Here is a 126657-nt window from a genome sequence, read left to right on the forward strand (position 1 = left end):
CCTCTATTTGCCAGTTATCAATCAAGCTGGTTGCCATAATCTTGGTTTTTTGGAGGTTTAGCTGCAAGCCAGCTTTTGCACTTTCTTCTTTCACCTTCATCATAAGGCTCCTCAGTTCCTCTTCGCTTTCAGCCATCAAAGTGGTATCATCTGCATATCTGAGATTGTTAATGTTTCTTCCAGCGATTTTAACTCCAGCCTTGGATTCCTCAAGCCCAGCATGTCACATGATGTGTTCTGCGTACAAGTTGAATAGGTAGGGTGAGAGTATACAGCCCTGCCGTACTCCTTTCCCAATCTTAAACCAGTCCATTGTTCCATGGTCTGTTCTTAGTGTTGCTACTTGGTCATTACAGAGATTTCTCAGGAGGCATACAAGATGACTTGGTATCCCCATACCACTAAGAACTTGCCACAATTTGTTATGGTCCACACAGTCAAAGGCTTTAGAATAGTCAATAAAACAGAAATAGAGGTTTTTCTGAAACTCCCTGGCTTTTTCCATTATCCAGCGGATATTGGCAATTTGGTCCCTAGTTCCTCTGCCTTTTCTAAACCCAGCTTGTACATCTGGCAATTCTCGCTCCATGAATTGCTGAAGTCTACCTTGCAGGATTTTGAGCATTACATTACTGGCATGTGAAATGAGTGCCACTGTTCGATAGTTTGAACATTCTTTAGTGTTTCCCTTTTTTGGTATGGGGATATAAGTTGATTTTTTCCAATCTGATGGCCATTTGTGTGTTTTCCAAATTTGCTGGCATATAGCATGCATTACCTTGACAGCATCATCTTGCGAGATTTTGAACAGTTCAGCTGGAATGCCATTGTCTCCTGCTGCCATGTTATTAGCAATGCTTCTTAAGGCCCATTCAACCTCACTCTTCAGGATGTCTGGCTCTAGCTCACTGACCACACCATCAAAGCAATCCCCAATATTGTTATCCTTCTTATACAGGTCTTCCGTATATTCTTGCCACCTTTTCTTGATCTCTTCTTCTTCTGATAGGTCCTTGCCATCTTTGTTTTTGATCATACCCATTTTGGCCTGGAATTTACCTCCAATGTTTCCAATTTTCTGGAAGAGGTCTCTTGTCCTTCCTATTCTATTGTCTTCTTCCACTTCCGTGCATTGCTTCTTTAAAAATAATTCCTTATCTCTTCTGGCTGACCTCTGGGATTTTGCATTTAATTGGGCATATCTCCCCCTATCACTGTTGCCTTTTGCTTTCCTTCTTTCTTGGGCTACTTCTAGTGTCTCAGCAGACAGCCATTTTGCCTGCTTGGTTTTCTCTTTCTTTGGGATGTATTTTGTTGCCGGCTCCTGAACAATGTTGCGAACTTCTGTCCAGAGTTCTTCCGGGACCCTATCTACTAAGTCCAGTCCCTTAAATTGATTCTTCACCTCCACTGCATATTCCTTAGGAATATTAGTGAGCTCATATCTAGCTGATCTGTGGGTCTTCCCTAATCTCTTTAGTCTGATCCTAAATTGTGCAAGAAGAAGTTCGTGATCTGAACTACAGCCAGCTCCAGGTCTTGTTTTTACCGACTGTATAGATGTCCACCACCTTTGGCTGCAAAGGATGTAGTCAATCTGATTTTAGTGTTGTCCATCTGGTGAAGTCCATGTATAAAGCCGTCTCTTAGGTTGTTGGAAGAGAGTGTTTGTTATGCAGAGTGAGTTGTCTTGGCAAAATCCTATCAGCCTATGTCGTGCTTCGTTTTGTTCTCCCACGCCATGCTTACCTGTAATTCCAGGTGTCATTTGACTGCCCACCTTAGCATTCCAGTCTCCCATGATGAAAATAACGTCTCTTTTAGGTGTGTTGTCCAGTAGGTGCTGCAGATCCTCATAGAACTGCTCTACTTCAGCTTCTTCAGCATCTGTGGTTGGGGCATATATTTGGATCACTGTGATGTTAGATGGCTTGCCCTGAATTCGAATTGAGATCATTCTGTCATTTTTTGGATTGTATGCAAGCACTGCTTTAGCCACTTTACTATTAATTATGAAGGCTACTCCATTTCTTCTGTGGTCCTCTTGTCCACAGTAGTAGATCTGGTGGTCATTTGACGTGAAGTGGCCCATTCCAGTCCATTTCAGTTCACTGACGCCCAAAATGTCTATCTTTAATCTTGACATCTCACTGATAACCACATCCAATTTGCCCTGGCTCATACATCTTACATTCCAGGTTCCAATGGCGTGTTGATCCTTAGAACATCGGATTTGCCGTTCACCACCAGCACCGTCGGCCGCTAGCCGTCCTTTCGGCTTTGAGCTAGCTGCCTCATCACGTCTGGGGCTAGTTGAACTCATCCTCTGTTCCTCCCCAGTAGCATTTTGACCATCTTCCGACCTGGGGGTCTCATCTTCCGATGGTATACCGACATATCTCTGGTTGTACTGATCCATTTAGTTTTCACGGCAAGAATACTGGGGTGGGTTGCCATTACCTTCCCCAGGGATCTCATTTAGTCTGACCTCTCTGTCATGACCTTCCCATCTTGGGTGGCCTTCACAGTTTAGCTCATGGCATCATTGAGGTGCTCAAGCTCCAGCACCACAACAAGGTAACGATCCTTTACTGAAGCTGTATAATATTACCACCACCTATCTTCTATATTGAAAAAAGAATCCATTCTTGGATCTCTTGATCTGAGGCAGCTTTATTGAGGTATGTGAATGCATGCATATGTTTCCTGTGTACTTGTATTTTTAATAGCAATGGATAAAAATTACCCTTCTGGGTTCATCTTTCAGAAGATAATATCCAATAGGAGAACAGAAAATTACCACTTGGCTGAAATTGCTGATGTCCAGTCCTTGGATGAAGCTGGATAGGCTGACTTTTGGGGTGGGGGTGGGGGGCAGAGCAGGGCCTCTTGCAGCAATCAAACTGGGATTATCCCAAAGTCTGTCATATGAATATGGGTCAAAAATTTTTTTTCCAAATGTATCCTACAGTCCTTAATGCTGGAAATGCAATACAACTGAGGTTAAAGATGAAGACAAGTCTGTCTCATGATGTCAGAGGAGACAGAAAATAACTTCCTAGTTGTACCCAGAATGGTTTGTGGGTTTTTTGTTTGATGATTTGCATTCCACAGAGAAATTGAAGGCAAAATATATGCCTAATAAAGCTGAAAGTCAGAAAATGTAAAACCTTCATCATCATTTGATAGTTATAGTTATGTAGTTATATAGTTATATAGAAATATACAGTATAACTATATATTTATATTTATAACAGCTATAGTTATATAGAAATATATAAACATAATATTATATTTACATAAAGGAAATATAAGAGTTTATCCTTGTCATACCCACTTTTAAAAGTATTTTATTAACTTGCTTAAAATAACTTAATGATACTGGCCTCTAGGTAACTATGCCAATTTTGAAGTAATAACCATTTGTACAAAATGTGTCTTTCCCTGTAAACTATGCAGGATTTTTAACCATCTAATTTAACCATCTCTGTCTACCTCCAATCAAAATTTTGCTATATTTTCACCCACAGTTGAAGAAAGTTTCTTTGGAATAGCTACTAGTTAAAAGAATTCAAGCGTTGAGACCCCAGTTATTATAAATTTCCAAAGAAACATAGCCTATAGGAAGTATATGGGAGTTACATTAATTGTACAACCACATACATTTCCACACTGTTGCACAATATCAATAAATTTTGGAAATACCTAATGAATAATAAAACATAATATGGCAACAACATAACAAAACCATTTTGTGTATGACTCCTGCAGCATTTGGGTCTACAGGACTTTTTTTAAAAAAATAAACAATTAGAGTATCAATAAGGTGAACATCAGTTATTTGCAAAAACTTATCCCAATTTTTAATTTAATATCCATTTTTTTTTTTTTTAAATGGGGTTACAAATATCAATATGGTTTAAAGAACTAAGGTGTACATACATACACTGAATACGCTGAAATGCTCCCATCTCACCCTGTCCCAGTGTTGGGAGAACAGTCAGCTGTTCATGGCCTTCCAGAAGGGTAAAAGGCCTAGGGCTGGGCATCTCTCCCCACCACCCCCCAGCCCCATCAATACCAACTGGAACTGGCCACAGAGAAAGGAGGAGAACTACTTCAAAATAGTGTCCTCCACTCCCAGTCCCTGGTGCCGGACCGAAAGAATTCCATAGTTAATGATATTGAAAGCTGCCAAAAGAACCAGAAGGGTCAGGACAATTGCACCAATACATCAAGCTGATATTTAAATAACAGTTTTCCCATACATCCCTCTCTTCTGCAGTACTTTCTTCCCCTATATTTTCTCTTGTGGGTTGATGAATCCTTGGGCATAATACAAGGTATGATGTGGAGGATTGCAGATGGAACAGTAAAGAAATATCATCTCCTCATACCTTCCTTACTTAAATGGAATAATAGTTTGGAATTCAAACCTTTATATTTAATCCAACTGTTTTTGCTGCTGAACTACCTTTGAAATGGGATTGGGTCTTGTTAGAAAAGGGTTGGTTATTTGTCCTTGTGTGTGCATTATTTCCCTAGATTCCCTCCAGTCTCCTAATGTACTGTATTTACATTATATGCATATTATTTCAAACAGATTATTAACATTCTGTTGGCATCCTGGATCCACATATGCTCATTCTGCTACTACCATTCCATTTTTATTGTCCTTTTTTAAGTTGCACTCTATGCAAAGCCTTTAAATTGTGCATATTTGCATAAGTATTTACTCATATGGGACTTGATCTTCCTCTGTTGAGTCTTTCATTATTAGCCTCTGGCCTGTTAGTGAAGATTTTCAATATTCCTGTCTGCATTTAATGTTTCCCCTGCTTAGAAAAATGAGGAGGGGGAGACTATTTAGTGGACATAGAAAAAAGAATATCATACTTCAGTTCCATCTCCAATATTTTTGACTGAAAATCCAATACAGAAGTACAGAAATACACTTTTAAAAAATCCCATGCCACTTATTTTGGTCTTTCACATTAATGACATCATGATGCACAAATAGATCCTGTTCACTTGAGAGGTTCCTACTGGTGATGTTTGATCTGGTTCTTTCTTGTTGCAGGCATCTTCTAGTTAAAACCTATAATATTATTTGATGTCTTAATATTGTGTTTCTTTCTCCATCCACTGTCACTTCTCAGTCAGCTAAATGCTAGTGCCCTTCTCTAAAGAAAGCAGATACTTATCACCATTAGCTGTATGACAAGAAGAAAAATAAGGTCAATAAGCAGAGACTGTAGACATCCTTCCTTGCAAGGTGGCACTTTTCAAGTCCTTGGACCTTGTTGCCAAGGGAAACTCCTGAAATCCCCATGATACTGATTCTCTGCCAGATGAAAAGGCTTATTCCTGCAGCAGGGACCTGACCTGCTGGTTGATCTTTCTCCTGTTCCAGATATAGATATTTTGGAAATTCACGTACTTTTTGTGTGTTTCCTGTTAGAAATGGCAGAGATGTTCAGTAGTTGTGCTGAAGGGTGTCTGATCATGGGAAATACAGAGGTGGCACTTTGAATTGCTCATTGCTGATTGAAGGAAAATAGACTGAAATGATTTGCACATCACACTAGCAGTTCATGGGCTTAAGGTACATATTCACAGAACTAGTTGCAGTGGGAGAGAGCCAGTTTGGTGTAGTGGTCAAGGCTTCAGGCTAGAAACAGGACACCGTGAGTTCCAGTCCCACCTTAGGCAAGAAGCCAGGTGGGTGACCTTGAGTCAGTCATTCTCTCTCTCTCTCAGCCCCAGGAAGGAGGCAATGGCAAACCACTTCTGAAAAATCTTGCCAAGAAAACTGCAGGGACTTGTCCAGGCAGTCTCTGAGAATTGGACACGACTGAATGGATTAAAAAAAAATTGCAGTGGGAGATTTTAAGAACAGAGCCATGTTACATGACATTTGACTTTCAAGATGGTAGCTTTGAAATGTGATTTTGATTAATGTATTTGTTATGGCTTCAGCAAAGGATCGTTACCTTGTCGTGGTGCTGGAGCCTGAGCACCTCAATGATTCCATGAGCTAAACCATGAAGGGCCACCCAAGACGGGAAGGTCATGACAGAGAGGTCAGACTAAATGCAATCCTTGGGGAAGGTAATGGCAACCCACCCCAGTATTCTTGCCATGAAAACTGAATGGATCGGTACAACAAGAGATATGTCGGTATACCATCGGAAGATGAGACCCACAGGTCAGAAGATGGTCAAAATGCTATTGGGGAGGAACAGAGGATGAGTTCAACTACCCCAGACATGATGACGCAGCTAGCTCAAAGCCGAAAGGACGGCTAGAGGCCGATGGTGCTGGTGGTGAATGGTGAATCTGATGTTCTAAGGATCAACACACCATTGGAACCTGGAATGTAAGATGTATGAGCCAGGGCAAATTGGATGTGGTTATTGGTGAGATGTCAAGATTAAAGATAGACATTTATTGGAGTAGCCTTCATAATTAATAGTAAAGTGGCTAAAGCAGTGCTTGGATACAATCCAAAAAATGATAGAATGATCTCAGTTGGAATTCAGGGCAAGCCATCTAACATCACAGTGATCCAAATATACGCCCCAACCACAGATGCTGAAGAAGCTGAAGTAGAGCAGTTCTATGAGGATCTGCAGCACCTACTGGACAACACGCCTAAAAGAGATGTTATTTTCATCACGGGAGACTGGAATGCTAAGGTGGGCAGTCAAATGACACCTGGAATTACAGGTAAGCATGGCCTGGGAGAACAAAACGAAGTACGACATAGGCTGATAGGATTTTGCCAAGACAACTCACTCTGCATAACAAACATTCTCTTCCAACAACCTGAGAGACGGCTTTATACATGGACTTCACCAGATGGACAACACTGAAATCAGATTGACTACATCCTTTGCAGCCACGGGAGACTGGAATGCTAAGGTGGGCAGTCAAATGACACCTGGAATTACAGGTAAGCATGGCCTGGGTGAACAAAACGAAGCATGACATAGGCTGATAGGATTTTGCCAAGACAACTCAATGTGCGTAACAAACACTCCCTTCCAACAACCTAAGAGACGGCTTTATACATGGACTTCACCAGATGGACAACACCGAAATCAGATTGACTACATCCTTTGCAGCCAAAGGTGGCGGACATCTATACAGTCAGTAAAAACAAGACCTGGAGCTGACTGTAGTTCGGATCACGAACTTCTTCTTGCACAATTTAGGATCAGACTAAAGAGATTAGGGAAGACCCACAGATCAGCTAGATATGAGCTCACTAATATTCCTAAGGAATATGCAGTGGAGGTGAAGAATCGATTTAAGGGACTGGACTTAGTAGATAGGGTCCTGGAAGAACTCTGGACAGAAGTTCGCAACATTGTTCAGGAGCCGGCAACAAAATACATCCCAAAGAAAGAGAAAACCAAGCAGGCAAAATGGCTGTCTGCTGAGACACTAGAAGTAGCCCAAGAAAGAAGGAAAGCAAAAGGCAACAGCGATAAGGGGAGATATGCCCAATTAAATGCAAAATTCCAGAGGTTAGCCAGAAGAGACAAAGAATTATTTTTAAAGAAGCAATGCGTGGAAGTGGAAGAAGACAATAGAATAGGAAGGACAAGAGACCTCTTCCAGAAAATTGGAAACATTGGAGGTAAATTCCAGGCCAAAATGGGTATGATCAAAAACAAAGATGGCAAGGACCTATCAGAAGGAGAAGAGATCAAGAAAAGGTGGCAAGAATATACAGAAGACCTGTATAAGAAGGATAACAATATCGGGGATAGCTTTGATGGTGTGGTCAGTGAGCTAGAGCCAGACATCCTGAAGAGTGAGGTTGAATGGGCCTTAAGAAGCATTGCTAATAACAAGGCAGCAGGAGACGACGGCATCCCAGCTGAACTGTTCAAAATCTTGCAAGATGATGATGTCAAGGTAATGCATGCTATATGCCAGCAAATTTGGAAAACACACAAATGGCCATCAGATTGGAAAAAATCAACTTATATCCCCATACCAAAAAAGGGAAACACTAAAGAATGTTCAAACTATTGAACAGTGGCACTCATTTCACATGCCAGTAAGGTAATGCTCAAGATCCTGCAAGGTAGACTTCAGCAATTCATGGAGCAAGAATTGCCAGATGTACAAGCTGGGTTTAGAAAAGGCAGAGGAACTAGGGACCAAATTGCCAATATCCGCTGGATAATGGAAAAAGCCAGGGAGTTTCAGAAAAACCTCTATTTCTGTTTTATTGACTATTCTAAAGACTTTGACTGTGTGGAACATAACAAATTGTGGCAAGTCCTTAGCGATATGGGGATACCAAGTCATCTTGTCTGCCTCCTGAGGAATCTGTATAACGACCAAGTAGCAACAGTAAGAACAGACCACGGAACAACGGACTGGTTTAAAATTGGGAAAGGAGTATGGCAGGCTTGTATACTCTCACCCTACCTATTCAACTTGTATGCAGAACACATCATGCGATGTGCTGGGCTTGAGGAATCCAAGGCTGGAGTTAAAATCACTGGAGGAAACATTAACAATCTCAGATATGCAGATGATACCACTTTGATGGCTGAAAGCGAAGAGGAACTGAGGAGCCTTATGATGAAGGTGAAAGAAGAAAGTGCAAAAGCTGACTTGCAGCTAAACCTCCAAAAAACCAAGATTATGGCAACCAGCTTGATTGATAACTGGGAAATAGAGGGAAGAAATGTAGAAGCAGTGACAGACTTTGTATTTCTACGTGTGACGATTACTGCAGATGCTGACTGCAGTCAGGAAATCAGAAGATGCTTAATCCTTGGGAGAAGAGCAATGACAAATCTCGATAAAGATTGTCTCAAGAGCAGAGACATCACACTGACAACAAAGGTCCGCGTAGTTAAAGCAATGGTGTTCCCCATAGTAACATATGGCTGCGAGAGCTGGACCATAAGGAAGGCTGAGAGAAGGAAGATCAATGCTTTGGAACTGTGGTGTTGGAAGAAAATTCTGAGAGTGCCTTGGACTGCAAGAAGATCAAACCACTCCATCCTCCAGGAAATAAAGCCAGACTGCTCACTTGAGGGAATGATATTAAAGGCAAAACTGAAATACGTTGGCCACATAATGAGAAGACAGGACACCCTGGAGAAGATACTGATGCTAGGGAGAGTGGAAGGCAAAAGGAAGAGGGCCCACCAAGGGCAAGATGGATGGATGATATTCTAGAGGTGATGGATTCATCCCTGGGGGAGCTGGGGGTTTTGATGACCGACAGGAAGCTCTGGCATGGGCTGGTCCATGAAGTCACAAAGAGTCGGAAGTGACTAAATGAATAAACAACAACAACAACAACAACATTATAGAGTCCTCTCCCTGTGCTACCTAGCTGAATATTAAGGAGTTTTGCTGTTCTGAAAAACCTGAATCTTTGCTATATATTTTGAGAAGTTTCTACTCCCTGCAAGAGAGGGTTTTGACTCAAAATATGGTTCTGCAGACCAATCCCCAAGCCAGCTTTGAAAAATGTTTCCCTGCAAGCTAGAAATTTAAACCAAATTCATCAAATACTGTTGGATATCAGGGGACCAACATGACTAATGTTGGAAGACAGCTTCTTCAGGCCTAAAGGATACTAACAGGGTTTCATTTTCCTGCCCCCAAAATACTGATATTTCAAACATCAGTGTGCCACATTTTGTTGGGAGAATAGGCTTATTAAGAGGATATTCAACTATTGATAATGGGAATGTGTGTATATATACAGTATATCACATTTTCTTATCTCATGTCTTTACTTTCATTGGCTTCCTATTTTTTAATCGTTTTCTATACCTTACATAAAGTTCCTAGTTCTGAAAAGTAATGACATGATAGATATATATTCATGATAATGGATTGAGAGCAGATTTAATCTTTTTATTTATTTATTTACTTATTTATTAAAATTTCTTTGCCACCCATCTTGTGTACGATGACTCTGGGCAGTTTACAAATAGTAAAAATAGCAAATCAGTAAAACAGTTGAATATAAATACCTAAAAATACAAATATAACATATAACATATAACATTCTAGATAAGAAGATCTTAACCTTGGCACCTTCATGGGGCCAGCCACCCTCATGAATAGCTGTCCCCCATCCCAGGCCAGGTGGCATAACCAAGTTTTTACTCCCTTCCAAAAGGCCGGGAGAGTGAGGGCCTGTCTTACCCCTGGGGGTAGCTTGTTCCAAAGGGTGGGTTCTATGGCAGAGAAGGCCCTCCTCCTGGACCCTGTCAATCATCAATCCCTCATGGACAGGGTCTGCAACATGCGTTCTCTGCATGATTGGGTGGGACGGATTGATGTAACAGGGAAGAGGCGGTCGCTCAGGTAGCCTGGATCCATGCCATGTAGGGCTTTAAAGGTGATAACCAACACCTTGAATTGGACCCGGAAGCAAACCGGCACCCAATGCAGCTCGTGCAGCAATGGTGTTATATGTGCCCTTCTAAGGGGTCCTAAGACTGCTCCCGCGGCTGCATTCTGAACCAGCTGTAGCTTCCAGATACTCTTCAAGGGTAGCCCCATGTAGAGCTCATTGCAGTAGTCTATGCGGGAGATGACCAGGGCATGTGTGACTTTTTTGAAGTAGAGCAATTGAAATCTATTGAATATTAGACATTACTAAGCTAAGTTCATGGATTTCAAATGATCTACTCCATATTTAAGTAAAACACAATGCAATCCAGTGAATGAGCAAATTTATTTTCAGTATCATATACCACATGTTACAAAGTCCTGCTTACCTATTTCTCTTTAAAGGCTTTGATACCAATTGAAGAATCCCACCATGTGAACAATGTTTATTTTTGTTTAATGTAAGTAATGATGCCCACAGATGCTAAAGTCTCATATAGGATAAACTATATTATCCAACTGACTTCCAGACCATAATGAAATCAACATTGTTGAGCTGCTGACAGCCAGGTGAATTGTGACTGCTCCGAACACTTCTGTGGCATCATAGCAGATCAGCCAGTTACTGTATATTCAGAGAAGCAGGTCCAGCTAGAAATAACAGAGCTTATTCTTCATGAGAAAACGTAAAACTTCAGTTCTTATTCTCAGGGAATGCTGTGTAGGTGTATGTGATCAAAATGACTATTTGATAGATAGAGACAAATCATGCATACAAATTAGGCATCAGTGTTTTAGGGATACATATTTTGGGGTTACAAATACATAGAAGGGATACAAATATCAAAAATTGAACTAATTGAATGGATACCAAAGATGCTGCACAGCTTGGTTGCCATTTCAGCAAGAAAAGCTGGTTATTCACACCTCTCTGAGTTGAAAGTTATAAACTACCCACCATTCTTGTTTTTTGGGGTTTCTTCCTGTTTTGCAGTCTGGTCTGCAGGTCCAGCTTTGCTACTATGGAGAATGAAGCAATTGACTCAAGGGCAGGAGATGGCAAACAAGAAGTTATTGGGGCAAATGTTTGTGTTGCACTCCCTGAAACAGCCTGTTGCCCCCAGGTGCAACTATTGGACAATAGTAACCAATCATGTTCTCCAAAGTGATGAGTGACATTTTCCATCACAGGTCTCCAGAGTGAGAGCACTTAATGACATCATTATGAAGCAGGAAGGGTCATTCCTGCCCTTGCACTTGTAGGGGGAAACCATAACATCCACTAGCAAACAGGAGCATAAGCACAGCTGCTGATAAATTCACTCTACATTTCAGCTTAACCACAACCCTTCCCCTACATTGCCCAAGCCTGTTCCCAAGATCACATCTTATGACAAGGGTAGAAAAGAAGAAGAGAGAGTTTGTTTGCAGGAGTGTGGCTGTGTTGGGTCAGATGCTTATAAAGTAGCCCACATTTTCCATTTGTTTCACATAGCCATTATGAAAGAAATGAGGCTTCCAGTTGTCTGGACCAGCCTGGGCCAGAGTTAGGAATGCTGTGGGTTTGTAGGCCACAAATTCCTCCCCATTATTTAAAGACTAACTTAATTAATGGCTCTCTTTTGGCTTTTGTTGCTTTTTTCTCTTGAAATAATTAAACAGCATGATTCAATCCCCATAAATAAGTTGGAATCCAAATCAGCCCACAGTGTGCTACTAGTTTTTCCCAGCTGATCCAGGAAATGGCTGAACTGACTACAATTTCTTAGGTTAGCTGAGATTTCCCTTCTGATTTTGCTCATAAAGCAGAACTAAGGATCTTCAGGCGTGTTCCATTTTTTCCTGAGTTGGATATCTGAGGCTGGAGGGTGGGTGCCCCCAAGGAAGCTTATCTGGGAAGTAGAGCACCGTCTGTACAAATTCACTTGCACTGGCAAGTGATCACATACATCTAGCCAATGCCCTGAAACTCAGAACTAATTAATGTTCTCAACGGTTGTTCTATTATTGATTAGTTTCATGAAGCCAGGCAAATGTTTACAGCTAATTATCTTCCCCCTATTCTGACAGAGTTGAGCCATGTGAAGTAACAAGAATAGAGCAGAATTAATTGTTTTTTTTTTCCTCTTGCTTGCAGTTTAGTCAGTCATGACAAGTTCTAATGTTAGGGCCCACTTCAGGGATTACCATGTATAATAACAAGCTTTGCTTCGCCACTTCCCTTTCCTCTGAATGTTTTCTACACCTGAATGGTTAAAGCTGACAAAGGACAAATTCCAGCATTTTTGTTTGCAACAACAGCAGAAATTAGATTAATTCAGAAGAATAGATTGTTTTATTTAAAAAAATGTGTTGCATCTACATATATTCTTAACCCAAAAATATAGTGAGACTTTTAAATAACAACAATGTTCCACAGAGCCAAACCAAGTGTTTTCACCAGCTGAAATCTCTTTACCTAATAAAATAGACATCAATGATTAGGGACATAGAAATAAGTGGGAATTCAGTTTGTATCACTGCCACGTCTATGCACTTACTGTTCTGTTTCATCTAGTTTCCTGGAAAATCCATTTTTATAGAAATGTCTGGGAAATCAATGAGTTGTTCTCATGCAGATTTTTTATTATCCCAATATGTGTATTTTTTCTAGTACAATGTATATCATTATCTATATACCACTAAAGCTCTTGTGTCTGTTTGTCTGTTTGTCACTTTCAATTGGGTAAAACAGTGCGTCATAGGGCAACAATTTTTGAACCTCAAATTGGCTGTTATAGAATGCATCCAAAATCTGGGACCCATTACTCCTGTGGGATTGAAATTTGGCAAAGTTGTGCCAAAACGCTTAACTGTGCAGCTGCAGTCACATGATCATCATTTACAATGTTCCCTGCCAGCTTCCCATAAGGAAACTCATTGGGGAAGCCAGCAGGGAAGGTTGCACATTCTTCCCTGGGCCTCCCTCAGCTTGCACATATGCACACATCCTGCACCCTCCTTCCCAGGCCTCCCTGCACTCACAAACATGTACACACATACCAGCACCCTCCTTTCTGGGCCTCTCTGTGCTCACATGCACCCTGCGCCCTCTTTCCCTGGCCTTCCTGTGCTTGCATGCACCCCCTGCCCTCTTTCTCCATATGTATTACAGCACCTCCTTCTCCAATTCACACACAGCCTCCCCCACCCCCCTGTGTGTGCTCCCACACATACATGCATGTACCCACCAACACCCCCCTTGCCAGCCTTCCTGTGCTTGCACACGGACCCTGCCCTCTTTCTCCTCATGTACTGCAATCTCCACATGTACTGTACCCACCAGCACTCTCTGCCAATTCATGCACAGCCTCCCCCACCTGCCTGTTCTCCTCACCTGGGACTTCTTCCACTTCCCCCTGCAGTACATAAAATGCTAATAATTTAAGAATACTCTTTATAATGATAAATGAATAAACACAAGCATTAAAGCCCCTAATTTTCATGATAACTCTGTTTAGGTAAGGAAATATCTCTCAAATGATGATCCAACAGGCTGCTGCAGTCAGCCGCAGTTACGTGATTGTGATTTCTGATGCTTCCTGCCACAAGGGAAGTCAATGAGAAAGCTGGCAGGAAGTTGGAAGTTGCTCACCATCCCACTGCTTTTTTGCCCACCCATAGTCATTTTGTTTCTCTGTTTAGGTAAGGAAATATCTCTGAAAGGATGATCTAATGGGTCATAGGTTGTCTAGTGTTTATATACAACTCAGTCCAAGAATGCATGTTTTAAATGTATTGTTCAGAAACATATATTGATTTTACATATTTGTCAATGGACACTTACTTTTATTAACTTTTCTAGTCAAAAACAATGGATGGTGCAAACTCCATTCATTACTGCCATCCATATGGCTGAAGATTCCATTCCATTAGATCCTGGACTTTAAAGATAAAAAATCAATATGGTGTGATTGGATGTGTGTCGCTTTGGTGATATCATGTGAAATATTTCTTATGAGTGTTAAACATTAAATTCTTAGTGTTAACATCAACCATCTTCATCTTCATCTTCATCACCATCATAAAATCGTTATAGCTGCTCACTCCCATAGACTCTGGGCAGCTTATAAATACAAATATAAAACAATTAAAGCAACTAAAAACATAGAACACCACAGGCAGCCCAGACTAAAACAATCATAACAGTAATACATCAGACCAAACCAGGGCCCCAAAAACACATCAACCCCAGGCCTGAAACCAAAACCAATCTCAGTGCTTTTTGGAACCCCAGGAGAGAGGGCGCCGTCCTTATGTCTGGGGAGAGGCTGTGAGAGAGGGCAGAGGCTGTGACAGAGAAGGCACACTTCCTTGGCCCCATAAGATGATAATGTTCAATAAAAGAGACAAGGAGCATACCCACGCTCTCAGAACATATGAGGTCAGCAGAAACAGTTGGAGATAGGCAATCCCTCAGGTATCCAGTCAAGATAACAACCAGCAGTTCGAATTGCACCTGGAAACCGACTGGCAACCAATGCAGCCCATTACTGCTTGTGCTGCTGCATTTTGAACCAGCTGTAGCTTCAGGATGGTCTTCAAGGGCAACCCCATGTAGAGCACATTGCAATAATCCAGTTGTGAGATGACCAGGGCATGAGTAAATGTCTGAAGATCTCCTGGTTAAGGAAGGGGCACAACTGGTACACAAGATGAGCCTGTGCAAAGGCCCTCCTGGCCACAGCCACCATCTGCTTTTTGATCAGTAGCTGCGAGTCCAAGCTATCCCATCCAAGACCAATGATGGAAACATCCCCAACCCTGCGGGGCGGGATGGGGGTGGGGGGCAAACAGCTACAGCCACCGGGTCTTGTCAGGATAGAGCTGAAGTTGTTGTTGTTGTTGTTGAGTTCTCATTAAAATTGATATGTATTTGATGCACATTGCTTCAGACAAATGCCCTTTTGTTCTGCCTAATAAATACAGTTTGTACCAACAGTTTCCCTAATACCTTTTTTTTTAAGGGAGGGGGATTTCTGGTGCAGATTTCAAATGATAACTAAATTCTGGCTCATGTATTGGTTCAAAACATCAACATTAAAATGATTACATTCAAGTATTAATTAAATAATCTTCTGTCCCTTCCCATTCACCAACTCTCACCAACTTCAGGTGGTCAGAGAAACAGAAAGAACATTAGTTTTGTAACAACTTGTCCTCTTTTTTTATGGACAATGATAAGGATTGGCCTCAGAAAGGAAGAGACAAGCAAATACCAGTGGCAAGAAGGAGAATAAGTGGCATTCACTTAGCAAAGGAAGCCAAGTGAATACATCTTTCCCATGCCCCTCCCCCTGCTCCCCAAGGGGGGGGGGGAACCCTTGAAACTGGCACAACACTTGGCAATGGTGTAGATGAAGAATAACTGATCTGATCCATACTCTAACAATAGTTCTTGAAATATCTATCTATCGATCGATCGATCATCTATCTATCCCAGTACCCTGCTGTTTGGGCTTGTCATTTTGGAAGGCTAAAGCAAGCGGTCATGAGATATCTGCATTTCTTTTATGTGCAAATATTTTGATGCAGAAAAATTCAGCCACCTTTGCCTGGACCCAAGGGGATGCCAATTATTCTACATTTAAATGGACTAAACCTATCAACAAAACTCCTGACAGTAGTATTAGTTACTGCAAGATCCTGAATCTCTCTGCTTTCCCAATTTCTCGCTTCTTTTTTTTCAAAATATTATTAATACTCACTATCAGAGTTAAAAGCATCATACTTACAAAATCCCAAGAGTGGCTGAAAATAGAAAAATGTTCCCTCTTAACAGTATCGAGAGAATCATAACTGAGCCAAAGAGACTTACTGGTGGAGATGAGGGGATTGGAAGTAGAGTCTATAGAAAAATGCAATAGAAAATACTTATAAACAGCCCACATTAGTTTTCTTTACTAAAGAGGCAGTTCAAATGGCTCAATACAAGACTTACATTGTTTTTTTTTTTACTTTTATACCTATAATTCTGTGCCTACAATGTAAGAAATGGCAGTACCTTGTAATTCAGACTCAACAACTAATTGAAGTTAAGTGTATTGGCTGCAGTCTTGAGTATCTTTGTTTTGCCATTTCTGTCCAAGTCATTGAAAAAAGATAAGGGGCTTGAAAATTTCATTCACATCAATATAGTTCCACCAAACTCAGTGAGACATCTGAATACACCTGCAAATTCATGCTTATTTAGGCTGTAGTCAAGCAAATGGTTACTTTAAAGTAAACCCAATTCAGGTTCCATGTACATACAAAATATTGGACTGTTAAGTCTGCTTCTGAAAATACACATTTAATTTGGGCACTGACACAGTAATGTCATAAATATTTGTATTTTGGTCCTTCTTAAAATAAATGGGTCTTCTTCCTTTTTTGATTGCCAGTAGTGATAAAATCTCATGTCCAGAAAGTTTTTGCCCAATGGGAGATAAATTCACTAAGGCAAGTTCTACAAACTTTTATTAATCAACAACTCTTTTCCATGAATATTGCATGGATATATCAAGGAGAATGCATTCAAAGATATCTTTGTTGTGATTACAGAACTCACTGGTGGGCAAAACTGTTTGGAAAATCTAGAGCCTTGATTTGTCTGCATTCTCAATCAGTGCTTAATTTCTAAGAGACTAATATGGGATCAGACTGAAACCTTTTCCTCTATTTCTCAAAGTCTGAAGTTTCATGATGAAGAAAACACCTATACCTGCTTGGGAATATCAATTATATGTATTTCTTAAGACTAATTTTAATTTAATCAAAGACTAATTTTATTTAATTCATTTCTTAAGACTAATTTGTTTGATCTGATTTTAATGCTACTGTACACTGAATTCTGCTGCTAACTATCATGAAAACAACTGTTCTTTGTTTTCTTTTTTTTAGAAAACAAATATAATGTTTGGCATTGGAAAGAGGAGACAGCGCTAAGTAAAGTCACAATGAATCCTGCCGCAAGTGAAGCTTTCCCCCTTTCCATGGAGATCTGAGAAAAGAACTGTGCATTGTTTCCACGTTGTCTGCATTTGTTACATTTGTAAATACATACATTCGGAAAGCCCAAGGGCTGATCTCAAACTAAGTGATACTTCCCAATCATGTACTGCAGCAATTAGCACTGAAAGGTTGTAATAGTCATCATGACTAATTTTGCTTGATATCATTAGTTGCCATGAACTGGTTTTATCTCATGTTTAAACCATCCCTTGCCCTGTCAAGAGATGGCTTGCATGAAGATGTCAAGACATGGGGAGCAGTGCCTTCCCCTCTCCAAGTCATGCTGTGATGTCTGTATTTACAATGCAATTTTCTGTACCAGAGAGACTGCAGAAATACAAAAGCTTCCATATAAGCTAGAACTTTGATCACACATCGTTAAACATGTCATTATTATGGGCTGGTACATGCATGCAGTAACAAAGTTCTCATACTGTATGTAAAGCTCATTCCCAAGGAAGCAGCGAGTAAAGAGAATGTGTCCATGTGTGTGTGTACTTATGCATAACTGCTGCAATGATGTGCACACTCATTCACCCCTAATTGGCAGAACAGTATATTTGTAATATCTTTGCTCACTTAATCATTATCTTTGTCCTCCCTAATTTCTGTGCTTATATACAAGTCTCTTTTTACCTGATTTTTTTTTTCATTAGAAGCAAGTATTTTGTAGATAGACAATAATGTCATTGAGCAGCATAGAGCAGGCTTAAATTTCTACATTTCACTTACCTTGGCTGATGTTGAGGTAACTGGATTATAATCTCTGTTTCTTAGTATGATATTTTTCAATCATAGTTTTGTTAACTTTCCTCAGTGCTTGAACACTTTTTAGGGACAATCCTCCACTACCTCCCTCCTTCCAGAAAGGGTATGAGTTTGTGCAGAATAACTTCTGCTTGGATCTTAAAATAAGTGAGGGCAGCAAAATGTTCATAAAAGAGTGTGTGTCAGGCATGTCTATGTGGGTGGCTGATGTCTAAGCAAGATTGTCAGGAGCTGCATGCTTGAACTGTGGGCCCCCACCCATTTTGTGCTGTAACTCATGGCAATCATGCAGCCTCTAATGTACTTGATTGGCAGATGCCAGCTGAGTCATGAAACTAACAACCGGAGTCACAATTCCTAGGGAAAATGGTACTGAACTAGATAGACCCATGATCTGAATTGATCTGAAGTAAAGTTGATCTGGGGTAAGACAGTCACCTATATATTTCTCTAAAAGGTATACTGTATTCAAAAATCTGAGGATAGACTACTGTGTTTTGTGAGAAGTGAGGTAAATATGTAAAATCCATATTTTACAATTCCTGACATGTTCATCAGACCCATTTAAATTCTTGGTGAGAAAATGGAAGGAAACAATGGTACCACAATAGTTGAGACTCTCAGACACATCTAATTTTATTTGTCCTGTCAGAAAAGGTCAAGAACTACACCAAAAATACTTCAGTCTCTTCTACCTACTGACATACAATAACCACAAAATTATAAATTATCCAGTAGCTGTTCTGGACATTGTTTTCTTTTTTTTCCAATGATTTTTTTTTACATTTTAGATGAGAAATGGATTTACAGATGCAGTATGAAGAAGAAAGAGATAGAGACAGGGATAAAAAGACAATGAGATTTGGCACTACAGTTTTGGCTACATTATACAACCATTTATCATTACTTCTTTTGTTTTCCATCTTCGATAGAGTGGGTTTTTTTTTTTCCTTGCAGGCAAAATATGAACCAGGTGTCTGATTTGGGGGCCCATCTTTAAGGCTCTTTCTTAGTGACAATTTGATTAACTTTAAACCAGTTATAGTTTGCTTATTTTTCTCTGCATTCAGACGTAATTTAATTTGCATAATTTGGGCATATTCAGCCAAGAATTCCCCCATTTACCACTCCCAAGCAACTCCTATTAATAAAAGTTAGGATTTTGTTGGATCAAAACCTTGTTTTTTTTTCTTCTTCATGAAACTGAAGGTTAATTTGACACAAACCAGCTCTGCAAAATGAAGAATATTTTAATACATAACTTATTCAAACCTTTGTATATATAAAGCATAAACTACATAAGATCACAGAGTTTCCTAGTATGATGTATTAGATCAAACACACTCTTGAACTGTTTCCTCCTGTGCATTTATTCAGTAATTCCTACCATTCTAAATGGTTCTACTGATTTCATGGAAGCCAATTTGTAGAACTCTGAGAACTTCTGATAAAAATCCAGCATATTTTATTTACTGAAGATGAAGTCACAGCAGCTGTAATATTAATCTATATAGCACATTTACTTCCATGGCTGGACTCATGTGGTTTGCGTCTTCCATCTAAGCACTGATCAGACCCTAAAGTGTTGCGACATGTGGCCTTAATCAATACTATTGGTGAGATTATGGAATGCCACTCAAGGTCACTGGTACTAACCCAGCTGCACTAGTAGCCTGGCCTTGTATAACACAATTTCCTAGATGGTGCCAAGGACTCAGTGCAAAATAACACATACAGTACAGTATATTCCATTAGGAGCAGTGTGTATACCTGATTTTTGAAACACACATGGATTCTTTTCATGTGAGAAATACATGGCTTCTGATAAGTAGCCCCATATCTCTTTCCCATCTACATATTGACAGCGGTATTAGATGTTGGTTCCATGAATAAAAATGAACCCACAGAGATGGGTAGGAGAATCCTCTTAAAGAGTGAACCTATGATCTGGCAAGGTGAACATGCCAGGATTTCATAAGATTGTATAGAAATACACATGGGTTTTCCTTGGTGGTTATGGATTATTCCAGTTTCTATGACATTATGTCACAGGTGACTTTTAAAATTATTTTGCATCTCTTTAAAAAAATGTTTAGTCATTGTATGGGGTGAAGGACAATTGAAGAGGGGAGAATCTGAAAATCCTAGCATGCAAATGTGGCATAAAATAGCAAGGTTATACTCAAAATCTTTCTTGTAACCTACTTATCATCTATGGAATGTGCTAATGTAATTCAAATGCTGTCCAATACACAGGAGAACCAGTACCTCCTTCATGATTCCTACTGCAGAAAATTTGAAGCTGATAGCCAATATCCCTGCTTCAGCTTGTGCTACATCTAGTCTAATTTCCACTTAAAAAAACGATTTGCTGCTTGCAAGTCTAAGGTTGGTTGGTTGGTTTTTGGGATGTCTTTTGTATCTTGATGAGAGTACAGTATTATTCAACTGTTTCAGATTCTCAGGAATGCAAATGGGTCTTGGCAGCAAGGATGAGAATTTTCTGAAGCTATCTGGTACCCATAGGCATAAGGAGGGCAAGTGATGAAATGTATGTCATAATGTCACAAGGCAAAATCTGTAACTTGCAGACTTGCATTCGATCTTGGGATATGAAAGGGCAGCCAGTGATAATGCATTATGTCATCATTTTTGAGTCATGGTGGTTAGTAGCAGTTAGCAGTTTCTTCTTACTATGTATCTCTAGCTACATTTTATTTGTGTGATCACACACCTGCTTGGCTAACCATTTTTTATTTTTATTTTGGCAAGCATACAAAAAAAAAAAAAAGGCTATCTCTGTGCTACTTTGAATAACTCTGTTGTAGGAGCGCCTGGCCATGTGGTGGGACATTTGCAGTGGCATCTGTTCATTGCCCTATTGAGCAGGATTCCCAATAGCCTATAAGCCTCTCAAACTCCTTGGGGAATCAGAATAAAATCAGTTTCACTTCTACAACTTTTTGTCTCTATCTCAAATTCACCTAAAAATGTGGGTCGTTGTGAAACAGCAATCCACCTCTTTTGCCAGGTCTAATTAAATTTGTTGTTTTTGAACTTTGGCATTCAGTTTTGGGTTGTGGGAGGGCAGAACTGTTGTATTCAAAATTGTGTTGGCAGTCAGGAGACACATGGGAACCTGCTTGTATTCACTTTCATGGCTAATATTTCCCTCTGTGAGAAGCAACCAAAGGTTAGTAGCCACGATCCAATAGTTTAATGCATGTGTAAAGAGACATGAGTTTCCTTGTGTGTAAGGGCTTTCCCATTCATTTTAATGTTAGGGACAGAACTATGCATACTGGAGCACCAAAGAAGTGCTAAATTTCTTTAAAAGCATCTCCGTAACATCACCGTCCCTTGAAAACTATTTGATGCTGGACTTTTCCCAGACAATTATGTATTTTATTTGTATATGATGGTTGTGCACTATAAAGTTCCTCCATCAATCTGAGCTTTCTTTTCATGTCACATTGTGATAAACAAATTCCCCACTTTTATTTTTTTGGGCCAAGTTCCAAGACTGTTTTCTCAGCCAAGAAAGGCCTGATGAATTATGTTTGCCATTTCTTTTACCTTCTCATTAATGTTTTCTGGGTTTGCTTTTTTTGTTTCATTTTTATTTTCTTAACAAATATTCGGCAATGGTTTTAAAAATATTTGTACATTGTGAGATATAGTCAACACCTAACATGCCTTTGTACAAGATCCTGACTTAGTTACAAATTAACGAGAACAATGCACTAAAGGGGAGGGTGTGAATGAATGAAAGAGAGAAAACTATCCATTAAGATGACACCTGCACTTGGAGTTAGTGTATTCGCATTGCACTGATTAGCAAGGCGCCCTCTCTGAACTAGAGCCATGATTTAGAGACATGATGTGGTTTTCCCACTCCCTCTATCCCCAGGCCATCGCATGGCTTTAATGACCTTCTGTCTTAGTGGCCTTATTTTCGTGATTTACCGATCCTGAAGAAAGCCAGGGGGATACAGACCGCGAGCTGGTTTGCTTGGCCATGCTGTAATGGCTGATGACAGTGTAGAATCTGCCCCGGGAGTTGGAATCCTGAGCTGAATAGTAAGCATCGAGGGAGGCGGGAATGCACCTCTTATGCTGGAGATCAAGAAAAAACAGTAACCATTAATACTAATTACAGCAAAACCACTATACATGTGTGTGTGTGTGTCATCCTGAATCCCTCTGAAAAAGTTTGAATATTTTGATTGCAATTCTATCTACCAAACCCAGTTCCATGGCAGCATCTAGCTGAAGTTGGCTGATCTCAAAAAGCTAAACTTAGGGTTGGACCTGGCTATTACTTGAACAGGGGACCCCAAAGCAATCCCAGGGCTGTAGACTAGACTAGGACTTAAGAAATAGGAAATTTGAAAAAAGCAATGGCAAACCATTCTATCTTGTTGCCAAAATGACTGCAACGATCTGTCCATCATAGTGTTTCTCAACCTTGGCAGCTTAAAGATTTTATTTATTTATTTATTTGTTTGTTTTATAAATTTATTCACAGCCCATCTCTCCCCTACTGGGGGATTCTGGGTGGCTTACAATAAAACAACAGCCAGCATGGCTGGCTGGGGAATTCTGGGAGTTGAAGTCCACACATCTTCAAGCTGCCAAGGTTGAGAAACACTGGTGCATAGAGTTACCAGGAGGTGAGTTCGACTCGAGAGAAAATTTTCTTTCCTGTATGCAATTTCTTCTTAGGATAGTCCCATAAAATTCAGCAGAGCTACATGTACATGTATTCTCAATCCAACTTTGTGTACAGTATGGGCTAAGGAACAGACTATAGTGCTTGGATATAAGACATAGAGATGAAGTTCCACAAGACAGATAATTTTTCCTCAATTTCACTTTCCTGCTCCTATTTCTCCAACTGTGAGAATAAACTCTCACAGTTGGAGAAATAAAATAAAGACTTCCCAAAACTTCCAAAATGCACAGTGCATAAAGGTATGCCTCTTACATGTTTTATACTGAAACTAGGCTGAGTCAAAAAACTAGTTTTTGCCAGCCTGTTCAAAAATAGATGGGGGTGGCTGGCTGCAGTCTGCTTGAAGATTTATACCTGTCAGATTCAAAATAATTGAGGCTGTAGGAGGGTACTGCAAACCTTTATTTCCTAAAGCACTAACCACTTTTCAACATGTTGTTGACAAATTATATCTTCGATCCTGACAGAGAAAGGCAGGACTAAATTGCAGTCATGCAGTCAACCAGATTCTATCAGTAGCAGAGATGGTTCATCCATCTCAGACTGCTTACCTTATAAACAAATCCGTCTGGGCAACTGTGGTCGTAGGTGAAAGCTTTGTATACCACAAGAAAGACTATGCAGGCAAGGAATGCAAGAGCCAGGCTTATGAGAATAGTGACCTGCAAAACAAGGGTACATTTAATCTGTAGCTTGTGAGGAAATCAGTTGTATTTCTAGTCAGTTTAACAGACCAGGGTGGTGGCTGTGGTTGTTTTTAGTGCAACATGCAGTATTTACCTCCTGTCATCACAGATATTAAAATGCGTATCAGATTCAGTATATTTTCTGAAAGTGTATATTAGCTCTAGGAAAACAGATTAATAACTATGGAGGAACTACTCTATTGAAGATAGAAAGCTAAACTGGAAAAGACTACAGCAAGTATTCATGAAGAGATATTAGATATTAGAGACCCAGTCTGGCGTAGTGGTGAAGGTGCTGGCCTAGAAACCAGGAGACTGTGAGTCCTAGGCCTGCCTTAGGCATGAAAGCCACTGGGTGATATACATTGGGATAAATCTCTAATAATAACAATAACAACAACAACAACAATTAACATCTGAAATTATGAACTTCTTGAATTCCTAGTGTATGCAAAGTAAGCAAAAGCTAATATGGACTGGCATCCATATTATGTTTCAGTTTGGTAATAAAGCAAAATAGCACCTAGGAAGCGAGGGTCAAAATAACATAGTTTCCCCACTGAGGTTGATCTGGGAATACATCAAGGTGAAAGCAGGGCCTTCTGGATGAAAACGACAGAAAGAGATGCTACTGGCCGCAATGTACACCAAGTATAAACACTGACTGACCTTGAGTGTATTGGTGCCGCCCTGCCCAACCCGCTCAACCACCCACCCAGAAAATAGATGAGGGCAGGAGGGAGGAAGCAGGAAATAGGTTCAGCCTCAGCACCTGGTCTGAAAAAGCCAAAAACAATGAGGCTCATTGCATCATGCTCCCTTTTTTTCTTTTAAAAAATGCATTATAACTGGGGCAACTGGCAGGGCATGTGTATCTTCAGTACTGAGCATTTTATTATTTTTGCTTCTAAAATGTATTGTTTTTCTTCAAGAAAATGTGGCGGTAAATGGTATGCCCCCCTCCTATACATGTATGCTGCATTCACTACCAAACCTATGGGATGCCACCGCCCCCCCGCCCCCCAATACATATGAACTGCTTATCATGCCCTTGTCAGAAAACATTCACAGCAAGCTGAATTGACCCTGAGTGGTGATAGGGGGAAGACTCAGTCAGGAGCGGTAGCCCAGTAAACCAGATTGTTTCTATTCACTGACCATAACTCAAAGATAGTATGGCTAGCATCCCAACCTAGTAAGAAGGAATAAATAATAATAAGGTCATGAGGATGGGTTTATCTAAAATATTCCAACTTCATGCTGTAATTTCCACCCTGTCTGCCTTTTCCTTTGTCTTGCCTTTGTAATGTAGTGGACCAAAGGTACATAAACTCTGGTTCTGCTTTTGCTGAGGGCTGTTCAGCAAAGTGTCAATGCTTTGCTGGAAGCCCAGAATATACTGTTTATTGACTGCATGCAAATAAAATTATGTTGCATCTTCAGAGTGATATGATTGCTTTAGGTGAGCCAGGTTTTGGCCACAACAAAAAGGAAGCCTATTTGTAAATATCTGTTTAATACAAAACTGATAACCACTTTTATTAGGAACAACAAAATGCGTGTTTGCTGTAACATATCAGGAATTCAGTAAAACCTGGAAGAGCACTATGACCAGAAACAGAAATATTACTTGTGAGTTTCACAAGTGAAGATATGATATTATGACCCTCTTCTCCCATAAAAGCTTTAAATGCAAAGTTGAGAGCTACCTAGATACACCACTGTCCAAGGGCAGTTTCATTCTTTATTTATAGTTTAAGAACACTGTTAATATATACAAACCTACACATGAAACGAATATAATAATTCTGTAACTTCTGGCCTATATTTCAGCCTGAATGTGCAGGGGTTCCCTGAGGCCTGAAAAATATTTCAAGGGTTCCTCCAGGGTCAAAAGGTTGAGAAAGGCTGCTTTAGAAGCTGTTATCAAAAGAAGCAGTGCTGTTGTGCCACACCCTGGAACAAAAGTACAGTAGGCCACTGCTTTGCTTTTTAGCACAGCTTCAAAAGGATGCCTCATTAAAATTTGTAGAAGCAAAGTGCCCCTTCAGAGCACTCCTAGAAGCCAGACTGGTTCTGTCCCTTGTGATATTCAGGAAGCTTCTCATAGCAATTAATCAATCAATTAGTCATTCAACCTGCCCAGCCCTGTTGCTTTCTCCTCTTAGATAGTTCCACCACAACCTACAAAATTGAAACCACTTCCCTGTTTCTCTCAAAAGCGTAAGAAATATTGAACTAAATACTGTAAGGACAAAGTCCTATCTAATCTAGATCTATAGGGGAAAGCTGTAAGCAAGAAGCTGCCTCATAAGGCAACAGCCCTCTGTTCTTCCTAAAGCTTATTTGTGTATTTCTTTGTATAAACATTTGTATACCGCTTCCTATTTTTAAAAAAAATCTCAAAGTGGTTGACAATAGAATTCAAGCAACTAAAATGGCAGGTTAAAGCTTACATTAAAATATTCTATAAAATATAAACAATAAAACAATCATATGGAAAGTAAAACCAGCAATAAAGAAGTTAAAACTATCTTAAGAACTCATGTGTATTTAGTGGCATTCCCCATTCAAGCTCTTTCTTCCCTTGATGTATATTAACCTGCAGCCTGTTTTTCAGCTTGCCCTAGTCTTCCGTCATTCTTCCTATCAGACAGCAATCTCTTTAACTCTCTCAGCCCAATAAATAAAATTCAAAGCAAGCAGAATAAATACATATTCTGGGTCAATGTGGGTGTGCATGTCCATACCCAGTTACCCACAATTAACATTTGAACTACCTTGAAATCTCTCATTATGATAAACAAATTGTAGCCATCTTAGCCCTCGATTTTAAAGCTAGGTTTCAAGTTTGCAACAATCATGATAAACCACATAATTTCACAAATTCTTTTAAAGAATAGTAAAGTTCAGGGGTGAGCATGCCATTTTGTAACTCAGATTCAAAGCCTTTTCCTTTTCATATCCCTTCCTCCTCTCAGTTCCATCCACTCACATAAATATGCCATGGTACATACATGAAAATGTCTAATACAAAATTGATCTGGGATAAAATGACAGAATTTCAAGTCCAGTAAGGAAATGAAGCCATTTAAGGAACTGGAGGGAAAAGTGGGAGTGATAACCATGAGTTATCATTTTTCAAATTCTCTTGAAAATGCAGAACTTTATTATTATTCAAATAACACATGATCAGACAAATGAACTATCTAATAAAACCTAACAGAAACCATAGCAAACCTCACAGCAATATAAATTCCCACAAAAGGGAAGCAAAAAGTTAGAAGGATTGTAATAACAGAAAGGCTATAAACAGCAATCCTTTCCATGTACCCACTGTCCCATCTTATTCCCAAAGATGTATCAAAAAGGCTGGTGCTATATTGTGCTGCTATGGAAATTAATTTTCTGGAAGGGTGGCACTTCCAGCATTACATTTATTCTAGCTTTATATCTTTTGGCTGAAATGCAATTATATAATTAATTTATGACCACACTTAAAATATGTATCTCCTATATTTTAGCTTTTTTTTTAATATTACTTTCTGAATTTTACTGGACTTGTTTTTACTGTTGTAAAGCACTACACGTTAATTCAAATGTACTAAATCAATCAATCAATCAAGTAAGGTTTTATCAGACATAGTTTCATTGATGATAACCAGGATCTTCACCATCCTTCCTTATATGCCTTATTTCCATTGTTTTACGTTTAGACAAAGCCTTGTCCTTCTCCAGTCTTAGGGGAATAGTTGCCCAGAAGGAACCTTCCATAAAAGATCCTTAATCCACAGTAGAAGAGCTGCTTTTGATTTATGCTTCAGCACTTTCATTTTTCCTAATGCCCCCTCCCATTTTATCATATTTCATGAGATATGAATTCTAGTACCTTCATATGAAACCATCAGTTCCCATTCTTCTCAAAGCCAGATCTCTTGTGTTTACATGGAACTCCATATTATAAATTTTCCTGTTAGACTTAACTGCCTGATAAAATAAAGGTACTGTATATTTATTTATTTAAAAATGTGGAAGCCACATATTTTATTCCCTTTAACCTGATTACTATTATCCATGATTCTATCTCTTCATTGGCTGATCTTGACTGATGAAAAAACATCTACAGCTTACCTGGGTTTGTTCTAGACAGCTTGAATAACCTTATTTTAGTTCAGAGCTGATTCAGAATCAACCCGTATAGTCAGCATTATTTGTTACCTACTGTAAGTGCTGTCCTGTACACCCAGGTGCAACCTGGAGGAGGGAGGGAGAGAAGGGAAGAGGAGTAGCACCAAGAAGCATAGGAAATGTGGTTCTCCAGGATGCACTACATCTTCCCTTCCCATTCTTCCTGGTTTCAGCTGATGATCCTACAGATCCCACAGCAATTTTTGCTAAAATAAGAAGCAATGGAAATATATTTGACAGTACTTCTTAACATCTCCACTGATTTTAGAAAACACAGGAAACATTTTTGGTGCTTGTTAGCATCATTGGATGTCCATGCCATATATAGGTGAGCCATCTATTAATAGTGCCTCTCACAAAGATAAACTTTAAAAACAGAGGACAGGGGCATGTTGGAAAGTTTGATGATATTAAACAAATACTTTGGCTCTATTTGAAACTGGCTGAGTAGTGAATGCATAAGCTTAATGAATTTCCCATTTGGACACTAAGGAGGAGTCACCATTTGGTCCAAACCACACATACAGGTGTAGGGCAGAAGAGGCAAGCAAGATACATTCTGTAGGTCCCTATAATATGTAGGATGGATCTTTACACTCATCCTTTCCATAGTATTACAATTCTCCATCCCTTTTCTAGTACCTTCATATGCCATCTATCAGCCATCCCTTCTAGAATCTCACTGTGGAACAATGGTGGCACCATTCCACTATAAGAGATAGTGGTAAGATTCCTCTACTTTTCCCACCCCAGAATAAGCTGGTCTTCCTATGCTCTAAAAGGCACCATACATGGAGCATGGAGTTAGTGTTCAGTGCATACTGGAGAGATGGCTTTAGAACAGCTCTACATTCTGGAGAGAGATCCAGCTACTATTTAGAAAGTTCTTTAGACTAGGAAATGTTACTTCAAAATAGGTTGTGCATAGAATTTAAGAAAGCTTAAAGGTAGGAACAGACTGAAGTTTCTTTAATATAAGCACCAAATAGATAGAATGAAATTAGACTCTTATTCTTCAGATGTTTTTTCACCTTAAAAAAAACGTAATATCTCTTCCAATTTTTTTCTCTTTTGGGGACCTCTAATGTCACCATTGCCCATTTTGCTTTTTATTTTTTTAAATTTCTTTATTTTCTACCCTGCTTTTATTATTTTTATAAATAACTCAAGGCAGCAAACTTACCTATTACTCCTTCCTCCTCCTATTTTCCCCACAACAGCAACCCTGTGAGGTGAGGTGGGCTGAGAGAGAGGGACTGGCCCAAGGTCACCCAGACAGCTTTCATGCCTAAGGCAGGACTAGAACTCTCAGTCTCCTGGTTTCTTACCCGTTGCCTTAACCACTAGACCGAACTGGCACATCTTGTCACTAAGAGCCTGCTAACTGAGGTGATATTTAATTAATTAATTAATTAATTAATTATCAGATGTTTATCACCGCCCATCTCCCTCATACGGGGGATTCTGGGCGGTTCTCTGGGAACTCTGGGAACAAAACCAGCCTTGGCAGGACTAGGGAGCCAACCAACCCCAAGAGTGGCTCTTCCTCTCCCCACTCCAGGCATGGTAACAAAACCAGGTCTTCAATCATTTCCTGAAGTCCAAAAGAGAGGAGGCTAGCCTCACTTCTGGGGGAAGAGTGTTCCAAAGGGCTGGAGCTGCTGCAGAGAAGGCTCGCCTCCTGGACCCTGCCAGATGGAATTCTCTTGCAGACAGGGTCCGCAGCATGCCCTCTCTCTATGAGCCAGTGGGACAGGTCGATGTTATGGGGATGAGGCAGTCCCACAGCTAACCTGGACCCATGACATGTAGGGCTTTAAAGGTGATAACCAACACCTTGAATTGGACCCGGAAGCAGACTGGCACCCAGTGCAGCTCATGCAGCAAAGGTGTTATGTGTGCAAATCTTGAAGTACCCAAGATCACCCACGCAGCTGCATTTTGGACCAGCTGTAGCTTCCGGATACTCTTCAAGGGTAGCCCCATGTAGAGCGCATTACAGTAGTCTATATGGGAGATGACCAGGGCATGAGTGACCGTTTGAATTACCTCTTGCTCCAGGAAGGGGCGTAACTGGTGCACAACACAAAGTTGCACAAAGGCCCTTCTGGCCATGACAGCCACCTGCTCTTCGAGCAGGAGTTGTGAGTCCAAGAGGACCCCCAAGTTACACACTAGGTCTGTCTGGGGCAGTGCAACCCCATCCAAGACTAAAGATGGCAAATTCCTAGGAGCAGAGGGGCCGTTAACCCACAGCCACTCCGTCTTACCAGGGTTCAGCTGAAGCCTGTTGTTCCCCATCCAGGCCCCCACAGCCCCCAGGCACCTGGAGAGGGCAGTCATAGCATCACTTACTTCCCCCGGGATGGAGATGTACAGTATAGCTGAGTATCATCAGCATAATAATGATACCTCATCCCATGGAGACGGATGATCTTGCCCAGAGGTTTCATGTAGATGTTAAAAAGGAGCAGAGAGAGTACGGAATCCTGCAGCACCCCACAAAGGAGGGGCCGCGGGACCAATCTCTCCTCCCCTATTAACACCGATTGGGACCAACCCTGGAGGAAGGAGGTGAACCAGCGCAAAACTATGCCGCCCACCCCCAACTCCCTGAGTTGCCCCAAAAGGATACCATGGCTGATGGTATTGAAAGCCACTGAGAGGTCAAGGAGAGCCAGGATGGATGCATTGCCTCCATCCTTCTCCCACCAGAGATCATCCATAAGTGCGACCAATGCTGTTTCTGTCCCATATCCTGACCTGAAATCTGACTGAAAGGGGTCTAGATAAACTGCTTCCTCCAGGATCCTCTGGAGCTCTACTTTCTCAACCACCTTCCCCATAAAGGGGAGGTGGGAGACTGGTTGAAAATTATCCAGCACGGTAGGGTCCAGCGATGGTTTATTGAGGAGGGGGCATACCAACGCCTCCTTAAAGGCCGCCAGAAACACCCCATCCTGCAAGGATGTATTTACCATTGACTGGGCCCAACCACATGTCACCTCCCACGCTGCCTTCACCAGCCAGGAGAGACATGAATCTAATTGACAGGTGGTGGCATTTACAGTCCGGAGGATCTTGTCCACTTCCTCAAGTCCAACAGGGTCAAACTGTTCCCAGATAACTGGGTAAGTACGCTCCCCAGGCATCTCCCCAGACCCCGTCCCATGCTTGGAGTCCAACTTAGAGCGAATCCGAGCAATTTTATCCTGCAGATGCTCTGAAAACTCCTCAGCACGGCCCTGTAGATGATTTTCCGTGTCCCCTTTCCCCAGCAGCAATCGGGTGATCCTAAACAGGGCCACTGGGAGGCATTCTGCAGATGCAATAACAGCGGAGAAATACTGACGGTTTGCTGCTCTTACCGCCACAAGGTAGGCCTTAATCACGGCTCTAGCTTGTGTCCAGTCAGGTTCGGTCTTTGTCTTTCTCCAGCTGTGCTCCAGGCGTCTCTTAATCCTCTTCAGAACCCTCAGCTCCTCCGTGAACCGTGGGGAGTGTCAGGTTCGATAAGATAAGAGAGGCCGCACAGGTGTGATCCTATCCAAGGCCCTGGCTGTCTCCCTATTCCAGGCAGCAGCCACGGCCTCCGTTGGACCATGCAGCAGATCCTCAGGTATAACCCCCAGCTCCCTCTGAAACCGCATTGGGTCCATCAGTTGCCAGGGGCAGACCAATCAAATAGGTCCTGCCTCCCTGCAGGGGAGGGGGTGTGGCATATAAGAATCCCAAGGTCACCAGGGCATGATCTGACCATGACAATGGGGACAGATGCAACTCTCCCCTCAGATCACATTGCCACTGCTCTGACAAGAAAACTAAGTCTGGTGTGAGGCCACTGTCTCGAGTCAGGTCCTGAATAATCTGAGTCAGGTCCATGGCCACCATGGTGGCCATGAACTCCTGAGCTTCCTCTGAGGCCCACCTCAGGTACAGCAGGTTGAAATCCCCCAGAACCATAAGCCTGGGGAACTCCACCACCAACCCTGAGACAGCCTCCAGCAGCTCAGGCAGGGAGGTTGCTACGCAGCAGGGAGGCTGGTACAGCAGCAACACTCCCAACTGCCACTAATGATATCTCTGTCGCTAATTCTCCCTGCCCTGCTATTCTGAGAAAGCAATGAGATGACAGAACAAACAAGTACATCATGTTTCCAAGTAATTTGTCAAATAATTAAATTAAGCAGCTGGCTCAATTAGACTGGCCAAACTCCATCACATAATATCATTTCTGGAGCTTGTTTGGATCCTAATGGATTTGATGTCTTAAATGTTTGTGGAGCCAGGTTCCAGTTATGAGACATATTTCATTGCCAAGTGCTAAACTTCCAGTGAGGGAATAACAATTACAGCTTGCTTAACAAGCACTGGGTGAGTTATAAAATGCTCTTTTCTAAGCAGATGCACTAAAGCACTAAATGCTTTAAATTTGGGTGGGAGGGTTTACATAGAAGGTTCTTGGGACCAAAATGGTCCCAACTTTTTAAAAATTGTTCTATGGAAAACTTGCCAGGCACATACACAACCTAGACATGATGGGTTTCAAATTGAAACTTGGTTTCTTCTCACTCCTGGAGGAAGTGGAGTGAGCATAATGGGATCCATAGAGAAATGTTTTAATTAATTTATAGCCTGTTTAATTCAATTAATACTAAATACTGTACAAGAACATCCAAAGCCAATGCAGCTTTTATTATATACAAATGCTATGTAATGAAAACAAATATACATAATTACAGTTAAACATTACAATTAATCTTAGAAATAGTTACAATATTCCTGGCATTGTGAGCTTGCAACATTCAAATCCCAAAGGTCTTGCAGGACCACCATATTTTTACACGTTTCCAGAAGGCCATGGGAGTGGAAGCTGCCCTTGGCTCAGGGGCAAGGTATTCCAAAGGAGGGCAGTATCCACAGAGAATACCCCCTTTCATGCCCCCTCCCGCCTCATAGCTGGAGACCTTCAGTAGGCATTCTATGACCCCATGGGATAGGCAGTCTCAAAGATACCCAGGCCCTGAGCCATATAAGGTTTTATAGGTGATAACCAGCACCTTGAATTGTACTTGGAAACTTATTGGTATCCAGTGCAGGTCCCCTTCAGCAAAGGATTGTTACCTTGTCGTGGTGCTGGAGCTTGAGCACCTCAATGATGCCATGAGCTAAACCGTGAAGGGCCACCCAAGACGGGAAGGTCATGACAGAGAGGTCAGACTAAATGCGATCCCTGGGGAAGGTAATGGCAACCCACCCCAGTATTCTTGCCGTGAAAACTAAATGGATCAGTACAACCAGAGATATGTCGGTATACCATCGGAAGATGAGACCCCCAGGTCGGAAGATGGTCAAAATGCTACTGGGGAGGAACAGAGGATGAGCTCAACTAGCCCCAGACGTGATGACGCAGCTAGCTCAAAGCCAAAAGGACGGCTAGCGGCCGACGGTGCTGGTGGTGAACGGCGAATCCGATGTTCTAAGGATCAACACACCATTGGAACCTGGAATGTAAGATCTATGAGCCAGGGCAAATTGGATGTGGTTATTGGTGAGATGTCAAGATTAAAGATAGACATTTTGGGTGTCAGTGAACTGAAATGGACTGGAATGGGCCACTTCACATCAAATGACCACCAGATCTACTACTGTGGACAAGAGGACCACAGAAGAAATGGAGTAGCCTTCATAATTAATAGTAAAGTGGCTAAAGCAGTGCTTGGATACAACCCAAAAAACGACAGAATGATCTCAATTCGAATTCAGGGCAAGCCATCTAACATCACAGTGATCCAAATATACGCCCCAACCACAAATGCTGAAGAAGCTGAAGTAGAGCAGTTCTATGAGGATCTGCAGCACCTACTGGACAACACGCCTAAAAGAGATGTTATTTTCATCACGGGAGACTGGAATGCTAAGGTGGGCAGTCAAATGACACCTCGAATTACAGGTAAGTATGGCCTGGGAGAACAAAATGAAGCAGGACATAGGATGATAGAATTTTGCCAAGACAACTCACTCTGCATAACAAACACTCTCTTCCAACAACCTAAGAGACGGCTTTATACATGGACTTCACCAGATGGACAACACCGAAATCAGATTGATTACATCCTTTGCAGCCAAAGGTGGCGGACATCTGTACAGTCAGTAAAAACAAGGCCTGGAGCTGACTGTAGTTCAGATCACGAACTTCTTCTTGCACAATTTAGGATCAGACTAAAGAGATTAGGGAAGACCCACAGATCAGCTAGATATGAGCTCACTAATATTCCTAAGGAATATGCAGTGGAGGTGAAGAATCGATTTAAGGGACTGGACTTAGTAGATAGGGTCCCGGAAGAACTCTGGACAGAAGTTGGCAGCATTGTTCAGGAGGCGGCAACAAAATACATCCCAAAGAAAGAGAAAACCAAGAAGGCAAAATGGCTGTCTGCTGAGACACTAGAAGTAGCCCAAGAAAGAAGGCAAGCAAAAGGCAACAGTGACAGGGGGAGATATGCCCAATTAAATGCAAAATTCCAGAGGTTAGCCAGAAGAGACAAGGAATTATTTTTAAACAAGCAATGCACGGAAGTGGAAGAAGACAATAGAATAGGAAGGACAAGAGACCTGTTCCAGAAAATTAGAAACATTGGAGGTAAATTCCAGGCCAAAATGGGTATGATCAAAAACAAAGATGGCAAGGACCTAACAGAAGCAGAAGAGATCAAGAAAAGGTGGCAAGAATATACAGAAGACCTGTATAGGAAGGATAACAATATCGGGGATAGCTTTGACGGTGTGGTCAGTGAGCTAGAGCCAGACATCCTGAAGAGTGAGGTTGAGTGGGCCTTAAGAAGCATTGCTAATAACAAGGCAGCAGGAGATGACGGCATCCCAGCTGAACTGTTCAAAATCTTGCAAGATGATGCTGTCAAGGTAATGCATGCTATATGCCAGCAAATTTGGAAAACACAAGAATGGCCATCAGATTGGAAAAAATCAACTTATATCCCCATACCAAAAAAGGGAAACACTAAAGAATGTTCAAACTATCGAACAGTGGCACTCATTTCACATGCCAGTAAGGTAATGCTCAAGATCCTGCAAGGTAGACTTCAGCAGTTCATGGAGCGAGAATTGCCAGATGTACAAGCTGGGTTTAGAAAAGGCAGAGGAACTAGAGACCAAATTGCCAATATCCGCTGGATAATGGAAAAAGCCAGGGAGTTTCAGAAAAACATCTATTTCTGTTTTATTGACTATTCTAAAGCCTTTGACTGTGTGGACCATAACAAATTGTGGCAAGTTCTTAGTGGTATGGGGATACCAAGTCATCTTGTCTGCCTCCTGAAGAATCTGTATAACGACCAAGTAGCAACAGTAAGAACAGACCACGGAACAACGGACTGGTTTAAGATTGGGAAAGGAGTACGGCAGGGCTGTATACTCTCACCCTACCTATTCAACTTGTATGCAGAACACATCATGCGACAAGCTGGGCTTGAGGAATCCAAGGCTGGAGTTAAAATCTCTGGAAGAAACATTAACAATCTCAGATATGCAGATGATACCACTTTGATGGCTGAAAGTGAAGAGGAACTGAGGAGCCTTATGATGAAGGTGAAAGAAGAAAGTGCAAAAGCTGGTTTGCAGCTAAACCTCAAAAAAACCAAGATTATGGCAACCAGCTTGATTGATAACTGGCAAATAGAGGGAGAAAATGTAGAAGCAGTGAAAGACTTTGTATTCCTAGGTGCAAAGATTACTGAAGATGCTGACTGCAGTCAGGAAATCAGAAGACGCTTAATCCTTGGGAGAAGAGCAATGACAAATCTCGATAAAATAGTTAAGAGCAGAGACATCACACTGACAACAAAGGCACGCATAGTTAAAACAATGGTGTTCCCTGTAGTAACATATGGCTGCGAGAGCTGGACCATAAGGAAGGCTGAGCGAAGGAAGATCGATGCTTTTGAACTATGGTGTTGGAGGAAAATTCTGAGAGTGCCTTGGACTGCAAGAAGATCCAACCAGTCCATCCTCCAGGAAATAAAGCCAGACTGCTCACTTGAGGGAATGATATTAAAGGCAAAACTGAAATACTTTGGCCACATAATGAGAAGACAAGACAGCCTGGAGAAGATGCTGATGCTAGGGAGAGTGGAAGGCAAAAGGAAGAGGGGCCGACCAAGGGCAAGATGGATGGATGATATTCTAGAGGTGACGGACTCGTCCCTGGGGGAGCTGGGGGTGTTGACGACCGACAGGAAGCTCTGGCGTGGGCTGGTCCATGAAGTCACGAAGAGTCGGAAGCGACTAAACGAATAACAACAAAAGTGCAGGTCCCACAACAATGGTGTTATATGGCAGTATCAAGATTGTCCAGTTAACCTATTGACTGCCAGGCTTTGCACCAGCTGAGGTTTCTGGTGGTCTTCGAAGGCAGCCCCATGAAAAGTGATCCATACTGGAGATGGGAAAGGCTTGAGTGACAATATTTAGTGCCTCCTGTTCAGGTAAGACCACAATTGACACACAGGCCAAATGCACTCCTGCCCTGGCTTCTGCTTGCACTGTGGGTTGAGAAGGACCTCCAAATTGTGGACCTGCTCTCCATGGGTTAGGGTTAGGCACTCTGAGTATAACTGGATGCAATCTGTATACTGATAAATATCTCAGACCATCTAGTGGACTGCCTCTCCCAACAACTTCAAATTGATGTTAAACCAGAGAGGGGAGAGAATCAAGGACTGTGGCATCCCACCATGGAATGACCAATGACCTGACCACTTTCCCACTCCCCTGTGAGAAGTAACTGAATCCTCTCACTCAAGAAGGAGTGGAACCACTTTAAGATGAGGCCTCCAAATCCCAACCCACATAGACAATCCAGGACTACACAAATGACAAAAGTTCTAACAAGACAAGGATGGATGGCATGCTTTCTCCATTCAAGTTCTGCCACAAATCACCTATGAGAGTGACCAATGCAGTTTTAGTCCCATCGTCAGGTCTGAATCCCGACTTCCATGGACGTAGACAATCTGTTTCTTCCAGGGTTCTGTAACTGTTGCCCCACCACTTTCCCCATATCGGGGAAATTAGATATAGGATGATGGTTTCCCAAAATAAGTTGATCCAAGGCAGCTTCTTGAGTAGGGGCAGACCATTTCTTTCAAGATTACCAGCATCAATCCATCCACCCACCTGCACACACACAAAGAGACATTGACAGTCACCCAGATACTATCCCTGCTCCCATTCTAGACAATTTAACTTGCCAGGAAGGTCAGGAGCTAAGTCCACAAGTTCTGGAGGTAAAGCTACAAAGAACCCTTTTGCCCATTTGCGTGACTCAGAAACATCCCAGGTAAACATCCCAGGTAAACTTGCAAGAAGCTACCTCTGCTATTTCGTCATATCCTGTCCATCCAGCTTCTCACTCAGAGCAGATGAGCAATTTGATTCAGAAAACAATCAGTCAGATAATGACACCTCCAGATTGTATAGTCATGTATAGTCATACAGATGTGCAGACACATTAGCAATCACAGAGAATTAATCCATTACTGAATGTCTTTTGTAACATCCAAATGGGGGTGGGGGCATAGCATAGTGTCGCATAGCTCTCTTACAATAAAATCTTAGCTTTTTAGCAAACTGCAAAAAGAATAAAACTTGCCTCATTCAAATCTACAGTATTCAGCTAGTTTATCCCAGTCTGCTAAGAAATTTGTGAGAAGGAAGACACGGTCTCTTGACTGCATGCTTCACAATGAATCCCCAGAGCCAAGCCTGAATGTAGTCCCACAAGGTTGCACAGTGGTATGTGTGTGTGTCTGTGTGTGTGTGTGTGTGTTAAGCTTGGGGAAAAAATTAAAAAGCAACTATCTTCATATTCCCTGAAGGAATTTCTGCTCCAGATTAATCTGTCATTCTATCTTAATTTTTCTCAGTTGGTTATCCCACACATATTGATATCATTCATTCTATTTTCTTCTGTCAATGAGTAAATCACCAATATCAAAATACTCTGGAATGGTGAAGTCACACAACCATAAGGTCAGCAATACAGTCCTAAAATCCCAGTGAAATATCTGACAAATACATTTGTTTTCTCCGTTAGCCCAAAGAATGACATTGTGAAGTTCAGCAAATGCTGAGCTGCTGATCAGTTAAGAGTTTTATTATAAATAAATATGAAAGCCAATATCTGTAAAACAATTGTCTTTGTCATGCACTGAATATTAAATATTAAAGATTGGTACTGGGAGATATTATTTGACAGTTTTGTTGTCACTGTTTATTTATAAATGTTTTGTTTGTTATGAATATTCATAGCCCATTCTTCCATAGTCAAAATAATGTTCAAGGTAGCTTACAAATGTCCTTTTCTACAAACAGAACTTTGTTTATATGAACTGTGTGACATTGTCTAATTCATTGAACTGATTGAAAGTATCATTTTCAATAACAAATATGACTGAGAAGTAGTTGTGCAGTTTTCTCTTCCCTAATTTGGTTTCCATCAGATGTGTTAGACTTCCATTCTTGTAATTCTCAGAAATATGATTGTTGCTTTTCCAGAAAAGGTGACTGCAAGAAGGTTATCCTTTAATTTCCAGTGGATGTTCCCAGTTGATGACTACATTTCAGAGCAGCTTTTCTAAAATGACCCTTATGAAGAAGAAGGTTTGTGATGAGAAGAATTGGGACTGACTTGTCTTTTGAATCAGTAATTTGAGCAACGGATTCAAGTAATAGAACTCCTATATAAGAGCTTTTCCCCAGCTGCCAGCTTTTATAAATGATATCACATTGCATTATGTTTCATCTGTGACACTTCACCAAGTTGTTAACTTGTGGGATTTTGCATTAATGGAAGTCTCAGAGCTTGAAGGACATTTTTAAGTGCAACACCAAATACAATTCAGAGGTGAAATTATCAAAGAAGTTAGAACATTTCTGTATACAACTAGAACTAGGTGAAATGTATGTGCTGAGCACATGGGTCATGACGTCCAGTTTCAAGTGCTTGTGGAATTCCACCAAACTCACCCAATTCAAAATGGAGGATTTTGCTCTGTCAGTTTTTCCAGGGAATTAATTTATTGCAAATATATCCAGAAATATTTTTGTTCCCAGGAAGCCTTCTGAGATGCATATTGGTACATTTAAAATGGCAACCTCTTTACAATTCATAGCAACAGTGGATTGGGAGGTACCACCATTAGAGTAGGATAGCAGTTGAACGTCTATTGAAAAATATAGTTTTCTACATAGTGGACAGAGTACTTTTCCAGTACCTCATTTCAGGGCTGCAACTAGGGTCTGTGTCACCCAGGGCAAACATGGGTTTTGCACCCATTTTGGTGCCCCCCCCAGCGTGGTACCCAGGGCACATGCCCCAGTTGCCCCCCTAGTTGCGGCCCTGCCTCATTTTGTGGTATTGTGCAGTCTTCTAAACAAAAATTATCTGGACAATTTAGCAAATAATAAAAATAGACACAAGTTCAAAGCAACTAAAAGCAGCACATAAATTTCACCTAAAATCCACATCACCTGTAAAATGGAGGCTAGAAAAGAAATTGCATATCCATGAAACAATTTCAGTGCAGCAAAAGAGTAAATGTTACAGTAAATGAATGTATCCTAATTCACCGATACCCAACTTACTTCCTCTGCTATTGATAGCCTACCTTCATTTAGATATGACAGGTAATCGGAAAAAAAGGCAGATTTATAAAAGCACCTAAATATGCGTTGCTGCTTCACTGTCACAAAATTAGACTGAACAGCTGAGGACAAACCAAGGTTAATTTTCTGGGGTTTGGGTTTCATATTCTCAGTTCATTTTTTCACATTTCAGTTTTCCACTGGCTCTGACATTTAATATAATATCCCTCAAAATTGAGCTCCACTTGCAAGAGCCTTGCAAAGAAGTGAGTTTATATATAAATTCAGAGCAATAATTTCTCTACTTCAAATGCAGTGACCTTTTTCATTTGAGATAAGATGAAAAGCAGTTATTGTATATTTACAACTATGTTCTAGCATTTTTGTTCTGTTTGAGAATGCTGATGGGCTATTGTAGACCAGGAAACAAAACTATTAATAGTATTCATATATAGTAGATTAGTTTCTCTTGTTCAGAAACTATTATTAAGAAGACTTCCGGTGAGTGTCATGGCAAGCTGATGTCTGGCTGGAAGTGGGATCATGTTTACAAGGAGAATCATATCTGGATGCTGAATCCAGACTGGCAAAATCTCTCCAGAGGAAGTAGAGAACATTGAGATAATCCATGTGACTCTGGACAGCTGCTCCTCATGACTGGACTGCAGGAACTGTCATTTTGTGGTCGGGTTGTGAGTTGCATGGCTGGAAGTCAAGGATTCCATCGAGCTCATACCCGTAATGCAACCTTTTACGGACATAAAGCTCAAACTGAGCCTCATTTCTTAATCACTTTTTGGATTTTTTTTTAAACTGTACTATACTGGAAAGATTAAGACCCTTTGGACTGGCAAGGTCTTACTGTATTCATTGGGTGAGTTGCCTTCTTCTTGGAGAAAGATGGTTTAAATATGATTTTAAAATCTTTGGAAAAATATTGTCTTTGGGATTACACAGCAAAAGGGTGTTTAGAATATGGATTTTGGAATGTTAACAACAGATTAAGGGTCCAGATGGATTTGGAATTATAGTTTTTAATTAATTAGAAGAATTATTCCCATGGGGAATGGTGATTGTTTGGGGGTTTTTTTAAGAAGAAACATGATAATGGGATCTTGAAAGTTTCATACCAAAGGGAGCTACAGGATAATAAATTTGTTTCATTACCAAGGAAATAAAGAATGGAGCAAAAAACATTAATGGATATTTTTTAATACTGCTCCCCAAGATTACTTGACATGATAGACAGAGCATGTGTCAATGAAGTTACAGAAGAACAACAAGCTACAACAGATAATTTTGAAATCAATTTGAAGGTGGTGTTAAGTGTGTCAAGCAATGGGAAGGATATGGAGAAAGATGTATTGGATTGTCAGCTTTCACAGGTAGACCAGACAGGAGACATGACCAAATGAGCTAATTCTACTTTATTGTAAAGGCTACATTAATATAATCTTGCAAATCTGAAAGTATAAATCTCCCACCATCCCTTTTTACAGCCTGATGAGTTAGGGACCTTCCTTTCTGAGTTTCTTCTCTGCCTGTTATGCAGCGATGGGCTCCCCCACCCCTTATATGATCATTCCCTAGGCACTATCTCTTCCCCCCATCTTCCAAGGTCATTCCCACATACCATTACATGGATACAGAAATGGAACTGATGGATGTTTCACCACCTAAAGGAGATGTACAATTTTTAAACCAGGAAAGTTATGTGGATAACTTTTTTCTTACTGGATCTACAAAAGAGGATATTTTTAGCTAACATTTGCTCCATTATTCCAATCATTGTTATCAGGATGACTTTTCACCCTCCATATATGTATCCTTGTTCACCTAGTACCCTTTCAATACCATTCTACCCATCACCCCATATATTCATGTATACTTCAGTTTGTTCCCAGCTTTTCTGGAATGAATATTTGATCATCATACTAAATCCTGCACTTAAGAGACTCAGCTGCATTGACCAAGGTTTTCCAGACCGAGAAAGAAAAAGGAAACCCATATTCATCATGGTATTCAATATCCTGTTTCTGAGTCAACCCTGATTCTTCAGATACCATTCTTCCCTCTGTGATACCTAGCATAAGATGCAGTGTGTTATAATATCTTTTATTACCAATAACTGGTTGTCACCTGATCTGTTAGCAATTTGTTTAAGTGAATTGTGCTGAAAAGATAAACTGAAAATACATTTGGGAACAAGGCTATTTTCTCCTGCAAATGCCTCCTCCTGTTAGTTCTTAAACAGAAGTAATGCACCAAATTGTACATAAAGAGAAATGAGGAAATCATCTTACATACTCTGTATGCATGTCCATGAGTGTATATGTATAGATGAATATGAAAGACAGAAATGTGGGGAAGCTCTCTTAGGTACTGAATTGAATGTTACCATTTTCTTTAATAAAAATTGGTGTTAGCAACATACTAATTTCATTGTAGAATATTTATGGACATTTATCTAATTCTTTCATTCTGGTCCTATTATATTTAGTCATTTAGGCTGATAAACGTTCCTCTCCTGCTACATATTTGAAAGATTTGCATTTAAGCAGAAGTTTGATTGAAAATGATGACCTTGATGGAAACAAAAGATCTTATACAGGGAACAACTCTAAATGTGAGTTTTATAAAAGAGAGAAAATCTAGAAGGTACACTTGGAGTGATGTGTCTGATTTTCATTCCTGGAATATCTCAATTTCTCTCCCACCATGTGATCCGATTATGTCAAGGTCAGAGGAACAATTAATCATTTAGTCTATGACAGAAAAATCCAAAACAGGAAATGAATAGATCAGAGCTGATCATGTGACAGAATGAGAGAATCTGTAAACTGTCATCCTAAATGGTGTAAGAAATGCTCAGCTGAGCAGACCAAGGCTGAAAGAACATCCCCGATGGGATTTAGAGATTATTGACATTATTGCTTGTCTTCCAGAGAAGGGATTGAAAGACTTCTAGTGATTTCATGTTAACTACAGTTTGACCAGATGAACCATGGAAATGGATTTTGCAGAGTATTGTGAAAGTGGAAGGAATGGAATGCCACCGCCTTACCCATGGAACATTTTTATTTTTATTTTATTTTTTTAATTATTATTAAACCTGTATGCTGCCTGACTCCCAATCACTCTGGGAGGCTTTAAAGAAATGTGTTTATTATTTGTTGATCCCAGAGAAACTCTGATCCCTACAGCAGATTTAGAAATTCAGTAGCACTGTGCCCTACATACTAGGGTTGTGCTGCACTTTAGCTCTGAAGGAGATAGATGCTTTGGAACAGATAAGGTTGTGCACAAAGTCCCTGTTTGCAGCTCCTTAAACCAAATATATCTTTTCTTAGACATCTACAGAGAGCAGCCACATAATCCTGGGGAAAGATGCAGCTGTTTGAAGGAGTCAAAGATAGGTTGAGCAACCCTGCACTCTCTGAAGCACCTTTTTGCCTTTGACACAAAAGTATTGCACAGCTTTACTATTTACTATATCCTCCTAAGGCATTAGGGACGCGGTGGTGCTGCGGGTTAAGCCGATGAGCTGCTGAGCTTGCCAATCAGAAGGTTGGCGGTTCGAATCCGCATGACGGGGTGAGCTCCCGTTGCTAGTCCCAGCTCTTGCCAACCTAGCAGTTCGAAAACATGCAAATGTGAGTAGATTAATAGGTACCGCTTCAGCGGGCAGGTAACGGCATTCCGTGTAGTCATGCCGGCCACATGACCACGGAACTGTCTATGGACAAATGCCGGCTCTTCGGCTTTGAAACGGAGATGAGCACCGCCCCCTAGAGTCGGACACGACTGGACTTAATGTCAAGGGAAACCTTTACCTTTACCTTTACCTACGGCATTATTTCTGAATAAAAGAGCTAAAGGTTAGTATCAGTGCTACTTGTCCATCACTAGAATGGAAACTGCTAGTGGAATGCAGCCCCTTCTGCCATCCAAGGGTGCTCTACCAAACTGGAAGGCACTCTGGAACTAATTTAGAGACATACATGCCTGCACATACATACATTCATACATACATACTGGAAGGGGAAAAAGTAATGCAAGTCTCATCTTATGAGTGGATGTCCATCACAGATAATTGAAAGAAGCCCTCTGGATACAAGATCATTTCAACAGTCTTCAGGGCAGCAGAAGAATTAAAAATAATATGAAACTTGATATCTAGAAATATAACTAAACCAAGATGGGAAATGAATTGTTGACACTGACGTTTGTAGATCCCAAAGGATCAGATAAGCTTTCTGGGGAAATTAAAAAAATATTTATCAGATCTGTATACTGCTACATTCACAAGACTCTTAGAGGCCAACAAGGTTAAAAATACAATAAATATAAAAAGTAAGACAACTGGAACCCACACAACATATGTGGCATCAGGCCCCAGAAGCCCTCCAGAAAACTCCAGCTTTTTCCAGAAAGTAGACTATATCACAGATAAACAGACCTCCAATGGGAGGTCATGCCATCACCAAAAAACAGCACTTATAGGCTTTACACACCCCCAACCTCCCCAGAATAGAAGACAACTAGCTACTTCTTCCAGCATGACCAAAGTGGCCAGCCTGACTCTAATGAAGAGAAGCAGTCCTGCAAATAACCAGGTGCCAAGCCATAAAGGGCTTTATAGGTTAATACCATCACTTTAAACTGCACTTGGAAGCTAATAGGAAGCTGATGTAGGGCCCACAAAACAGGTGTGATATGTGGCCAATGGTCAACTCCTGTGCACACCCAGTCCACTACATTTTGCACCATCTGAAGCTTCTGAGTAGTCTTTAAGGACAACCCCATGTAGATGATGTTGCAGTAGTTTAAATGAGTGGTGATGACAGCATGAGCCACTGTAGTCAGGGCCTTTTACCCCAAGTAAGTTTGCAACTTCTGCTAAAGCTGAACAAAGGTCCTCCTAACCACAGCCTCCACCTGCCCACCCAGCAATAGCCATGATGAGTCCAAGAGATCCTAAGTTGTAGATCTACTTGATTGCAGAAGTACCTCCCCCTTAGAGACAAAACTAGAGTTGTCAGTGTACCACAAATCTGTTTTGCTTGGATTCAACCTTAGCCTGTGTTGTACCATCCAAATCCTAACAGCCTTCAGACACTAAACCAGGACCTCAATAGTGTTTCTGGCCTGGCTCAGGATGGTAATATACAATTGAGTACCATCCTCATATTGATGATATGGCACCCCAGACCAAACAGATGAGCTCTCCCAGTGGCATCATACAGCTATTAAAGAGCAGGATGGAGAGAACTGAACCATGTGGCACCATAGCAATTGCTAGCCTTTGCCTGTAATAAAAATGTATTCATCTTTACAAGTTAATACATTACAAAATTCTCACAATAAACAGATTAATGTATTAATAAAGTATAGATACACTAGATGATAGATGTTCATTTACTTTGTTAATTTCAAATAGCACTTTAACTTTCTGTAATACACGTGGAATGTATATGGTAAACCAGTGGTCCTCAACCTTGACAACTTTAAGATCTGTGGACTTCAACTCCCAGAATTCCCCAGCCAGCATGGCTGGCTGGGGAATTCTGGGAATTGAAGTCCACAGATCTTAAAGTTGCCAAGGTTGAGGAACACTGTGGTAAACAGAAGATCAAGAGACAAGATTTCATTATCATCAATGAGAAGATACCATTTTACCAGATCCTGAATACAGAATACAAACTGAAAAGTAAAAATAGCAACCTATGAGCAGTTTAAAAAAAGATATTCAACTCCTATGGAATAATCATTAATCTAAAATTACCTCTCTAATGTTTGTCAAAACTCAGGATACTGAGGACTCCTTAGTACATACCCCATGGCCACATTCTTCTCAACAGAGGAGGAAGTGCAAATAACATTTGGTTTGAAATCTTAATCTTCAAAATACTGATCATGGGTTGTACCTAAGCCCTGCTTGATCAGTGGATGGTTCTACTCTATCTTAGGCAGAGAGGATGTAATGAGGTAAACCAATCCATATATATTATAATTCTGTATCTTATGTAGTATTTTGAATATTAACGGACCTAAGAAAAGCTCAGCAGCTAATTTAATATTGAAAAAATAAATAGCAACATCTACAAAGAGGCCACTATGGGTTGTGTCCCATTTGGGTTATTTTGATGGCCAAAGGCTCTTTGATCCAGCCAAGAATGTCATCTGTGGAACAAGAGATGATTTGTCATTTGTCCTTTGGGGCATATTCATCTCCTCTTTCTCCCAAAGATCTCACAGCTCCTTGTCAGCAGATCTGGCAGAAAAATCAGGCTTCATAGGGATCACCAAAGCCTACCTCTCCTCTCATTTCACTGCTGAAAGTCCCTTCAAACAGTCTTCATTCAGCAAAGGGAAATCCATAGGATGTTCATTTTACATATTCAGCCACTTCGTTCATCGTGATTTCTAAATTCCTGGTAGGGAATTTAGGGCATTGTTGAGAAATAAAACCTTCTATGGGTATCTATTTCAGTACATTCCTGCAGCAAAAGAAAAACCTCCTAAATTAAGAAATTTTGACAGGTCTTCTCTGAGAGCAAAACAGAACTGAAATTACTTTGGGACATTGGTGGCTGGGCCTTAATGTTGTTCTAACATTATTTTCCTGTATTCCACCTACACAGAGTGGGCTAAGACATTTGTCATAATGTATGTACAGGATGAGTCATGAAGTTAAAGAATAATTGGTCAAGCTGCCAGAATGCTCTATAACTGAGCTGAGCAACACCAAAATGTAAGATCATATTTCAGAAATGACAAGCTCCTGAAATAACACAACTTTTCAGCAAGAAAAAGAAAAGAAATAACTGCAGTTGTGTAGGGGCAACAACTCCTTTGAGGAATTATCCCAGAGCCCTATGGAGGGATCTGCATCTAAAACAGAGAGTGTGCTGATATGATACATGTGTGAGTAGGGCTATAAGGTGTTCTGCCTAAGATTTCTGCAGGCATCCAGGCACATAGTGGCATTGTGAGCATGGCTTCAGTGTCTCTACTTCTCCTGCCCATTTTAACCCTATTCTTGTAGCACAGGGCTTAGGTGTGGGAGCAAACAAGTTAAGATTGTGATTGTGATGCATGCAAAAAAGGGAAAGGCTTTGATCACAGCCACCATCTTGAATCTCCCTGCCCACCCACCCCCCAATGTTCTTGCCAAGGTGGATGATGGATCCACTATAAAAGATTCTCTTCTACAAGAAACTCCATCTTGTCCATGATCAAAGTTCAATACTGATCACAGATTAATTTGTTCAATTGGCACAGAATGAAGGATACATTTAGAGGTATTTATCAACTACAGGGAGCTCTGGAATTTCCTACAAAGGTTAAGTGACTTCCTTGAAAACGAAATGTTCTAACTGTTGTAACTCACAAGGGTGAGGATAGAATTACAGTTTACAAGAAACAAAGAAACACTGAAAATAGTTATGTGTTATTAATTATTTTCTCCCTCCTCATACCATCTATTATAGTTTTCCCCAATGTACATTTCTTGTTCCTATAAGAGCAGCTAATTATGAGAAGTGGAGTTTAAAGAAAACACAGAGCATAATGATATTAAGATATGAGTACTTGAACTTGATCTCCCTAGTGTCAGTACTTTCACCTTTTCCATACTGATAGCCAGTCCAAAAGGCTGTGCTTTATCCCTGATGTCACAGAGGATATTAGTGGTTTCTTCTTTGTCACTGACATACATTGAAATATTAACAGCATACATGATATTAATGATGAAGCATCATCGGCCATAATCAATTCTACATTTTTAATTCTTTGCTCATGATGGTACCTGTTGTAGTACTGAATAGTAAGGAGACAGGATGCATCCCTAGCATATCCCAGTAAAGACTAGGAAGTCCTCTGACAGTTCATCTTTGATCAGCACACATAAGGCATTGGTTTTGCAGTAAACATCTAACTTTATTGTGGCTTCTCAACCTTTTTCAAGTCAACTCACTGTACTTACTTTATTAGGTACTATTGAAATGCACCTGGTCACTGTCTGTACCTTCAGCAAAGGATTGTTACCTTGTCATGGTGCTGGAGCTTGAGCACCTCAATGATGCCATGAGCTAAACCGTGAAGGGCCACCCAAGACGGAAAGGTCATGACAGAGAGGTCAGAAGGAGAAGGAGAAGGAGAAGAAGGAGATTATTATTCTGCAACTTGCTGGCCATGTGACATAAATCTGTATGACTAGAGATTTTAGTCCATCTTGGGATGATAGACCAATCTCACAAGAAATAGACAAAACCAAATTTATTTTTTTTTAAAAAGGTAATATAAAAAGCCTTATTTAAAATGCAGGCAACAGGTGTTGTAAAATCTAAAAGTAAATATAATATTTGTTGATTGTCCCAAGGTCTCCATAAAAGAAGAGATGGGGTGAAGAGTTCCAAATTAAAATTATAGAACACAATGGATTTGAAAGAATAAAACCTGAGAAGATACTTAAAAGGCTAACTCTGTTCCTGAGTTCAGAGAATAATAACATGAGAAAATAAAGCTTAACTAGTATCACACAAGAAAAAGAAAATCAAAACTCTAGCACAAGATCCTGCTTAAATGTTGACTTATTTCTACTGAGAACTGAAGACCCTTGAAACAATTCTTAGGTCTTTGTCAGTTTACTTGGTTTTCCCTTTTTTCATGGAAATTAGTTCTGAGGCCTTCAGCAAAGGATCATTACCTTGTCGTGGTGCTGGAGCTTGAGCACCTCAATGATGCCATGAGCTAAACCGTGAAGGGCCACCCAAGATGGGAAGGTAATGACAGAGAGGTCAGACTAAATGCGATCCCTGGGGAAGGTAATGGCAACCCACCCCAGTATTCTTGCCGTGAAAACTAAATGGATCAGTACAACCAGAAAAATGTCAGTATACCATCGGAAGATGAGACCCCCAGGTCGGAAGATGGTCAAAATGCTACTGGGGAGGAACAGAGGATGAGTTCAACTAGCCCCAGACGTGATGACGCAGCTAGCTCAAAGCCGAAAGGACGGCTAGCAGCCGACGGTGCTGGTGGTGAACGGCGAATCCGACGTTCTAAGGATCAACACACCATTGGAACCTGGAATGTAAAATCTATGAGCCAGGGCAAATTGGATGTGGTTATTGGTGAGATGTAAAGATTAAAGATAGACATTTTGGACGTCAGTGAACTGAAATGGACTGGAATGGGCCACTTCACATCAGATGACCACCAGATCTACTACTGTGGACAAGAGGACCACAGAAGAAATGGAGTAGCCTTCATAATTAATAGTAAAGTGGCTAAAGCAGTGCTTGGATACAATCCAAAAAATGATGGAATGATCTCAATTTGAATTCAGGGCAAGCCATGTAACATCACAGTGATCCAAATATACGCCCCAACCACAGATGCTGAAGAAGCTGAAGTAGAGCAGTTCTATGAGGATCTGCAGCACCTACTGGACAACACGCCTAAAAGAGATGTTATTTTCATCACGGGAGACTGGAATGCTAAGGTGGGCAGTCAAATGACACCTGGAATTACAGGTAAGCATGGCCTGGGAGAACAAAACGAAGCAGGACATAGGCTGATAGGATTCTGCCAAGACAACTCACTCTGCATAACAAACACTTTCTTCCAACAACCTAAGAGACGGCTTTATACATGGACTTCACCAGATGGACAACACCGAAATCAGATTGACTATATCCTTTGCAGCCAGAGGTGGCGGACATCTATACAGTCAGTAAAAACAAGACCTGGAGCTGACTATAGTTCAGATCACGAACTTCTTATTGCACAATTTAGGATCAGACTAAAGAGATTAGGGAAGACCAACAAATCAGCTAGATATGAGCTCACTAATATTCCTAAGGAATATGCAGTGGAGGTGAAGAATTGATTTAAGGGACTGGACTTAGTAGATAGGGTCCTGGAAGAACTATGGACAGAAGTGCGCAACATTGTTCAGGAGGCGGCAACAAAATACATCCCAAAGAAAGAGAAAACCAAGCAGGCAAAATGGCTGTCTGCTGAGACACTAGAAGTAGCCCAAGAAAGGAAAGCAAAAGGCAACAGTGATAGGGGGAGATATGCCCAATTAAATGCAAAATTCCAGAGGTTAGCCAGAAGAGATAAGGAATTATTTTTAAACAAGCAATGCGTGGAAGTGGAAGAAGACAATAGAATAGGAAGGACAAGAGACCTGTTCCAGAAAATTAGAAACATCGGAGGTAAATTCCAGGCAAAAATGGGTATGATCAAAAACAAAGATGGCAAGGACCTAACAGAAGAAGAAGAGATCAAGAAAAGGTGGCAAGAATATACAGAAGACCTGTATAGGAAGGATAACAATATTGGGAATAGCTTTGACAGTGTGGTCAATGAGCTAGAGCCAGACATCCTGAAGAGTGAGGTTGAATGGGCCTTAAGAAGCATTGCTAATTACAAGGCAGCAGGAGACGACGGCATCCCAGCTGAACAGTTCAAAATCTTGCAAGATGATGGTGTCAAGGTAATGCATGCTATATGCCAGCAAATTTGGAAAACACAAGAATGGCCATCAGACTGGAAAAAATCAACTTATATCCCCATACCAAAAAAGGGAAACACTAAAGAATGTTCAAACTATCGAACAGTGGCACTCATTTCACATGCCAGTAAGGTAATGCTCAAGATCCTGCAAGGTAGACTTCAGCAATTCATGGAGCGAGAATTGCCAGATGCGCAAGCTGGGCTTAGAAAAGGCAGAGGAACTAGGGGCCAAATTGCCAATATCCGATGGATAATGGAAAAGGCCAGGGAGTTTCAGAAAAACCTCTATTTCTGTTTTATTGACTATTCTAAAGACTTTGACTGTGTGGACCATAACAAATTGTGGCAAGTTCTTAGTGGTATGGGGATACCAAGTCATCTTGTATGCTTCCTGAAGAATCTGTATAACGACCAAGTAGCAACAATAAGAACAGACCATGGAACAACAGACTGGTTTAAGATTGGGAAAGGAGTACGGCAGGGCTGTATACTCTCACCCTACCTATTCAACTTGTACGCAGAACACATCATGCAACATGCTGGGCTTGAGGAATCCAAGGCTGGAGTTAAAATTGCTGGAAGAAACATTAACAATTTCAGATATGCAGATGATACCACTTTGATGGCTGAAAGCAAAGAGGAACTGAGGAGCCTTATGATGAAGATGAAAGAAGAAAATGCAAAAGCTGGCTTGCAACTAAACATCAAAAAAAACCAAGATTATGGCAACCAGCTTGATTGATAACTGGCAAATAGAGGGAAAAAATGTAGAAGCAGTGAAAGACTTTGTATTTCTAGGTGCGAAGATTACTGCAGATGCTGACTGCAGTCAGGAAATCAGAAGACGCTTAATCCTTGGGAGAAGAGCAACGACAAATCTCGATAAAATAGTTAAGAGCAGAGACCTCACACTGACAACAAAGGTCTGCATAGTTAAAGCAATGGTGTTCCCCGTAGTAACATATGGCTGTGAGAGCTGGACCGTAAGGAAGGCTGAGAGAAGGAAGATAGATGCTTTTGAACTGTGGTGTTGGAAGAAAATTCTGAGAGTGCCTTGGACTGCACGAAGATCAAACCAGTCCATCCACCAGGAAATAAAGCCAGACTGCTCACTTGAGGGAATGATATTCAAGGCAAAACTGAAATACGTTGGCCACATAATGAGAAGACAGGACACCCTGGAGAAGATGCTGATGCTGGGGAGAGTGGGAGGCAAAAGGAAGAGGGGCCGACCAAGGGCAAGGTGGATGGATGATATTCTAGAGGTGATGGACTCATCCCTGGGGGAGCTGGGGGTGTTGACGACTGACAGGAAGCTCTGGTGTGGGCTGGTCCATGAAGTCACGAAGAGTCGGAAGGAACTAAACGAATAAACAACAAACTGTACCAACAAAAGTGAGCTGGGGTGAAGCAAAGGATGATTTCTACTTCCAGCTCACAGCTACCCTGGACGTCCTTCCACACAGTGATATTAGCATCATTCCAGGAGACTGGGATGCTCATGTCAGGGCAAATTAGTAAGGATGGGATGACACACTTGGAAAATTTGGTGTGGAGAATTAAATGGTAATGGCTTGTGCCTGTTATCATTTGCAGCAGAAAATGGGCTAATCTTTGGAAATAGCATATTCTAACACCCTACAAAACACCATCTTACCAATGGAAAGAATGCCTCAGTTAAGGTTCTGGGATACTTTATAATACCTAATTGATAGAGAATCTCATTTAAAGATATTCATGTTTTGCAGGGAGCAAACTACAAGGGAGCAAACTGTGTGTCAGACCACCATTTTGTACATGCAATTGTGCAGCTCTGATCGAAGAAACCCACCCCTAAGGCCAAACTTTCCCACTTATGGAGTAGTTTTGCGTTGCCAATCCAAGCAGCAGTTCCAGCTGGTTCTGTCCAACTGCTTTGCAATGCTTTCAGAACAAGAAAACGTTGAGGAAGCTGCAGATCAGTTTGCTACAACTGTAAGCATATGCAGCAAGTCACTTTGCCTTGTCCCCTGTAAATGCACCTAAGTCTGGATATCAAACAAATCTTTAGACAAGATTGCCCAAACAAAGAGATGCAAACTCACTGATGCATCCCAGTACCAACAACTCCTCCATGCTTCTCCATCATCTGAAACTGAACAAAGACAGTTCTGGGATAATATTGCTGCAGAATTGCAAGAAGCTGCAAAACCAACTGGAATATCAGATACTGCACACCATGTTGCAACATCTTAAAGGTTGCATGCATAGTATCAGTGATAATATCTGTATTCCCTGTGATGCTTTTGTATACTCCAGCACAGAACATTTGAACTGTGAAAAAGAATATTTTCACCAACTATATAAAAACCAAGCAATTGAGAAGACATGAGCATGTAATAGAAGACATTACTGAAGTAGTAGATAGAAAGAAGGTGGGATGATATTATAACAATTGCCCATTTGAATCCCATGTTTACTGTAATGTATAGTTTGGGCCACATCTCGATACAGCTTGCTTGGTTGAATGCAAGAGCAGGGGCTGCTTTAAAGACAGTTCAGAAAGCATCACTGGGGCATACCCCATGCAGTCACTAGGAAACTCATTGAAACACATTTTATCAAGCTTGCACCAATTACATTGGCTACTGAACACATACTGACAAAACCAAAACAAAGTAGAAAGAAGCACATCCTTGATGTCTAGCATGTGTCTTTGTCCCTCCCCCTCAACTCCATTTTCTCATTTATTACTATAAGAATAGAATTACCCTCCCTGCAAAACTGTCTGAATAAAAATTATTGATTTTTAGCCAGATCCACCAGATGGGCCAAACAGATGAAATGGATGGGCAATTCACATATTGCCATCGATGAAGAACACTGGGCTTCTAAAGCTACAGAAGTTGGGCAGCCATTGTATTGATTTTCTTCTTCAGTGTTGACTGAGAATACTGGAGCCACCCATCAAGTACCTTTGCTCATATGAATTAATCTATGGAATTAATCTGGTTCTCTGGCTATTCTTAATAGTCATTCAGTGGCAGGATATAGCAGGATAGGATAGGATCTCCTCTCCATTATATAATTATCTTTTTATCATCTCCAACCCAACAGAATGTTGGAAAGAAATTATATAAATGGGCTCAGGACTCTGACTGTGTCTCTCTGTGTAAGGATAACTCTCTGAACAATGCTGAGAACTGGACCAAATTTGGTCCTGGGGGAATGAACAAGAAAATAAAGACTGAGTTCAAAAATAGGTTCAATCCAGCCAGAGGCCATGGAGGAAAAAAAAATTCAGAAAAAATCTCTCGTTGCAAGGGGTAGGTGGGCATCGAACTTGAGATGCTGCTGTCCTAACAGCCAGGAACCACGCTGAGACAAGGAACTGGTCTCTAATGCTGTATTGCTAGTACATAACAGGAATCCTAACAAACTGAAGAAGCGTGGGAAAAACCCAGCCATATAAACCGCAAAGGTTAAGGCGGTCCCGATCTGTGTCTCTTTGAATGGCTGCCCAATTCCTCAGTGCTACGCATGCGCTTGACAGTCTGGATGGGAGCCCCCTGCTCGCCATCCTTACTCATGGCACCTGCCAATCTTCCGTTCTAACATTTCTCCCTTCTCCCTCAAAGTCAAGTGATGCACAACAGAGCTATTATTAAGGCCCTGAAAAGGGTTCTAGAAGTTCTGCTCCGCAGCCTTTCCCTACCTTGCCAGATAGGTATTGTCAATGTACAGTGTAGTAGTTCCAGGTCTCTCAGTTTCTGCAGTACCCCATCAGCCCACCCAGTAAAATCACCAGAACAAAATAGAACGATGTCTCTTCGCATTCTGGATACCCACAGGAGGCATATCATTCTCATATTTTTGGAGCTTTTCTTTAGATGGCTACCTTTATTTTTGGAAAAGTTAGTTTCTAAATAGAAGTTGCTACTGTTCTTAAAATCAGTATGTTTCAAGGCAAAGATTATGATAAACTCAATGCGACAGAGAACACATAAAGTAAGCGGAATATAATGCTGGAAGGAAAACCTCACTCTCAATTTTTATTATTTTTAAGCAAGTTCCCACCATTAGCAAAAGTGGAAATAGATGTTTGACAATGCAGAAGTTTCTAAGTCAAGGGCATAGCTAAAAAGATTTCTGGAAGTCAAAGGAACATCAATATCCTTGGGAATTTCTATTTCTGTAGTCTGATAGGAAAGTCAGAATATACCATGCAAAATCAGCACACTGTTTGGCTTAATTTGCATAGTTTAGACAGTTCTGCATTAGGCATGTGATCGCAACCTACTTCCAGCAGAAACATAAAGCTGTTTTTACAAGAAGAAGGTGGAAGGAAAAGCTAGAAGCAATGTAGGACGTAGCCTAATTGAGAAGGATCATTTTTTAAATATTAGATCTCTTGTTTTTCCTACATTTTGAGGGTAGGGCAACATTACTTGGAAGGGAAGAGAGTCAAAGCAGATCATTAATTTTGGCCCTAAAAATCTTGTTCTGAAGTTATTTTGTGTTTGGGTAAATTAAATATGGTTGCTGCCACCATAAAATTTGTATTTATATGGGAGGAAAGGAAATACAGCAGTTAAATATCTAAAGAAAAAAAAATCCTTTTACAAATTAACTGAATGGTTCTTGTTTTATGTAAAGATGAAGTATTAAATAACTTTCCTAACAGCAGCAATTAAAGCAGGTTTGTTAAAAATATAAATTCACAATGGGCCATTCATATAGCTCTATTTATAAGCCTGAACCACTAAGAAATATCGTCACACTTACATATTTCCTTAGAAGGCTATCTTACTAAAAACAAACAATAAAAAAAATCCTTAAACAGTCTTTATTTGAAAACAGCCTCAAACATTTTAGGCATCTCATGACATTTTAGGAAGGAAATAAATCAACAGTGCAATGGTAAACCCATCATATCAGCAGTCAGCCCCATCAAGTTCAAATGAGCTTATTCAAAAGTAACTGTGCATCAGAATTAGTAAAATATATAGGGGAAGCAAAGTTTTGTGTCATTTCACAAAACAGAGGCTTCTCAAATAGTTACATAAATCCCACTGATTTTAGTCAAATCACTTGCTTCTTTCTAGAACTTATATTTTAGGCACTATAAGATTGTTGGACATCAAGAATCTGTTATTGAAAAGCCTATGAATAAAAGGTGAATGGAAGGACGAAGAAGGCTGCAGTTCCTCACATTCAGTTTAAGAGCAAGTCCCACTGAGCATAGTAATAATTGCTTCTTAATAAGCAATCATACAAAGATTTAGAGAAGAAGAAAAGATGGTTTATGTGTATGAAAGTCCTTTTTTTTCTGTACTGTTGCAGAAAGGTGAAAATGAAATTTCTAGCACATTGCTCACTGGAGAGTTATATTGAGTAACAAGCTTCCATCTAAAAACAGAAAACATGATGATCTCATTTACAAGATCTGTTAGACTTTATTTCTCTCACCCCTATTTCCTTTCCTTTCCTTTTTTTTAACACTGCCAAAATCAAAATTATAAACCTTAAACATTTATGCCACTTTCCTGCAACAAAAGCACAAATGAAAGATATTTTCCCTAGCACAAGATAAAAGATATATCTGTAATCAGAAGGAAGTATCTTTAATAATTTCCTTAAAATATGCACTGGAATCAAACGAAGAATAATTTTTAAAAACCTACAGAAGATAATAAAAAATGATCTATTAGCTCATTTTGATCAGGAAATAATTCAGCAAAGTAATAAAGTTAGTATGGAGCATGGAGCATTTATGAAAAGCAGACAGAAGGAGATTAAAGCCTTATCTATTTTCTGTTACAATGATAGGTGATTAATAGGTAACATAAGAGAGGTACAAAATCAAAATCTGATGGAATGGAGAGGCAGAAAATAGTGTTGACACTTTCCATTGAACTGACAGATCCTTGGATTTATTTGCTGACCCAGATAACCATCAGTGTGAGAAGAATGGTTGGGAAGGGAAAAAGAGAGAGTGACAGAAGTAGCTTGAGAGATCAATTAAAGAAAGGTAAAGTACGTTTCAGGCTATAGAATCCCTATGAAGAAAATAGTTTTCCTGGCTTAAGAAAGCATAAGAGACTGATTTCAAATGGTTCTCAGACCTTTTCAAAGCACAAAATTTAGTCCTTGCATTGATTTAAGCCCAACTGCTATTGATTTTTAAAATTTATATTAATTTTTAATGGATTTTTGCTTCCTGTGTCCATACGTCACTTCAAACCAACCTTATACTGTGGATGTTATGTTCGGACAGAGTCCAATAGTATACTGAACAGTAGCCAAGTCAACAGAACTACTCTGCAACTGTGTATGTCATATGATCGCTATATACCACTCCTAAAGGTCATTTTTCAATAGTCAGCAGATCCATTGAGGGACTACATGGATACAGAAGCTGGTTTTCCCACATATAGCTATAGCAGACTTGTCAGTTACACATGAAAGTCTGACATATTCTTAATAAGGGGAATTTTGTTTATGATTTTATTGGACCAGCAATGCATTGGGCTCAAACAACACTTTCCAAATTTGTCTTGTTCCAGATACCATGTTTTAGATAACTCATGACTGCTGATGTTTGGAGATCATGGGAAAGTCTTCTTTTGATAATTTAATATCAAAAGCAGAAGCTGCTAGGGTTCTATAGAAAATAACAGATCTTTACATTTCAGTTCCTGATTTCTTTTAGAATTAAATTCCTTCCATCCCATTACAGAATCAGACTGTAATTCTTTTACTTGTGTGTCTATATTAAAATTTCATATATTTTCATATGCAGTTCATCAGAATAATATAGACATTTTGTGCAGACTTTTCCTTAAAATATACAATTAATTGTATACATTTTTCACGGTTTGCACTTTGGTTTGATAGCTGTAAATTAAGTAACTTCACATTAAGATGCACATTGAACAAATCTCTCTCCCATCCCTAAGTTCCTCATGACAGCAAGAAAAAGGAAATGACAGAAGCAGGAGTATATCACCCTAAAGCTTGGTGCAGTTCATTGTCATACCAAAATTAATGATTCCTCCTTATAGATAAATGAAGCCTAAGGCTGTCATCTCTTTTGTATCCTTTAGAGCAGACCCAGATCAAAGATCATACTTGCCAATAAACAGGCCTAGATAAAAATAGTCTCCAGGCATGAGTTCCATGTTCAAATGCAATTTCTGTTTTTTGACTAGGGCTACCCAAAAGAGGCAATATTACCAGTAATCATTTTGAGTCAGGGAGATGACATCCTTTTAATCTGGGATTTTTGCAACAATGCGAAAAATTTGGAACTGAGCGCAAGATCACTCTGTTGCATAATCAAGTCTGCTTCTTTCACTATGTAATCAGACTAACAACTGTGACACCTCTATGCCAATAAGCAACCAAGTAGAATATGGATTTAATATAATACCTATTTTTTTACGAATAGATAAAAAATTCTGGAAGTATCTTGTAATTTGAAACTGAACATACCCAAAAGCCACATAATTAAGGTAATGGTATGTTGTTTCATAAAATAATATAATTTAATGCCTTTCTTGTGAAAAGTAACTTAGCTCATATGGTTAGAAAGTATTGTGAAATCAAGCGTGTTGAATTATCTTCAACTTCTGTTTCAGTGCCATTTTTTTTTCCAAAAGCAATCTTGGGAGGCCAGGGGGAGAAATTTAGATCACGGTTACAATGAAAGGAAGGAGTTTGATTCCCCAGCTGAATTCTGACTACGATTGTAGGTTTCTCATGGCATGAATAATAGCAACTGGGAAGAGCTGCACTGGGCCCACAGTTCAAGGGGGATTGGCTGTATCCCTCTTCTTCTTCACGTCATACATATAATCCAATCCCCAATGCAGGTGCAATACCATGCATTTGGAAGAACAAAATTAAGCTGTATATTCCAACCCAAGGATTCTTAAGTCCATGTGTACTTGCGTCTTGGGTTGAGTGTCATTTTTAAATCAGAATCAGGAGAGCCGCTGTCTATTAATTATTCTATGAAAATTGAACACTGAACATTTGCTAAACATCTGCATTTCTTACCTTTAATCTTTCTGTTACACCATCAGTGAAACTGACTGTGAATTCAGCAATTTTGGGCACTCTAAGTTTTCCTTTGTTCTTCTGGTCTGGTTGATATTCTGTTCTTGTTTTCACAATCACCTAGAAGTAAAAGTCAACATCTTCAGTTTTCAGAAAAAAGGACACGCATTTTCATTAATTCAAGAATTAGCTTCCAAAAAGTCACCTCTGTGAATAACGTCATGTATGCAGAAGTTATTACTGTAAGGTTTAAAAAAAATGCAGAGAGAAAGAGACAGAGGGAGAGGGAGAAGGAGAGGGAGAGAGAATGGTTAAATAAATGTATTGACAAAACTTTCCACAATAGTGAGAGACTGAACTAAGTCACCCTCCCTAAACCTACTAGTGTTCTGTACTTCATGGCTGGGAATAAGGGAAGCTGAAATCCACTTCTTTTGGAAAAAGCTTTTCTCCTGGGTTCTGCATGTTTATATTTTGGTCTCTAGATGCTGAAGAGTGACACAAATGACATGGGATAAGATTTAGGGCTACTTGGGGGTTTGGGATAGTTGGGTGTTTTAAGAATTAAGATGTTTAATCTTCATCATCATCAATCATCATCATCATCATCACTGTGTAGCTGAACATTGGCCACCCAGGCCTTGAATGTCTGTCAGCAGGGATACTCTGGGGATCACAGATTAAAGGCCTGGGCCTTAACCCTGACTAATCTGGAAGGTATGAGATTTGGGGAGTCCATTTTACACAGATAACCATTCCACATGTAATGACAGTCCCTTATTTGATTGAGTGCATCTTACCTAGCCACATCATGTCTTACTTGGCTTATCAAAAGCAACATGCATTTCTCATTATAAATATTCTGATAAATTGATTCCTTGCCAGTGTTCCCAATTAATAATCCAATAATCCAAGTTAATGAGAATATGGAGACTGCACTCCATATGATAGTCCTGTATAGAATTCCTCCTTCTATTTCTCCCCCCCCCCCTTCTTCAGAGGCATCCAGTGATATGGAACAGGGCTGAGGCCATGCCCTGGTGCTGCTCAAATCTGACTAGTCCAGTATAATCTCAGGAAAAGATGTGTTTGGTTTAAGAAGCAATGTGCATGCCTGTGTGTACTGCGACACTTCTTTCTTTTCAGATCTAAAGCACAGCTCAACAGTTACAGTTATTATTGTCAGGTAAAGATAGCAGAGGGCCTTTCTGGCATAAACATGGTACCACAGCTTCCCTTCCTTTCTTGTGATAGTTGGGAAGTGGTAGGACATTTAACCTCACATTGAAGTCTTGCGTTAATACATAAGTAATGATATTTCTTGCAAGGAAAGAGTGGTTTTTTCCCAAGTGAAAACCATCTGAAATACAACACATGCCCAGAATTTGCACGTTCACAATTGGCATGCAGTACAATGCTTCCTTCCTCTAAGCTATGACAAATGTTGAAGTGGTTGTAAAGCATGCCACAGTAGTTGCATGCTGGACAGTGAAGCTACCTAAATGGAGGACTGACATTGGGTAAAGCTGTTTACCCCTGTGTCTAATGTGACTTAACTATATCATTGAGGCATGTACATTTCATTTTAGGATACCACAATGATCTATTTTAAACCTTAGCCACATTCAGTAAAGATCCTTCTTCCCTTTCTGTATTTAGAACAGAGTGCCTATCCTGGAATTCTGGTAGTCCTACAAATCTTGCAGAAATATTGGAAAAGCCATTTAAAAATATGTTTGGATGCCACCTACCATGTTCCTTAATTCTATAAACAGCAAACTTTATGACTAATGTTAGGTGAGCAATTTGCAGTTTAATTCACTTATATAATATACATATAAACAGTTTCCAACATTGCATTATATTTTGCATTGGCTTTAGATTGTTAGCTACTTTGGGAGCTAATTTTTGGCTGACAAAATGAGATATACAAGAAATTTAACAGAATTATATGTGGATAATTAAACTAATGTTGGAATTTCACCCAGAATTTAGGTGCCAAATGCAGATGGTTTTGTTCCAGAGGCTACAAAATTTGGAGAGCTGCCATTTTCACATCATTCCACATATTGGAATATTTTTAAAATGTGTTTTCTGTATTCTCTTATTTTTAACAGCTGGCAAAGTCACTGACAATTGAGAATCCACACAAACACAAGTTATATCTTAATGTGTGTGTATCACTTCAAAATAGAAATGGAAATGCTATTTTGGAGATTTATTTCCAAGATTGATACATGAAGAAGGGCAACTCTCAGTGTTTTGGCTGTGCCAAAAAAATGAATTAATATTATCATTGTCCTTAATAATATATATCTCAGAACAGATAACAACTTTTCTGCTGAAAATTCCAAGCAGAACAGATTGCTAGTAATTTCTCACAAATTACCTGGTATTTGCTACTCATCTCCAATCCACCTGCTCTTAAATCATTGATTTATTGGCAGCGCAATCCTAGGCTATGTATTCAGAAAGAAATAGGAGGATGAAGGAGTATTATGTATGTTCACCACCGTGAGTTACTTATAAAGTAATACAGGCAGGATAAAAAAAATCTAAAAAAAAATCCATTGAGATGAACACAACTTACTACTAGATAAATTTGAATGAGAGGAAGTTTAAATTCTCCCCTAAAGCAACAATGGATTAAATCCTAGGAAATCTTGGGTCTAAACTTGAGTCTAAGAAGAATGTGTTGCCTATAACAAGGATGAAGGGAGAACCATGAGGAAGGTTACCTGGTTTTGTAACAAGGAGGAAATTAGAACTCTTAGAGAAAACTAATTATTTTCTGTTTGTCATATATCAACAAGGAGGTGGCCTCAGTGCTTAACTTCCAAACAGATAGGTGTGAAGCATTAGTCTTACAGTATCTGTGTAATATGACAGCAGTGTAAACTCTGCTTCTTAGAGAGGTGAAGTCTGAGCAGTAAATGAAAAGCACTCCCTGAATGCTCAGATGCACACTATTTTCATAACTATATGAAAGAGAGGATGACTGGTATAAAGAGGGGAAAGCTGTGTGGTATGCTGTAAGATGCTCTATTTGTAAAAGAATCATCTTTGCTTCAAAATTCCCTGATATAGATTCATTGACCAATAGTTACAGTTCATTCATGAAATGGAAACAGTGTCCTGTAAAAGATGTTGATTATCACCTCTAAAGCCCTATATGGCTTTGGGCCTGGGTCTCTTCAAGCCTGCCTAACCCAGGTAGAATCTCAAAGCATGCAAGTAGATAATACCTGCTGAAGGCCCCCAGTTATTTGGTGTAAGGGGACCTGAAAATAAATATTCTTTGTAAGCTTTCTACAGAACCATTTGTGAGACTGATCCTCATGGCCTTCTGGAGATTTAAGAAGAGTTGGTTGCTTCAGAAGGCCTTTGGAGATCGATTTATTGTTCTGAAAGAGATGTGGTGCCATGAATACTACATTTGGTTTCACTGTTATTATCACTGTTTGCTTGTTGCATTTGTTATTATGCATTTCTGATAACATTGAAATGGAAGGAAGGAAGGACCCTTCCAGCTGCTATATTCCATCAGTTCCTGCATAGGAGTGTCCCATTTTTATCTGTTAAATGTTGGGGGGACCTACTAGATCAGCCAGCACCAGGTGACTGATGGACCTAGTTGGGTTTCAGAGAGAGCTTGAGGTTTTCTCAAGGGTCTGCTGGGCAGTTTGGCTGAGGCCTTAATCACAGCCTGGAATAGGCGTATGGCTGGGGCCTTAGACTGGATTGCCCCTAAGTGGCTTTCTCCTTGCACAGATCCCAGATGAGCCTTGGTTCTCCGAGTCACTCTGGGAAATGCAGCACAAAAAGAGCTGAGGACCTTTGGGAAATGGAGCCCAATTTGTGTTTTGTTTGGCTTTGCTTTATTTGGGATCAATCTGTTTTGGTTTGTTTGTGCATTTTTATTTATTTATTTATTATTCACATTTCTATCACCGCCCATCTCCCCCTAAAAGGGGAACTCTTTTTTTTGCTCTTCTGGTCTGTTGTATTCTTTTTATATGTTGTTGCTTTTTAGTTATTAGCTACCTAGAGTTGATTAGGAGTCAGGCAGCCTATAAATTAAATTTAATGAATTAATTAAATAATATGCATGCATTTCTCTGTTGGTTTGCTGCCCTCAGAGATATTGGGGGGTGGGGGGGAGCCAATGAGAAAAGCAGTATTGCCCTGCAAGTTCTGATCTTTTTATATGTGCATCACACCATCATGTGCATGCACAAAAAGGGTGGAACTTGCATCACAATAGCACAATGGTGTTTTTATCATTTTGATGAAAGCATCAGATCCTGCAGACACCTCCTCCTGTCCTATTTATAGTATAGAACATTTTTGCAAATGTAAAAATGGGACAATTCTTGGAGATACCACACACCAATAAATCAGTGCCTTGTCCAATCTTCCTCTCCTTCAAAATTTCAGAATCCCTTTCCCCCCCAGAAATAAAAGTATGTTTGCTTCAAATGCCATGAGGGGCATTTCCAAGCTGTCTGGGCTGCTCTACTTTGCCAGTCCACTTCACACTAATAACAAGTGGCCAGTGTGTATAAATAACCCTTTAGTTTTAACAGCAGATATGAATAAAGAGACTGAGACTCCACTCAGTGACGTAATAAATGTTATATAGTACAGAAGTAAAACAGGTGCAATAGGATAAAAATAATGGCAAGTATTTTTTTAAATAAAAATTGTTGGCCTTCTCAGTCCAGGAAACGTTAGGAAAGCTTGTCAGAGAAAGCACCATATTATGCTAGTAAAAAGGTGACAAAATGTCATTAGCTCCAACTTGGTTAGGCAACATGGAACTATGAGCTTCTAATTAAGAGCATACCCTGAGTTGGTCTTGCTGGTTATATTGAAAATTCTCAGGACAAATTAGATGTGATCTTCTTGAGGTGATCCCCTGCTTTCTATAGCAGCAAGTACTGCCTCTGTAAACTGAAAAAGCTCCATTAAGTACAGTGACATCTCTTTTTCCTTTCTGTCCTCCACTTATATTCCTGGTTGGACCTTGATGCAGTGTTCTATTTAGTTTCTCCATACTTGTAAAGCCTGGACCATTAATTAAAGAAAAGTGATCATTAGCGCTAAGCTCAGTAATGCTCTGCAAATGCATCTGTGCTCTATTTATAAACAAGTCAAGCACAGCATCCATTCCCTTTCAACTCTGCTGATCTGCAGTCCCTGAATGTACCTTTCCCCCTCTCTGATCATAAAATGCAGTGTAGGTACTATATCAGAACAACCTCTCTGCATTCTCTGGTTCATTTTCAAATTTAATTCCTTTGTCTCTCTTTCAATATGTTTTCTCTGTTTAATTTATATTAATGCATTGCTGACTTCTAGAAAACTGGGCAAGAGTATACTGATATTAAAAATGCTCCAAAAATATTTTATATTGTTACACACACAAGTAAACCTCTAGTGTCCAGATATTAATTTTGCAGGAAGTAAAATTTGCAACTATATCTCATCTTCTGACTTAGAAGTCCTGGATCCAGTTAGAGGCTGGCATTTTAATGGCCTTCCTGAAAACCAGCAGAAAAGGAACCATTCTGATATCTGGGAGGATGCTTCTCTACAGAAGGTGATAACAATCAAGAAGGCTCACTTCCATGGTCCCTGAAGATGGCATTCTCTGAGCAAAGGGATGGGGAGGAGCCCACCCTAGCCGATTGTATTGGATGGATAAATACTATGAGGAGTTGCTAGTCCCACAGATCCCCAGACACTGAGCCACAAAGGGCTTTAAAGGTGACAACCAACAATTTGAATTGCACTTGGAGGCCAACTGGCAACCATGTAGCTCTCAAAGTAGTGGTGTAATATAGGCAAATCAGGATACTCAAGTTGCTGTATTCTAGACAAGCTATAGCATTCGCTTTACCTATTTTTTCCTTACAACAACCTGTGAGGAAGGCTGAGCCTAGCCCACATTGCCCAGTGAAATTCTGTGCATGTGGGAGGATGAGAATCTAAGACTTCCTATTCCTAGTCCAACATCATAACCACTCTATTAAAAACATCTTTCTCCAGATCAACCCTACGTTAATATGTTTTCTACTACAGATTAAGGTTACTATGGTAACTAATCATTTTGGCTGTATGAAAAGGTTGAATTTAATTGTCCCCTTTTCACGTGTTAATGGTTGCATTGCCTAAGGGAGGAACTTGCCTGAACTTGTTTTAGTTTCAGTTTCCCTTCTGTGTAGGCTTGCAGAGAATATGCAGCTGAGAGAAATCTCTCCTCTCAGCAAACAGCCTTTAAATATGTTTGTTTTCTGTAAATAAAATTATTTTTATAGAAATGCCTGGTGTGTGACTTTTCTGATCTCTCCTGGGCCAAAGGGTTTCCTAGCAATCTGCTAACAGGTTATGGGCCCAGTAAGCAGTCCAGTAAACCCAGTAAGCCCAGTAAAACCCCAGAGAGAATAGAGAGATCAGCTCCACACCTCATGCACAATTTAAAGGCAGGTAGCAAAGACCTGTGAAGATTTTCTTTGGAGCCACCTGGAGATTTTCCAGCAACTGCTGGTCTACAGGACAAAGAAGCCAGCTGAGGTGACTTGCAAAAGAAGGAAGAAGCCATGGCTACCTCCCAGCCCTCAGCGATGCCTCTGGAGTGCCTATCAGAGACCAACTATTTGAATTGGGCCCTAAAGATGGAGATGTATCTTCGCAGAGAGAATCTTTGGCTGCCAATTGGTGAGCAAATCCCCAAAAATCCCAGTGCTGAATGGCTTAGACAGGATGAGCAGGCTAGAGCCACCATTATCCTGGGAGCTGAGGACAATCAGCCAGTCCACGTGCGAGGTATGCAGTCTGCAAAGCAACTTTGGGACGCTTTGAGAGACTTGTATGTAAAGGCAATAGCAGGGAGTAAAGTTACCCTGACAAAAAAGCTGTATAAAGCCTACCTTGCAGAAGGAGATAGCCTTCCTGAGCACCTGCATTATATTCAGCAGCTGTTTGTTGAGTTGCAGGAGAGAGGAATGGAATTTACACCTCTCACAAAATCCTATATTCTCCTGTCCTCACTGAATGAAACGTGGGACACGCTGATTTGTACCCTGGAGGCTATGCCTGAAGCAGACCTCACCCCATCGTATGTTACACAGCACTTACTCCCTGAATGGGAGAAGAGAGAGGAAAGATCCCCCCCCCATCTCTTCTGAAAAGCTGCAGTACCAGAAAACAAGGGAAAAGAAGGGAACAGAAGCTGAGGCCACAGCGCTAGCCAGCCAGCAATGCTTTACTTGTGGTTCAGCTGGACATTTGCAGAAAGACTGTGCCTTGAGACCCAAGAGTAGAAAGACAGAGAAGAAGAACACAAGGGCAACACAGAAGAAGGCTCTTCAGACAACCCAAATTGCACAGGTTGTTGAGAAGGGTAATTCTGATGTATGGGTATTAGATTCTGGGGCCAATTGTCATTTATGTAATTGTAAAAGCTCTTTTGTGTCACTGTCTAAAAATGAAAGACAAAGTGTATCTTTGGCTGATGGGTCTGTAACCAAAATTATGGGACAAGGTGACTTGTATTTATCCTGCTTGGGAGAAACTGTAAAAGGTGTGTTGTATGTGCCAAATTTACAATCAAACCTTTTATCTGTGGCACAGTTGGCTGAAACAGGGTATGTCATAACATTTAAGAAAAATGGTTGTGAGATACGTAAACATGGAAAATTGTATGCTATTGGTATATTAAAAGACTCCTTGTACATTGTGCAAAATGCAAGGAGGCCAAGCTGCAAGGCTGCAGTTGGCAACACTCCATATCATGACCAATGTGTACACCTGATGCACAGGAGATTTGGTCATGCTAATTTCAAGTATATAGCACAAATGCCACAGCTGTGTGCTGACCTAAAGATAAAACCCTGTGACAAATACTTAGATTGTGTAGTTTGCAAAGAATGCAAAACACTAAAAGCTCCTGTGAGTAAGCACAGTGACAGAGTTACAACTAGACCTTTGGAAATTGTACACTCTGACATTATTGGTCCTTTTGCTCCAAGTCTTGGACAAGCAAGGTATGCAATGACCATCGTTGATGATTTCTCAAGATACACATTTAACTACATCTTAAAACACAAAGATGAGGCATCTGAGAAATTTAAAAGTTTTGTGACATGGGCAAATGGAAAATTCCCTAGGCCTGTATCTGCACTCCACTGTGATAGAGGAGGAGAGTACCTTTCTCACAAATTCAAAAGGTTCCTAGTGGAAAAGGGGATAGAACAAATTATTTCTAACCCTTACACCCCTCAGCAAAATGGTGTTGCTGAAAGAAAGGGCAGAACCTTGCAAAATACGATGGAATGCATGCTTAAAGATTCACATTTATCTTTTAAGTACTGGGGAGAGGCAATATCTACTGCCTGTTTGTCCAAAACAGATTGTATAACTCTGTGATTCAGGACACTCCATTCCATTTGTTTTATGGTGTGAAACCAAAGGTAAACCATCTTAGAGTGTTTGGTAGCACTACTTGGGTTCATATTCCAAAACAACAGAGAAGGAAAGGAGGCCCCACAACAAAGAAAGCCATTTTTGTTGGCTATGAACAAAGCCAGAGGAGCTACAGGTTCATAATGGAAGAGAAATTAATAATTAGCAAAAGCGCTTCTTTTGCTGAACAAAACTGGGGGAGATTAAATTCTAGCTCTCCAGTTGATCTGACCACCACAAGAGAACAGCAAGGACTTGCTGATAGTGATCTTTTGCCTGATGAGGACATTAAACCAGAAAAAGCAAACTGAAGATCTGTCTGATGAGACAGATGCTTCTCAGGAAAGTGATAGGAGTCAAAATGTAAGCCCTGTATTACCTTGCAGATCTCAGAGGAGTAATAAAGGCGTTCCTCTATCACATTTTCAGGCTGAAACAGTAAAGGCATTTCACATACTCACAGAACCTGAGTCTTTAGAACAAGTGAATGCTTTACCACCTGAGATTGCACAAAATTGGCATTCTGCCATGCAACAGGAGTTAGCATCCTTGAAAGAAAATAAAACATGGAAACTGGTAAATCTACCTCCCAATGAACGCTGTCTAGGTTACAGGTGGGTTTTCAAACTGAAAAGGGATGCTGATGGCAAAATCCAAAAATATAAAGCAAGGTTAGTTGCAAAAGGGTTCACTCAAAGGAAAGATTTAGACTTTGACAAGATTTTTGCGCCAGTTACTAAAGGTGAATCAATTAGATTACTGTTAAAAATTGCTGCACTCAAAGGAATGTCAGTTCACCACTATGACATTCAAACTGCATTTCTCTATGGTGATTTAGACCACAATTATACATGCAGGAACCCCCTGGCTATGAAAAAGGGGAGAATCTAGTCTGTGAACTGCAGAAGTCAACCTATGGGTTAAAAAAAGCTGCTAGATCCTGGAACCCAAAATTAGATGAAAAACTGCAGAATTTTGGTTTTGAAAAAGGAAAAGCAGATCCATGTGTATATATGAAGAAAGACAAACAAGGCTGTATGTATCTGTGCATTTATGTTGATGATTTGCTGCTGTTTAGTAAAGGTAAAGGTTTCCCTTGACGTAAAGTCCAGTCGTGTCCGACTCTAGGGGGCGGTGCTCATCTCCGTTTCAAAGCCTTGGAGCCGGCGTTGTCCATAGGACACTTCCGGGTCATGTGGCCAGCATGACTCACGGAACACCGTTACCTTCCCGCCGAAGCGGTACCAATGAATCTACTCACATTTGCATGTTTTCAAACTGCTTGGTGTGCAGGAGCTGGGACGAGCAACGGGAGCTCACCCCGCCGCGTGGTTTCGAACCGCCGACCTTCCGATCGACAGCTCAGCGGTTTAACCCGCAGCGCCCCTGCTGTTTACATCAACAGAAAAACAAAGGCTTGATTTTGAAGCCTGCATGAAAAGCCATTTCACATTAAACAGCCTTGGAACTGTAACAAATAACCTAGGTTTGAAAATACACAGGAAGAAGGATGGTAGCTTTCTGTTAAACCAAAGGGGAAATAATGTTCAAATATTGTGAATGGAAAGACATAGAGAGTTGTCAAAGCAAATTGTTTTGCATCTTATTCTGTAGTATAAAAAGGAGAGTGTTAATATGTTTTCTACTACAGATTAATGTTACTATGGTAACTAATCATTTTGGCCTGGTGAAGAGGTTGAATTTAATTGTCCCCTTTTCACGTGTTAATGGTTGCATTGCCTAAGGGAGGAGCCTGAACTTGTTTTAGTTTCAGTTTCCCTTCTGTGTAGGCTTGCAGAGAATATGCAGCTGAGAGAAATCTCTCCTCTCAGCAAACAGCCTTTAAATATGTTTGTTTTCTGTAAATAAGATTATTTTTATAGAAATGCCTGGTGTGTGACTTTTCTGATCTCTCCTGGGCCAAAGGCTTTCCTAGCAATCTGCTAACACCCTATTAGATCCAGTCCCTAAATTGCATTGGGCAGACTATATAGACTCAAATGAAAGATTAATGATTAAAATATGACAAAGGATCCCCTTCATGGCCCTAAAAATCGATTTTGATATGTAAAGTGCTTATCATCCTACAGTTATTCCACATGAGCCCTATTTTGTATGCATTTGTGTGTGTGTGTCTTTGTGTGTGTATATATATACATACACACACATAAACACATATATGCCATTATTTCCTAGACCAAACACACAAAATAATACAATTAACAACTACCCAGAACTCTTAAAACAGAAATCTGAATGAAGGTGAAATTATTATTTAAAAGTTCTGTGGGAAAAAATCTGGTAAAAATAAGATCAAGCATAGCTTAGAGGAGCAGATGAGAACTGAAGCTGAGATCAACACAAGGAGCCTCCAATTATAGTCAAGCATCCAACAGGAATGTTTCATGTATAAGAAAAGAGTTATGATGAACTAATATAAAGGTGTGTCCCAACACACAGTAGAAGAAGGCATGTATAACAAACTGGGTGCAACAAAACAGCTAAAGAAGACTGTGTCCTCTCACTGTCTTAAATGGTTCACAATTCCATAGGTCTGTCACTTTCCTAGCCCCTCAGTTCCTCCTCCCCAGTCTTCAGCACTGTACATGCTCAAGAGGAAGAAATGCAAGCCCAGCTTCAGCTCTGAGATTATTTCACAGGACATGCTGAGATACACATATTTGGCCTTTACATCATAATAAAACCTCTTTGGAATGCTTTGCAAAATTTTCTTGGTAAAATCATAGAGCGGGGATCAAGAATAAGAGTGTACCACAAAACAAAACAAAACAAAACAAAACAAAACAAAACAAAACAAAACAAAACAAAACAAAACAAAACAAAACAAAACAAAACAAAACAAAACAAAACAGAAACCATTGTGACCTGACTTAAGAGTTATGTTACTAAAGAGGTACTCTGTTTTTTCTGGAAGCATTACTCAGAAGTACCATAACCCTTCAACCATTAATTTTCCTCCCCAGGTAGTACAACCATCAGCATGATATGGGGTTCTTTTACAAAAAAAAAAAAAAAGTGTAATGATCATGTGATAAAGTTACACTCTTTCAGCATAAAATCTTCAGCAAGTGTTAAGTCTAAGTATTATCATCAAGCAGAGAATTGAATGCTACCCAGAGTTATGGCTATTGTATTTATTTATGTGATCAAATTGTTATGCTTAGAAATAAGGAATTCATTGTCTACTTAATTTTAGCAGCTAAAATAATAATCGCTCAATGATGGAAAACCCTAGACTAACAAACAATTGAGATGTGGATCAATGAGGTTTCCACAATCAATAAAGCTTCTGCCTTGCTAGAAAAGATTACAGATTAGGTTTGAATAATGAAACAGATAGAAATCACAATTCTATCAGATCAGGATGGATTTTATGCATTATCTTGATTGTAACAGACCCATTATCAGAAATAGTTATGACATATGGTAACTATTAAGAAGTTTCTTGTCTGTTCCTCTTTACCTTTTTCTTTACTTTTTAGTGTATTTTATTTTTCTTTTCTTTATGCATTAATAGATTTATGTTATTCAGTTACTTAATGATTTTTGTTAATGACTGTTGAACAAAAAAATAAAAACAAAAAACCTAGCATGATACATTAATACTTCATAATTTTATTCAATAAGGCAAGTCATTATTCTTTTTTCTTACCTAGGAGAATGGAAGCTCAGATAAATGCCTTTAGGAAGTCATATTTAGGAAGTCTCATCTGCATAACATCAGCTCGCCTCACCCGATCATGCAGAGAGGCCATGTTACAGATCCCGTCTGCAAGAGAATTTCATCTGGCGGGGTCCAGGAAGCGGGCCTTCTCTGTGGTGGCACCTGCCCTTTGGAACATCTTGCCCCCAGAGGTGAGGCAGGCCCCTTCACTCCTGACCTTCAGGAAGGCCCTGAAGACCTGGTTCTGCCGTCTCGCTTGGGGTGGGAAGGTGGGTAGCCATTCTTGGGGGTGGCTTGCACTTTAGAGCCCCTCCCACCGGATTGGCATCTTTACAGCCACTTGGAATTTATGTTTATTTATATTGTATTTTATATTGGTAATTTGTTTTTATTTTTATCGGATTTTAATGTTTATTGTTATGGTATGAATTTTATTGTAAACTGCCCAGAGTCCATCTTTTGGGGGAGTTGGGCAGTAACAAAATTTGAATAATAAATAAAATAAATAAATATTTATAAATACCTTTTGACAAGAATTAATCGAGCCATTCCCATTGCTAGATACCAGTTGAAAGCCTAGTGCTGTGCTATGGTCAAAATACAGTATATTTCCAGATACACTGCAGGCTTCCCCCAGATAACCAGTTGTCTTTTCTTGGGCAATTCCACTTGAAGATCCAGCTTATATTCCTGCCAAGCCACTAAGGACTATGTGATGGCCATGAAACTTGAAGACATGCACCAATCTGATTCTGAAGCTAATGGTGCCTCCTCCCTATTAACAAGTCCCAAGACAGGCTGATATTGCTCAGTCATGACTAGGGAGATATACACAGTCTGCAGTCATAAGCAAAAACATTAGTGGGAGGTTGCCTATGTTCTAGGATCTTTGGGAGAAGTATTTCTAATGCGGGTGGGGGTGGGTTTCTTCCCTCCACCCAGCCATTTTATTACTTCCCCATATTAAGTCTCCTCCAGCCAAAGCTTACTTTGACAGGTTTTCTTAGTCAGAAAAAGTCCTGCTGGAATATCTCCTTGCTTTGCAAAGTTTCCATTCGGGGGAGTGAACAGCAACATGGTAAAGTGGAAACGTTTCTTCCACCTCAGAGTTTAATATAAGCTGAAGAAGAATTTATAGTTGCAATGCTCACCTCTTTTCTAAGTTCAATGTTCATGTTCCAGCATGAACCCCATGAACTTTGCCTGAAACTTTAATGGATGTCCAAATTAAAAAGGGAATGGGAGAGGTACAATAAGAAAGGAAACATATGATGTAGTGCAAGAATATTATGTTATTTCCCCCTTAAAAAGATCCAGATTTTTGAGGCTAAAGACTAAGACAATGCAACATCTTGGACTGTATTGACTGAAGACCATTTTTCACTTGAGGAAATTTAGGGTCATTTATTCACACTTCATGCTTGCATTTAAACTCTTCTTTTTTCACCAAGAATAGAGTGATAATATTTAGCATTATTGGGCACTATGATGCTCTTAAATTATTCATTTAAGGCAAGGACAAGTAATTCCCACTTTGCAGCAAAGGAGTATATAATGTATTGCAGGTCAGGTGGTATAAGGAATGCAGATCATGAATTTTTAAAATTTTCTTCTCCAGATTATTAATAATAGAAAGCTTCCTTCACTGCAGGAGTCCCTGGGATTTGTGAAGCTGATAAATGAAACATGAAGTTCCTGCCAAAAGAAATTATGGTTCCTGGGTTGGAATTGGCTTACACATACTTAGAAAGCTCGTGATCATGGCCAGGGCATTCCCTGTGTTAGAAAAAGAAAGCAAAAAAGCATGGGAGGATCCATACTTTTTCCAAAGACAGACTCCTGACTCAGCTAAATCAATATTCAAATTTACATTGATTTCACTGATTGCCACATAGCTATGTTTTCTCACATATACTCTCTAGGATAAGGATAGCAATGGTAATCTGATTGGGCTCTAGATTTTAAAGTGTCCACTTGAATTTCACCACCAAATTTCCCCAGAAGAATTCTACATAAGGGACATCTTCACACTCTCCAGAGCTATAGTCCAATGCATGGTGTCCCCAAATGCATATAACAGGATTTATGACTGAATAAGCATGAGTAGGGTTACATACCTCTCTTGAACTTCACACACCATTTATTTTAGCCTTGCATCTTCTCCATTTATTTATTTCTCCTTGCCCTTATATCTCATTCATCTCCTTGTTCTTAGGCTTTTCCCCTGGGCTTTAGCACATACTTCAGTCTTCCTCATCCTTTCAAAACAGACTGTCCCTCCTATAAATTATCCTTTCCCAGCCTTTACTTCACCTTCTCATTCTTGAACCATGTCATTTGTATGGATTGTTTTCATGTGTTTTCTTCCATTTTATATCTTGTCCACTTCCCATCTTAGTTTTACCATTCTTCTGTCCTCCTGCTTTTCTGCCCCCTGCTCTCTCCAGATGTTTTGGCTGACAAACTCCCACCAGGCTCATTGATGGTGATGTAAATTGTAATTTGAAAGTACAGAGCAAGACTGGAGAAGCTAAATGATTCTGCTCTCTCCTTCCTCAAAAGGACCCATTCAAGATTCATCTCAAGAGGCTTAGCATCATGACTTGCCTCATTCCATTTCCCAGTTCACCAGCAATAGGATCATTTGATCATGTTCTCTGCCATTTGAGTCAATGCATGTCAAGCACTGAATGGGAGGGGGGAAGTTCCTGAGAGTGAGAAGAATTTATGTTTCATCTAACGATGGGGTCCAAGGTCATATCAGCCGGAGATGCCCAGGCTTGGAATGCTGGACTGTTGGTGGAAGGGGGAAGGAATGTGGAGGGGGGTTCTGACATGCCTGTGTGCTTTTAAATTAGGTAGTTTGCACGGGAAACCTTTAGTCCTGGCTTTTTGCTTCTATTCTGTACACATCTTCAATAAATCTGAAATCTGCATTTTATATGGATGCATGAGTCAGAGTATTATTGAGTCAATTGTGTCAGATCCTTACACCCAGGTTATAAATTGACTTATGGTGGAAGCTGCATGAGGGAAGTAATGGCTCCTCTTGAACCTCTCAACATCTTTCAGTAGCCTTAATCATTAAATATTTCTGAATGCCTGGCAAGATCAAGCACTCTTTGAGATGATTTCTGACCTTTCCTGTTGGTTTGTGTCCTGTTGGTTTGTGTCACGTTGGGGGACTACTGTTCAATATTTAGGCCTTTGGCCGCTCATGCTTATTGTGGTCTCCCATTTAAGTACTAATAAGGTCTGATCCTGCTTCGTTTTTCTTTTAGATCAACCAAGATTGATTAGGTGCAGCCATATGTTTGGGTTGAGTATGGACAAACTGAAATTAAATCCAAGCAAGATAGAGATATTGTCCTTCCTAAGAAACTGGGTTGTGAGACTCAGGTTCAGCCTATATCAAATAGGCTTACACACCAGCTGGAAAAGGAAGTTTACCAGCTTTACTTTTACCAGCTTTGTTATAGCCTTTCTTTAAATGTGGTGACCAGAGGTGTACAGTATTCCAGATGTGTACTTACTATAGAATTCTATAACAGTATCACAGTGATAATAGCTTTATTTTACTTCCTTTTCCTAAATAATTCCTTGCCTTTTTCACAGCTGTCGAACACTGAATCAATAACTTCACTGAATAATCTGTTATGATCCCAAGATATTCTGGCTGGTTAAATACAGACAACAGACTCAATCGGTATATATGTGAAAATAGGATATTTTTCCCCCATTGCCTTTACTTTATACTTACTTAAATTGAACCACACTTTCTATTCACCCAATTTGAAAAGACATGTACAACTACTGTTGGTTTTCACTAACCTGAATAGTTTTATATTATCTGCAAACTTGGATAGCTCACTGCTTAATCTTAAAACAAGAGTATTTACAAAGAAGTTGAAAGGCACTGGTTAGCACAAAGATCCTTGAGGAATGCATCTCTTCTTACCTTCTCTCCATTGAGAAAATTGCCCATGTATTCTGACCCTTTGCTTTCTATTTTTTTAACTCATTAGTAATCCATAAAATAATAGATGGTCCCTCCATGACTGCTAAGTTTACTCAGAAGCCTTTGATGATGACCTCTGTCAAAGACTTTTTGAAAATCCAAGAATACAATGTCAACATGTCACCTCCATCCATGTGCCTGTTAACATTCTAACAAATCTCTAGAAGTTCAGTGAGGCAGGGTTCATCTTCATAGAATCCAAGCTGATTTGCCTTCAGTAAGATTGGTTCCTGTGTCTCTTCTTAAAGTCCAGGAGAGAGGGATTCCCCCTAAACCCTCCCTCTGACACCATTCAGGAAATGTGGAATCATAACCATCCCTAACCACAGACTTCTGGAAGATAAATAATTCTGAGAGTGGTTAGCATCTGACTTGATCCTATGCCTGAAAGTTTCTTGCTTTCAAGAGACACAAGAATACCTCCTTGTCCTCACACTGAAAGTGCATAAGATACTCAGTGGTTTCCTTTTTTATTAACTGCCATTATTTTATATCATACTTTTCAGAATACAAATCCCATTAAGCTTAATCAACAATCATAATTAGAAGCCCAATAAATTATATCTTTCAAAACACAAATGAAAACTCTGCAATTCTTCCCACTGAGCAGTTGGTGATTAAGGCCCTGTGGGAGGAGAGGGTGTTGTCTTCACTCATGTTCCTCCATTCCTTTTCTTTCTTCTATTATGAAAAAGGGTTGCCAACTAATATTTTTGACATTTTGAAATGCTGCTTTATAGTTGAATCCCTGTGGGCATATTCTCCCATAACAGAAACATTGTTTTAAAAAAAATCTAAAAGCAAAACTCCTCTGAAGATGCCTTTTGGTCTGACATAAAGTTGCATCAAAGACAAATTCCTGAAGGTGTACCTTTTCCCATAATTTATAGTGTCATAATAACTATAAAGCCAAAGAAGTCCCATCTCCTTCAGGGAAATTCCAATTGAATAACAAAAGATTGCTTCTGCATGTGCTAACAATCTGGCAACAGGAAGAGGTGCTAACAATCTGGCAACAGGAAGAGCATATTTTTTTTCGCCCGATTTAATGCCTATCATTAGGCAGCTAATTACTATGTACTACATTCAATAACTTGGGTTGGAGGTGGGGAATGTGGAGAGAATCTTTGCTGATCTACCTCAGGCAAGAAATGTTTTGGGTTGGCTAAAGGCTAACTTTGAAAACAACCACTTGCCACTTGACTACCGGAATTATGAGATTTTCTAATTTTTTTAAATCTTAAATTGGACGTACTGCATTCATGCAGCCCAGTAAAGAGATAATCAGAAGTGTAAATATGTACTTGAAAAAGTATATATTTTTGAATATATAAACAATCCCTCATAAAAAAAAAGTCAGCATTACAAAGAGAGGGTTCAAGCCAAAAGCTTTGTCTACAAAATGTGCTGTTTTGCCACCCTTCCTTAAAAAAAGATGAAAATGAAATTGCATTCCTACTTGTAGTCTGAAATTCTAACTGCATTGTCTTACTCTTCTTAAATAAGAGGGCCAGGGAACAATCAGGGACAAGGAACCAGTGGTCTTCAGATGTCAGAGTATAACTGCTGTACCCCCTATCCAGTGACCATGCTTGGCTGGTTCTAGTAGGGTATGTTTCTTTGCTAGGCTTTTGCATTGTTATGGTTCTTGTGGTTCATTTTGTTTTGTTTTCATTGCTTTTCACACTGAGTTTGATAATTGGTCATAGTTTTGCTTGGTTCAGCTGTAAAAGGTATCTTCTGATTAAGCAAGTATAGGTATGAGGGCTTACATCAGCAATTGACAGGACCTTCTCTCAGTAGAAATCCTGGAGCTAATCCCCAGCATCTCCTGATCACTGCTCATCTCTATTTCATGGCCGAAGAGCCAGCGTTGTCTAAGGACACTTCCGCACCATGTGGCCAGCATGACAATCACAGAAACGCTGTTACCTTCCTGCCGAAGCTGTACCTATTTATCTACTCGCATTTGCATGCTTTTGAATTGCTAGGTTGGCAAGAGCTGGGGCGAGTGTGGGAGCTCACTCCACCATGTGGCACTCGAGTCTCGAACTGCCAAACTTGCAACCTTCTGGTCGACAAGCCTGGGGTCTTAACCACTGAGCTACCACACCCCCTAGCGCACATGTAATGCATGTAAAAAAGGGTCAGGTTTTGATTGCATGGTTGTAACTGCCATCTGCCAATATCCCATGGATATTCCTGATGACCTAATTTCTCTACTTTGCATCTTGACCCCTGCCCACTACAGTCTTCAGAGCTCCCAGAAATGCAGAGTGTGCCTCAGTCCACTAAGAGAATCAAAGGACAAAATCAGAACTAGATTTGCAAAATACCTTTTGGTTATACAGCAGTAATGATCTCTGTGCTCAGATATAGTAATACAGTGGGGGATGATGAGACCTAAGGCAGGGCCTTACGTCATATCACATTATTAGTTCATTGAACCTAAAATCAGCTGTCTCTGGATATGGCCCTTTCATCCCTTACAGTACCTAGCCTTTTTCATAGATTACAAGCACTGAATCTGGAATGCTTTGCAGGCAAAAGAGGTGCTCTTTCCTTAAGACATAGAGTTGCCCTGAAGAAAGTATGGAGTCATTTGTACTGCACCCCTTACTACCTGGAATTCCTGCCAAAGCTTCCTCCATTTTATTACACTATACCAGACACTACCCAGTCACTATCAAACTTTTCCAAAAGCAGACAAAACCTGACACCTTTCCCAATGCTAGATGCTGATTCTATATGATACTGGTGATTTTGTGCCTTCAAGTCAGTCTGGACTCCTGGTGACTACATGAACAAGTCCATGCAGTTTTCTTGGCAATATTTCTCAGAGGTGGTTTGAAATTGTCCAGGCCTGAAAGAGAATGACTGGCCCTAAGTCACCAGTTGGCGTCATGCCTAGGCAGGAGTAGAATTCACAATCTCCTGGTTTCTAGCCCAGTGCCCAAACTGTCTCTCTTCTATAGGATACTACATAGTAAAATACAGATACAGCACTATATTTGCTTCCAGACCAGAGCAATGGATGCCTGTCTATAAAGTAACTCACAACTTGGCAAAAGGCAGTGTGTTTTCATGAACATTAGTATGATTATTACATAATGCCACAGTCTAAAATCCCCATCTATGAACCCTAACCCTTGTAAACAAAGAAGGACCTTGTCTGTCTAAATTTCCTAAAACTAAAGAAGGATTTATCAATATCCTATAAAGCCCTTCACAGGTTGGAACCACAGTATCTAAAGAATGTTTTTCATATATGTTCTTTTCCATATCCTGAAATCATCTTCAGAGGCCCTGCTCTAAATGTCCTCTAATGGTCAGAGGTAAGAATGAACTATCTGAGAATGAGAATGAGCTTTTTCAGGAACAGCTCCCCAACTCTGGAATACCCTCCCAAGTCAGATACACCTAACATCAGTGTTACTGCCTTTTTAATATATTAATAAGTTAATTTATATGCTGCATAGAAACTTTTCCAACTACTCTAGGTGATTCACTTATTGTTTATTTTATTTCACATTTTAATTCTTATTCAAAATGTTTCCTTGTGATTTTATTGCATTGTAAGCTGTCCTGGGGAAACATGATTTTGAAAGATGATGTGCCCATTTTAAAAGGAAAGTAAACTAAGGCTTTCATAGAGACTAGGACATTGCAGGAAGGACGTTGCATTACTCTGTAGTGGCAAAAATATCAGGAGCCTAGTAGCAGAGAGTAGAAGAAAAATTTAGAAGATTTTCACAAGAAAAGCGGGGGGGGGAAATAATTCAAGAAATTATTTTTTTTTCCACACACACATGTTTATACACACATGCTATTCAATTCTGGGTTATGCATAATATAGAAAAAGAGTAAAAAAATAGTAATTGAAATAAAAGAGTCACATCATAAGAAAAAGTAAAGAAAATAGCAAAAATTCATTTACCCCACACTGTACCTCCCTCTGTCTTTGCAAAACATTTGCTTCTACCATTCCATACACCTCTTTATCCATTGTCTTTTGTTCTTTGAAACTTCTCAGCTCTTTCTGAGGATCAGATCCACCCCATCCAATCATGACATTTTTGGCCTTCTCTTTCCTCTGAGTGCATTCACTCTTACTTCATATATTCAAAGCAAAGCAAAGCAAAGCAAAGCAAAGCAAAGGAAAAACACCTCTCAGGTACTCTGTTCCCATTGAGTTTACTTTTACATTTCACCTAAGATTCCTCACTCTCATTTCCATATAAAAAACCTGACAGAAACCGACTCTTACACACAGCCATTGCTGCTTCTTATATTTCTTACAACAGACCTCATATTACACACTAACTTTCTGCCAGCATTTGTACATCTAAAAATGTCTACATCCCTTTTTGTTTCTTAGGTGAACATTCACCGATGGTACTCAAATTTATCTACTTGCTCTGTTTGTTCACTATTTACGTATAACTTGCCATTTTCGACTCCATTTTCCTTGTCAAATAGTATCTTGGTCTTGAGACATTTTTTTCATACCCACAACTAACACACCACTGATATCGACACAAATGTTCTTTAAACATTTGTTTGTAAAAATATAAATAAAAACCAAGGAAACGTTGTGCACCTTGTCTTACTCTTTCAATCCAAGATACTCTAAGTGGCCCTCATTGTTAAATCATCAGCTAAACATTTCATTTATTCTGACATGAACTTCCATCACATACCTTTCTTAGTACATTCATCAAACAACCTTTAACTCCATATTCATACAGAAATTCCATAATTCAAGTCTATTCACTTTATCACATACTTTTTCTAAATCAACAAATGTATAATGAACTTTTTTGCTCATGTCCATACACTTCTCAATTATCTGCTAAAGAGCAAAAATCTGATTTTCACACTCTCTACCTGGCATAAAATCACACTGCACTTCCCAAATTTTACTCATTATCAATCAGAATTCTCCCAAACACCTTTCCAAACATACTTAACAAATTAATCACTTTGATGTTTTCCATTCACTCTTACTATCTTTCCCTTTGTATAGGAGAGCAGTAATGGCATTAATAGATGTAGTTTTCCCATACATGTTAAACAAGTTGCACATATAACCAAACCTCATCCATATTTAACATTTCTCCAGTTACACCATCTTCAGCTGCAGCATAACTGTTTTATAATGCTCTCACAGCATTTACTACTTTTTTTTCTTCACTTTATACCACATCACTATTGTTCCTATAGAGATTTCTAAAATATTCCTTCCTCCTTCATTCATCCCAAAGCAGTTCATCACCCTTACTTAAAAAAAAAAAAAAAAAGATTCTAGTCATTCTATTGGAGGCTTCTTGTTTAGCCATTTCATCCACTTTAAAAACATTTTTTTTATTTCTATTAAAACTGTGCTGCACTGTCATTGCCTCCTTTAATCTTAACCATTCCTTGTTCTCTTTGAGTACATTCTTTGCAATTACCTTTTTTCCAATGTCCACATTTACAATATCTGTCTCTCATTCTCATTTTCTGCAGTAATCATTCTGTTATATGCATTTTTTTATTATCCATAGCCTCTTTCATTTCATCTATTAATTTCATTCCACCAAGCATCCTTTTTCATACTTCTCGTTTAATATAACTCCACAGACTTCTGTGACACTCTGTTACATAATTATTTTAATTCTGGTCCAAGTGGATTCTGCATCTTCTTCTTTTGCATCCACTTTGCATTCATTCTGTTAGGAGTTGTGTGTGAGTGTGTGTGTGTGTGTGTGTGTGTGTGTGTATTCTCTTCCAGTAGTCATTCTAATTTGCTCTCATTTCTTTCTCTTCTTTCCTTTCTGTGTCCATTTTCCCAAGATGCATTTCTGATATTACCAAATGATCTGTCCCACATTCTGAACCACACAGCACACATGTATTCTTCACTAATCCTCTCAATCTTTCATAATTAATGAACAATTCTGTTTTAATATTTATATTTATTCTTTTGCCATGTGTATGTATGAATAATGCTTACACCATGTATTTGAAACAGATTTTTTTTAAGTAGACACCCACCAGATAATCACTATTCTCATTCTTCGAATGGTACAACAGCTCTGTCTATACATTCTCATCTCATTCCTATGCACCATTCATGGCACCTTACAGACTTCTTTTCCCTTGGAAAAAATGCAATTACTGCAATTAAAACCCTTTTTACCCCAAGCATGTTCATGCTATTCTGTGCAAGCTAGGATCTATAAACTAGATAATGCCTTACACGCCAATATACTGTTGCCTGCATGCCACCAGCTAAAAGATGTATACAGTGTATTGACACATATGCAGGTTTAAAACTGTGTTTAAAAGAGACCAGTGATTTGATATTATTTCCAGTCCTTCATGGTTAGGTATACAGTGAAAACTTCCCAAATCCTCCAAGACTGCTTGATTTGTAAATCAGGGAAACTTCATGCTCATTACAAAATCTCTTCCTTTAGAATGCCTCAATTAATTAATAGAACATTGTCCAGGAGATATCTGTTCGGCAATTCCTATTCAAGAATTTTTAAATATATAAAATTTTAAAAAATTCCCTTCTCACCCCTATGGGTGGTATGTGTCTTCCTCAACCTCAGATCCTCTACCAGAGGCCTGGGAGTTTGAGGGTTCTGCACAGTATCTTAGCTGTTCCTAGCACTGCACTCTTCTGGACAGAGAGCTCTGATGTTGCTCCTGGGATCTGTTGGAGCCACCCTCCCAGCTTGGGGGTCACAGCCCCAAGTGCTCCTACCACCACTGGGACCCCTTTGGCCTTCACTTTCCACATCCTCTCTAGTTCCTCCTTCGGGCTCTGGTACTTCTCCAGCTTCTCATACTCCTTCTTCCTGATGTTGCTGTCACTTGGCACTGCTACATCTATCACCACCCCTGTCTTCTGGTCCTTGTCTATTACCATGATGTCTGGTTGATGGCCAGTGTGTGTGTGTGTGTGTGTATGTATATATACTGTGTGTGTGTGTGTGTGTGTGTATATATATACACATACATACATACATACAAACAAACAATTCCAGGTTACTACCTCAGTCACTGGCCAAATTTAGATCTTTCTGAAGAAAGGGATCTCCTTATTATTTCTTGTTCTTGGATTATCATAAGTGTAATACGTTCCAGTCTGGTTTGAGCAGTTTAATCCCTTTTAGTTATGTTGCATTAGGAGACAGGGCAATGCGTTTCATCATCTTCACCACTGTTGTTTTAGGCAGTATACTAGAGAATGAGCTTCTGTATGGCTTTGGCTGGACTACCCACCAACATGTACAGAAGTAGGTGTAAATACACTCAGGCACACATTATGAAATATACATGCATAGAAGAGTTGACATAAGAATGGCAAATTGGGAATTGCTTGAGACATCCCTATTTTTTAATGATTTTGAGTAATGCTTTTTAAATTATTGCCTTTTCTAAGATATTAAATGTTTCATTGTCTTCAGAAGGATCTTTTCTCCCATTTGTTTTAAAAAATAAATTATAACAGATCAATATTTTATTTTTCTTTCTAGTGCCATCAGTGAGCTTGCTTTCCTTCAGTAAAAGCTTCTTCTTATATTTTCATATGAAATATAATACAATAATAATATAATACTATTGATCTTCGATATAGATGATATTTTATGTCCTTGGTCTAAAGTTGCAGATGTACCCCAAGGTGCACAGGAAACCTGTAGGTGATTTTTTTTTAATCCGTTCAATCATGTCCAACTCTCGGAGACTGCCTGGACAAGTCCCTGGAGTTTTCTTGGCAAGGTTTTTTGGAAGTGGTTGGCCATTTCCTCCTTCCTAGGGCTGAGAGAGAGGGACTGGCACAAGGTCACCCAGCTGGCTTTGTGCCTCAGGCGAGACTAGAACTCACGGTCTCCCGGTTTCTAGCCTAATGCCTTAACCACTACACCAAACTGGCACTCAGGTAAATAAAAGTTCCTTCTATATCCTGTTAGATGAGCCATCATCATATATCAAATTATTGTGTATGTATAGCTTATGCTAGGCCAGTCTTTATTATCAGTTATCTGTGTATGTACAGATGCTTTTTATGCCCTGAAGATATCAAAAAACTGAGTAACAGAATTTTAACTAGTGCTTTGGGGGGGAAAATGATCATCTTTTCTGCATGTAGGAAATTACTGTTAACTTCCAAAGCAACTTTATAGGAAATAGAGCTTGCCTGATTCTTATAAAAATGTGAAATAAAGTTGATCATTTGTAATTATTTCCTAACATCCTCCAAAGTTCTTTTCCTGGAAATCTACCAGAATTGTGCATCTCCTATAGTAAGAGTTGATTTTAAAAATATGATTAGTACAGTACATACATTGTGGTATATACTTCTATGTATTTCTCAGTAAATGCTGATATCCTCTCTTCCATAAACCAAAGATAATATGACTTACAAGTCCTGACCAGAGGCCAAATATAATCTGACACATTCACAAGGAAACATTTGGGAAATGACAGCATAATTCAGTTTTGCTCATGTCTTTATTCATCATAAGTAAGCAAATCCCCAGTGCTTGGCTTAATTACTATACAGTAATGGAAGTCTGGATGAAAGAAACAAAAGATAGTGATTGTGTGACACCTTATATTGTTCTATCACTCTAGACAGATTCACATAATCTACATCTTATATTGTTCTGTCACTCTAGACAGATTCACATAATCTACATCTTATATTGTTCTGTCACTCTAGACAGATTCACATAACCTACAGCTCACCAGATATTTGAGCAGGACTGCAACTAGGGTCTGTGTGACCCAGGGCAAACATGGATTCTGCGCCCATTTTGGTGCCACCCCAGCACTCATTTTGGCACACACACCCCAGCGCAGTGCCCAGGGCACATGCCCTGCTTGCCCCCCCTGAGTTGCGGCCCTGTATTTGAGACCCTAAAAATCATCAGTTCTGACCAACATCACCAAGAGATTGTGGAAATTATTATCCAGAACATCTAGATTCCTAGATATCGCAGCTGCCACATGAATTTTTTCAAGCTTTCTCAAGATCTGCTTAAGCCCTTGACTGCCAGATCACATAATCTATGTTGCATTGCATTTCTAATAACTTGTTTGCCCCAGCCATTCATCCAGGTGCACTGAGTTCCTTGACTAAATAGAATGAAGTCCATATCACCTTTACTCCCACTTGAAAATGAAAAGTAAAACTGATAAATATTTACCTAAAAACTACTACAAATTGATTTTGTAAACAAAATCCTGCTTTGTTAGAAATTCTGTGTGTTTGATAAACAATTCTCTTGTCTGCAGTATGTACTATTCTTAAGTTGAGAGTAATTGCTTTTATTTTAAAACAAAGCAGACGATGGTAAATCAGGCATGAGGCCTATCTAGTGCTGTAGTCTACCTCCACTGCAGCCAACCATGCCTATGGGAAGCCCACAAGCAGGACATAAAGGCACCAGCACACTTCTGGAGGTGTTCCACAGCAAAGTACTAAGAAGCCCATTGTTCTGATTCTGAAAATTATATATAACAATCAGGAGTAATAATCACTGACAGACTTGTTTTTTTCTTTTCTATATTTTTGTGATTATTATTCTTGAAATGTTTGGTCTTTCTCACAAATTGTTAGAATCATGTGCCTCCTATGTATATTTTCATATTTTCATATTTTATTTTTTATTTATTTTATTTTATTTTATTTCTATCCCACCTTTATTATTTTTATAAATAACTCAAGATGGGGAACATACCTATTACTCCTTCCTTCTCCTATTTTCTCCACAACAGCAACCCTGTGAGGTGAGTTGGGCTGAGAGAGAGTGACTGGCCCAAAGTCATCCAGCCGGCTTTCATGCCTAGGGGGGGACTAGAACTTACCATCTCCTGGTTTCTAGTATATTTATTTATGAAAAGAGGAGAAAGAGAAAACTAGTCTTGTTTTAGAATTTTTTTGCAGACACTAGAAATAAAATGAACCCCAGAATACTGGCATAGATAAAGAACTCTCCCCACAATTCATGTTTTGGGTGCCATTGATAACATAATGTTTTTTAGCAAGTCCATGGAAACACTTCTTTGACATGGTGTCTGCCTGAAGAACACTCTCCCCCCAAAATATGGACAGTCCCTACTCTATTGGCCTTTGGCAAAGCCATGAAGACTTGGGGGGTGGGGATTGGGGCATTAGTATGGGAACTGTGGCATGGGTATATGTGGTTTTGTGTTTTTATTGAGACTCAATGCCATTTTAGTTGTGTTTGTTTGTTTGTTTTGTTTTAATGTAATTCTGTTTTGGTTTGCTGCCTAGAGGTTCTTGAATAGATTGGTGGCCATATAAATTGGATAAATAAATAAGTTTTTTTTAAATTATTGGAAAGAAAAAAAATAAACATTTCAAGATTCAAAGATAATCTTTTTAAAAAAAATATCATCACAATATTTCCATCATATCCATTGCTTCTAAGAAGTAATTCAGATTACACCTCTTTGCAATCAGAAATGCAATTTTATGGATTGTTAATCTTTTATATCATTTTATCTCTCCATCACTGAGTCACCAAATTACTTTACTGGAATTCCTCTGTATAAGAAAACACATTGTGACTCATTATAACATATTAAAGAGAGAACTTTTAATATTCTGGCAGGAGGGTGACGTTATTGAGATGAATTAAGCAGATCCAATAATTTGCTCTTTTCACCTTTGTGTGTATGCATACAGTCCACGTAGTGTCATTTTCTACATATTTTTGGTTGAGAACTGAATGTACAGATGCACTGCAGTGATTCTTTTTCCCCATAAAACACAGATTAAATGAATATGAGTTGCATTTATGAGCTTACATTATTTCTCCTAATAATAATATTAAAGGGATAATGTATACAGATTAGACAATAGACCATATAAAAATAATGGCTCAATAAGAAGTGAGTCAATGATACTGCCATGCAGGCTGCCATGCAAAATCTGAGCTTTGACTTGCCTGACAAAAGCTTTCTCTTCCCATAAATTAATGGAGGTGTGGGTATGGAATGTAGGTGTGAGACATCCCCCTGCAGTACTTTGTCTAAAAGAATTCACTGCTCTTACTTAACTGCAGCAGGTTCCTTTCATATCAGATAAACAACTGCAATTTTAAAGCTGATTTTAAAATTACAGATTCACTGTAATTGTTCAATAAAGCTTAAATTACACACACACACACACACACACACACACACTGTATTTTATTGGATAAAAGGATGAACAGACCCTGCTGTTTTTCAGTCTTTAGCCATGAACCATTTCTTTTATATGCTGGTCTGCTCTGCTTTTAAAAACACACTGGTGCACACAGCGAAAGTCGACCCCCTTAAAGGGAACAATGGGTCTTTTCTATATGCTTCTGAAAGGCAACAGAACAGAATAGAGGGAAGCAGTTTTTGTCTATTCTCCTTTTGTTTTGCTTTAGATTTTGTTTTGTTTTCCATTTACCTTTTCTGGAGCTGGGAACTGCAAATGATTGACTTCCAAGGGTGTTATCAAAGGAACCGTCTGAAAACCATCCTCATTGGACGGCTGCTGCTTGTTCTTTTCATTCAAATTGCTTCCCAGTTTCACCATCCTTAGATCTCACTTTCCAGACCTAAAACATATTGAGGTGATCAATATTAAAGGGATAAAAAAGAGAATGGAACAGAAAAGATGGGAAATTAAGGACAGAGTATCTTGCTTGCCATATTTCAACCACCCTGCAGGTCATGCGGTTCCCAATTGCATATCTCTGTTAAATTGGAAGGGAGGGAGAGGGATGGGGCAGAGGGGGGGAGATGGAGGTGGGAAGGCATTTCACATTTATTTCCTGCTTTAAAGAATACAGCATCAAGCATGAACCACCCACAAGAGAGTTCAACTAAGCTTCTATTGGTTTAGCTCCAAACAAGGATTGTTTTATATCAAGATCAGGTTGTAGGAGTGAATCTGGCTTGGCTTCTTTGTTGCTAACAGAAAAAAAAAAATTAAACAACAGATGTATTTGGCCCAGGTTTGTTTTATTTATTTATTTATTTTATATATATATTTCTGTTGCATCTATATGTCTTTTTAAATCACAGCAACTACACAAAACCTTTCAAAAGTAATGCTTAATAAGAACCATTCTTTAACAATCCCCTCTTCTCTTCTCTGGTAACTGATATATTCCAGAATGAAATATACTCTGCGAGCAAACTGGCAGATGAATATAATATAGAAGATATTCAGGAGCCCCCTTTCCACATTTTTTCTTAGCCCTGATGCATCTGCGCCAGTAATCAGGGGCGGGTCACAAATACATGCCTCAGAATCAGACGAACAAGGGGGGGGAATCCTCCTCCCGCCCCCCAGCCCCCATCATCCTCCCACTATTTACTTACTGCAGGGCACACCTCGCTCTAGGAAGGAGGTTCACGTCGGATTGCGCAAAAATGCTGGTTTTTACCCCCCGGTGGTGCTGAATGGACAGCGCCTCGCTCCTCAGCCGGCTGGTTCCAAACGCTACTGAAAGAGGATCAAGGAGTGAGCGCAGAGACAGCCGCTCGAGTCTGCGGCAGGCAAACACTCCCAAGCTGGGGCGGCGGCTTCCGTGCGGGATCTGGCACCACCTGCTGTCGCCCAGGGCGGCCACAAGCGCTGGCAAAGAGAAAAGGAGACGGTGTTTATCTACAACGCCATCTACAGTCTGCTCAGAGAACAACAGGTGACATTCCAGCAGGCTGGGCTGCCTGTTTCCAACAGCACAGCAAGAGTTTTAAGTCAGCACTAAGTCTATCTCCCATCTGCTGTGATGTCATTGACAGATAGGTGACGATTTCAGGAATTAGAGCAGATGTACCTACAGCAGGCAGGGTCGTGTTGCTAAGAAATCTTAAGCAGGAATTTTCAACACAGCTCACTATTCTATTCTTGAGAAAAAAATCCACTGGAAGCTGAGGACCATTGCAACAATTGGGCTCTAAGAATATGCATCCAAATATGGATAAATGGTAAATTAGTATAATGCATATACTAATACAATTCTAAACATCCAGGCCAGAGCACTGCACCTATTGAATTCAACTTGCTTCCAAGCAATACACTTGCTTAAGATCAGACCATAACATGTGAAGTTTAGCTTGCCTTTAAAACAAGAAAGGGCCTCCTTTCAGCCTGTCAGTAAAAAAAAAAGTCTATAATACAGTCAGTGAAGTAGACATTAGGATGTCAAGGATTATATTTCCTCCAACATAGTATTCACTCTAGCTATCCATATATCTTACCCTTGGGAGAAGGGCAATGACAAATCTCGATAAAATAGTTAAGAGCAGAGACATCACACTGAAAACAAAGGTCCGCATAGTTAAAGCAATGGTGTTCCCCGTGGTAACATATGGCTGTGAGAGCTGGACCATAAGGAAGGCTGAGAGAAGAAAGAGAGATGCTTTGGAACTGTGGTGTTGGAGGAAAATTCTGAGAGTGCCTTGGACTGCAAGAAGATCAAACCAGTCTATCCTCCAGGAAATAAAGCCAGACTGCTCACTTGAGGGAATGATATTCAAGGCAAAACTGAAATACTTTGGCCACATAATGAGAAGACAGGACACCCTGGAGAAGATGCTGATGCTAGGGAGAGTGGAAGGCAAAAGGAAGAGGGGCCGACCAAGGGCAAGGTGGATGGATGATATTCTAGAGGTGACGGACTCGTCCCTGGGGGAGCTGGGGGTGTTGACGACTGACAGGAAGCTCTGGCGTGGGCTGGTCCATGAAGTCACGAAGAGTTGGAAGCGACTAAACGAATAAACAACAACAATCCATATATCTTGCTGAGTTGCATTTCTTCCTAACATCAGCTTCATCATTGATCAGTACTCACTGTTAAACTTCAACCCTACTTTCTTGAGGGAAACATTTGACAAAGGAAGCAAGTTTCACTTCCAGCTTTTGGTGAGAAACACCCTCACCATTTTCCATTTTTTCCATTTAGCAGCATAGAGTGTTGACACACCAGCACTACTTTAGGTACCAAATTTTCCTTCACTAGTGTCATGCTTTTTGTTTGTACAGTTGTAAATTCTCTAAAAGGAAGATAGAATGTGGGAAAGAAATAGTTTACATGTTTTTGCCAATATTTATAGTGGTTTGAAATGCCCCCATCCCAGCAGTTATTATATAGAAAACAAAGCCTTTGTTGTCAAAGTGAATAACTGAAGACTCACTGCCATGTGGGAAAGGATTTTAGTGATCCAAGTCCATTTGACTAGTCTCAGATGTTATTTGGTATATAATTTTATTATGCCAAACTAATGAAGAGAAGAAAAATATAGATGTATACAATTATATAAACTTGCAATTAATAATAATTGTTCGTCTGGAGTCGAGTGGCACCAAAATTGAATAATGCTAATGGGAGGGAGAGGGAGGTTGAGAGAATAATGTTATAAACAGTACCACACATACACAAATGATCATACTGCTCAATTCTACATTGGAAGAAAGGAGAGGGGAGCGGAGGGGAGGAGAGGGGAGGGGAGGGGGTTGATTAAGTGCAGATACTGAATAATCCATGCACAGACACATAATAACTCTCAAATTGACCCCAAAGAAGAGCTGAAATTATGAAGTTCTTTATTCTAGTCAATAACCAAAGCTAGGATGAATGATCCACAGGTATTATAAAGAATGTACAATATGAACACCATATGCAGAAGCATGGCTGAAGACACAATGATTTCCATTTCACATGTCTCAAGTTACTGTATATTGTGTACATTTGGTAATCAATTAGTAACATGGCTGGAAATGAAAGAATGAGAGAATGAGCAAGGAAAGAGGTGACAGTACTCTCCTTCACTATGCTGATATCTGAATATTAGTAAGATGTAGTGATAAGAAAACTAAGTTGAATGTAATTACTTTTGACTAATTGTCATGAGGTTAAATTCCCACTCAATCAAATACGATGGTTATCACAACAATTAAAAAGAAAGTATCTGATCTGTGTTATTATTTTCTTGGCCAGGACCAGATTTGGAGAAAAAAGAAATATTTTTCTTCATAGTTCTAGAAATAAAAACTTGTGTGGCAATTCCAGGAGAAAAACTTGAGTTGTCTTCTGAAAGCTGTGGAAGCCCTCACGGCTGTTTTAGAAAGTTCAAAAGGTTGATTTTAACGTTGAACTGCCTTTGCATTGCAACTTGCCAAATCAATTATTTATACTTTTATATGAAGTAACAGTAATGAGTTTATATAAACTTGGTATTTTATGTCTGAAGCTATCAGCTATGCCCAGAGAGAGGGAGAACAAGTTAAATCTCAGTAGGGACACCATTAAGAAAGCAAACAGAAAAGTAAGTCAGAAGCAATAAATCAAAGAGAAATTTAGAGATTTTATTGCATATTAAATATGAACTGACATCCATCCACACAGAACCAATGCATGCAACAGAAGACCATGGGAGCACTAAGTGCTGCTTACTGCCAAAGAAACTTGTATCCTTATTTTATGTTGTGATCAAGAATCCCATAGCATGGGGGATATATCCTTTTCAATCTAAGCAAGTCAGGAAGTTGTTACTTTTTACAATTACCTTTGATGATCTGCTAAGTTTCAGAGTCCACGCTACACATCCCAAATGCACTTTACTTTGGGATGCGTGACTGCAATGCCCATGAACAAATTGCCACGTTAGTTTGAAAGTCCAATATCAGCACTGAACATATTTAGATTACTGTATTATTAAAATCGGCTGTCCTGTTTTTCTAGCCACGTCTGAAATATGGATAAGCAATCGCATTTTCTCTTTTATTGTAAATGTATTTAAGACTCCAAATAAGTTTTTTTCCCTCTTACTCTGCATGTCACTTAGAATGAAACATTAATTAAATAAATCAGACAACCCAAAGAAATGTTTAGCCACCAGCAATCTTTTTTATTGCAGTGACATATTTAAAATTGAAATGGCCGTACAAGCTATATGTGCATCTTCTAGCAGCTGTGTCTTGCAATATTTTAAGAAAAACCTAAAGCTTTCTCTCCCTTGAAAAACACTTGAGAATGTACCTGTCATGAGTACTGATGGCGAGCAGGAGGGGGCCTCGATCCAGGGTGGAAAACACATGTGTAGTACTGAGGAATTAAGCAGCCATTCAAAGAGACACAGATCAGACCCGCCTTAGCTTTTGGGGTTTATATGTCTGGGTTTTTCCCATGCTTCTGCAGTTTGTTAGGATTCTGTTTAATGTAGCAGTAATAAACTCTAGAGACCTACTCCTTGTCTCAGCGTGATTTCTGACTGTTAGGACAGTACCTATACATTGTAGTAGTATTTGACCAGCACAGCATTGTTCTAACTGGGTGTATATAGATATTCATATGGAAGTCAACACCAAAGAGCTAGCCTAGAAGTTCTACTTGTTGGAGGTTGAAGCATTCTGTGCATGCATTTGAGCATTTTTTTAGGGTGGGAATATGACGTAAACAATGATTAATGAACAGGTTTTATAACTCTATCAGAAAGGAGATTATTTACAGGAACAAATTATAAGGATAGGCAATGCCTAGCATCCAGCTAACTACATCCTATGAAGAGAAGCATCAAATGGAGAAAAGCCACACTTTGGCTGACTGAAGCACTTAGACACCAAATGCCACTATGGGCAAGTTGCTCAAGAAGGATTCCCTGAATTGAAACACCACGCATCAGAAGAGAGGCACAATGGCTATAGTATTTGTCTTGTAAAGACAAAGGTTGCTGGTTTGAAACCCAAAGAAATGTTTAACCACCAGCAATCTTTTTTATTGCAGTGAAGTACAAATCAAATCAGCACATTGCTGACAGATGCACTTACTAAGTCTTTCCCTAGAGATCAACACAGAACTCTTCAAGAGATTATGGGAGCTGTGGATTGGTACACGAAGCTATGTTGAAGGGTCAAATCCAATGGCACTGACTCTTCAACACCTCATGGCCACAAAGAGGCAGTATAGATAGTTAAGGATTTACTCTGTGACCTATTGTTGTCTATCATTCCATCTGTTCTTTGTTCAAGAGATTGTTAATCTGAGGTTACTTCCTTCTGCCACGCTTTCTAGGCACACACACACAGAGCACACGCTCTTGGTTCTTCTCCTAGTAGCATGTAGCTAACCAGATGCTAGGCCATCCCTATAATATATTTCCTATAAATAAATCTCCTTTGTGTTATAGTTATAAAACCTGCTTTACTAATCATTGTTCAGGTTAGATTCCAACACTAAGGCACACTCTCACATACGCACAGCGCAGACAGTTATGTGTGCTCCAAGATCTGCACATGTGACACCTCTGCTCAGCAAGCTGCATTGATGGTCAGTTGGCTTCCAGGTGCAATTCAAGGTGCTGGTAATGATTTATAAAGCCCTAGATGGCATGGGACCAGGATATTTGAGGGACTGCCTCTCCCCAGTTACATCTACCCATCCCATTCGTCCAACAGGAGAGGCATGCTGCAGGTCCCATCAGCCAGGGAGTTTCATCGGGCAGGACCTAGGAAGAAAGGTCCTTTTCTTCCATATCCCCCACCCTGTAGAATATCCTTCTCCCTGAGGTGAGGCTGGCCCCCAACCCTGTTGGCTTTCCAGAAGGCACTCAAAACATCGTTTTGCCAATGAGCTTGGGGATCCCTTGATAGAGCAGAGCCTGTTAACTGATACACTCTTTGTATGTTTTGCTGCCATTCTGTCTTCTTTGTTTTTATGTTGTCTTTTATTTTAATTTAAATTGTGGTCTGTTTATTTATTTATTTATCAATCAATTTTTTTATTACTGCCCATCTCCCCACAAAAGGAGGGACTCTTTTAATGGTTTTATATATATATTTTTAATTATTATTATTATGTACACCACCCAGAGTCACTAGGTGAGATGGATGGCTATACAAATGTGATCAAATAAACTGTCTTCAACCTGAAACAATATTTACTATAGGAGTTGTCACCCACAAGCTCTCCCCACCACCACACACATGCTGAACCATTTAGTAGAGAACTCTTCCAGAGAAAGTGAGCTGAACCTAGCCAACAGGAATAATATGCTTTTTTGACATTTTGGACAAAGAGATTTCTGTCTTCCCTGGAGATTTCAGAGCCTGGATATTGTTCTTTCTACAAGCAAAGCATGTAGTCATCACTGAATTATGACCAACAGGTGAATGCAAATAACATGAAAAATGGATTGGAAGATTCATTATAGGATGGTGTTCTGCCAAGTGTCCAAGCAGTGATCAGGTGCTCATGCAATTGGTTCTTTTAGATCCAGAGACAATAAGAATGCCAGTGGATAAAGAAACTTTAAGCTTTATTATAAACTTAAGCAAACAGAGTTAAACAGAAACACAGTTTAAACCAGAAACACAGTTTAGGCAGATTAAACAAAAGCATAAAAAGCATAGCATAAAGAAAGAAATCATAACATACTTAAGCAAAGTGATGCCTTTATTCCCTTTTATGTTGCCAGGAGCCTCCTGACCAAAGCAACAGGGATCCCCAAAAGGCTGGCTTTCTTTGTTCTGCAGCACCCCAGAGCTTAAGAGTCTGCACAGAAGCTCCCAAACCCCAAAAGCAAGCCAAGGAGTTTTTATCAAAGTCTGGCCCTCAAACCTCGTGACCATGTTTCCATGGTGGCAGGCTACGAAACCTGACCTTGACTAGGAAACTTCCCAAGGCCCAAAAACACCTGTCTATGATATCATCCAAGACCCTGGGAAGTCTTACAGATCTTAACAAAACAATCTGGGGGTTTTCTCTTATCTCTCTCCCCACTCCAAACAAAGATATGTTCTGGAGGGCTGTCGGAGGAGTGGACTTACAAACTTTCACCGCCCATCTCCCCCTCAAGGAGGGACTCGTATCCCCCCCTCCATGCCAAACAGAAATCTTTGTGTGAGGGAGAAAATCAACATATGTCACTTAACTCCTCGAAATAACAATGGTCTTCCGCATTGCCACTACAGATGGCTCAAACTCCTATACTGAATTAATCTAAAAATTATGGCTAGTAGTATAGAGATAGTACGGTAGTATGGAAAATGTATGTGAAATTTGTAAAAGGGTGCCAATATCAATTCAGTTCAGACAAATGTATTTCAGTTAAATAAATGGAGATATATACAAGCCCTTCCTCTTCATAGTTTTCAGAACTGTGATTAGGGATTTCATGGCTAATTGAAGCATGCCATAAAGAGAGGGAGTAGTGTGCAGGAGACAAAGGCTTGGGCATAGCTTATTAAACAGAGGTCATTTGACAACAGCTGTAGGAAATATAAAAATAAACCTGCTGAATAAATTAAAAAAAACCCTCCATAATAATGAGTTCCCAGGCTAATGAAGAGTCAGTAGACTCCCAAATAAACAGCATGTTACAAGCATTTCTGTTATCAGTGAGTAGACCTACTCCTCACCAGATCATAGGAAGGCTGATAGAAACTAAGAAATTCTCTGCCCATTTGATTCTAAATGGGAAATAGTTCAGTTCCTGAAATTGTTATAATCCTATTCCTTTCATCTCAGTAAATTTGCTAAAGATTCTGTGAGAATCTTGGAAAGAATTGCTTTTGGTTTGAGGCTGATGCCAAAGAGCTTGACAGGGCAGGCACACGCATTGGGCAGGCCCTCCCACCCAGCCAATCCTATGCCTCTCTCTGAGTGGTTCTTCAGAGTAAGGAGTTGCAAAATGGTAATAGCATGCAGGTTCCAGTCTTTATAACCTCAGTGCCTCCATTTGGAGGCTCCTCAAAGCAAGGCATCAAGATCCATGTGCTTCCTTGAAGTGGATAGATGTACTGAAATCTCATTCAGTGAATGCTATTAGAGGCAGATAAAGTTGTTAACAGATCAGAGTAGCAGTGGGTGTGGGCTCAGCCCTATTTCACTGTCTTCTGTGTCTGCAACCCAAAGCCTCTGCTGCATTGCACCTAATGGTTGAGCCCATTCTGGTAGAAAAACATCTTCACATATTCATAGATACCATAGGCAGATATATTCCCTGAAGCTGTAGGAGCTCAATAAAATAAAGGACCTCAGGTGTTGATTGCATGCAATTTTAACGTTGGCCCATCATTTTAGATGAATGTTTTCTCTCATTCTCATTCAAGAATACATTTGCAAAACAAAAGTATTATTCTATCATGACTCACCCTTATTGTATTGATCAGACATATTCATCATCAATTCTAAGCACAACCTCATTTACATACCATATGCAAGACATAATTAATAAAAGGTTTCAATCCAGAGGGATGCTAAAATCAAGAAGAGATGAAAGCAATCAACATCTCTTAAAATGACTTCTAAATCTCTCAGGAACTCATCTAGTTCACATTTTCTTATCTTGTAGGGCTCCCTAATGAAAATCTAAGTCCATATATTGGTTGCTGCTACATTCAATTCTCCTAACCCCAAGCTGCACACAAGTTATGATTTGAGCACAGAAGTCTTGCAGAAATATATGTTCTTATGAGAAGGGACTTTCCTAAGCATCTTAGTCATAGTTCAGGATTGAGAAAATTGATTACTTCAAGTACCAGTTTAATATTTAAACAACTGCATATTGTAAATGGATGACATAGTCATAAGAAGGTTTTAAATTGCTCAAGATCCTCTTGGTCAGGACAGAAAGAGGCAGTAAGTTCTCTTGAATTCAGAAGGGTAAATGTGATAGGTAATCAAACATACCTTCAGAACAATATTTACCACATGATCTACAGCAGGGGTTCAAAATCTATAACACTATAGATATTGTAGAATGGCAGCTTCCAACATTGGCCAGATTGTGAAGGTTGCTGAGTTAGTTCAGCAATTTAAGGGCTACAGATTCCCCACTTCTAGGCTGGACCAATGCCATCACAAGTTTGTCACAGCCATTGTGTGATTGTAATGTAACATTTCCTTCAAATCTAAGTATAACCTCTTAAAGATCTGCACTGAAGGGATAAGTTGTCTTTCAGGAAAGTTCACTGATGTTAAGGAAAATCCTGATTTTTGTCTGTCTATTTTTTTCTTGGATTGATTGTTTTGGGGTTCTCAGAGATGGTGAAGTTTAACATCTGGTAATCTGAAAGCAGGAACTGAAACTTAAATGTGTCTTGCATGTAGTCAGTCAGCTATGGACCCATCAGCTACTTTAAAATAATTATTATATTAAATTCTCAATGAAAGGGGCAAGAGTAAAGAAGTCAAAATTGTTTGTGATTTTGGCTTATTTTTGTAGCCAGCTATTTTAGGCCTTACTGTGAGCTAAGCTCCTGCACTGTAAACTACCAAAGTTCACATCATGATATTTTATATTTATTTATTATATTGTATAATGAATTTTTATTCTTTTATTTACTGTAAGCCACCCAGAGTCGTCAATGAACAAGATTGGGTGGTGGATAAATAAATAAATAAACAAACAAACAAACAAATAAATAAATTATTACAGACAGATTTCATGCAGGGGAATATTTAAGCATTACTACTGGAGAAAGGGAATTGCATAGAAATGTATTACATACATCTAAAGTGTATCTTGTTCTTGGAGGCTGGATATCAAGTCTGTGACAACATTCTGAGGTGGAATGCTAAATAAATGAAACTTGTACTTTATCTAAGTAACTAGACGGGGACTGAAATGTTCAAGTTTATTGTTCTATAAGAAAAAGAACATAAATAAATGTTCTTAAAATGATAGTATTATGTTGTTGTTGTTTATTCATTTAGTCGCTTCCGACTCTTCGTGACTTCATGGACCAGCCCACGCCAGAGCTTCCTGTCGGTCGTCAACACCCCCAGCTCCCCCAGGGACGAGTCCGTCACCTCTAGAATATCATCCATCCATCTTGCCCTTGGTCGGCCCCTCTTCCTTTTGCCTTCCACTCTCCCTAGCATCAGCATCTTCTCCAGGGTGTCCTGTCTTCTCATTATGTGGCCAAAGTATTTCAGTTTTGCCTTTAATATCATTCCCTCAAGTGAGCAGTCTGGCTTTATTTCCTGGAGGATGGACTGGTTGGATCTTCTTGCAGTCCAAGGCACTCTCAGAATTTTCCTCCAACACCACAGTTCAAAAGCATCAATCTTCCTTCGCTCAGCCTTCCTTGTGGTCCAGCTCTCGCAGCCATATGTTACTACAGGGAACACCATTGCTTTAACTATGCGGGCCTTTGTTGTCAGTGTGATGTCTCTGCTCTTAACTATTTTATCGAGATTTGTCATTGCTCTTCTTCCAAGGATTAAGCGTCTTCTGATTTCCTGACTGCAGTCAGCATCTGCAGTAATCTTTGCACCTAGGAATACAAAGTCTTTCACTGCTTCTACATTTTCTCCCTCTATTTGCCAGTTATCAATCAAGCTGATTGCCATAATCTTGGTTTTTTTGAGGTTTAGCTGCAAACCAGCTTTTGCACTTTCTTCTTTCACCTTCATCATAAGGCTCCTCAGTTCCTCTTCACTTTCAGCCATCAAGGTGGTATCATCTGCATATCTGAGATTGTTAATGTTTCTTCCAGAGATTTTAACTCCAGCCTTGGATTCCTCAAGGCCAGCTTGTCGCATGATGTGTTCTGCATACAAGTTGAATAGGTAGGGTGAGAGTATACAGCCCTGCCGTACTCCTTTCCCAATCTTAAACCAGTCTGTTGTTCCGTGGTCTGTTCTTACTGTTGCTACTTGGTCGTTATACAGATTCTTCAGGAGGCATACAAGATGACTTGGTATCCCCATACCACTAAGAACTTGCCACAATTTGTTATGGTCCACACAGTCAAAGTCTTTAGAATAGTCAATAAAACAGAAATAGATGTTTTTCTGAAACTCCCTGGCTTTTTCTATTATCCAGCGGATATTGGCAATTTGGTCTCTAGTTCCTCTGCCTTTTCTAAACCCAGCTTGTACATCTGGCAATTCTCGCTCCATGAACTGCTGAAGTCTACCTTGCAGGATCTTGAGCATTACCTTACTGGCATGTGAAATGAGTGCCACTGTTCGATAGTTTGAACATTCTTTAGTGTTTCCCTTTTTTGGTATGGGGATATAAGTTGATTTTTTCCAGTCTGATGGCCATTCTTGTGTTTTCCAAATTTGCTGGCATATAGCATGCATTACCTTGACAGCATCATCTTGCAAGATTTTGAACAGTTCAGCTGGGATGCCGTCGTCTCCTGTTGCCTTGTTATTAGCAATGCTTCTTAAGGCCCACTCAACCTCACTCTTCAGGATGTCTGGCTCTAGCTCACCGACCACACCGTCAAAGCTATCCCCGATATTGTTATCCTTCCTATACAGGTCTTCTGTATATTCTTGCCACCTTTTCTTGATCTCTTCTTCTTCTGATAGGTCCTTGCCATCTTTGTTTTTGATCATACCCATTTTTGCCTGGAATTTACCTCCAATGTTTCTAATTTTCTGGAAGAGGTCTCTTGTCCTTCCTATTCTATTGTCTTCTTCCACTTCCGCGCATTGCTTGTTTAAAAATAATTCCTTATCTCTTCGGGCTAACCTCTGGAATTTTGCATTTAATTGGGCATATCTCCCCCTATCACTGTTGCCTTTTGCTTTCCTTCTTTCTTGGGCTACTTCTAGTGTCTCAGCAGACAGCCATTTTGCCTTCTTGGTTTTCTCTTTCTTTGGGATGTATTTTGTTGCCGCCTCCTGAACAATGCTGCCAACTTCTGTCCAGAGTTCTTCCGGGACCCTATCTACTAAGTCCAGTCCCTTCAATCTATTCTTCACCTCCACTGCATATTCCTTAGGAATATTAGTGAGCTCATATCTAGCTGATCTGTGGGTCTTCCCTAATCTCTTTAGTCTGATCCTAAATTGTGCAATAAGAAGTTCGTGATCTGAACTACAGTCAGCTCCAGGCCTTGTTTTTACCGACTGTACAGATGTCCGCCACCTTTGGCTGCAAAGGATGTAATCAATCTGATTTCGGTGTTGTCCATCTGGTGAAGTCCATGTATAAAGCCGTCTCTTAGGTTGTTGGAAGAGAGTGTTTGTTATGCAGAGTGAATTGTCTTGGCAAAATTCTATCAGCCTGTGTCCTGCTTCGTTTTGTTCTCCCAGGCCATACTTACCTGTAATTCGAGGTGTCATTTGACTGCCCACCTTAGCATTCCAGTCTCCCATGATGAAAATAACGTCTCTTTTAGACGTGTTGTCCAGTAGGTGCTGCAGATCCTCATAGAACTGCTCTAGTTCAGCTTCTTCAGCATTTGTGGTTGGGGCGTATATTTGGATCACTGTGATGTTAGATGGCTTGCCCTGAATTCGAATTGAGATCATTCTGTCGTTTTTTGGGTTGTATCCAAGCACTGCTTTAGCCACTTTACTATTAATTATGAAGGCTACTCCATTTCTTCTGTGGTCCTCTTGTCCGCAGTAGTAGATCTGGTGGTCATTTGATGTGAAGTGGCCCATTCCAGTCCATTTCAGTTCACTGATGCCCAGAATGTCTATCTTTAATCTTGACATCTCACCAATAACCACATCCAATTTGCCCTGGCTCATAGATCTTACATTCCAGGTTCCGATGGTGTGTTGATCCTTAGAACATCGGATTCGCCGTTCACCACCAGCCCCGTCGGCCGCTAGCCGTCCTTTCGGCTTTGAGCTAGCTGTGTCATCACGTCTGGGGCTAGTTGAGCTCATCCTCTGTTCCTCCCCAGTAGCATTTTGACCATCTTCCGACTGGGGGTCTCATCTTCCGATGGTATACCGACATATCTCTGGTTGTACTGATCCATTTAGTTTTCACGGCAAGAATACTGAGGTGGGTTGCCATTACCTTCCCCAGGGATCGCATTTAGTCTGACCTCTCTGTCATGACCTTCCCGTCTTGGGTGGCCCTTCACGGTTTAGCTCATGGCATCATTGAGGTGCTCAAGCTCCAGCACCACGACAAGGTAACGATCCTTTGCTGAAGGATAGTATTATGGTTGACAATAAACAATAACAGATGCAACAATGTTCTATTGTTCAGGAGACAATCATTTTTATTTTGGCTTTCAGGAAACATGTTACTCTTAAATAATACATATTTGCACCCATGACTCATGGGTTTTCCAGGCAATAATCCATAGAGGCAAGGAAGCAATTAAAAGTTATAACATAATAGTGAATGTTGGGAGCAGAATGACCCCTCCTTTTAACACCCAGTAGGTTACATGGTTGAATAACGCTGGGATGCCTACCTGCAATAATAAAATACTGCCACTGCATCCCAACTTCATCACCTTTATGAATTCACACTTAGCTGCTTCGCTTACCCTGAACTTTACTTATGGCAAGCTGAGATTGATGACTGCCACCCTAAATTTTTCAACATACATACAAAGATTCAAGTATGCAATTTTAATTGAATGGGAATAAAATTAATTTGGAACTTCAGATGCTTAGGCTTGTATATTTATTTCATAGAAACTTATTTTCTTCTGAACTTCTAAATATTCTTTCAGTAGTGTTAGATCCATACTATATTGTATTCCTGTATAAGAATTTATAAAAAATACTAACAAAGTTCATTGCTTATTCAGTATTTAAACAAAATATTATAATGATGGAATGTAATCATAAATGCAATAAATGCAATAATCACAAATGCAAACTTCATATATATTATATGAATATATATATATATATATATATATATATACATACATACATACAAATATATACAAATATAAAATACATGCTTCATATAAACCATACGGCACTTATATTCCAGTACCTCTGATGGTGGAAACGTTTTTCTCTTGAATGATTATATGTTAATTGTATATGACAATGAAAATGAGAACAATCAATAAATCTTCTTTTCCTTATTTCTTTTTTTCTATACCCATCCAAAAATTGCCTCATCCTAATAGAAGAAGATAAAATATCTTGGTTAAGAACATCTCGTTATAACAAATAAATACATTGAGTATTTTCTTTTCAGCATACAGTATATCAGGTAGAAAGATTTTAACTTTATCTGTCTACAAAGTCTTAATTTATTAACAGCCTCCTTATGTCTGCAGATATACAGTATATTGCACAGGTATTGCAGAACATAGATCTGCAGAATATTCTGCATGTATTGTAGAAGAGCCCATCCTACTTCTCAGCCAAATCCATTGCATAGGGTGACGAGAATCAAATGAAAAGGAACTTCTCTGAGCTTTTTGAATGGAATGCAAAATAATAATAGTTTGAAGTCTTGGAGATAAAAGAACATTAAAAAGGAACTTAAACTGATTTTCTCTTAACCCCCTTGATTATAAAAGGGAAGGAAGGGAAAACACAGTCAGGCTTTCAAGATTCTTTTACTATAGTTTACGTCAATGAAGTAGATTTCCAGCATTCTTATGGAGTCTGTTTCCTGACTTGGTCTGCCTCAAAGGGCTGACAGGTATGGAATAAAATTGATCTTCTCTATCTATCTTGGATTCCCTAACTAGTAATATTTGATACTAACAGAGACTCCCCCCTAACATTAAAGTATAGGAGGAGAAATTGCCATAAGCCAACAAATGTATTCCTTGGGATTTGCACTCAGCAGATATTAATACTATATTCTACAAATAGAAAGAGTGAGAAACTATTTGACTAGATAGTCTCCTTCTGATAGCAATCCAAAAAAATGAAATATGACAAACAATATAATTTCAGATTCCACATGGCTTTGGAATCTGTAGTTTCATCATATAATTAGGCCTATCCTTGGGTTGATTACAAAAGATAACAATGTCTTTCTAATTAATAAATAATATATCTTGAAACCATCATGGAAAAATATATCATCAAGAGTACCCTTAGGATATTTGAGATAAAAGTGTATGTATCATCCTTGAGTGAAAATGCAGACTCATAGAATTTCCCAACAGCTTCAATAATTACCTAGCTATTTTCAACAACTGAACATTTTTTACAATAGTATCAACTTCCCCAATGTCAGAACATTCCATTGTCATTATTGACTGTATTACTTACACTTGTCTCTGACCCTATAATTTATGTAATTTATAGCTTTGAAATAAATGTGGTTGGCTAAAAAAAAAAAAAAGCAAACCAAACCAAACCTTTATTATTGTCATAGAAAAGGGGGTGGGGTACAGTCATTAAAAAGAATCATAAAGAACCTAAAATTATATATCAAGAGTGGAGTAAAAATGAAAATCTAAAAAGAATTATAAAAAGCTAGAAGATATAAAAGAGATATAAGTTAAAAACTAAAAGGATATATAAAAGCCAAGAATGTAACCCTAACCCAAAGTATTCCTACAAGTAAATCTAATGAATGGCTTTCATTGGTGTCAATTTGTATAAATGCAATATTTGCCTGTGTTAAACCAGGTAGGGAAAGCACAAAGAGCATGGCTTCTGGAATTCTGTCCAACCCTTTAACAGCAGTAATCCCCTGGATCACATGACTAGAAGGAAGGGGGAAAGGATGCATTCCACACCACTGCCCAATCTGTTCTCCCATAGGGATGCATAAGGGTTTTTTTTTCCCCACCACCAATCCAGGCCAATTTTCAGAGAGTTTTATTGCTAACAGACAGACTGACAGAATCACAAATCTCTTTACATAATTTCTTTCCAACAGTCTGTTGAGTTGGAAGAAAAGAGAAAGAAAAAGAGAAAGAGAACTGGATTGTGACTAAAGTGCCAAGAAAGGCTAACATCTCTCATGTACATACATATGTGATCTAACAAAAGCAACTCTCTCATATTACTATTAATGATCTGGCCTGGAAAAGCTTCCCATCTATCCCTAGATGCTAAGGAAGTCCAATGGGAAAGGGGCAAAATAGTTCCAAGACACTCTGTATAGCATGCTATGGATCCATTAGTAGACATCACTTAGGACCAATATTGTCTAACAAAATAGGCAAAGACCTACAGTATTATGTGTCATCCCTTTTGTAGTAATTTCTTAATCCTATTTTGTTATTGAAGCAAAACTTGTTTTACTTACTGTCTCAATACAAGAAATCTCACTTTGCAAATTCTGATTTATCTCTCTACCTGTGGAAGAATTTTAGTTGAGAAAATAAGGAAGAATAGATTAGATTTTTTTTTTATCCTACCTTGCATTTTTGCTCAACTCGAGGTGGTGTACATACCTAGCACTCCTGTCTTCTATTTTTCCCTCACAACAACCCTATCAGATGGATTGGGCTGAAAGAGAAGGACTGGCCCAAGGTCACCCAACCAGCTTTCATGCCTAAGACTAGAACTCACAGTCTCCTGGTTTCTAGCCCAGCACCTTAGTCACTACAATGAACAGTACTTTGTTTTATGGTGAAAATGACTGTCATAATCCTCATTAAACAATGTATACTATTAAAACTGTAGTAGATAAACATACGTAAAGAAAATACTTTACATATAAATCATGAACCTTGTCCTTCTGAACAACCCTAACACAAACAGAACCCTGTTTGTTCAGATTTGCTATTCTTTATCTTGCAATCCTGCTAGGACTACTCCATGTATTTTCACAATTTATCTGATAAAGAATTCAGATCAATAGGAAACTTATCTCTTTGGTGCAATATTGTGCAAAATCTGGTAATTAGAAAGAAGACATTAAAATCAAGAGCTTTCAGCTAAATAGAGTTTAATAAGTGAGCCACAATTAAAGCTCTGGGGAAAAAAAGAGCTACAATTAGCAATGAGGGTAACATAATAGTGCCTTTTAAAAAAGATGCAAATTATAGCCAAAGATAATTGCCAGTATGTAATTCCTAATGAATGACGAGAAATGAGGAGAGGTGGGGGGAATTACTCATGTCCATTCCTTCCTCCAGAGGTACAAACAAGATTTTTGACAAAATAGTTCTTACTATTTCCAGGACCAGTGTATGAAAAATGTGTTTCAAGTGAAACTGCTATATATCTATAAAGGCAATTTTTAGTTAAAAAATAAAAGTGCATTCAAACAGTATAATTCTTATTGTGAGAAAGCAAGACAGGAGAAGGCTACAAAGGGACCTTCTATTTCAAGGACTTTGACTCTTACATACAATCCATATCCTGTAGCACCTACATTGTAGGTAAACAGGATTTCAGTAATAAAGAACAAACACTGGTAAATATGCTCATCTTGCATAAAACGAGTTATGATGCATTGTCTTCATAAGATGAAATCCAGTAAAACCAATTTTAAGTGCTAAGTGCTATTCAGCAATAAAAGCTGCAATCCTGCACATTCTTATTAGGCAGTAAGACTGAAATCAATAGAACAGTAAGAGTCCTAATCATAATTAATTGTAAATAAATCTTACTGAAATCAATGGCACACTTTCAGTCAAGCAAATGGGTTGATGACTGAGTTACAAGATCCCATTAATTTCAGTAGCATTTATTTAAAATTAATTTTGATACATTTTGATTACTATATGCCTGTTTAATTGGGCATAGCTGAGGAAGTTAGATATACCATGGGCTAACCTAATCCTAAGTATATACCTTTACATAACACTGGTCTGTATCACAGCATCTGTGGCAGCCAGAAGATCCACCAGTAAATAATAATAATAATAATAATAGTGTTAAATAATAATTAAAAATAATAATAATTAAAATATTATTAATAATAATAGCTGACATCTCATTTCTATATAAGATAACTAAAACCTTCAAAATTGGGAAATTTTACAAGATTCCACAGAATCACAGAATGGAGGTGATCATCTAGTCCAACCACCTTGGAGAGATCTGGAGCCAAAAATGATTTCTGATCCTCACTGTTACTTACCTGGGAGTAAACCTGTTGAACAAACAGGAAATTATTTGTAACTAAGAATAGATAAGATTTAATGGTCAATTTTTGCACTAGCATAATATAATAATATTAAGCTTCTGTAATGGGTAATAAGAATTTTCAATTAATTTAAATTTATTTTTATTTCTTAAAAAAACTAGGTTATCTCTACTAGTAAAAACCATCCCAAAGCACTTCATATATGATAAAGAAAATAAAGAATTATAGTGTGGCTAGCTGGTATTGTATAGCATGTCAATAATTTAAAGAAATATGAAATACTGTGATCGAAGGTACCAGCAATCATTTTCAATATTCTGATAAATATTCTGCTCTCACGTAGCTTACAAACTTCTATTAATGTTACTGTGAGCAAAGACAAATTGAGGGAGAGAATATGTCAGTATAAATTTAAACAGTTAACACTTAATGGATTGGTAAATCAGTTTCCTAAAACTAATTAAACTGTGAAGCTAGAAATTCCAATTAAGTTGGTAAGCTTAATATTTTGTTACTTTGAATTGTACAGCAGAAACAAAGCTCTAATGGAAACTACATCAATAGAATGTCAGTTTTAATCCCTGCTTCATTTTCATATAATGAAATTCTGTATCCAGGAGACCTTTGGATGGAAAATTTTCTAAAATTATATTATTCTAAGTCAGAACCAGCATACATAGAGAACTAGCTTACCAATAAATTGCACATATGTTATATGGAATCATCCTTGTTCTAATATTACAGCTGAAGATACTTTCCTATTATATTCTGTATCAAACATTTACTATGTCATGATAATGCAACTTTTCTGTGCATCTCTCCTTCAATTTTAAAGAAATGACTTTTTATTTATTCAATATGTTTGTACATTATTTAAAAATCTGTGAGTGGTTTAAAATTCAAAATCAGTAAGTTAACAAAATTATTAAAGCCTATGCCACTGCATAAACCATACAAAATAAATAAGCAATAAAGCATACAATAACAGAGTATAAAAGGAGCAATAAAAAGTTAAAAATGGCACAGCAATATTTACACATTAAAAGGCCTGGGAAAATTTAAAAAAAAATCTGCCTGTGTCAAAAAAGACAGTGCAGAGGCTGGGCAATGGCAGTTGACGACAGAAGTCTTTTCCACCCGCTCTGTGATCTAGGTTTTTCTTTTTTAACTCTCAGGCATTCAAGCTGGGAAAGAGCAGCTGGAAAGGGCACAACTCCCAGGCTGCTGATTTTTATTCTAACTTCAAGCACCTGCCCAGAAGCAGCTCTGTAAGCAGACCGCCCCACACTGACTCTGTTTCCCCCTCAACTTTGCCCCACCCTCTTGCCAGTTGAAAACATGGAAGTCACAGGCAAAATATTACCTTTCTGGGGAGCGCATTCCAAAGCTTGAGGAGCTACCACTGATCAAGCTCCCTGTTAGGTAGCCACTCTGCCACATTTCAGCAAGGGAGGGCACCTAAAGCAGGCCTCTGAGATGAGCTTAGGGTACAGATAGGAATATATAGGAAGGAGCATTCTTTCATATACTACAGTTCGAAACCATGAAGGGCCTTATTGCTCAAATACATTAAATTAGGACTAGAAATGAACAGCACATCAGTGAAGATCATTAAAAATGTGTTCATATCACCCAGTTCCTGTCAGCACTCTTGCCATCACACTTAGTACTAATAGGAATTCTAAATTATCTTCAATGCATTACAGTATAATAAACTAAATAAGAAGATACTAGGGTATAAGCCAAACATCCCCATCCTACCTTGTATGGTCAGAGGTTGCTGAGGATTCTTTGCAGCATCTACTTAGATAACAGATAATTAGATGTTAATGCAATTAATGTGGGCGCAATTCAATGATCTTGGCTGATTGTGGAAAAACTAAACAAGAATAATTCTGATTAGTACTTGGGAATTCCGGAGCTGTTGGCTAGATTGGAAAATTGGGAAACCTCCTTGAAGTGGGCAATGGCAAATCACTATTATTTTATTTATTTATTTATTTATAAATTTATTCACCACCAATCTCCCCCTCATGAGAGACTCAATAATTAAATTATTAAATTTATATGCTGCCCAACTCCCAGTGACTCTGGGCAGTAATGCTGCAAGAAATACAATCACCAGAATAAATCAATAAATAAAACAATTAATCTATTTATTTATCTTGTTGTGCATCCCACTCATCCCCAAGGCTTGGAATAATGAGTAAACTGTTGTGAATTTTTTTTTTTAAATGCAATTTTAAGAAAACACTTAGCTACCACATGTCAAATCACACAAGAGTTATACTACTTCTAACCAAGGAAGATTTGCATAAATACACAAGAATAATTAGTCTATCCCCTTGTTAATCCAGGAAAATATGTTGTCAGAATTAACCCTATTGCTACACCACATGATGAAAACTGTGTGAGAGGAAGAATGGTGATGCTTCAAAGGCTCTGTCCACCTCATTGTGTTAAGGTAGTTAAAGTATTGGGCTTGAACCTGGGAAACCCAGATACATATCTATCCTCAGCAACTGAGGTTCCGGAAGGTGATTTTGGGCCAGTCATTCATGAGGTGATTTTGGGCCAGTCACTACTCCCCACAAGTTGTGAAAAAAAATAATAAAAGAGTGGGTTCTATATATGTCACCTTGAGCTCCAGAGAAAAGGAAGATTATCAGTCAAACGAACAAAATAGGCATTCATTCATGCAGCTTTCCACTCTCTGGAGGGATAATTTCTGGTGGGAAGATTTATCTGATTGCTTCCTGAACAACTTAGAACCAGTGTTCTAAATTGCATGGGAAACGTACATGAAAAAGAAATCTATAGCATTCTGCATTAGCTGCACTATAGCATCATGACATTTTTAATGGGAAGCCATTATGGAACAATTCAAATTAAGACACAATCCATCTAAATTTCTCTGTGCATTGGTTTCCACTCAAATCAATGAAAGTTAATTCAACATGGTCACTTTTATACACATCAAAAGGCTATCACATAGAAAATCCAGGTTTGCTTCCTCTGTTTCAGAATGCAGGATACAGACTTGTGTTAAATAATAGTTTCCTTCAAGTCAAGTGCAAGTGCTAGTGACTTCACAGACTGCCTTCTTTCAGGATGTTTTTTTACTTCTCAGCCCCCCTGCTCCCCCCGCCCCGAAGTCTGGGATTCCCTAGTCTTCCATGCTTAGCCTTTAAGTCCAGACAAGGTGAGCCAGTTGCTTTCCCCTTCTGAGGCTTACTTAATTACAGATTTGAAGTGAAGGTTAGGAAACCTTCCTAATGAAAAAAGCAGAAGAGCAGATTCAACCAATTTGTGAAGTAGTGAGCTGGACAGCTATCTGTTGAATATGATTTAATTTGGATTCCCACAAAGATTCAAGTCATTATGTAATTTCAGAAGCTTTAACTATAACTAACTTTAGATGGACTGGACCACAGCTTTTTGGTCCACAAGGGAAAATGGAGGTGTTGTTTTCAGTATGTAAGATAAAAGTAAATTTGGAAGGTCCTTCTTAATAAATACTGTTTGTAAAAAGTATGCTCAATTATCAGGAAAGTTAGGATCTCACAAGGAGTTTACTTGTTACTTACCTTCACTTGAAAAATGACAATAAGACATCAATCTGTTCCTAAAGTATCCATTTTCTTCTACCATTTTAGAAATTACTTCAGATACTTCAGACCACACTGCAGACTAGGAAAAAAAGGTATGTGAGATACATGGACAGAATCATGCTGCCTCATATATCCAGTTTCCTATCACCCTCCCTACTCCAACCCTACATCATTTCCTATGAACCAGCATCACTAAATCCCTTTTAGCTACCCGTAGGCCATTTCACAAAAAATATGCATACTTGGCAAAGAAACCTATGTCTATGGTATGTTTGTTTTCCTCATATGCAATTTTATATATGCAGTTTGTATCTGTGTAAACAACATAACTAAAAAAACATCCCTTAGCAGGTTATCATTAATATGTTAACCTTAATATGCTAACTGGCACTGACATCAAATATTATTTAATTCACATGCAGTTTAAACCAGGATGATGACATGATCAAAACTGCTGCTCTGTTAGTATGGGGTATGAATTGCATCACCATCACAGAAAATAAATGAACTCTATGATAATGGAACTACAGCTTTGATGCTGAACTATGAGGCATATTCCTGCTTCTTCTTGCAAACATTTGATCCCACATAAGAAGCTGTTAAAACATTCTTCTGAAGTTAATAATTGTTCTTCTTATTTTAAAATAAGTATTTGTGACATTTGGCTATATGAAATTTGAGTTGATTTGTTTATAATAATAAAACAAATAAAAAGTTTTCATTAATATTAAATACATATATACAAACATGATACATATTTTGAAGGGAGAATGTGATGTTCAAAACCCATACTTCCAGTCACTTCAGCCCAGCTTTCAGTCATGGTGGGTAAAGAATTTTGGGAGCTACAACACCCAGAGAAGCAATATGAACAAATACTGAAGATTTATTTTCAAATGAACATTAACATCTCTCAATCTTATCAGCCACATTGTTGTGCCCTGCAAAAGGACTTACTGAAATCTAGGCACTGGCCTGAACATAACTATTCATTTTGTCCAATGCTTCTTACATAACCTTCTCCAGGTATCTTAGAATCTCTTCACATACTAGATTTTTCATATATGAAAATAAAGTGAGAGATTCTGAAAGAAGAGGATCAAAAGGGCCTTGACAAAAACTTCTTTAGTTAAAGAACAGAAAAAAGAAACAGAGAGAGAGAAAGGGAACAGAGGATCCTCTTAGCAACTGATTTCCATGTTGTTCCCCTGAACTCCTGGAACTGGGAACAAATAATGACAAACTACTCCCAGAGAGACCAGGATAAGATGGATATTTCTGGAGCCTCAGGTCTGGGCTTCAAAGTAGGTAGGCAGTCTCTGCAGAGGCCTAGTTCTTATATAATACAGAAAAGACAAAGAAAAATAGGAATAGGAATGCTGCTTCTGATTGCATCTGAATATTTCCCATAATATGCAGTTCTGCCTTCAGAATCCTGATACCCAGACTCATCACTCATATTCTTTAGTTGTAGTGATGATGGCACATAGAGAAAATCCTACAGGACATATGAACACGGCCACTGTTGGCCAGTTCAACTTAGACTCTGCTATAATATAAAATGGAAAAGATGTGCTTAAGTCAGGGCTTGGACCTCCATACATTTTTTCAGTGTTTGAAATTAACTTTATGACATTAACAAGCAGTACTTTTTAGCATATGTAGACTGTTTTTCTTCACTGGCAAATAATCAAATACTAAATCTCCATGTATCTGGATCAGGACAAGAATGGGCAACCTTAAGGAGAGGCCCTTCCTATTTTTGGATAGGGGAAGAGTTGCAGTGCATGGAGTGATGATACAAGGTGAACAGTGCTAGGATTTTCTGGAGTGGAGGTTAAATTATGGGAGAGAGTGCAATGATTATTTTATTGTTTAACTATTTTAAGCTTAGTCAGGACTTACTCCACAGTTTATTTGTGTAACCTGCTTCCAAATGGTTGGAAATTGTGCCACAAATTTAGAAACATCATAATTGGAGTGTTTAGTCTTCATGAAGTATAAAAATGGGGCTGGGGGGGCACATGTAGACCTGTAGCCTCAGATTCCTCTAGATTGGAGGAAGGAGCTTAACTTTGAAATCAGCACTTCCATCTTCAATAGGCAGCATTTTAAATTTGTCACAATTAGATTGTCACTATTTCTTTAACATGCTATTACACATTAAAGCACCATAGAAAGTATAGAGTGTAAATACCATTCTGCACAGAAAATCATTTTCAACCATTACTGGGATCCAGTATACTATCCAAAGTACTTTTCAATTTTATTTCTATTGCTATTATGCTAATGTTCTACCTTTTTCTTTTGCTCCCTGGTCATTTGATTAACATTTTCCTTGGAAGCAGAGAATTCAAACTCATCTCCTCTGTTCTCTTCCTGGCTACCTGTTAAAATAATTTAATTGTATTTAGTTTGCGATTCAATTTAAGCTACTGGTACCATGTGGGTGTAAGATATATTTTCTTCTTTCATTATAACTGTGGTAAAGTTTAGGTGTTGATCTTAAAAAACTATTTTGAAAAATCAATACTTCATATAATTTGAAAGCACAACCACTCTCCTTCCAGAGGATACTGTATAATGTTTTCTTTTATCACTCATCTTTTTCTTCAGATAGCAGCTGAAACTAAAGGAAGATGAAAATCAAAAGGAGGTAAAGTGGAGGGACGGATTCAATATGTTGCCTGTTGCTAAGGCAATAAGACCTTTTGACTTTTGAGCAAATCAGTTTTTAAAGGCTCATTTGTATTTTTAGATATGCTAAAAATTAAGGGGGTTTTGTTCTTTATGTCTGCACTGTACTCACCCTTTGAAAGATCCTAGATTATAACCAGTGATTGATGTGAAAGCTTATATAATATTAGGTTGAACATCTGTGTTATTTGGTATATTAGCAGTTAGTTTGGAAACCAGAAACTTATTCAGCTTTTAAATTATGAATATTTTTCCACTTTCATGAAGCATCTGAACATTGTATTACACTCTGAATAAGTAATGTGTGTATTGTTTCCCCCTTCAAAAGCCTATGACTAACACTAGTTGACATCATTTTTAAAATAAATTTTAAATTCATATGGTTGTGGTATGTAGATGGCTGGATTTCAGAACTTCTAGGGTACTAATATTTTCAGCAAATATTGTTTCTCTTTCTAGTTCCTATGTAGTGAAGGAAAATAGCTATTGCATGTTGGGGGTGGGGGGGATAACAGTTGTTAAAAGAAAAAAAAAATCTCCTGGGTTTCAAACTAGCAACTTTCTATTTAAAAAGCAAGTGTTTTAACAATAATGCTATAATGGCATTTGTAATAAAGGTAGCTCTAGAAAACATTAAAGATAAACAGGGCCATAAAAATGGAATTTTTATTTTAGAGCTGGTTGGGCTTGCATGGGAGTGCATTTTGTTGTTTTACAATTTATTTATTTATACACACACACACACACATATAAATTCAATTTAACTTTGTGTGTGTGTATAGACATAAACACAGATATCACCTATAAAGTATATATGTTTACTAAAACTCACTCACAGGAAAAAAACTTACTGGCAATTGCTTTCTTGCAACATAAAGGTGGGAGGGAAAAGCAGGAGGGGAATTGTACAGTGTAAGACATGGTTACCTGCAATCTGGACTGAATTACTATGCAAGCTGTTGCCAAAGTATCTCAATCTGGAGAGGATTTTCTTAAACCAGTTTAGAGTCAAGTTGGCACAAGCACAGGGCAGGAGCAGTTTGAGGGTGTAGAGAGGGTATGCCCTTTGTTATAAAGTAGGCAGAATTTTCCTATGCTATTGCAGGCCTCAGTGTTGACCAAGAGGGAAGAGGAAAACCTGCTTGCTAATACAAAATTCATAGCAAACCTATCCTTGCTCACAACTTATATAAAATCAGGATTGACTGGCCACCACAAGGCTGAACCATTTGGGGGGGAGAATATATCTATTTTAAACTAATGGCTCATATTTACAGAAAGAATGGTACATGTAAGCTTTATTCTGTCAGTCCCCCATCATATTGCCTTTTGCTGCCTAAGAGCCATTTACATCTGGAGAGCAGCAGTTTGGGAAAGTGTGCTATGTCAGATAAATTCTGGGTTGTGCTGATACCCAGGCATTTCTGAGTACCAGAGATTGTGGAGTGCGCTGCCCCCCGTTTGCTTCCCCAGCCTTTCTTCCTTGAAGGGGGCAGCTCAGAAGCTTCTTGGCTCGGGGGCTTGGCCACACTGATGCTCTGGCCTTCGCTCGGTGGCTGTCGACGGCTGGTCCGGCTTCCTTGGACTTGCATCGTCAGAGCGGCCCCAGCTGCAAAACCATGGCGCCTCCTTTGGCCCCAAGGGGCGACACCCCCTGAGCCTCTTTTGTCCAGAGTAACGGAAGAAGCTTTGCTTGTAAGGCGGGAATGGGGCTCTGCCAGGGCCACTTTCTTAGGGGGGCTTTTGCCACCAGAGTGAATCTTTGTGCCACAGCAGTGTTTACCAAAACGGGTCACATAAACAACTGGAAAATGCTGCCGGCCAAAGCGAGGCCCAGAACTGGGCTTCATGCTGATATGAGACTAGCAAACTCTGAAGCACACCCTCCCTCCTGCTCCCTCACAAGGCCAACCAGGGAGAGACTGGACTGAACCAATAAACCAAGAGGGGGGAAGGCTCTGGGTGAGACCACAGAGGGAGCAGGGAGAGTGAAAGTTGCAGTGCCTCCAGCATGAGGGAGGGGAGAAATAATACGCTTGTTCAATAACAGGAAGCCTGAGTGACTCATACTGCAGTAGCAGTGAGTAAGCAACTTACAGTATCTGAAAGAATGAGAGGGAGAGCATTTAACATCCACATTTTTTCAGCTGACATTTAGAATATCCTCCAGTAGTCGGGGTTTCAAACAGAAGAATCTGAATAATATAAAAAGGCCATATGCTAATCCATAATGGTGCAAGGTAGGTTTTTCTGGTCCCCCATTCACTCATCTAATGAATTCTATTGGAAATTAACACATCCACCCCTTAATAATAATCTTAATAGCACTTCTATATTTGGCTCAGGGAATAAAGTGCATTACAGGGACCAATAACTGATATGGAATGGGCAACACAGGAATATTAGGCTATTTACGATATTCAGGGAGAACTTGGGCTGCCAAAAGCCAGTCACGGAAAAACAGATGACTTACTCGTCCATTCTGCTGCCAATTCATATGAACTTAGAAGAGAAAATAAACTCCTAATTGTTCTAGAGGCAGTCATTAGATTTAAAGGTTTATACACAAGGTGTCCAGGTTTATAGAAGGGGGTTGGTGAAAGAGCAGAATAAAAGGGATGAATATGGTTATTCCCTATGCAAGAACGGCTTACGAGAAGATAGATTTTCTCCTGTGGAACACAGTAAAATTGCCAGCTCCATACTTTAGGTCAGTGTTTCTCAACCTTGACAGCTTTAAGGTGCATGACTTCAACTCCCACAATTCCCCAGCCAGCATGTGGAAGTTAAAGCCATGCACCTTAAAGCTGCCAAGGTTGAGAAAATCTGCTTTAGGTGAAGTCCATCTTCCTCACCAGATGTCTCCAGCCTCCAGAGACACTGAGATCACAGTTGCCAACATTCCCAACCAACATGGTAATAAAGACTTCTAGGAGGAGGCCTGTGAATAATCCCATAGACAGCTTTTTGCTCAAACAGAGTTTTGTTACCTTCACAAATTATGCCCTGTGAAAATTGAAGGGAATCAAATTTGGGCCAAAGCCAAGGAGAAACTCCCTGATAATATCTGTCCGTCTGTGGAACTGTCTGCCTTTCAAGGTGCTGGGTTCTTCTCTACTGTACTCATTTAAGCAGAAGCTAGATAGTCATCTCTCAAGCGTGCAGAACAGGATGGCAGAACAATGGATACACCTAAGCAAACCTATTTTTTTCCCAGCCATCTTCCTATCACATGTTTGCTGTTTTTTTACATGAATGTAAATTATTCAGCTTCAGATCTATCATTTCTCTTTGTAATAAAAGTGTGTACTTATTAAATAAGAATTTAATTATAATTTTGCATTAACCAATATACTGATTTATTTATTGAAATATTTAAAGCATAACACCTACGCTTATGTGTGTAAGTTTTGTTATGTTTTGTTTTTTAAGCTCCCTGAAATATAATGTACTTTTCAGGATTACAAAAATAAATAAAAAGCTTAAATATAAGGATATAAACTGTTGTTCACGAACAAACCATAAGATGGCACTCTTAACTGTGAAACCAGAGAAAACGGTAGCAAGAGATCTCAATACAGCATTGCAATAGGAAAGAAATTATTATAACAGATCAATCCCTGAGGGATTCCAGGATGGCAAATCTATTGCAGGTAAAATGGTTTGCTGGCATGAGCTCAACTTGTTAAAACACAGCAGGATGGTTTGCTATGAGTGATAGGGATTTGTTTTTTGCAGCACAGAAGAAACTCATTCTGTAAAAATGAGATCATGTAGCACAGAAGCGTGCAACCTTTTTTAGACTAAAGACCACACTTGGCTTTTGAAGGTCATTCCAGGGATCACATTCCAACAAATCAGTGAGGCCGTGAGAAAAAAACTTAATTTGGTTTAATTTATATGGTAAATGTCAATTAAGAAGATTAAATATAGTTAATGTGATTATTCCCCATTATTCAATAATGTTGTCCTTCTGTCATATTAACCCCACCCAAGGCTTTCAGGGGCCATTTGCAGCCCTGGAGCTTCAGCTTATGGCGAGATGACCAAGAAGACAGGAAGGAATATTATGTTAATAATGTATAAACTAGCACAGGACAACCTTTTCCCTCAGAAATACTAGAAGACAAATAGCAAGCCAGCCCTACCTACTTGTTTTACCCCAGAGGGAATGGGGTAAAACAAGTAGGTAGGGCTGGCTTGCTATTTGTCTTCTAGTATGTTGACAAACAGGTAATTCTGCTCAAGGAACCAGGTGCTCATATTTTCCCATATGACATGCAAACTTGCCATGTTGGTAAGAAAACACCAGCAATTACATTCTTCAACTGATTGCTATTCTGAAAAAAAGGAAGACTGCATATTATAAATAGTCTAAATTTAAATTTGGGGATTTAAATATTTGAGACTTTATATTTGTGTCACTGGAAATCTTGCATCGATATCTCTCAGCAGCATACATACACCCACACACACTCAAAGCTGGTCCAGGCCAAACTGCATGCATGTGTACATACAGTTTATTATGTTTCTCCCTTTAAGCTCTAAAATAGAAAGAATCAAGGTCTTTGATGTTTTATTAGCTCAGGTTGATTTCTGTATTCTAGATAGTCAGGCAAAAGAATATTTCATGCCTTTTCTTAGTGATCCCTGAATTTACTTTCCTATGAATCCTATGAAATGATATGTAATTCTCTTCAAGAGAACAAATAAATCTCTTTGGTCCATACTAATTTTTTTTTTCTGCCTGTTTAACAAGTGTTCTCTCTCTCTCTCTCTTCCTCCATATTCTTTTTAACTAAATGAAAAACTAGCATGCTGCAAAATCAAGTACTGGTCTCCAACATTACAGGGATCTGAGTGATACAGTCATTTAAATAAAACATGGTACTGGCTCTTTTGGAGCAGAGTGTGTAGGGATCATCTGAGGGAACCACAAAGGATGGCAGAAGAGGATTCCCACCAGTCAAATTTCTGGTGAATTAGTGTCTGTGACCAGCTTGTCCCATCATGATAGCCATTTTTTTTTGAATGGGCAAACCTCTTGGCATGGCAGCCAATTTCTGCCAATGCACACAACATTGTGCATACTATGTTTAATATCAAGGGCACAAAGCTAACAGCACCTTGTTCATTGGTTCAGCATAAATAAAATGTGTGGGGCAAGCAAATTACCTGCAAACAATCACTGGGTTGAGTAGGAGTTAAAATTAGTCTGCAGTAGACATGTAAGTAAGGCGAGGCTTGAATAGTTCAGCGAAGTCTTTGCTAACATTGCAAAAGTGTAGCAGAAGGAGAGAGAAAGAAAAAGAAGGCTGAGGTTGGTTTCTGCAATGTTGTAACTGGAAAGGATACAGAAATGAAAATGATGGCCATGGGGTGATAGTACATGACTTGTGTATAATGGACACAGTGAACTTAGAGGTAATGGGATTGCTGTAAATTTAGTATAAATAGGAAGGCTAAGCATAGCAAACAATGAAACCTAACAATTTTGAAGATGCTAGCCATTACAGATATAGTCCTGCTTGCAAATTTACTGATTAAGTCACAGTTCCTTCCATCTTATAGGAAAATTAAGAATTATTTTTTAATTATTTTTAATTAATTAATGTAGCAGCCTTGGAATGAGCACACATGCCTGATCTAGTTTAATAAAAGGCTGGCAATATATAGCATTTAAGGAGCCTAGCTGTGATTGCAACTTTTAAATTTTCTTCATTGGGGATTTTAAAGCTTGGTTGCAAGCCTGTTTTTGAGAGAGAGAGAGAGAGAGAGAGATTGATTTGCAAATACAAAAAAAGAAAATATGTAGTTAATTCATAGTTGCTTAAGTGAGATATAATACCAAAATGAAGCAGATTATTGACCTTCATGTGAAGATTTGAAGCTGCCTCAATAACAAATCAAACCTGTCTTTTGCACTGACTAAATTCTTTACATATAGCATTACTGAGAGATTTTTGTCTAAAAAGCCGGCTGGGTGACTTTGGGCCAGTCACTCACTCTCAGCCCAAGTCATCTCACAGGATTGTTGTGGGGAAAATAGGAGGAGGAAGGAGTATTAGGTATGTTCCCCTCCTTGAGTTATTTATACAAAAATAATAAATGCAGGATTTTAAAAATGCCACAATTAATCAACCATTTTAGATGGATTTTTCTTTTTCACTGATAGGACATGGAACTAAGAACCAATTCATGCTACTGAATTTTACACATAATCACACTGATAGTATCTACATAAAGAAAGTTTTGTATTGTAAGAACCTGCATATATATGCAAAATGCTGAGCAACAATTTATGTGAACCCAGAATCTGGGAAAATACAGCCATAATTATTAAATATCCACATAAGGTCCAAATTTACATTACTCTTACATGTACTTGTACATGCCCTACATAATTGTTTTTCTCCACTGGGTATTCCTCATGACTGCTTCTGATATGACAATTTTCAAATAAAATACGTCTCAGGAGTAGCGATTAACTGGAGAAATTTAATTATAGATGAAGTGCCTGTGGTATTACATAAAGGTGAAGAACCACATATTTTGGGTTTTGCAACATTTCAGTAGGATCGGCCTCAAAGAACAAAATGAGCAAAAAGCTAGGCTTTTATGTCATTAAAGTCAGGTGAATGTTTAAGGGGTAAATATAAAGTCTTACGCTTCTGCTGTCTTTTGTTCTTGGAAACTCCACACCAGATGATAGATTTCAAAGGGTGTAACAGTGTCTCGGTGATTAAGTGACTCATTACCATTTGACAGTTCCCCCTAATAATTGCCAAGGGAACAATAAGAATTCCTCCAGGAACCACTAAGTTCATTATCAGTACTTATTCCAACCCAAAATAATTTCAACCCACTTTTTTATTTCTTAAAGATTTGCCTTTTTCAAAACTTGGTGCTGAAGGTAGCACAAATTTGTAGAATCCAAAATTACCATCATATCATGAAAATAGTAAGGTCAATACAAGAGCTGACTGACTGCCCCCCAAAAGATTTCCCTTACTATTATGCTGGCAGAGGAATTGGGATGGCATTTAGCCAACTACTGGATCATCAGATTCAGCTGGGTAATTTGGAACAGATTTTTATTTCCCAAGTTAGAGTTAATGTGAATCTACCACTAGGCACACATTACTTTTCAAAATTCTCCACCAGATTTGTGGATAGAGATATTATTTATTTATTTAATTGATTTTTATCCCGCCTTTATTATTTTTATAAATAACTCAAGGTGGTGAACATACCTAATACTTCTTCCTCCTCCTCTTTTCCCCACAACAACAACCCTGTGAGGTGATTTGGGCTGAGAGAGAGTGACTGGCCCAAGGTCACCCAGCCGGCTTTCATGCCTAAGGCGGGACTAGAACTCTCTGTCTCCTGGTTTCTAGCCCGTTGCCTTAACCACTAGACCAAACTGGCTCTTAAATGGAAGATTTCTCCTCCCTCCCCCCACACCCCCCACCCACCCAGAGGAAGGAGATACTCTCCAACAATTTCTTAACAGCAGGATCTCAGTGGCTGTAGGCAGCTGAAAGAAAAAGTTTCCTATGGGTTTTTAAAAATCATTGTCCCATTGGCCAGTTTTTCTCCTGGTAGATGGTAGGGAGCATGGAACACCCCACCTATATAGCAACAGTTTGGGTGTTTTCTTTCTTTGCCCAGCAAAATGTGACTGTGTTCTTCTCACTTGCAGGACCTGTGCACTGATGTTTTGTTTGTACCAGAGATGCATGTGTGCAAAAAAAGTGCTGACGGTGTTTAACCGTTGGTTGTATAACATTAACATTACAAGAGTGGGGGATAGACTGCATTTGCAATTGTCAGGCTCTATTAACCAGCAAAACTTGCAATTAAATATACTCTGAAAGCTGAGTATCAACATAGGTTTCAATATCAAACAGGGTACACATTCATAAAGCTCAACAAGCCATCAGAACAATATCAAAGCTTTTTCATTTTCATTTTCCTTCATTTTCATAGAACGCACACATCTCAAAGTTCATAAATCGATTAAACAATTCAAACATATTATTAATAACTATTGCTACATACAGCTATAACAGGATCAGCAGTGAAGCATAAAGGCATACCAGTGCTAGCCCATGGATGCATCTTTATATTTGTCTGCCTTCTTTTAATTTTATTAAGCTGCCTATAAAAAAACAAAATGCAAGACAGAACATACATGCAAACCATGAACCCTAAGTTTACCATAGCCTTTTCTTTTTTTAGAAAAAAATAGTAATTTACCTACCAGATAGGCAACAGCTACTAGCAGTCTTCTTTTGTTTGGGCTGTGCTGTGTCCATTGTGAATCATGTGTTGTATATGCTTGCATACAGTATATGACATCAAAGGCTATCTACCTTATCTGGCCCAACTAGGTCAATGACTGGAGCCTAACAATGTCAGTAATTGGCTATGTGTGAACCTTGTAGTATGACATGAACTAATGACTTATCCTAGGATCCTTCAAGTGAGTTAGTGACTGGCTAAGGTGAGCTGCTGTCTGAGGGTCAGTACTTGCCCTTCACCATTAAACATCAGTGATCAGGGGCAGGGAGCTGTCAGTGGTCTGGATGGTGTGGTAAAGGGGTAGCCTACAATTCTCTTCCAGTGAAAGATCAGAAAAGCCCAGCAGGAGGAGAATCATCTCAAGGAAGAAGTACTCCACCAAATAGTCATCCAAGCATGAGCAAGGGAATTATATAATTATATATGTGTCCTGAAGAATACTCTAGACCTTGGAATGCTGCCTGGTAGAAAAAGAGCATGAACACCAGGCAACTCTTACCAGGTCTGGCCAGGCCAGAGCATTAGCTGACTAAAATAAGACTGAATCTTTTCTTGTGCTTTCTTTAGTTGGTGCAAAATGATTCAGAACCACGGCAAGATGGGTGCTGCTTCATCTTAAGGTGTTGGAGCTGGTTCACATGACAAATGAGTTGAACATGGCCATGACTCACAACTCCAGTGTTGTTACCCCTGCAAGTTAGTCCAGACAAGAAGCACAACCAGGAGCATTAGCTCTATCTTTATTGTGAGGTTACATTAACAGAATCTTGCAAGACTGGAAGTATTTCTCCCCTCCTTTCCTTTTACTCTCGAGAAAATTAGGGAGGGTTCCTTCTGAAACATTTCCCATGCCATCCCCGCTTCTGTGGGCTGAGACATCTTTTACATGCCAGTTGTCCAGTCTGCAGCTCTCCCTCCTGTCTCCCAAGGTCCTTCCCACTTACCATAACAAATGTGCACTACTGCCCAAATCAATAGACAGCACCAAGCATGCTACCCCAAGAGGAGGTTAATAGGTTTGGGCTGCTGAAGATATCCATGCTGGAATCACATAGAGCCCTAGTTGCTGCTGATACTACTGTGACTACTTGTGTTACTAGGGGTAGAGTAATCATTGAACAGTACAGTCCCCTTCTTCTGGCTTCCTCTGTCTTGGTCACCTCTGCAAAAAAGAGGTCTCCACTGGGCTTTGATGTTCTCAGAGATTAAGTTCCACCAGGGTTTACCCATTATATTTTCTCAGAAAAAAAACAGCTGGCAGATTCTAGTTTTGTGCAAACTTCTTTGTACTGAATTGATTTGTTGCAAAAAAAAGAATAGCCTGAGTGAAGAGACACTCAGCTATGAGTCTGCCTTGCCTTGTAATGAACAAGTACTTGATTTTGAAGCTGCTTGTACAATAGGTAGATGAAATTCCACCAGGTGGGGACATCTTCATGGATCAGGAATAAGGACAGGACAAGCTGAGCCTGGCATTGATCAAGCATTTCCCCTTCACACTTTGGTAGAGATTCCCAGTAGTTTTATAATGTTCATCCATAAGCAGACTGGTGGCAACCAGTGTTTGGTGGGATGTTCTTTGTCCTGACTCTATCCCACATAATCAGGTGCAGTTTGTAAGTCATAAAGCTGATGGGCTGCCTTTTTCATGGTGGCCCCTTTGTCTGTAACATGAAACTGTAATTAAAATATGGTTGCTCTGAGAGCCAGACCTTAACCATGTGCCTCAAGTCTATATTCACCTCATCTGATGTGTGAATCATACCAAGGCTCAGTTAGTAGTTGAAAGATTCCAGTCTAATTCTTCTTTTTCTGAATGGAATGTAGAGAATGTAAAGAAACATCTCTTGTACATGGACACCAGAATAAGAGAAAGTCCAGTGTTCCTTTTCTCAGAGGCAATACTGCAAGGGAACATGAAGGGTTTGAAAGTTGGCCAGGTATAAACTCTGAATTACCTTTTTGGCTCACTCAGAAATGGTCAACTGTCTTACATGGCTATCATGTCCTGTAATATAATAAAGACACTCCAGCCACATTTGTCCTTGTCTCAGTGGGAATCTGACAACTTGGCAATTTCTCCATTAGTCCCTAACTAAGGAGAACTATTCAACTACCGTGCTGTGATTAGGAAAAGCTGAAGCAATGACTTCATATCCAGAGGAGCTGCTAGTAACCATCAATCAGTCTTGCTACAACATCAATAGGAAGTGACAACATAGATGGAGCTCTTGACTACAACTGTACAAATTTGGAACAAAATCCTCCACCTATTCTGTGTAACCCCACATCACTGTGGAGAATCTCACCTGATTCTCCACCAAGTTTTTCCCTTCAATTAATTGTCTAAGAAGTCAGCTGCCATATTTATTGCCACTTTTAACTGCCATCAGTGTGGTACCTTCCACTTCAGTTTCATACCCCTCCCCCAAATATCCACTTTTTTCTGTCATTCTATACTAGTTCTGAAGCAACTGCCCAGCCCCTTGCACATCTCTGCTTCACTACCCACTTCCATTTCAATGGATAGTGAGTAGGAATTTGAAGCAAAATATATTTTGGAGTCTCATCATAGGGTGGTTGTATTTAATTCACTGATGGGCAATCCAGACTGATTGCTTCCTGAAAGCCTCAATTAATGTGCCTGCTCTCACCTACTCTGTAGTTTTCATTTGCAGAATTCTATAAGCCTAGGCTGCCATATATGTTAAGAACTCTCCTATCCCTAGAGAAAAGAGAAAAATTTCCCTTCCACCTATACTTCAATTCAATCCCCAGTAAAGAAACTTCTCTTCTAAGAACTGGTATGAAAGAACTGGTATGAATGATTCTGCTTGTCTTGTCTCAGCTGTTCTGTTCCAGTTCTGGGCCTCAGAGAATCGGTAGTCTTGAAGTATTTCACTGGGGTTCTGCGTATGGTAGAAAGCACAAAGGTGAAAAAAGCCTTCATGACCTATAACATATGCCATGTTGGTTTTGGGGGAGGGGGGGATATTGGAATTAATGTCCACCAGGTCTGCTCTCAGATCAGAGTGATCTTTATGATCAGGCTAATCTTGGTTAGCCCAATTACAGTGTCATGAAAAATAGAGAGATCTAACAGGCTAAGAGAGAGATCCTTGATTTTACCATGTGTCTACCTCATTGTTGCCCACTGTGTATTATGTTCTTATGTGATGGCATTGTATGAGTTAAATTAATTAGCTGACCTAGCCAAGTGACTTACCTATTTTTGCAAGGGGGGGGGAGAGGAAGTGAGTGAGTTCATTATATTTGAGCTTCAAACTCTAATATTAATTCCATCTTATATGGGAAGGGTCACCACCATTTCTTACACACTATTTCCTATGTATATCCCCCACTGCTGTCCTAATCTGAGCCTTGGTATGAGTGTTTTCTACTACAGGAACTATTATCATTGCAAATTTCATTAAGTTCTATCCCAGAAGAGCAAAGTTAGGGGCATTTTTTAAAAAAAAGAGATTTAAGCGGCATAGCTTAAAAACTCATGCACTAATTTGATCAATATGCTTCATTCCCTCCTTAAGTTTAAGCTTGACTGAAAATTAAACCTCTGTGAGCCCTGTGCGACATTTGTAAAAGAAAAAAAAAAAATAGGGAAATCAGTACTTCATAAGAGGTACTGTAGAGCAAAACTCTACAACTGTCCTTCCCACCTTTATACATATTTGGGTTATTTTCCCTTCCCTTGGAAATAAGTATTTGATTAATATTCACAGAGGAGAGTATTTTCAGATTCAAGAAATGGAAATTAATCCTAGCTGGAGAAAAAACAATAATGGAATTGTATAGTAAGCCCAGCAGAGGGAGTATAACGCCATTAATACCATATGCTCAGATGGGGTGGTTCCCTCTGAATACCAAAAACCGATGGATAAAAAAGACATTTCAACAACCCCCTTAAAAGCAATAGCACCTTGATTATGCACAGAGTCATTATATCACATTGTGGAAATGCACGCTGAATGGTATATCCCTAATCCATTTATATGATGGGATTATTTAATGTCATTTTACGCCTTTAAAGGCAGCTGCATACAGAGCCTTGTCCCAGGCCCTTTTTCATACAGACAAACTGAATTGGCTTATTTTACTCAGAAGAAAAGAAGGCAATGTTTTCTGGTTGGCTCTCTTTTTCTATGGCCATTATTTGTCTCAGATTTCCTGTAGGCAGGCAATGGGCCTTTGGGACTGTGAGTTGGCTTTCAGGATGCTGAATAAAGAGCAGCTAAGGAATTGCTTCATAAGTGTTTACTGGCCAGCAATTCCTCCTTGCAATCTGTTCTAAAGCAATGGGAAGAGATACTATTTCATGGAGATCTACTCCCATTTCACTTCCAAAAGGAGATGTTTGTGTACGTCTGAGTGTGTGTGTGTGGGATCGATACTGACATGGATGAGAAGTCCCCTAAAAATGAAAGAAAATTGACGGTTTTCACACACCATAACAACTTGTACAAAATGGCGTTTTAAAGGGGAAGGCTCCTTTTAGGAAAAAACACAGAAATAGTCTAATATAATAAGAGTATGTTATAATAATCACACACATGAACTTAACAAGTTTAGCTAGTACACTATCCATTGCAAATAATATTCACTGCATTTTCAGACTGTTCCTCACCCAAGCAGTAACCTAGGAATGTAGATCCACTGATTCTCTAGATGTTACTGAACTACACCTCCCAGCATTCCTTGCCAATGACCATGCTGATCTCTTACACATGCACCGAACAGACTAGGCCTATTTCACTTCAATACAATGGCCACATCAGTTACCTTTGGTTTATATCACAGAGAATCATACCCATGTTTTTGACAATTTCCAAATAGCAGGTCTAATTCACATTTGTATTATTTGCATATTACAGCATTTATATCCTGCCTTACCTCTGGAAATGCAAGTTGAATTATATGTATGGTGACCATATTTTCATGGAAAAAATAAAGGACAAACCTGAAAAAGGGGCAAATCTGAAAGAGGTTCATAAGGATAAAAAAATTATTTATGTCTGTAACTTTGCTTTACAAAAGAAAATTCAAGAGGAAAATCAAGAAAAACTTTACAAAAATGCATATTCTAATTAAAATATCTAAAATCAAACTATATGTAAATTCATTTTAAAAAGACAATTCAATTTCCATATTTTTTGCATGAATGTGAAAGACTGTGCATTCAGTGGTACCATTTGTATGGGAAAAGTTAAATGAACAAAATAAAGGACAAAAGTGAGTTTTTGAAAAATAAATCTAAAGGACAGCTTTCTGAAATAAATGACTGTCCTTCATAATAAAGGACGTATGGTCACTGTGGTTATGCGGGGCTCTTTTGTAGGTTGAGACAGAGTTTAAGAGATGGATGAACAGAGGGATTTGGGGGATTCATGAGGAATGTAGTCCTAGTAAAGAGCTTTAGCCCTAGCCAAAGAAACTTCATTTTTAAGATGGAAAGGTAGCTGAAACAGCATGGAATAGAGCGCTATGCTTACACAGCTGTGGTGTGATGGAACTGCACACACTGCTAAACAGCTGCTACAGATAATAGGACCAACCATGTAACAGGTTGTTACAGAAATGCCACTAGTACGACATGCACGTGCCAAGGTAACCTTTGGGGGGATTTTCCACTTGCTGAGAAATGTGTAAGTAACCACATGTGGCTTAGCCAATATGATTGTACCATCTGAAATTCCTTGTGTGAAATTGACTATATAAGCTTGCTTGTATGTGCATTTGCTTGCATGTGCATTTGGAGTCTTTTCGCCTGGGAACATTTCTCAGCGGGTCCTTGCATATCTGACAAAGACTCTGAAGATTCTTAATAAAGTTTTGGAGATTTTAAGTTGAAAAATTTGATCCGTGTCAGGACAGAGTAGAGGAACAGACATGAATCTTGCCACCCAGGGCGCAGAGAAGGGAGAAGGGTGCTGTTTTTTTCCCTCAGGGTATTTCTCCAACAAGGACAAATGATCCAAATCTTAAAGTGAGCCCCTGTCTTGCACCTGAACCACTGTGTCACAGTGCTCTTACCAGAGAGCATCCAATATTGATCTAATTAATTAGGCAAGGTTACCAAGGGCTGTACTTTGGAATATGTTTTAATTATGCTGAGGAGCTGATTAGATTACTTTATTTAAAAAAAAAACCCTATATGTAGATATAAATACTTATCTGAGCATGTTAGTTGCAAATTGATCTGTTAGTAATCAGAGAGGAGGGAACTTGTTAAAATGCTACAAAAGAATAGCATTTTGTTCAAATATATTATTAGGCCAGGCTTTGGCACATTTCTTACACAGAGCCAGAGAGCAGTCGGATCAGATGAAAACATCTCTGTGTTGCTACATCAGTTTCCAGCCACCTTAATCTCTCAGGAAATTATACAACAACCTTGAGGTCCCTACTAAGTCTTAGAAGATGAATGCTAAAACCTGATGTTGCCAGCCCCACAAATCCATGATACTTTTAAAGTACTGATATTTTCAAAGTCAGTAGACATTGCCCTTGATCATTTTTTTTTCATATTTTTTTGTTATTGGGACGTATAACTGCTTTTAATACTAACCAAGCACATTTACAGCAACACTAGTAGGAAAAATATAAAAGCTTTCATATCAAGACTTCTTGAGCTAAATAAATGGCTTGTACAAATTATGTATTGCAAACTTTAGATAGCATCTCTGGGCTGGCTTTTTGAAAACCAGTTTTCTCATAAATTATAAATTTGCCAAGAAATTTAAAGGATTACCAGAATACCTGTAATCTTTTTTCCTGATGCTTTAGTGCATTTATTTAAAATCAACTTAGAAAAGAAGTACAGGGATTTGCAGAAAAGAGCTGCAACTACTTTCAGGGGAGGAGGAGGAGCTCTGATATCATTTGAAAATGTCTGTGTGATCTCTCTCTAGCAGAGAAGTGCCTAGTCAAAATATACCTAAAATCCAATGTGACAGCCAATAAAATATCAGCTAGAAAACCCCAAGACTAAAGAATAATTAGCAAAAACTAAAGGCCTGATGGAAAAGGTAATCTGAAACATTAGGAGACAACCTGACTTCCTGACGCAGAATTTTTTTTGGTCCCCGTCCCCAAAAGACTCTCTGTTGTACATCACCAGTTGTATCTCCGAAGACCCTAGGACACACAGGAAGGCCTCATCCGATACTTCAGGCTCATAGTTTCATATTTCCCAGTTCAATTGGAAAAGCAGCTCCTCCCAAGGAGTCTTCTTTCTTATCTGCTATATAGCACAGGAGGAACTCTGTTCAGTGTAGCAAGAATTACAGGAGTGAGAAGGAAACAGGGAGAAATTTCAGGGCTGCATTCTTTTTTCCCACATTAAACATATGTGTCTGGTATCCAGGTTGAGAGGTGGCAAGACCCATGTGAGATCTGGATGATTGACTAGACTGAATACCATGACATGGCATGGTAAGTTGCAGACATTCTGTAGGATACTGAAAATCATCTTAATTATATTTGCAGAATGGAAAAAGTAGCATATAGCTTAAAAGAATGCATAATAGATAAATTGGTATAATGTAAAAGTTTGCCCCTTCATTTACAGAATAAAGGCCATGTTATAGGTTCAGGCAGAACTAGAAATATAAAGTGCAAATGTGAGGCATACACTTTTGTCATACTTAAAAGTTGTTATTTAAGGAAAGAGAGACATGCAGAAACGAAGAGAGGAAATTTCTGGGTCAATCTATTTGCATTTTTTCAACTGTATATCTGTAGGGAGAATCCAAAACATTGTTTCAGTGACATACTCTAGACACACACAGAGCAGTAGTGAAATATATACTACTGAGGAGTTCAAGGCCCCAGCTGTGAGCATTCCATGAAAGCTTTTCACTTTCCCCCAGAGTAGTTTCCAAAAGTGCTTCAGGGATGGAGGTATCCATAAGAATCCCAGGGTGGGCCGGCTGGCCTGGCAAAGCCTTTTCTACACCATCTGCCAAGCAGCTCAGTTTCCCAATGCTTTGCATTCTTCCCCCAGATGCACTGCCACCTCAATAGTCTTATTCCTTTTCCAACATACCATTATTTGAGCATCTCATACCCAGCTTCTTTTGACTCCAAGGATT

General features: G+C 39.3%; 2 protein-coding genes across 3 annotated transcripts; both read right to left on the reverse strand.

The window, feature by feature from the left end:
* Positions 1-19470: 19470 nt before the first annotated feature.
* Positions 19471-86788, reverse strand: NSG2 (neuronal vesicle trafficking associated 2). Of its 2 annotated transcripts, none has more exons than XM_063292382.1 (5): positions 86586-86788; positions 85654-85804; positions 58024-58143; positions 23470-23580; positions 19471-22299 (listed from the first exon to the last, which is right to left on the reverse strand). In XM_063292382.1, the coding sequence occupies exons 2-5, from the start codon at positions 85780-85782 to the stop codon at positions 22108-22110; spliced, it is 552 nt and encodes a 183-aa protein (XP_063148452.1). In that variant the 5' UTR covers positions 85783-85804; positions 86586-86788; the 3' UTR covers positions 19471-22107. The 2 variants fall into 2 exon arrangements, with proteins under 2 accessions (XP_063148452.1, XP_063148451.1); XM_063292381.1 differs by having other exon boundaries at positions 86574-86784.
* A 13231-nt stretch (positions 86789-100019) lies between these two features.
* On the reverse strand, positions 100020-112128 carry LOC134490014 (uncharacterized). The gene is made up of 5 exons (XM_063292895.1): positions 111597-112128; positions 109847-109935; positions 107525-107627; positions 102147-102196; positions 100020-100046 (listed from the first exon to the last, which is right to left on the reverse strand). The coding sequence occupies exons 1-5, from the start codon at positions 112093-112095 to the stop codon at positions 100020-100022; spliced, it is 768 nt and encodes a 255-aa protein (XP_063148965.1). The 5' UTR covers positions 112096-112128.
* Positions 112129-126657: the final 14529 nt, after the last annotated feature.

The sequence above is a fragment of the Candoia aspera genome, chromosome 2, assembly GCF_035149785.1.
Source record: "Candoia aspera isolate rCanAsp1 chromosome 2, rCanAsp1.hap2, whole genome shotgun sequence".
In the NCBI taxonomy this organism is placed as follows: domain Eukaryota; kingdom Metazoa; phylum Chordata; class Lepidosauria; order Squamata; family Boidae; genus Candoia; species Candoia aspera.

Coding starts and splice junctions, on each gene's coding strand:
- LOC134490014 (XM_063292895.1), bottom strand. CDS start 112,095: ATGAAGCCCAGTTCTGGGCCTCGCTTTGGCCGGCAGCATTTTCCAGTT. Junction 102,197..107,524: donor TTGTCATTTTTCAAGTGAAG/GTAAGTAACAAG, acceptor ATTCTTCCACAG/GTAGAGAGATAAATCAGAAT. Junction 100,047..102,146: donor AGATTTCTTGTATTGAGACA/GTAAGTAAAACA, acceptor TTCTTCTATTAG/GATGAGGCAATTTTTGGATG.
- NSG2 (XM_063292382.1), bottom strand. CDS start 85,782: ATGGTGAAACTGGGAAGCAATTTGAATGAAAAGAACAAGCAGCAGCCG. Junction 58,144..85,653: donor AGTTCCCAGCTCCAGAAAAG/GTAAATGGAAAA, acceptor TTTTACTTCTAG/GTGATTGTGAAAACAAGAAC. Junction 22,300..23,469: donor CAGACGGATTTGTTTATAAG/GTAAGCAGTCTG, acceptor CTTGATCTCCAG/CATAAGAGGTGCATTCCCGC.